The sequence below is a fragment of the Miniopterus natalensis genome, chromosome 11, assembly GCF_054644295.1.
Source record: "Miniopterus natalensis isolate mMinNat1 chromosome 11, mMinNat1.hap1, whole genome shotgun sequence".
NCBI lineage: Eukaryota > Metazoa > Chordata > Mammalia > Chiroptera > Miniopteridae > Miniopterus > Miniopterus natalensis.
The window spans coordinates 32,425,507-32,541,346 of record NC_142091.1 but is presented as its reverse complement, the minus strand read 5'-3'; the positions used below and the strand labels follow the sequence as shown (position 1 = coordinate 32,541,346).

At 40.5% G+C, this 115,840-nt stretch overlaps 1 protein-coding gene across 1 annotated transcript; it reads right to left on the bottom strand.

The window, feature by feature from the left end:
- Window positions 1-1,889: 1,889 nt before the first annotated feature.
- RAB30 (RAB30, member RAS oncogene family) lies at window positions 1,890-74,906 on the bottom strand. The gene is made up of 5 exons (XM_016206857.2): window positions 74,708-74,906; window positions 18,314-18,414; window positions 14,990-15,073; window positions 9,499-9,682; window positions 1,890-5,318 (listed from the first exon to the last, which is right to left on the bottom strand). The coding sequence occupies exons 2-5, from the start codon at window positions 18,404-18,406 to the stop codon at window positions 5,068-5,070; spliced, it is 612 nt and encodes a 203-aa protein (XP_016062343.1). The 5' UTR covers window positions 18,407-18,414; window positions 74,708-74,906; the 3' UTR covers window positions 1,890-5,067.
- Between the last annotated feature and the right edge of the window lie 40,934 nt (window positions 74,907-115,840).

Sequence of the window (115,840 nt, the reverse complement as noted above, 5' to 3'; positions counted from 1 at the left end):
TCTTGGGGACCGCTTTATGTCAGTGATCCACCAGCCCCTCTCTGTTGGGAGCTGCAAAACTTCATGTTGGTAGAGTCATGGGATCTTCACCTGAAGATTCCGCTCTACTAAAAAGGCCTATCCTTAAATCCTGAAGAGACACCAATTATTCACTAAACTGAGCCTGGTCTATTATTGGCAAGTGAAAAACACACAATTTTCACGATTTCATGTAACTTCTACTAAAATAATGCCTTTCTAAATTTTTTTTAACTCAAGAACCAATTTGTGATTTCAACAGGACATCAGTAAGTGGACTGGCAAAGCAATCGCAGCCTAGGGCATAATGGCATGTAGTCTTGGCCTGACAACATGTAACCAACCTCCTTCCTGGAGGGTAGGATGCACTTTTGGTAGAAGAGCAAAGCCTTTTTTGTCTTAAACCATTAGCTGTAGGTCAACAAATATTTAATTGAACATGTTATGAGGGGCAAAGCACTGCAACATAGACTCTTCAGTTACTGGGTCATCTGGTCCTACGCCTAATCAATTCTGGGATCCTCTCTACATCATCTTTGCTGAGTTCTTTTCTAACCTCTGCTTGACAGACTATTGCTGAAGCAGCTCCTTCTATAGTGAGCCATCTTTTTGAGAATGTTCTTCCTGATATGGAGCCCAAATCTGTGACCCTATGGCCTCTATTTAATGGGCCTCAATACACCCCTTGAAACCAGTCTTGCTCTAATGCGCTAATTGTATTCCTTTCTCTTTTCCAAGCTAAATCTCCCCTAATCCTTCAAAGGTTCAAATGTCTTAAATTTTTAATTCCTTGACCATCCATGTTATGCCTCAAATTGTTTTTAATTTCAAAGTATGGCCCAGCTGGGTGTGGCTCAGTGGCTGAATATCAACCTAGGATGCAGTAGATCGCAGTTCGATTCCCGGTCCGGGCACATACCCGGGTTTCGGGCTCGATCCCCAGTTGGGGGCGTGCAGGAGGCAGTCAATCCATGACGACTCTTATCATTGATGTTTCTATCTCTCTCTTCCTTTCCCTTCCTCTCTCTGAAATCAATAAAGATATATTTTTTAAAAATTAATTTCAAAGTATGGCTTCCAGGAATAACTGTAACATTCCAACGTCATAGACTTAGGAAAGGAGATGAAGTGTCATCTCCCTGGTCTAACATTACTGTATTAATTGGCTGTCTGAAGGAATGATAAGTTCTTAATTCAGTATGCTTTCTACCACCCAAAATGAAGAATGTAAGGGAAGGCAGGTTCCCTTCCAAACACAAACAGGCTCATGTGACAGAAACAAAATCTGAAAAGAAGAAAACACATCCCTCTCTTATCCCCAAATTAGTGTACAACTATGCTGCTCATGACTGAAGGGTGGGACACACATGTTTTTATCACTGCTTTTGATTTTCTAGTTAAGTCTTAAAAGTATTACTATACTTGCATTAAAACACATCTGTCCACGGTTGAGGAAAGTAAGTAACCAGTTGCAGTTTTTTAATAGATTCTAGATGAAAGGGCAAACCCCAGGGGAGCTCTTCCAAAGGCTAATGTGGCTTGGTTTATAAAAAAGATGTTTTCATTTAGTCAAAATCACAACTGGTATTTATTCAGAATGATTCATTACCTGAAAGTTGATGCTGAATCTGGAAGCATCACAGGATAGCTAAATGGGATAAATGAGGCAAATCGTTTTAACACTGGGAGTCACCAGTGTCCTCCAAGAATATACATTTATGAATGGAAAAAGTGTCCAGTTTTCTATTAGGTTCTTCCTCCACCCTCCAAGAAGTCTAAATTGCTTTAAATAATCCTAATCCAAATATCTTATTTTGGCCAGTGGCCTTTATCAAACCCTGAATCAGAAATTAAGACATCAAATCAATCCATTTGACTTTCATTTTTCGTTTTCTTGCCACTTTACTCAGGAACAGATGTGAACATGAAGTCAATCAAAGGGGAAAAGTAAGGCCAGGAAAAGCTAAAAGGCTAATCTAAGTGATCCATACAAAGAGTAACTGGCCCTGTAGAGTCAGAATTAAATGTTAACACAATTCAACACATCCAATAAAAGCATATAAAGGAGCAAAGAGCCTTGCATAGGTAAAGGAGAAAGCACAAAATCCTTTGAGGAGACTGTCCACACAAAGCTATAAAATAAATCATTAATATCAGCAAGCTGTATGACTTCACAGATTTTCCCAAACCTGACTTCATGACATGAATATGATACAATTTTATTGCCATGTATTTAGTAACTTTATTAAAAGAAGAAAAAGATCATACCAAAAATGGAATTAGACATGGAGTCTGATAGTCTTCAAATGAAGTCAAACTGAATTATGAGAAAGCAACTCTCTTTTCATCCACCATTAAATGAGAAGTCATTTTTATTTAAGAGGACTCATCCTAGCAAATACTGCCATGACAATAAGAACTAGTAAGCAAACCAGTAAGTTTAGGTCCTGGTGTGGGCTACGATGACATCTAATTATAGCGTCCTTTCTCAAGTTCTTTTTGAGAAATTTCTATTTAACCGAAAAAGTTCCTCTTGACACTCAGTTATTTATTCAGCTATACTTATTGAGCACCTACAATACTGTCAGGGATTATTCTCAAACTTGAGCTACATCAGTGAACAAGTGTCCATAAGGCCTAATCTGAAATTCACACAACTGGGGGGGGGGGGGGCGGGGAGCAAGCAAGCCCTACATTCCCATGTGTCCTGCTGATGGGCCATGGGTGGGTGGCTGTAAATTACACAAAGGCTGGAAGGAGCAACAGGGAAGAACAGGGCCAAGAGCAGAGCTTTCTAATCCCCTCCTAAGTGCAGCCAATGGTAGACAGAGGAGGGTAAGCCTTAGGGAATAGGAATTTCAGAATGCTAGAATGACTCTAGAAGCTGTTATTTTACATAAATTTGTCCAATCTGACAAGATCCTATCCTCTAAGTTCACAAAGCAACTTATTTTCAACTCGCTGCTCTGAGACAAAGTTGGGTCATGATGTCCTAGGGTAATTGGATGTTTGCCCTAATTAAAAGATAATAAATCTAAACCTGGGGACATTTCCTCACAGTTGAAAAAGAGAAGTTCTGCCCACCTTGATCAACTAGTTTTCTGAATACTTTCAGTTGTTGGCTTAGTGGAGAAGCCAGGAAGGGAAAGGCGACAGTTATAAATTATTTCAGTTGGTGTTTATTCAAATGATTCTTCTTTCCTGTAGAGACAGAGTCTAAAATAAAAGCAATTCAGACTTGTGGGATCTCTCTTACCCATACGATTAAGACAAACACAGTGGGGTCAACCAAAAGTACCAGTCCCTTAAAGAATAATGTATAGTCTCCGTGTGCAAGAGGGGGGTCACTCTGAAAATGCTAGAAATTCTTTATCAATACTGTCTCTATGTGATTCATTTCTTTAAAATTAGCTTTCAAACATCAACATATCAGGACCGAGGCTGCCACCATCTATAGAAACAGTGGAATTGCATATTAAACCCTTACTCCATTACTCATCCCTTAGTTATGCTAAGCAGCAAGCTACATAAACATCTGACAGTGTCAACAGCATACAGGTTTAATTATTTTCCCAATTTGCATTTATATCAGTGAACAAATTGGAAGGTATCAAAGTATGGCACTGAAGAAATAATACATATTCAGCAGCATGTCTTCCATTTTTGAGTCCTGGTTTAAAATTGGCTAAGTAAAGGCATATACACCTCCATTTGCATTGGAGATTTGCAGTAATACATGCAGATAAGGAAAGAAGGGAGTTAGGAAGAGGGAGGGAAGAAAGAAGAAGGGAGAGGCCAGGAAAGAAAAAGAAGGGAAACAGGAAAGAATGTATGGTCTGAGAGTAGCATTACCACACAAAGAAGGTGACAAATGACAACTGAACCTGCTTCCACAAGCAGAAATTTTCTAAGGTTTTCACTGAAGATACAAAAATGGTTCATGAGAGTTTTCATCTGTTGCTCTTTTCACTTATCATACTGAAAACCTACAAAGCCCTAAACCTTGGTCTGTCCAAGATAGATAGTACCAGAAAGTAAAAGATGTGACCTGCTCAAGAGCTGTGCTCTGCTTGGAGCTCTGCACTGCAGTCCATTAATCCACAGTATTTTGGTCAGATCTGGTCTGTTTTCTCAAACTTACTAATAGTGTATTAGAGCTAATTGTTTATATTAGAATATTATCAACCGTTCTTATTTTTCTTTTTCTTTTTTTCATATGCTTAAAGGGTGGGAAAGATGAGAAAACAGAGAAGAAAACAGTAAGATTTAGAGGGGAACATGAAGGGAAAGTATTCTTTTCCAACAAATCCACCCTAGAAAAGATATAAGGAGACTTTGAGAAAGAGTGCTGATTCATGGACTTCCCTTATTTTTTTTTATTTCTATGAAATACATTTAAGGACATCAATGTACTAAAACGTTTGGTCTGTGAAATAGCGGAATCATTAGCACCAAAAGGAGTCATGAGCTTGTATATATCATTAAAACAATAATTGTTAACTGTTGGTCATGGATAAAGGTTTCATTTCATTTTTACATCCCAAAGTTCTTGAAAGTGCCTGTGGACAAGAGACATAACACTTCAAAATCTCCATGGGGTCATCGACACGCACCACAGAGACAGTACTTGGCCTTCCCAGTTTTGGTTTATCTGGTGGACAAGAAAACCAAGGCCCCTAGAAGCCCTAAAGAGCAGCTCCCACCTGCACCCACTGGTGCACAGGAGGGATTCCCCTGGACTGACTGTGTTCAGGAATGCGCTTTTGCTTGCTTTTTTTTTTTTTTTTTAAAGACAAAAGCAACATGCTCTGCAGGTCATGGAGTGCCTAGTGCAACTTTCTCCTTGCTCTGACTCCAGACTGCAAAAGGATGAAACCGTTACGTGTTCTGCTAATCCCGGCCTGGAGACCAGGCCCGTGGCCTGCCATGCTTTGTAGACTCAGGAGTCAGAAGGTCTGAGGACGGGCGCCACCACCATCGCCAGATCTCCCCAGCAATTTGTGGCCCATCGGGGCAGCTGCTGATTCCTCCTGCTTCTTGCCTCGGCCTTTAGTTGAAGTTACAACAAGTCAAATAACTGATGGTTTTCCCCTCTCCAGGTAAGGGCGACGACACACTGTTCACAAGCGTGTTCTGCCTGGCTTCGCTGATGAGGCGGCACGCCAAGTCAAGGAAGAGCTTCTCCACGTTATCAGATTCCTTGGCAGAGGTCTCCAGATAATACATGTCCTGAGCTTCTGAGAATTCTTCAGCTCTCTGCTGGGAGACCTCTCTCCTTTCAGCCAAATCAATCTTGTTGCCTAAGACAGTGGTAGAATCACAGATGGAATCATTATTTGACTTTTTGAAGGCTCGGAAACATCGAAATTCAATTCCATAGCTGAAGTCAAACCAGAGAGATGGGCTAGTAAAGCCAAGCAAATGGTAGTGTAATTACTGGAATGTTTATTTTAAAATACCAGTGCCACTTGTAACGGCAAAGAACTGGAACTAGCCCAAATGTCCATCACCTTTGCACTGGCTAAATACACTGTTGTACACCCATAGTTATTGGGAGTTATCTGCCACTGTAAAAAGCAATTAGGACTGTCTCTACATGCTGCCAGGTGAGACGCGAGGATATACTGTTAAGTGAATAAAGCAGGAGAAAGCATATATAATATATAACTGTCTATTTAAGAACAAGGATGAGAAAAATATACACACGGTTTATTTGCTTACTTTTTAATGGGACAATAAACCCAAATCTTAATTTTAAAGATAATGGTTACCCATTAAAGGAATAGGTTAAGGGGTAGGGAGGGACAGAAACTAGAACTCTCTAAATCTACCTTATTTTACAGATTTGACTTCAGAATCTTATAACTGTTTTACATGATTATATAATTAATTATAACTATAAAATTAATATGGAATGAAATTTAAAAAGCAATTCCTATAATTGAAAGCAAAATTAAACAAATGAACCTGTTCATCATGAAGCGGCATAGCCACACAGAGAAGCGATTTCCCGTGAGTTTAAGGGACAGTAATTTAACTGTGTATCCCCAGTGGCATATACCCCAAGAACAAAAGGAGTTGAAGGAAAAAAATCTTGAATTCTTGCAGTAATCATCTTGTCAGCAAGTACTGGCATTGTTATTCTGAGGTTACTATGAATGTTTCTCAGGGATAAAGCAAATGAGTGATTATGCAGGTGTCACCAGGACAGGGATTTTGGGCATGAGAAAAAGGAAATACAGATATAAGATTAATGACATTAGGTAAAATTTCTGAATTTCTAAATTATAAGTGGAAGTATCAGTGTGAATAATTCATGCTGTATTTTACCTTTCAAAAAATTTACCTCTATTCTCTGGGAACCCTGACAAAGGTGATATGTCAACTATGTTACTTGGCAACATTTTCTACGGTAAAAGGGACCCTGACTGATAAATTCCTCTGGACTGGGGATTCTGTGTATGAATTATAAATACCTAATGGAAAGCCGTAACTCTGGGCTTCCCTGAGTGTGGTGATTCATCACCTGAAGAGACCCTGGAAGTTAGGCCTGTGGAGTTGTTATGAGTGAGACTGGCTCCTATGGGCCATTGAGGCTTCTAGGCCAGGGCAGATCCTGTGCTTGTTTGAAGTGAGCCTTTTGCCTCACACCTGAACAGTCCTGGGAGGCTCCATGGACTGCTATGAGGGCTGCTTCCACTGAAGAGGAAGGCCTGGTGCTGACCTCCTGTAAGCCGTGTCTCCTAACCTATACCCTTCTAAGTGAGTGTGATGCCCAGTGTGAGTCAAAATGTTTAGTAGAGCCTAACAGGACAACCCCTGTGGGCACTACAGGATTCACCACACACACTCTCTCCCTCTCTCTCTCTCTCACACACACACAAAAGCTCTGTCTATGCAAACGCCTAATAGTAATAACCAGCCCACTAATAAGAAGGATTCCCATCACCTTGGTTGTGGCTTCTAAATACAACATCCCATTAAAAAGAAACAGTGCTTCTTGAAGAAATGGTTAATTCCAGGTCTGGGATAGGAAATGCACAAGATGTGCCTGGAATACTTGTCATACCAGAAAACAAGAAAATTATCAGATTCCTGGGGTCATGTCCAAAGGACTCAGGAGCTCATCTGAAGAAGCTCCCGCTATCAAAGTTGGAAGAGTTGGAGCACTGATGATAACTGCAAGGAACTGGAATACACCAAATATATTTAAATATATGATGATATTCAAATACAAACTTCATTAGTTACTTTGGGAAGCTACTAGGCACCAACTCATTATCTTGAAAAGTGGTAAATTAAAAAAAATGAAGCATTTTTTCTTGATTGTCCTGTGAAAACTATACCTCAGAATACCAACTGTGAAGAATTTTTACAACAAGAAAACAAACAAACAACCCTGAATCTGAGCAGGCCTCTAGGTTTACCTACAAAGCTGCAAGAAACACAGGTGACGGAGGAGTACGTCAAATGGCACACCAAGCATGAACTAACAAAGTTCAGGCTTCAAAACTTTGAATTTTGGACAAGTACTTTAACAAATAAGTTCCAAGGGAGAACATAATGGAGGGATAAACTACAGATAAAAAGAGAAATAAAAAAAACAATTACAACATATGGATTTTATTTGGATCTTAATTTGAATAAAATAAAATTTAGTCAATCAAGGAAATTTGAACATTGTCTAAATTTTTGATGCTATTAAAGAATTATTAATATTTTTATGTGTGAAATGGCACTGTGGTTAGGTTCTCTTTTTAAAAAAAAAAAAAATCTTATCTTTTAGAGATATACACTGACATTTGAAAGATGAATTAATACAATACCTGCTTAAAAATAATCTGAAGGGGGCCCTGGCCAGGTGGCTCAGTTGGTTGCAGCATTGTCCTGTCCACCAAAAGGTTGCTAGTTCGATTCCCGGTCAAGGCACATACCTATGTTGCGGGTTAGATCCCCCATCAGGGTACGTGCAGGAGGCAACCGATCAATGTTTCTTTCTCTTTGTCTCTCTCTCTCTCTCTTTCTCCCTTCCTCTCTCTCTAAAAATCAAGAAAAATATGACCTCGAGTGAGGATTTTAAAAAAATTTTTAATAATAATCTAAAGGGGGGGGGCAGATAAAATAGATGGAGAATAAAATAAGATTGACCATAAATTAATAATTGCCAAAGCTGAGAGATGTGTACATGGAGTTTATTATACTGTTTTCTCTACTTCTGCTTAAGTTTGAAATTTTCCATAATAAAAAGTTTTAAAAAAAGCCAGTGCCTCTTTCCTACTGAACTGACTAATTATCTTCCCTCAAATCCTCATTCAACTTCCTTAGATTCCCAAGGAGTAATGATTTGACTCAAGTCTCAAGGGCTTTCTGTGGAACAAAGCCCAAAGCTGAGGGCTTTCAGGTGCTTCGTGGCAAAGGTTCTCAAGGGTGAAAGAGGGTTTTCAGGACCCAACATGGCACACTAGCTCATAGAGAGAGAGGCAGATCCTTAACCCAGTGGCCTGAAAGAAAAGTCCAGGGATTTGCTGCAAAGCAGCATGTTAAAGTGGACAAATACAGGGTTTGGGGTAGATTTTTCATGCTGTGTGAACTTGGGCAAACTATACACCTCTCGGACCCTTGGTTTCCTTATCTATAAATCATGACACATAAAGTTCCTAGTAGGATTCCTAGCACATATATGCTAGCTATAATGCTTCCTATAAAGTGTTTACTTAACTTACCCTTAGCCATAATTTATAACTTAGTGTTTCTGAGGTTCTCTACCCAGATTTCCAATTCAGATCTTGCTAGAATATACAGTAATATTCCTTCTTAGGAAAAAAACATTTTAACAATCATATATCATTAACATTTTTCTGTCACCACTAGAGAAACTTTTAATGATCTGGTATTTCACTGCAATTCCATTCTTAATGGGTGTATTTGTCACCATAGAAAACCACAGGCTGTTTTCTGCTTTCCCCATAATAAACAGAGGTTCTACCCTCCCACAAAATGAAACAAACTGCAGAATTTCCCTTAGTAGATTCTTTCTGAAAATTAGAATTTTTCAAGTCAGAATAAATATAAGAAGGGAAAAAATTAGCTAAAGTCCATTTTCTAGGCAAAAAAAAAACCCCATTGCTTCAATAATTAATTCTTTATCAACTCAACTTCTAGACCAGCACTTTCATGATCTCAGAACTAGATTTAAAATAATATTTAGCAGCCCACATAACTTCATGGCAGTCCATCTTCTTCCCTAGAGCCCACATTGATAGAAAATCAATCAGCAATATTTTCTACTTTAGTTTTCTAAACCAACACCATGGGATAGGACCTATTTCATTTTCTCTTTAGTTGCAGAACTGAATGTTGACTGCTTGAATTATACAACTGTAGACTATATTCTTGGAAGTATCAAGGCACAGCCTTTATGTGATTGTAACTTCTTTGATGCCTGAAAATAAATGTCTCTCCTCATCGGTCCTTACTTACCGACTAGCACAGTGATGACCTTGTTGCTGGCATATTGTTCTATTTCCCGCAGCCACTCAGGAAGGCAGCGGAAGGATTCTTCACAGGTGATGTCATAGGTGAGGATCAAGGCATTGGCGCTTCGGTAATAACTCTGCGTAATGGACCGAAATCTCTCTTGACCGGCTGTGTCCCAGATCTGAAGCTGGAAGGCATACAAGAAGGATCAGGTTGGAGAAGCAGAAAAGAAAGGCAGCACTGCTTCACTTTAGTTTAGAAATGGAAAAATCTTCACCCAAATAATTTCATAGTTATTTTCTGCCCTAAGAACAAAGCACTTACAATTTTTTTTTAAATCTGTTGTGTGTGTCTGCTTAGGGACAGGGGTTTGCTTTGTTGTTATTTTTGTTTGTTTGATTGGTTGGTTGGTTTTTTGCTTTGTTAGATTATTTAAGAATTTCCCCTTTACTCTTTTTCTTCTTTTCTTTTTGTTCTTGTTGTTTTTGAATTTACTGGAGTAACACTGGTTCACAAAACCATACAGGTTTCAAGTGTACAACTGAACAAAATTTCATCTGCACACTACATCGTGTGCCCATCACCCCAAGCAAAGTCTCTTTCCTTCCCCATCTCCCTTTCCCTCTGGCTACCACCACACTGTTGTCTGTGTCTATGAGCATTTATTACGTGTCAAGCTCTATTCTAAGCACTTTATATTCAATAACTCAATCCTCACAATAACTATGAAGTAGGTACTTTTACTGTATCCAATTCTCACATGAGGCACAGAGATATTAATTAACTTGCTCAACATCTCACAGCCAGTATGTTCCAGAGCCAATGCAACTGGGCATTATGGCCCCAGAGTCCCTGCTCTTAACCACAAGGCAGAATTTTTCAAGTTAGAATAAATGTTATGAAAGTCAGGATGCAGGGCGAGCTGTCATTCTGTGGTCATTGCATTTTCAGTCAGCAATTGCAGAAGAGAAAATCCAACTTCACCACCTTTTTCAGTTCAAAATTCAAACGAATATATTAAGGTATTATCTTTGTTTGTGAAAGCAGGAACAGTGCCATGGCAGACAAAAATAATAATTTTCTTCCACGGCTTTCAAGCTCTGTGACCTTGAGCAAGTCACTTAGTCTCTTCTGGCTTCAGCGGTTCCTTTATAAAAAGAGGTTAATAAACATAGAAACCTGTTGGAAGTTCACATTATCTGCAGTTGCCTACCAGTTCTATAACCAAATAACTGATGGTTCTAATAACAAAGAAAAAGGCAATACACTCTCACTTCTCCCCGAATTTCCCTGCACAGAACAGAAGATACTGAAAGACAGCTGTCCTCCAGAGAGACCCAAGTCAAAACAAATCAGAACGCCTCAAGAAATAACACAACAATAATAGTCTTCCCTCCCAATTGTATAAATTTCATGTGTTGCAAAATGCATTCACCCCATTAAAAGAACATCATTTCCTCAGAGGAGGCCTTCTGGCACCCTCTATTAGGCCAGGTTCCACACCCCCACATATTCTTTCCTGCAACCCACCCTGTAATTCTCCTTCATGGCACCTGACACTTTAAAATCATTTATTTATCTGTAATCATTTGTTTAATAGCTCTTTTCCTCACAAAACTGAAAGCTTCATAGGGGAGAAGTTCATTTTACTCAGTTTTTCCTGCACCAATTAGTGTGTGTGGCAAATAGGGAGCTCAAATATTTATTGACAGTCTCATCTAATCCCTATCGCAATCCATGGGTTAGGCAAGCTTATGCCTCCCCTTAATAACAGGAAACTCCACCTCTTAATGGTTACTCACAAAGCTGAGACTCAGACTCTAGGCCTCCTCCTTCCCAGCAGAGGACTCGTTTCATGCCCCTGTGCTGTGTTTGCTCCCAGAGACTGATTTAAATGTACATCGACATCCAGAGAGGATGAGTCAGTCGGTGTCACCCTCTCCATACCAGTTTAGCCGAGGAAACTGATGAGTGGCCGGTAGTCCCTGCCACCAATCAGCGGCACAAAGGCTCTCTGATTTGGAGTTACAGCTGCTCTTTGATGGGGTACATGGAAGTCTGTGCATGCTGAAGGCGACCATACAGATGTTCTGGCTTTTGCTGGGACAAAGGTTATTTCTGCTCTGCCCCAAACACAGGGACATGTTTCCCCTCTGCCAGGATCTCAGAACAAAAGACTTGTTATAATGCCACATAGAGCCTCAAAAACACTTGTGATGGGATTTAACACTGTCAGTCATTAGAAATCAGTATGTTCTCATGACTGGCACATCTTGAGAACAGCTTCGAGGATTAAAGCCACTGAAATGTTTTCTAAAAATGTAAGTGCACTGTCTTGCCAAGATGCTTTCTCATAGGAGGCTGGCCTATTTCTAGCCTTATAGTTGACTCCTGAGGATATCCATATTCCATTGCTTTTATCATTCAGCTCAGTTTCACCACTCTCTCTGCAATTCATTTGCTCCTTTGCAGCATTTATAGCTCATTAATATGTGCAGAGAACTGTGCTAAGCACAGGGAGAATACAAAGATGAGTAAGACACAATCCCTGATCTCAAAGAGCTCACAGCCTACAAGGAAGATAAACACAACATTAACTATAATAGAATATGAGATGTCCTTTTAAAAAGGCACCCGCAGGAGAAAGTGCCTCCTAGTGTTAGTCTCGTGCCAGTCAGTCTGTTCTCACTGCCACAGCCATGGGCTCTCTAACCTCTCTCTCCTCCAGCATGGGGCTACACTGTTCATCTGCTTTCTTCTTTACACCGCTGTTTACGCCTCTGCTACCTCACTGTCACAATAACCTACTGCAATCACTGGTTTACTAGTGTGTCTCCTTGCTAGACTGGGTTCTTTAAGGGCAAGGACTGTCTACTTAACTTTATATCCCAGTGCCTTCCTAGCATAGTACATGGTACATGATGGACACATTTCAGTAATGGCTGAATGACAAAGGATTGTGGAATCACAAAAGAAGGGTTAATTCTGTGTAATAATTAGTAGGGTATTAAAGAAGTTGAGCTAGATGATAGTAAGTTACAAGGGAGCCAAGGTGCTTTACCTAACACAGTGTTTGGAACAAAGCATCTACTATAACACAGGATGGATGAATAAATAAATGGACAGATGGTTGAATGAGCAAATATATGTGCATACTTTCTTCAAGACTTTACTATCTATGCAAATACACCTGATTAGAGAGAAGCCCAAAAATTAATCTCCTAAAGTTAGAATGTTGTAGACTAGCTTAAAGTTTTACTTATTGCATATTTATTTTTGATAGAGTAAAAAATAACAGTGGATAGGAGAAAATTCTATGTTTTAATTATGTTTTCTGTTCAAGGTCACCTTTATTAATGTAGAACACCTTAAAAAAGGGGCCTCTTCCTCAGCTGTGCCTCTACCAGTTTGACACTAACCTTAACAGCAATAAGAGCCTTTCTAATACTTTTGCTTTTCTGTCTTCAATCCTGGGAGCCATTCTAGAAAGAATGAGACTTGTAGGGGAGGGAGGGGGGTGACAAGAAGTAAGGACAAGACCTGGGTTCTGGTCCTTCCAGGCAGGTGATCTCTTTCCCACTGTTTCTATGGGGCTCTGAGAAAACCTGCAAACTACTAGCAAAAAGACACTTAAACCTCACCAAGAAGAGGTATGAGTAAATGTCCAATAACAAGGACAACAATAAGACAAGTGTTTGCCTAGCGAAGCCTGGGCAGCTGTGTCCTCATTTACTGAGAGACAGGAAGTTGCTCCTCAAGTGTCCAAATGGGTCAGGACTTCATTTGGGAGATTAGCCAACTCTCACTTGTTATGGATGAAGGTCCAGAGGCCTAAACTGGTGACGGTGACAGGAACTGTGCTGTGAATACAGATAAACAAGACACAAACCTTGCTCTTGGGGAGCCTATGGTCTCATGATGAAGTCAGATGTTATAAAAAGATGGGTTTTTAGCTGAGTACTTAAAAATGACATAATGGTGCCCAGGCCTGGTGGCTCAGTTGGTTGGAGCATCCTCCCGTATACCAAAAAGGTTGAGGGTTCAATTCCAGGTCAGGGCACATTCCTGGGTTGCGGGTTCAATCTCTGATTGGCACACGTACGGGGGGCAATCAATGTTTCTCTCTCCCCCTCTCTGCCCCTTCCTCTCCCTCTAAAATCAATAAAAAACATATCCTCGGGTGAGGATTGGAAAAAAAATTTTTTTATGAGGTTATGGTTCACAGAAAGTGGAATAAATCTAACACTTAAACCCGGGGATTCAGGAAAGAAAAATAAGGCTGTTCTTTAACAGTGGGGACCACTTCTTACTCAGCCCTATTCAGCCGCAGTGCCTGGCACATGCAAGGCACTAACATTTCTGGTCAAAGGAATTAACTCACACATATATTTGTATGTGAATGGGAAACTCAAACGTTTGAAAGTAAAATGCCTGAAACACAACACCTTGAGATCTTGACCACCTCTGCTCTGCTGGAAGAAGTGAGAGCTGCAAGTGGCTGTTCCCACCAATGCCTGCTGAGTGTACACTCCTGTCTCCTTCCTTCCCAGCATCCCAGTGCCTTCTCCCCACCCCAATGCACTATTCTTCTGAGCATTCTGGCTGGAATTTATACGGATTTTGCAGCCTGTTTTTGTTTTCCAGAGCCCGTAGCTCTCCATCACTATTGTATTTGGTGTAAATGTCTACAGTAAGGAGCCGCTTGGTGGTCACAGCTAGACAAGACACTGGAGAGCTTCTGCCCCCTACTCAGGAGCCTCATCTTAAACACTTCTCTATGTGTCTATGAAAGGCCGCAGGAGCATCCTGGAGCTTCTCTGCCCTTCCTGAAGCATCTGAAGGCAGGAACGCACGTACAAATGGGAAAAAGATGCAAATGACGTGGACTCCAACTTGGGGTGCCTGGGCTTGGATCCAGCTGGGATTGATGCCGTGGTTTTCACTGTGCAGCTGATGCTAGGGCCATGCCCTTTCTCCATGGGCCTCAGCTCTGAAAGATCTGAAAATGGAGTTTCACTAATTCTAAGGGGCAGGTACTCTCTACCCTACTTCTGTGTGATTTAGTCTATTTCACCTTTCCATCACCTTCTTTCTTGCCTTCCTCCAAGGTGACGAGCTTACTGTACCCTGAGTCCCCTCTTCTTTCAGACCCCAGGGAGGCAGTGGGGTGGTTCAGATTCTACTTCCCTCCTTTCCTAACTGTGAAGCCACAGATAAATAAGCCTTTCAACCTCTCTGAAACCTATAAAATGAAGATAATTTACTATTTACCTCAGGAGACTTATAGTAAGGATCAAGTCAAATAGGATAACACATGCAGAATCACCTAGCAGAGGGACTGACACATATCAGGTACTTGATAATCACCATCTCCCTTCTCCTGTTGCTGGACACCATAGTTCTCACAGGCAACAAACTGTCCAGAGGCCACAAAGGGGAAGGGAGAAATCATGGATCCCTCCTGAACCTTTCATAGTATCTCTTGGCATCTTACCTTTACTTTTTCACCATTAATCTCCACTGTCTTAATCATAAAATCAACTCCAATTGTGGCTCCTTGACCTGGGGGGAAAAGACCCTAAAGAAGAAATAATGGAAAATAACAATTAAGCAAATCTTCCAATTAAATGAAATTCTCCTACTTCCCCCATCACTACCACCGGCAGCCCCTTTCTTTGGCTGAGTTAACCAGTAGAAAAAAGAACTCTGGTTAGTGTCCTGAGAACCCTGTTTAATTTAACTTCGCAGGTATGTACGTTATGAGGGAAGGAGAAAAGAGAGGGAAATTCTGAAAGAAAAAGAAAGGGAAAGGGGGACAAATAAGGGAGAGGAAGGCAGAGGGTGAAGGGAGAGAATTGGAAAGGGCAGGGGGATCCTATTTCCAAAAATGAAACAGAAAAAAATCAGACACAAGGATAAGATTAAGCAGCATGGAGCCACAGGGATGAGTTCAGGATTGTTAGGGTGAGGGCAAAAGGGTTTCCTAAAAGGGGTGAAATCAAGGAAGATTAAAACTAGTTATCAGTCTAGGGCATGGACAGCCATGGGGGTGGACAACCAATATGAGAAACAAAAACAAGAACTCAGTCTGAGAAAAATGAACAAGACAGTGAAACTTTTGGATTTCCCTCTGCCCTGAGGGTGATAACTATATAATTACTTGAGATTAGGGCCAATGGTACTACTGGGAAGATAACTGAAGAAAACAAAGTCATTCAGGGAGAAAGTCTAATAGAAAGAGCACTAAACCAAGAGGTATCAGCCTTAGGATCCCTCTGTGACCTCAGCCAAACCAGTTCCCCTGTCTGGGGCTCAAATTCAGTGAGTTTGAGGCTGATGCAAGCATTTCAGAACAAAAAAAGTTTTACCTCAAACTGGAAGCTACACTAGAAAGATTCCATCAAAATCACATGTATAATGTAATTGACTATTACATAATATTTCCTGTAAGCTTAGGGAGGGAGCTGGAGGTAGGAAGGAATTCTATCAAGACAGAACACTTCACCTACTCTCTCTGCCCTCGTCATTTACATTCTAGAATTTCCAGAAATTAAAGTAAAATGGATTTTATTGGCTCTGGCAGCTAAGATTGAGCCATCTTTAATTAAGTCCATTCCTTAACAGGAGAAATCTTTAATTAATGTTCAAACTTAAAAGACTGAGCTTCAAACCAACAGAAAGTGTTTCATTGCATGTCTGCAAAAGATGTAAACATAAACATTCATAACTTTACTTACAAATATTGAATCAATTTCCTTCTATTTTGGTTTGGCTCAAACCAAGCTTCAAGTTTATAGCTCCAGCTGTTTTGCAGTCTAACAAATGCCACAAAATAAAACAAATCCTTCCTAATGTCTTCTCCCCTCATTTTGTTCCCCAACTCCTCGTGCCTTAGAAACAGCTGAATCCAATTCATTTTAACTGTCTACTAAATAACAAAAACAAATATAATCTTGTCTATGAAATATGAACTTTGTGGGGAGCAGAGGGACTGGGAGGGGTAACAAGTACACAGAAATGAAAAACAAGGGATGACGTGCTTATTGGTAAAAATCCGTGTTCAAATATGGAAGCATTTTTTGCTTCTAATGACAAGGTTTATGCTTTTAAAAAGAAATGTAAGATTCCTATGGTTACTGAGGTTAGAACATGCAGAAGGTAAAAATGATCAGGCTGAGAACCAGGAGACCTGGGTTCTAATACTAGCCTTACCACTAACAAGATATAAGGTACTAAGAAGTCATTTCATCCCTCGAGACCTGAGTTTTCCAACCATAAAATGAGAGAAGTGGGCTGAATAATCTCTAAGGGATATTTCGGTAATAAGACATGGTCAAAGGAATTTCTGAAAAAGGGACTGAAAACTTCTCTACACCTCTGCAGTCTTGTCCTCCTGCCAAAAGCAGAAAAGACTGCTAATGTTAGGTGGAAGTAAAACCAGTTGGAGTTTCCAATGTGACGCCATAGTGGTTTTGACTGAGCCCAGATGCGTTAGCTTATTTCATTTTACTTCACCAGGCCGAGACTTAGTAAAAAGCACGAGTCCTTTTGTGTTCATTATCATGGGGAAAACCCTGGCATTTCCAAAGGTGGCTTTGTCCTAACACTGTTTGTCTTATCCAATCTGCCTCTCCAGTTTTCCATAGAACCACAGACTATTATTGCTGCAAGGGGTGTTGGAGATCACCAGGCCCCTCATGTGCATCACGGAGGCAGGGAGGCCCAGCAAGGGTGGGTAACCTACCCGGGCTCACAGATGAGCCAAGGGCAGAGCTGGGACTAGGACCTCTGTCCTGACTCTCACACCAATGTCTTTTCTACGGCGCCAGGTTGCCCTATGCCTCAGATAGAAGAGCTAGTCTCAACTTTCCCAAATAGCACTTTATGAAACATGCAAGATGCATGCATGATAATTCCAAAAAGGATGCCATTCATATCTTTTCCGGGAAAACACAAAAGAAGGTCAACCTCAAAATGATTTCCCACCATTTCTGTATAAAAACAAGTTTATAATCTCTGGCAATAATTCTCAAAAGGGCAGCCCCAAAGGAAACTTGCACTTAGATCATAAGATAAGGGCTCAACCTAGAGGGAACATTTTATTTAGTTCAAATAGTCCTCTCATTTCATTCCCATTTAACAGATCTAGAAAAATCACCATATTTGGTTATGAACCAAAACAATTCCCTCAATTTTCTGTGGGACTTCAGAGGGCAAAGGCAGGGAGTTTGATTGTTTAATTTGTATTTGACTTTTTTAATTAATATTTAGTTTTAATTTGATGTCAGATTCATTTGTTTCCCTCTTTGGATTATTAACTAATAATCTATTTATTAATTTAATCATCTATATTTTAATACTCATTCGAGGATATGTTTATTGATTTTAGAGAAAGAAGCATCAATCAGTTGCCTCCCATACAAACCTGGACCAGGGATTGAACCCACGACCTAGGTATGTGCCCTGATCAGGAATTGAACCTGAAACCTTTTGGTATATGGGATGACACTCCAACCAACTGAGCCACCTGGCCAAGGCCTAATCATTTATTTTTGATACTGCACACTGAAAACAAAATTACTTACCCCTTTCACTAAAGGAATCAACAAGAGTCATGGGTGGTGACCCAGAGAGCCATGCTCCCTTGAGGTGGTTTAAAAGCTCTAGTCTAGGCTACAGAGCTGGTGCTCTTTCAAAGGAAGCAGTAATAACTGGCAGCCAGGAGGCTGGCACTGGGCCAGTCACCCATCCTGTTAGTTTATCCTAACCCCACAGGCCAGACCGAGAAAGCCAATCCTGGACTTCCGAGTTCTCTTACCTGAGTGAATCGTCGGACTAGGCACGTCTTCCCCACACCAGCATTGCCAATTAAAACAATTTTAAACAGGAAATCATAATCTTCCATACTCATTTACACAGCTGCAAGGCAAACAAACACAGGCAAAAGTGAGATGAGATCTGGTCAGACTTGCCCACAGAGCTCAAGCTGCGCCAGCCCTGTCTCCTCCAGAACAGTGGGCCTGACTCATTTGAAGAGCAATATAATACTCCCCTCTGGTGACTCTGCCAGCGAGAGAGGAACACAGGTGTTCGGTCACAGATGGACTTTATTCCTTCCCAGCCACCTCGGATCACAGAGAGTAAATGACACAGATGTTCTTTCGCCTGGTAACCTTTACACTTCCAAGTAGTCAGGTTGAAGGTCATTCATGTGATATGTTTTCACATGGAAAGGAGATTACAAATCTACGTGCAGACAAGCTGTGGTACAAGGAAGCAGGACAAAGGAAAGTCCATTCAAAGCTTCAAGGTGCTTTATATACAGGCTGTGTATGCCTCTGGAAAGAAGGGCTAGGGACTGGGAGACTGAGTGAAGGGGAAGAAACTAGGAAGGAACCTTACAGTCTCTTGAAAGTCCTGGGGTTCTTGGGGTCTCATCAGTGGGGATTATCACCATCTTTCTCTTCTACCATCACCCACCGCTATCCACCTCCTGCCAGCCACATCAATGCTGCAGGGCCTTCCAAAGTACCTGTCTCCATTCCTATGGGCTTTGGTATATGTCATTTCTCTGTCTAGGATGCTCCATCCCTCCCATGCACACACTTTCTGCATCATGAGGTCAATTCTTTAAGGCCCAATGCAACCATCCCTTTCTCTCTGAATTTCTTACTGATCTTCCCTAAATAAAGTTAAACACTTTCATCATTCCTCTATCCTAAAACTTCACTTGCTATGTACAATTATTTGTTCAAATATCTATCCCATCCTTGAGGGAACAGATTACATCTTTCCGCTCGATTTTCCTAGCCTATGGGACAGAGTTACACCTAGTAAATGACTCCTATAGAATTAAAGAATTGCCCGACCGGCCGTGGCTCAGAGGTTGAGCGTCGACCTAGGATCCAGGCGATCAGGGTTCGATACCCGGTCAGGGCACATGCCCAGGTTGCGGGCTCGATCAATGACTCTCTCTTCATTGATGTTTTTCTATCTCTGTCTCTCCCTCTCCTTTCCTCTCTCTGAAATCAATAAAGATATATTTTTTTAAAAAAAGAATTAATTAATGGTCATATTGCTTAGGTGTGGGCCTTAGTTTCTCCAACTGTGCTAAGAATACTATACTCTCTACTTCAGAGAACTGTTGTGAAGATTAAAATATATATATATATACACACACACACACATAAAAGAACCTTGGTATCCTATTGAAAACAAATGCAATCTATTGTGCTAATCACAGGAAATACAGAGATGAGACAATGTCTGCCCTCGAAACCAATATGAAAAAAGTTAAACAGCAACAACCAAGTTAAATTCAATTCCAATCAGCAGCAGAGCTTGTTCCATAAGGTGCAGGCAGAACAAGCCCAGTGGACTCTGGAGGAAGACAGGATGACAGCCAGCCCATGCGGGGAAGGATGCTTGGGAGAGCCAGAGGAGCCTCAGGATCACTCCTACCCGCCAGCTGAAGGGAAAATGACTGCAGGCTGCAGGGTGGAGGCAGAGCCCACTGTACTGAGACCTGTCAGGTAGCCAGAAGAGTAGGTTTCCTGTGTGCAAAAGTGATTTTCATGTGGATTTCAGTTTCAACTGGTCCTTGGAAAGATGACTGCCGACTAGGCCACATGCAGCTGGCAGCTCGTGGGGTCCTGTCTCAGTTCATGGGACCATGAAAGAAAACACTTCTCTGTCAAGAACCTGGGTCCATAAGAAGTTGCACTCGCTGTATGCCAGACAATGTACTTGGTACTTTATTTATATTTCCATTTGTTTTCACAAGTCTATGAGGCTGGTATTTATTTGTTAGCCATTTTACGAGTAAACTGAAGATAAATGAAATTAACAGGGTAGCCTGAAGTCAGAAAACTAACAGCCAAACCTCGAGCTCAGAAGGATATGGTGTCATCAAAAGAACTCTAGCAGTCCGGCTGGGTGTGGCTCAGCGGTTGAGCATCAACCTAGGATCCAGGCGATCGGGGTTCGATTCCCGGTCAGGGCACATGCCCGGGTTGAGGGCTCAATCAATGACTCTCTCATCATTGATGTTTCTGTCTCTCTCTCTCCCCCTCCTTTCCTCTCTCTGAAATCAATAAAGATCTATTTTTTTTAAAAAAAAGTTTAAAAAAATTAAAAAAAAGAACTCTAGCATTGGAGTCAGAGAAACCTAGGTTCAAATCCTGACTGGACTACTTTCTAAGTCTGTGCATTGGGGAAAGTGAAAATTTTTCAGTGTCTTAACTTCACCACCAACAAAATGGGGCTAATAACACCTATCCCACAGAGTTGTGATGCTTGAAGAAATTAATGAAAAGCCCCAAGAACAGTATCTGGCTCTTAGTCACCCAAAATCCTCGCTGTGACTCACACATTTTCCACGGTCTGGTTTCTGCCCTCATTATTGCCAGCGCCATCTCTGCCCATGCTCTAGGCTCCCTAGATTTCTTCAGTTTCTTAAACACCACGATATTTTATCTTCAGACCTTCACACATACTGTTCCTTCTGCACAGAACACAGAACACAACCTCCCCTCAGTGTCTCCAGCCCAGCTAACTTTGATTCCTCCTTTAGATCTCAGCTTAAACATCACTCTCTCTAGTGTCCTTCTCTGACCTGTGAAGGAGGCTGGGTACCCCGCTATATGCTCCCACATTACCCTCCACCTCTCCTTTAGCAATACTCACCATGCTTTACTGTACTTAATCATATGTATCTGTCTCACACTCCAACATCATGCCCCAGCACCCCGGCCCTACACACACACACACACACACACACACACACACACACACACACACACACACACACACACACACAGACACACACACACACACACACACACACACACACACACACACACAGAGGCAGGACTGTGAGCAGCATGAGAGTAACAATGTGGTTTGGTCCTGCTCCCAAACGCCCCCATCATGTTACTGTCATCATCATTGTCTCACTCTATATTATCAATTCATTTTACTCTCCAAACAATCTTATCAGGTGGACACCATTAGCATCCTAACTTGACAGATGGGATACTGAAGCAGAAGAGAAGGAAACTAAAAAGTTGTTAAGGCCCCACTTAATGCCGAGTCCCACTTAATGTGGAGCTGGGATTCAAACCCAGACAGCCTGAGTCCAGCACCCACTTCCTTGAATCATTGCCCTGTGGTGCCTTTCACAGTACCTGGCTCATATAGGAACTTAAGAAAGATCTAAGGAATTCAATGATGAAGGGTAAGCAACTAAGAAATGTGATTTCCCTTCTCTCTTCTGGCTTCAAATCCAAAACTCTTTTCTACCACAATGTAGTAATCTAAATAAAAAGCAAGGTCAAACTCTGAATAAAAGCTCAGGGACACAGTATGTTAATTAAAACTCAAGCTGTTAACAGTGAAAATAAAATAAAATTCGGAGACAGGCACAGGATAGCTGAAAGATTTGCTGCTCTGTGGACCACCCACAGACCACAGTTCGCTGCTTTCGTAAGTCTATGAACAGGGAACCCAGGACGGGGCTGCATTTTTTTTCTGTGCTTAGATTGTTTGCCACACATTTACTTCTCCATCTCTGACAGAGGTAAAGAAACAAGCAGAGAACCCAGAAGACAGCATCCAAATATAAAGACCTGAGAAACAGGGCTCCTAAGAGAAGGTTAACCAGTGCTCAAATCATGCACCTTCAGGAAAGGAAGGCAGTGTTATTTGGTCCAAGTCAATGTTCATCTTCAAGTCTCAAGTAGTTACCAGCTGGAGCGAGCCACAGAATAAAAATTAAGGCCCTTCTCCTTTCTATAAGAAATTACTTTAATGCTCTGTTAAGTATTTTTTAAATAAACATCTGGGGGGAAAGTGTTTGGTCTCTAAAATTGCAGGATGGCGGGCCCTAAGGCTGGACTGTAAATTCCAGGCTACCTGCTGTGGTTACTGTTTTATTTCTAATAGAAAACACAACGCTGAATGGAAAGTTCACACAATTCTCTAGAAACTACACTCTGAGAAAACCTTCTGTTTGGTAAGTAATGTAACAGCTCAGGCATCACCAATCACCATGAGATGAGGCAGAGTCCCAGGAAGGGAAACCCATTCAGAAGCAGTCAGTTACACCCAGCCCTAAATGGACAACAAAGTCACACCTTGTCTGGGGAGTAAACATGTTCCAAGATATGCCACTGGCCAAGCACTATTCTAGGAATGTTATATTCTATTATTGTCGATAATAATAATAATAGCTGACACTTATTCAATGGTCATGATGTGCCAGGTTCTCTTCTACACGTACTCATTCATTTAATCCTTACAATAGTCCTATAAAGTGGGGACTATTATCACCCCTAGCTTTCAGAAGATGAAACTGAGGCACACAGAGGTTATCCTAAATATGCACAGCTAGTTAGTCTTACGACCAAGATTCAAACCCACATCCATCAAACTTCAAAGCCCAACTCCTTCTGAAGTAGATGCCACTGTCCCTTGCTCATGGTTGACAACACTGCTTTATCTGTTACGAGGGCCGGAGGCTCAGGTGAATGGAACCCCAGAACCCTATGAACTGCAGTGCTCTAGAATCTCCCTTCTCTGGAAGCAGCACCCTCACATTGATAGGGTCACACACTGATTCCAGATCATACAAGCACTGCTCCTCACTGCCCTTGAGCTCAGGTTTCTTTTACGAGCTGAACCCAGACTTTTCACTGCATACCATGCCCACAATTCAGTCATCATTCACTCATGAAACTAAGTACCAGGCACAGAGGATAGAAACAGGATCACTATTCAGGTAAACAAGCAAAACTCCAAATAGCATAATCACCACAAGAGCTCTAAATAAATGGAGATATGCCTAAGATTCAAAAGAGGAAAAATACATGAAGAACAGGAAAAAAAAGTTTAAAAAAGATAGAGGAAACGTACTTTGCAAAGCTTAAAAAGAAAAAAATTCTAAGCAATGTGATTTTGGCAACATAAATCATTTATCAAAGTGACCTTTTAGAAGACAAAACAAAAAACAAAACTGTATTCACTGCTGTACATCAGAACGCTTTGTCCCTCGCCCTTCTGGTCTAGCTAGTGTAACAGATAAAGTCAGGGCTTCTGGTGAATAGGCGGCCAGATCCTTGCCCTGCCTTCTGATCCCCAGACCCTGCCCAAGAAAAAGATAATTGAGGATGTGTCCTTGTTCAAAAATCATGTGTCTCACTCAGGGCCTTTCCCCTCTCCAGGTTTCAACCTTAGCCTGAACTGACGGGGTTGGTAGACGGCCCTTTCCCAGCACGGTGTGTGCTGCCATGTTCTTACACCACACGGGCAGCCTGACAATGAAATCAGGAGGCCTGAGTCTGCCGCAGAGCTATGCAGTTTCCTCCTCTATAAAATGGGATAACATTAGCACCTTTATAACTGAGTTGCTTAGGAGGCAAATAAAATAATACATAGAATAGTGACCCTTTTTAAAAAAAAATAATCACAGTTTTTAACCCTTCTGAAAAGAGTAATATATATGGATTAGAGAACATACAGCCAAACGGAAAGGAATGAAAAATCACCTATAATCTTTCCCTACCCACACCCCCTACTGGGGATAATGACGGTTAACATTTTGCTATACATCCTTCTATTTTTTCTTCTTCATTTATATACACTCACATCTATGTGTGTATTTGATAAATGTCTGGCTTTTTAAAACAAAAACAGAATCATAACATTATACAAAGTTGTTTTTTTCTATAGAGAAGTATTTTCCCAAAACCCCAAATCAGAACTCATAGTCTACAGAGACTGTCAGCACCCATTCGACATTTGCTCCTATAACCCTTAAATACTCAGGAATGGGGAGGGGGAGGACAGTGGCATACCTTTGAGAAATACTACATGCTATGACCCAATGTTGGAGATTTAGAAGGTTCTGAAAATTCCCATAATGAAGAAAAGCGGCTAAATTTGTTTAATCCAGGATTTACCAAGCATGATTTTATCTCTGAATTTTTTTCCCATATTACTTTTCAATGTCCCTTGCTACTATTAGGGCTCCATGAAACATTAGTGTGGTAAATGCTATTTTATAGCATTTGAAATCAGGGCCACCCAGGCAGGGCTGCTAGATGAAGGAAGAGAAGGAGGAAGGGAAAGAAGAAAGAGAGTATCCAGTTAAATTTGAATTTTAGATAGCAACAAATAAATTTTAATATGTTTGTTCCAAATATGACATGGACATATGAATACTCTTTTAGTATAAAAGTGTGGCCCAAATCCTGTGTGGGCCATACTTACACTAAAAAATTATAGTTGTTTATCTGAAATTAAAATTTAACTGGGCATCCTATATTTTATCTGGCAACCCTACCCAGGGAAAATTTGAATCAGCAAGTCTAGTAGAAATAAAGGCCCTAAACACAATAGCAGGCCCACCCAGGAGCTGTGGAGGGAGATGGGCAGAGCATAAGAAACAGGATATGCCTGATGAATCCAAAACAACCAAACAGAGGGAATAAAAAAGGGCTACCAGTGGCATTGAAGAAGGCATTTCTGAGCTGGGGCTCTTAAATCCTGGGCCACACTTCAGGGATGGGGCTCACACTGGCCTATGAGGCTCTGCAGGTGAAGTCTCTCCCTCCTGGACAGCCCCAGAGTGCTGCGGGCCTTCCTCCAAGTACATCTAGGCATGTGCACTTGCCTGGTGGAGGAGGGAATGCTCTACATGTCTACTGCCCCTATTGTCCTTAAGGGCAAGAAGCATGCTCCAACAAGACACTCATGTCTGCATAGCCCACTGCTGTGCTCAGTATGTATACACTGAACCGAAAGTGTATGATCCATCTTTCGCTCTAACAAGGTTCTGTCTCAGGAAGCTCATTATTGCTTAATTACTAGAAGGCAATTACTAAGCATTACTATAATCAACTGCTGCAAGCTCACTTGCTTTACATCAGCTGTTAATTTCATGTTATTGCAAGGTAATTATGCTCCTTGGCCAGGGATGTCAAACACCCACCTGAGCCGTGGATGCTCCTCATTCACCAGGCCATAATCCCCAGCCTTTTTACACGGTCCCTTACAGGTTACACAATGCTTTCACAGATGTGATCTCCTCCGGACCTGCATGGACTGGTTCTTATCATTCAATATGCAAGTGAGGAAACTGAGGGTTTAGGTGATAAAGTGACTCTCCCTAAATCATACCCTAGTAAACTGCAAGGTGACCTCTGCATCCTAGCCACCTGGAACTTCTCCCCTTTGCTGGAACACACGATGTAGTCGCAGACTCCTGAGTATGTGGACCATGATTTGAACACTTAATATGTGCCAGGAACTATGCTAAATGTTTTCCATATATAATCTTATTTAACCTTTCAACAACCCCATTAGGTAAATATCATTATTACTCCCATTACACAGATAAGGAAGTTGAGGCTCACAGAGGCTAATTAATTTGTTCAAAATTACACAACAAGTGAGTATAAGTGCACAATTCAAAACCCACATCTTTATGGGGAAATGTTAAATTGGAATTCTACCTCACTCTTTATGCTAAAATAAATTCCAGGTAAATTAAAGAATTGAATTTTTAAAAATAAAAGCATGAAAGTACTAAAAGAAAGCATGATATATACAAAATCTTAAAGTGGGGAAGACCTTCTAAGAATTACTCAAAATCAAGGCCATAAAATAAAGAGATTGACCAATGACTAATTAAATTTTTTAAAAATTCTATATGGCATAACAACAAAAAAATGAACTGGCCCGGCTGGGCATGGTTTAGCGGTTGAGCATTGACCTAGGATCCAGGAGATCATAGTTTGATTCCCAGTCAGGGCACATGCCCTGGTGGAGGGCTTGAGCCCCAATTGGGGGCGTGCAGGAGGCAGCCAATCACTGACGACTCTCATCATTGATGTTTCCATCGCTCTCTCCCTCTCCTTTCCTCTCTCTGAAATCAATAAAGATATATATTTTTTAAATGAACTAATTAAAATATCTGAAATACATACAACTAAAGGCTAACTTCCTTAAATGCATAAAGAGTTCCTACAAATCAATAAGAAAAACTGAATAACCCAAGAGAAAAAAAATGGGCAAAGGACATGAGCAGATAGTTTACAAGACAGGAAATAAAAATGGCACTTGCATATTTTTCCAAATGATCAGTCTCACTCATAAGAGTATATCAAACTCTAAAATTTATAATTCATAATTACAAATTATAATTATAAATTTTAATTTTAAATATAAATTATAATTTATAATGAAAACTATAATGAATGTTTAATCAGGAACCATTTCTCATCACAGATTGGCAAAGTTCATTCTGTACTGGAGAGAATATGGAGCAATGGGGCACTGGCACACTGCTTGTGGGAGGTAAGTCAACACCACCTCTTTGGAGGGCAATACTGATTTAAGACAAAAAGGCTATTACAAACCCTGACCAACAATCCCACTTCTAGGCATCTATCCTACACCTGTACACATACATGTGTACAAAGACACTTGAAGTAGGATATTCATTACAACAGTGTTTGCAACAGCAAATATGAAACAACCTAAAAGTCCAGCAGCAGGAAAACGGTTATACAGACTGTGGAAACTACACATCAGTGTACCATGCAGCCTGCTATTGACATCTGCAATGTGCATTAAGTAAAAGAGGGAGGGTGGAGAGTGGTCTTTACAGTATGAAAAGGGGGGCATATCGTTATTTATCTATATATGCATGAAGGATCTCTGGAAGGATACAAAAGAAAGCTAGCAACAGTGTTTGCCTCTGGGGAGGCTGCAGTATCTAGCTCTCTCTAGGAAAGAAGATAACCTCCAACTCTTAACAAATTATACTCTATCCTATTCAGTCTATAGTAGTGCTGAAAAGCCAAGCCAGTCTTCTTAATACAGTGAGAGAGGCCCTTTTAAAAAAATATCTATTTGGGGTACTCTGTTTCTTTCTGTCTTTTTCTTTGTCTGTTCTGCTGCTCCCTTTCGCATGACAGGGAAGGACTGCCCCACCCGGGCTCTGGGGTTGCCTTTTCCAGCTAATGGTGTGTGTACCACTGCTTCTCTATTAAACCATGTCTCAGCACAGCAAGTCCCTGCATGGTAGATTCATTCTTTCATACCAACTTCCCTCAAAAACAAGTATCCATCGTATGAGAGCCAAAACCAATGGGTAGAACAATTGTTCATTTGTGTCACTAATGAAAATAAAACTCTCACACATGTGTATCATGTATTACTGCTCAGAAATTACTCTCACTGCACTCTGACACAGAATCTTCCTGAAGAAGCAGGACAATCCCATCTTTTCCTTCCCATTTTATAGAAATGGATTTGAAATCAAGAGACTGAGTTGCCTCAGGCCATGCAGTATGCCAGCAACAGCCAGAAGAGCATTCACAGGACCCCTGACTCTAAATCAGAGCTGCTGCTAGGACAAATAAGGTCTAGGAAGATACTCTCTCCCTACTGAACAAGGCCAAGGGCATAACTGCCAGGGAGGCTGGCAGGGGCCCATCAATGAGAGGGAGCTCAAAAGCAGCCCTTGGGAACATTTTTAAAGGCATGTAAAAAATAAAAATAAAATCGGCCTGAGACCTCCACTATTATTATTTTCAAAAAGCAAAACAGTAAAATATCTTACTATTTTATTCGTTGTATATATTGTCTTTTATATTTTCCTATTTCCTAGAAATAAACAATACATTTGGGCTACCAGACAAGTAAGGAAATTGAAAATTAAGCCTTGAAACAGCATTACTTCAGCATTAACTAAAGCAGACACCTGAATCAGACTATTGAAGTAATAGTGCTCTGTCACATTGCATAGCAGTCACCGCACTGAGCACAGATCTGGTTTCCTACAGAGAGGTGACAGGAGAAGGGTGGGCCCCTGCACTGGACTCACTTAAGTCCCCAGGCAGAGCTCATTTGTTTTATAACCAAAGCACTTGGGCGCAGGTGCTTGACAGTCCTGGATGCTCCCGGAAATACTAGAACCTTGTTTCCTGAGGGAAAGAAAGATAGCCTTCCCACTCATTAATCCCTTTCCCAGATGGAGAGGTTCTGTCTGCAAATAACGTGTGTTGAACTGATCTAAAAAAAGGCTCTTCCAGACCCAACTTGCTGTTTCTTCTTCTGCACAAGCAGGCCAGGCTCCCCTGCGCTGTCCTCCTCCAACAATAAACAATACCACCCACAAAGAGCGAGGGGGGTGCTGGTCCCGCGGCCCTCCTCCTCCTCTGAATCGGGGGCTGTGTCTAATCTCCTCGCTGCAGCTTTCCCGCGCCTGGACGGCTGGACCGGAAGGGCCTCCTTATCAGCATCTTCAGTCTCCTCCCCCGGCTGCGCACACAATGCAGCTGGCCAGGCAGCCAGAGGTCAGGGCTGCAGCGCTGATGGGCTCCAGGCCTCCCTCTCCTGAGGGACCCAAGGCCCCCCAAGGACAAAGGTGTCTCCTTCCCTGCCAGGAGACCATCGGCTGTTTACACAGATGGCCTCGGCACTGGAAGCAGGAGGAAGTAACGGGCAAGAAGGTGTCCGCCTGCCCCGGGGCTCACATGGCTAAGGGTAAAACACAGGAATCGCTTCCCAAGAGAATGGCTATCTGGCTAGAGCCTAGGAGCTCTACACACACCAGTCCACGTCATCCTTGAGGCAGCCCGGCTGGGAGGGATTTCTTGCTTACTGTTACTATCCATAAGTTTTTATATCTATACAGCACCTTGGGTTTGCAAGTGCTTTCCTAATCACCGAATCTGCATCTTGGCAAATTCCAACATGGAAGACAAGGTAGAAATTCTTTCTCAACACGGCCCCTACCACACACACACACACACACACACACACACACACACACACACAGCATGCCAAAAGCCACCTGTCACCAAGGTCCACAGATTTTCTTGAATTCCCCGTCTGCTCCAGCTTGTCCCTACCATACCCACCTGGCTCAGGCCCCCATCAGCTGTCACCCAGCCTGTCTTCTGCACACTTCTAAGCAGGTGAAATATAACATGGCACAACTTTCCTCAATGGTGAGTTTTCATTTTTCATCAAAAGCCTTAACAATGTTCATCAAAAGCCTTAACAATGTTCATACTCTTTGACCTAGCAATCCTGCTTGGGGGTCTTTTCCTAAGGAATGATTCCAAGATGTGCACAAAGATTTCTTCACAAGAAAGTTCATTCCAGCATTACTTAAAACAAACCCCACAAATGGAGAAAGGAGTAAAATTCCATCCAACAATAGAAAAGAGGTTATACTTTCGTAGAGCCACATGATATAACATGATGAAAGATACACTTGGAAGGAAATACATTTTTCTTTTTCTTTCTTTCTTTCTTTCTTTCTTTCTTTCTTTCTTTCTTTCTTTCTTTCTTTCTCTATCTATCATCTATCTATCTATCTATCTATCTATCTATCTATCATCATCTATCTATCTATCTAAATCCTCACCCCAGGATATTTTTTCCATTGCTTTTTCAGAGAGAGTGGAAGGGAGGGAGGGAGGGAGGGAGAGAGAGAGAGAGAGAAATGCCGATGTGAGAGAGACACATCGAGTGGTTGCCCCCTGCTAGCACCCAGACCAGGGCCAAGCCTGCAACCGAGGTACGTGCCCTTGGTCAGAATCGAACCTGGGACCCTTGAGTCCAAGGGCCGACCCTCTAACCACTGAGCCAAACTGGCTAGGATGGAAATACATTTTTTAAATGCTTACCTCTGGGTGGTGTGATTATGGATAGTTTATTTCCTTCTTTATATATTTATATCTTTTCTAAATTCTCTTCAATAAACATGAACTTTAGAAATAATACCCTTTGTTGTAATACCATAGGGGCTCAACACTGGTGAGGGAAACATGAGACGGTTATACACGTACACAGCCAGTGAACATCCACAGTCAACTGGCTCTTGCAGAAATCATGATCTTACTAAAGTACAAGCCAAAGCCATGACAGAGTTCAAAGCCTTCATGCACTGAGCTCACTGCTGGGAATTCACTTTAGGGAAAGAACTGAACAAACTCAAAATGCTAAGTGGACAAAAATGCTCACTACGCCTTATCTAAGAGAATTGGAAACACTCCAAATGTCCAACAAGGGATAGTTCAGTGTGGAACATCAACACCCTGGAATGCAGGACAGCAGTCAGAAATGCCAATTATGAAAACTATGTAGAAATATGAAATAATGTTGACAAGGGGCTGTAAAATAAAAAGAATACACAAAGCTACATTTGTCAGGACTGCAGCTTTGAAACATAAAGCATGCATGTGAACAAGGGCACTTCAAAAGTAAGAACATATGTTGTGTTAGGATTATGGGATTACAGGGAGCTTATTATTTTTAAGTTTTTTTTCCTTTTTAAACAACTTTTTAACATTTTACGTATACCAAAGACATACTTTTTTTAAACTTAGAAAACATAGCAGAGGGGAAAATAAATTACCAAAAGGAACACAATCACTGTCAGTATTTGGATAAGGATATGCCTCTCCCTGTCTCTTTTTCCTGCATACTAGGTAGGTTGGCTTGTTTTTTATCACTGTGATCATGTTCAAGTTTTCTTTAAAGTAGTTACAAAATCATTTCAATTTTTAAAATATCAGTGAATTTAACATAAGACCCGTAAGAGAAAACATCATGGTGTTTTTTTTTTCAAGTGCTATCAAGAGAACTGACCTAATATGATGTCTGTTTGACCTAGCATAGTGTCTGTAACAACTGACCTAATATAATGTCTATTTGTAAAACAAAACAAAAAAAAGCAGAAATACTGCACCATTGTGACAGAACTGACAGATTGATCAAAGTTCCTAATGCTTGCAGAAGACTCTTAAGCCTATTTCAGTAGCCGTAACCTAGGAGAGTATGTTACTAAAGCTCGTAGTTGGAAATTAGAAGGGATTTTACCAGGCTGAAAACAGAAAGATACAATGATGAACTATGTTTTCAGATCAGAAAAAGCTTGAAGGGAATAAATCCAATCGGTCCCTGGGTCCAGAATATTTAACCTTCTTTACATCTCCCACATCCATTCTCCTGTGCACCTGCCCGGACCTTAACTGGGGCCAGCCTCTCACACCTGGGCAGCAGCTGCCCTACGCTGCCTGCCCCCTCTGCCTTCCCACTTCCACACTCATGCAGACTTTGCTCTGCTCTGCTGTCATCACGCACAGGCCTAACTTACATCCATGCCACTCCTCCAGGGAGAGAAACAGGGGCAGGGAAAATCACTTATCTAAGCAACACTTGGGCTCTACCGTGCATTGAGTGCGGGCCCTGGAGAAGGTGAGACGGGTGGCTGAGTCTGCTATCACCACTGAGGAGCTCAGTTTCCATAGGAGTGTGATGCTTTTGTGCTTTTCAAACAACGGGGTCCCCCCCAGACAAACCGACTATCCATCTCTTACATGAGTATCTACCAAAGACTGCCCTCTGTTCCAAGGCCAGGGGAAAGCTGCTGCGTTGGGCTGAGACATGAGATGCCGCTGCTAACGTGGCCAACCTCACTCAGACACTCCTCACTTCAAGGAGAAATGTAACTGTACTTTTTGCCTTAGATGCTTTTAGAAACCAACCCTGTATAAGAGGTAATGTGACTCCACGGCAACCTTTCCAAAGAGTGAATCTGACCATGTCATTCCCACACTTAGATCTCCTCCAGGCACCCTGCTGCCTACATAAAACTTCTGAAAGGAAGTACAGAGCTCTGGTGAAGAACACCAACCTGTCTGACCTGAGTTCTGCCTCTGCCTTTGGTGACACTGGGCAAGTTCCCTATTCTTTTTGTGCCTAAGTTTCTTTATTTGTAAACAGGGGTAATAACAGTACCTACTGCTAAGGTTGTTGTGCGATTAAGAGAATTAATATGATATAGCATGAAGAAGAGAAACTGGCATGAGGGGAGTGCTCAATAAATGCTAGATGCAGTTCCAACAATGTTATTGTTGGAGAAAGTTCACATTCCCTAGCAGGGCACACAAAGCCATCCACAACTCGGCCCCTGCTCATCTCTCTGGCTTTGTTTCTCATGACCTTTGAGTTACCACCACCACTGTGACCTGGCTCCCAGAGTGTGGACCCTGGGGCAGGTTCATCCCTCCAGACTTATACTCACACGCTCATTCTCTCCTTATTGGCTGGTGAGCAACCACATATATCTGAAACCTTCCTTCCCCCTCCATGTGAATTAGCCACTCACACTTTTGTGCCTCCACTATGTTCTATGGAGACTCTCTCCATGGACACTTTACTATCCTCGCTGGTTTGTGTATCCTGCTTTCCCCACTAGGCCTTAAGGATAGAGGCCCCTATGAACTCCTATCTGTATCCCCATTGCCTGGTATGCAGTTGACCCTAAATAAATATATATTAAATAAGTGAAAAGAAAAAGTGATCAGAACACACGAAAGCTGGGAATACTTTTCAGAGAACCTAAACAACGGGAGAGGAAATCAAACCCCAAAACACTTTGATCCTAGAGAGAATTAATTGGCAAAGCTCATATAACCAAACAGAAGAAGAAAATTATAATTTCCCCAGAGAGAGCCAAACCTTGTTATAATGCAGTGTCTCTGTGAGTATGAGCGCTTCGGGGACAGAAGAGACATTAATAATAGTTCCAAAGTAGTTTATGTTGACTATTGAACAATGCTTTTTAAACCTCTTGTTCAGAAAAAAATATAAAGTCATAGCTGACTGCAGAGTACCTTTCACTTTGTGCACAGTGCAGGTTATTTAAATTAAAAATACTGTAGACATTTGTTCAATGTCTATGATGAGCCAGATATTTAGAAAATATATACCGTTTCCATTTATTAAAAACAGCATGCCAAACACAGAACTATTCGCTTTACATGTATGATTAAATTAGATCATGCAAGTCCTCAACACCTCTGAGACATGAGTATTAGCCTCTCCACTTTACAGATGAGAAAAACACGTTCACTCATTCAGTACATCTGTACTGGGCATCAACTGTGTGCAAGGCTGCAGTGATGAAAAAGCCAAGTTCCCCCCTCATAGAACATACACCCCAGGTGGGCAGAAAACTCAGCAATGAATGAAAGGGGAGATGAGCATATACATAAATGAACAAGAATATCAGATAGTGAGAAGCGCTAGTAGAGAATTAAAATAGGAGGAAGGGACACAGAGGCTACAAGAAAGTTAAAATAGGAGGAAGGGACAGATTAGGTAGCTACTGTAGACTGGGTTGTCAGAGAAGGTCTATCTGAGATGGCTATATTTAAGTTGATATTTGAATAAGAAAGAGACAAGCACATATAGATGAAAGAAGAACATTTCAGACTAAAGGAACAGCTAGTGCGAAGCCCTAAAGTGAGAATGAACTTGGCATGTTCAAGGAAGCAAAAATAGAATAAAGAGGCTGGGTGCTTGGTCAATGAGAACAGGATAAGAGACTGACATGGGGCAGGTCACAGCTCGCGTAAAGCTTGGTCAGCCAGAGCAAGGCATTTGGATGTCATTCTGAGTGCAATGGGAGGTCACCTGGGGGGATTTATGGAATGTCACACAAACTGATTAACAATTTTAAAAGATTTCTCTGCCTTGTAATGGAGGATATCATGGTATGGGTACAAATAGAAACAAGGAGCCTGGCTGAGGCTACTGTGAGTCGTCTAGGTGAGAGATGATGTGGCCTGGACTAGGGTGCTCAAAGTGGAGATGGAGGGAAGGAGATAAATTTGGGAATGGTTTTGAAGATAGAGAAGATAGGACTTACTGAACAACTGGACTCTGATGGGGAAGAAAGAAAATCAAAAGTAATGCCTAGATATTTTGGCTTGAGTACTTTTGGGGAGAGCAGCACCACTGACTGAGGTGGGGAAGATTGAGGGAAGAGCACGTTTGGAGTGGAGAAAAGAGTCAAGAGCTCTCTTTCAGCCATGCTAAACTTGCAGAGCCTCTTAGGCGTCTATCTGAGCAGGAGCCTGCAGTCCCAGAGGAAGTTCGAGGATTAAGATGCAAATGTGAAGGTCATTAGCATATGATGTTATTGAAGCCATTGGATTAGAAGAGGTTACCTATGGAAAGGGAACAAATAAAAAAGAGAAGGGGGCCATTTCAGAATATGGGGCATATTGCCATTTAGAGGCTAAAGAGAAGAAAGATAAGAAGAGACCCAGGAAAGTAAAGTTTCCAGGAAAACAGTGATGAGCCTTGTCAAATGCTGCTCAGACAATAAGTAAAACTAAAAGAAAGCAGTGGCCACCCTGGCCAGGTGGCTCAGTTGGTTGGAGCGTTGTCTCATGTACCAAAAAGTTGTGGGTTTGATCCCCGGCCAGAGCACATACAGAAGGCAACCAATGGATGTTTCTCTTTCACATCAATGTTTCTCTCTTTTCCTCCTCTCTCTCTCTAAAATCAATAAAAATATCCTTGGGTGAGGATTTAAAAATTTTTTTAAATTAAAAAAAGAAAGAAAGCAGTGGCCTTAGACTTGGCAACATGAAGGTCATTAGTTGACACAGGCAAGAGCAGTCCTAGTGGAATGACAGCAAGAGATTAGCATGAGGGGACGAAGTCAAAGCCAAAAAACTATGGACAATTTTTAAGTTTTACTGAGAAAAGGGAAAAAAAACACTAGAAGATAGATAGAGAAGAATATAATGTCAACAGAATTTAAAATTAAATAATAAACCAAATTAGAAAAGGTTTTAGGATTTGTTATTTTGCTTTCAGATAAAAAATATTAGAGCATGCTTATTTGCTACCGAGAATTACCCAGGAATGAGGGTAAATTTAATGATGGCAAAGAAAGAGGCACAATTACAAGATCAAAGATCTATAAGACTAGTCTTAATGAAGTTAATAGTATGCCCTACGAAAAAGAATTGGTAGGCAGAGGAGCTGGGATACTAATCCAGGTATATTTTGACTCTTTCTACCACACCATTGACTATAATATATACAGGGTGGGGCAAAAGCAGGTTTACAGTTGTTCGTATGGGAAATAATATAATAATAAATAATAATACAAGACTAAACTGTGTTTCGCGCATACTCACAACTGTAAACCTACTTTTGCCACACGCTGTATAACACAATAGTATTTGCAAAACGATCCCAACTCCAGTCTCTGAAGTGAATCATAACAGAATGGAAGGAATATTTAGAGAACTTGGGAGAGCCAACACAAACACACCCTTCTCCTGTGTACGCAAGTTCTGCTCCTCATACAGACTTCTATCACTGCATTTCACTCAAATGTCATTTACTGCACATCTGGTTTTGGTCCTACCAGCAGTAGGACCCTCAACTGTTTGCCCTTTAATGTTCATAGTGGGTTTGAGGAGAGGATGCGGACACTGAAATCAATCCCAGCACAGTGTAAGGAAGTAAACTCTCCAGTGACTGTAATAAGGTAGTAAAAAGATTTTTTAAATGCCAGTTGTGTATTTATAGTCAGCAAAAGTGAAGATGGAAATTAAGGAACGTGATCATTTTTGTTTCCTTCCTCTTTACATGGCTATCTCAAAAAAGCAAGTGACATGGTTGTGCCTCTTGTTATGTTTCCTGTGCTCACTCCTGCTCTACCACATGGTGGCACAACCTCACCCCTCCAGCCCCATCTTTCTCTCACCTGGCTTCCCATTATCTGTTCTAGTGTCCCTCTTCCTTCAGGATAACATAGAGCAATCTCTCCCATGAAGTCCTTCCTGTCTCTCCTTCTCTGAAACTTTATGGCACTAAGTACTAACTCTTGATCATATTGTCTTTTTTTTTAAAGAATCAATGGTTTGTGTGTGTGTTTTTAATTCTCAGCCAAGGACATGCTTAGAGAAAAAGAGGAAGGGAGAGAGAGAGGGAGATAAAGAGAGAAACATCGATGTGAGAGAAAAATATCCATCGGTTGCCTTCCATACATGCCCCAACCAGGGGTCGAGCCGACAACCCAGGCATGTGCCCTGACCAAGAATCAAACCGGCAACCTTTCAGTGCTGGGAGATCATATTAGGTCTTAAAACTATTCTCTGATTCAAATATCAGAGTGAAAGTAACAGTACTTTTCAGTAGAAAACTCAGTACAGTTGTTGGCCATTGTTACTTTGAGAGGTTGCTTAGAAGGGAAAGACTCAGATGGACTTGAGTTGAAATCATTGCTCTGGTCCACCTCTGACAAACTGAGTAATCTTGGGCAACTCACTTTCTAAGCCTCAGTTCCCCCATCTAGAAAATGGGAATAATATTACCTACTACCACCACCCGGGTATGTATCTAAAATGTGCTAGATAGCTCACTTTTCTGCTGAAAACCCTACAATGGCTTTCCATGTTTTTCAAAATCAAGTTCCAAACTCTTCAACATGTTTAAAACATCGTCTCAACTTCTCCAGCCTCATTTCTCACCTAACTCACATTTCATACTCCAGTAACAATAAATTCCTCAGGATATTTCTCACCCCATGCTGTTAGTTAGTTAGTTAGTTAGTTAGTTAGTTAGTTAGTTAGTTAGTTAGTTAGTTAGTTAGTTAGTTAGTTAGTTATACTTATGTATGCATGTATTTTTGGTCCCTTCAAACCCTACACTCTTGTTCTACCTTGCTCAGGCACAGCTCTCCCAGAAGCTTTCCTGGATTGGACACCTTCCCCCATACACAGGTTACGTTCTCCCATGATACCCTGACCACAGCTTAATCACTGCAGTTATCCCACTGCTTATAATTATTTATTTACAGGACTATCTACTCCATAAAACTAGGGTTCCTTCAGGGACAGGCCTGAGTTTTAGTCATCTTTGTGTCCCCAGCACAGTGCCTGGCGCATAGAGGTATTACTCCTATTTCACTTTTCTGATACCCCATTTCTTCATCTATGAAATGGGAAGAATATCGTCTACTTGAAAGGTGAGGGTCAAGCTGACCACAGGGTAGCTGGCATACAATTAGCCTTCAGTACATTTGACTAATATTCTCAGCATCTCCTGATTTAACTTTCCTATTCAGGACCAGGCTCTTATGCTGGCCCTGTGCCCTTGCTGTGAGCCCTCTCCCCACCCATATCCCTCAGCAGTGAGAATCCCCTCACTCCCCACCAGTGCCCTCTGGACTCTGCAGATGACTCAGCTAGGGCACCAAATGCAGCACTGCCAACATTTCTTGAGCACCTTTGTACAAGGCAATGTCCCGGACGCAGGCAAAGTGATACAACATGTACTGAATAAGGAATTTATGATCTACCAAGAGGTAGAGAAGAGGTAGGGAGATGATCAGACAGATGAATGCAGTGCAATTCAAAAAAGGAAAAGGTTCTATCTCTGGGGGGACATGACAGCCTTGGAGGAAGTGGCATTTGAACTAGACCTCAAAGGATGAATTTAAGCTGAGGAGCTATTTCCAAAGTTGTATGCGTTCCACAAAACACAAAACTAAAATCACCTGCTCCGCAGATAAAAGGTAAATTTAGGAAATTCTGCCAACTATGTACCCCTCTAAGAGATCCACAATGCGCAGTAACAAGGCTCTGAGAAGTCCTGAAGTAAGGAACCCTATTTAACTTTGTTTAATCCAGCACCCCAAATTTGACCACTAGTTCTCCGCTTCTTTCCTTCCAGAGGATCACAGCATCTTGAGGAACATACTTGAAGAAAAACTAGGTTTTAAGTATTACCCTTGCAAAGTTATATTTTGCAATAAGACCTCTCGTAGATAACATCTTAACACCAAATTTTTAAACCTGTAATCAGTAATTTTTAAAATTCTACTGGCAGTTTGCCCAAAGGGAAAAAGCAATGGAAGACTGTCCAGAACTAAGTAGCTGTCAAAACAATAAATACCCGCCCTGGCCGGTGGGGCTCAGTTGGTTGGAGCGTCATCCAGTGTACCAAAGGGTCATGGGTTCGATTCCCAGGTGAGATATATACCCAGGTTTGAGTCCTGGTGGGGGTGCATACAGAAGGCAACCCATTGTTTCTCTCCCTCTCCCTTCCTCTCTTCCTCTCTCTCTAGAGTCAAATAAAAAGTATATCCTCGGCTGAGGATTAAATAAATAAATTTCCCTATCATTAAAAACAAAAACAAAAAAAAAACCTTCTCTAGTTGTGAAGTGGACTGTAGACCACAAGCCTTTTTTTAAAAAAATTTATTTTAATTTCTTTTCCATCACCATTTATCCCCCCTAAACCCTCTTTCACCTCCACCCTCCACCCCCCTCTGACCACAAGCCTTTCTATCAAGGGAGGGACACAAAGCATCTCTAACCAAGTCCATTCCTTCTTTGGTAGGATGTTTACACTTCAACAGTCACCCTCCCTCCCTTTCCAACCTGCTGACTGGGTGAAAAACACCAGACTTGAAAGCAAAGGGAACAGAGTTGCATAACAGCAAGCCATGGGACAACGCATACTTTGCTCCTTAATATTTACCAAATGAAGGTGCCAGTAAAAGGCCAGAAGGAAAGGGGCACTGTCCGTTGCCTGTCTCCACCCTGAAAGCACCGTGTTCAGGCATCCATTCTATGAGTTAACAAATGTGCACTGGCAGTGAAGCATTCTGCTCATGATTCAGAGGAAAGCAAGACACAGTTCTACCCACAAACCCTGCTTCGCAGAGAAATAGGCAGGTAAACAAACTGCAATGCAGCACACAAAGTGCAAACATACAATTCTATAATAAGAGATGAGCACAAAATGCCAGCAAGGCACAAATGCAGGGCTCCTTAACTTTGCCAAGACTCAAGGTCAGAAGGCATAGTAAATAAGAGTTCTCTTAGTGCTCAGAAGATTGGGAAAGAGTTTTGAAGGCAAATAAATCAAAACATACATAAATAAATGAAACAGGGTTCTAGGGTTGAGTAGACCAGGGTAGGGTAGAGCAGGACTGGAAAAAAAAAAAAAAGAGTAGCCGAGTTTCCTGAGACTGTGGCACACCGAACAGCTGCATCTAATTTCACTTGCTCCTGAAACCCCACAGAAAGTCAGGGGAGTGCTTTTTTCTTAATAACAAAACTGTACAAGTACAGGGAAAAAGAAGACTGACTTAACAGATTCCAGAAATCAAAATCCTAAACCAGTTGCAGGGGAAGCTGAGAACTGAGCCAATTTAAACCACAGAATCCTTCCAGGCCCGGGACTGGCAGCCCCGTGTACCTAGGGGCATAGGATACTGCAATGAAGAAGACCAGAGTGAAAGTTGCTGGAAAGAAGTGTGGTTCCTATGCCCTCTCCCCACCAGCAGAATTCTAGAGGCTTAGTCTCTGGAGAGCATAAACAGAAATGTCCAGTATTTGCTTTAAAATCATCTGGGAGAAGGGGTTTGGGGGATACAGATAAAACAAAAATGTCCATGAAGTGATCACTGGTGAACCTGGGTGATAGGAACATGGGGGTTCACTGTACGATCTACTTCTGTAAATCTTTGACATTTTCCATAATAAAAAGTAAAAGTGTCTCTGGTCCAGAAGGACTCAGCACATTTGAAGGGAAACACAACAAAGGGCACTGTGTCTACTAATGGTGGAGTGCCAACATCTTCCTGACTCCCAGAACACTGTCACGTAGAACCACGCTCTGCAAAGAGGAGGGTAAGACTCCTTCCGGGTGAATGCAACCTAAGGAACCTGAAGATGCTGCCTCAGGGGCTCCCCAAAACAGCCCAGCCCAATAGCGCTACCGGGAGCCTCAGAGTTCATGATCTGCATCCCATATTCAGTTTCCTCACAGGTTTTTGTGTGTGACAACTTTATTAAGATATAACTCACATAATCAACTCACCTTTTTAAAGTGTACAATTCAATGGTGTTTGGTATACTCAGAGAGTGGTACAACCATCACCACTGGGATGGTTTATTAAGGTATAATATTAAGCTTTATTAAGATATAATTCACATTTTAATTCATTATTTTAAAGTATACAATTCAGCATTGCTTAGTATATTCATGGAGTTGTACAACCATCACCACAATCAATTTTACAACATTTTCATCATCCTCCCGCCTCCATACCCATTAGCAGTCACTCCGCATTTCGGCCACCCTCCAGCCCCAGGCAACTACTGATCTATCTTCTGTCTCTGTAGATTTGCCTATTCTGGACATTTCATACAAATGAAATCATACACTATGGGGTCTTTTGAGAGTGGCTTCTTTCACTTACCATAATGTTAAGGCCTTGACAGCTTTTGTTTACCACCACCACCCTTAATCAGGAGCAACCCAGCCAAGGGTCACATTTGGAGTGACATCTTGGGAAGGCCTCTAATAAAGATACAGACCACAGTAAACACAAAAAAAGCAACTTGAAGGAAACAGATACTATGCATGCAGGAGAAGTGGGGGGCGGGGAGTACCATTAATATTCTCACAAAAAGGAACTAAAACTGCCTCCATGAACTGAAAATAGGATACTACAAAAAAAAAACAGTTTGAAAACAAATAAAGAGCTCTTAGAAGTTGACAACTCAATAGCAAAATAAAAAACCTCAATAAAAGGATTAAAAGATAAAGTTGAGGAAATCCCTTAGAGTGTAAAGTCAAAAGACAAAGATATGGAAAACAGAAAAGAGAAGTTAATATTCTAGAGGAACAGTACAGGGGGTCCACTATTGGAATAAGAAATTCCCAAGAAAGAGATAACAGAAAAAAAGAAAAATCATAACACTATAATTCAACAAAACTGTCTATCTGGTTAGCTGATGGCATTCACTTCATCCCACAGACAGTTTTGCTTTGACCTTCTCTCTGAGAGCTAGAGACAGGCCATAGAGAGACTAGGAGTAAAAAGACAGAGCAGTACACTCTCTACGACCATATCCTACCAGATGTCCAGTACCTGGCCCACTTTACCATTCCATCAGATGCCCCAATAGTGGGGAGCCTCATATTTCCTAGGATTTGCTCACAATCTTGCCCATTGACTTCCCCATTAGGACCTTTTGGAACTCCCAGGGAAGCTAAAGCCAGACTATGACCCTGAGTAAGTTCAGCTTATTTTTAGATCTAAGAGTGGCATGTTACACTTTTCTTATAAAGCTTACTAGATTTATGCTTGCATTTTTGTTTTAAAAAACTAAACAGTATACAGTATAGTAATATGAACATGGGCGATTAAACCATAAAGAAAAGTAAGCGAATGGTGAACACAAAAGTCAAGATAATCACTGCTTCTGCTGAGGAAGGAAGGAGACAGGATTTGGAGGCAGAGAGAACAGAAGCAGCTTCTAAGGTACCAATAATATTCAATTTGATAAACTGGATGGTGGATACACAATTTTCATTTCATTATTATTTAAACTGTAAATGCGTATTTAAAATACTCTTTGGTATGTATAATGTGTTCCATATTTATTATTTTACATGAGCAGTGCACTGGGGCTAGAACACAGGGCTTGAAGACTAGAGTGAAAGGAGAAAAGACTGGAAGTGGAGTTGACTCTGAGGGTAGCTGGGGGCCTCAGTGATGCTCTCTTGGGAGTATCTGCAGGGGACATTTATACCCAAGATCAATTACAATGGCTTTCTTACAATCTATCCATCAAGAATGGTGTCAAAAATCTTTTTTTTCCTCCTAAGTTACCCAGAGATGAAATATCCGACACTGTAAGCCTTTCACCGGGAAACATAATGTGCTGGTGTATTTTTCCAGAGAGAAGAGATTCAGCTTGCCCTAGGGAACACATTGGCCTCAAATTCTTAAATGACACAAAGCTTGGGGGGATGCAGAAAAGGTGTTCTAGATGGCAGAACTGGGATAGAGCTTGGTGAGCTGGAGTGGCAGGTCAAATCTAGCCCAATTTACATCAACATCTGCCATTTATTGAGAACATATGATATGCCAAGAGCTTTAAATGATTTATCTCATTTAATCCTCACAACCCCACTGGGAAGCTGAGACCCAGGGAAGTAACTTGCCCAAGGTCACAAAGAATATCAATAGCAGGGTCATGATTTGAACCTAAATTTTCAGATTAAAGTTTCAATCTCAAGTGAGATTTCTTCAGTCACCAGAAATTAATATTTAAAAACTCCAATCTCCTTTACTTGATTCAGTCTGTCAAACTCAGAGAACTGCCACACAATCATGATCCCCTCGGGCATATGAGGGTATGAGCACCTCAGAAAAATGATTAGACAGGACCAATTTCATTCATGAATGTAACATTCATGGACCCTCTGACAGCTGCCAGAAAACTTCTGTCTGCCCTCAAGAGCAAGTCTATCATCAAGAGTAAGCTGTAAGAGGATTTCAAGCTCAGCTATGTCTGCCTCCCCATCTGTACTTAAGACTTTGCAAAACTCAAGCTCTGCTGTTGTAGATGGGGACCCCTTACACAAAGTTTGCTGAGCAAGACCCCTTAACCAGCCTGTTCCCCACTTTCCATTTTCTCTCGTCCTCAGGGCCACTGTGATCTGATGGATGTGTGAGGCTGAGAGAACAGCATAACCAGCTCCAACACATAGTCATAGCCAATGGAGCAATCCCAAAAAACAGCCAGAGAATTTTAATGAAAACCAGAAAACTCCAGGCCACTAAGTCCAACTGCAGTCCAGGCCCACGAGCCCCTCCTCCTGCAGCTAAGAATCCCTGAGCCAGCATTGCCCCAACGAGCAAGGAGAAAAATCCATTTTGCATTCAGCAGCCTTCCACAGCAACCACTTTCCAGGGTCATGTAGTTGAGAGGCAAGGCACAAGCTAATTGCAATAGGACCCAGGGATCCTGAAGGCACAGGGTGTGGCAGCAGCAGATCTGAGCCAACAGATTATGAAACAGTCATTTAAAAAAAAAAAAAGTGCCTCTTTCTTTCTGCCAAAGCTGTCTGAACACAGCTGCATACAAGGCTAGTGCGGAATCTTAACAAGCTTACAGGGACTGTATTTCAGATATTCAAGAACCAAAGGTAAAGGAAATGAATATTTTGAGCACTCACTATGTGTCAGGAGCTCCTATCTCATCCTACCTTCACTCTGAGTGGGAATTATAAACTGCATGTAACAGATAAGAACACTGACTCAGAGGTTAACTTCTCAGAGGCACACAGCTGGCAGATGGTGATCTAAGACTCAAAGTTCAGTATGGGTGAGGCTCATCAGAAATAAATGCAGAATCCTGACCTGTCCTGCCTAATAAAAAGAATCATCATTTACTAAACGTGGACTATGGGCCTGGAACTAAGCTAAGATTTTTGTATGCACTATATCATCTAATCCTCACAGCAACCAAATAAGATGGGGATTGTTATCCCCGTTTTCTGGGAGGAAACTAAGGCTAGATATTAAATAATTTGGCCAAGGTCATGACATTGCCAGGTCTATCTCATTTTAGAACCCCCATGTTAAAGCACTTACCCTACCAGCCTAGGCCATCATGCCAAGCCAGCAAGCTGCATAGAAACTTCTGCCCCCTCCCCAGCAGGTAATCCATGTTCCAGGGTTACCTTGTAATTCCTCCAAGCATTCCTTGATGGCGGCACAGACTCACTAGCTCTGGATAGGCCCACAGTGACATTGCCCCCTTCCCATGGACTGTGGGCTCTGCTGACACTGTATGTGTGAAGGAAAAGGCTACCACCATGATCCTGAGATGCTTGTGATTACACAAGCTGACAGCTCCCTTCTGCAGGTCTGGTCCACAGGCCCACACACCTCACAGCAACCTCCACCCACCCCAGCCCCCGAAAAACAGCTCACAGGCTATTTTGTATTCTTAACATGAGACCATGTGCCTCCTCTTATGGCAACTGTGACTTCCCAAGGGAGACAACTGTCTAGACAGAGCATCCCAATCCATCTGACAAGAGACTGGCCGCAACGAGGTCAATTCTGAGCATTTAGTTGTGGGGGTTGTATTCAGTGGCCCAGTGAGGGCTCTGGGCTTGGGACCCCGGCTTATCAGACTGAGTGGCACTCCGCACAACTGACATCCAGGGTTAGAACTGTCTTCCCAGCCAGGCAAGCGTCACCTCAGCGGAGTCACAGCATTTCACACCTGACTATGAGTCATGCACACACAGACACACCATGTAAACAGTTCCATTAATCAGGGTGAAATTTCATAGAACTCTTGTACACGTGTTCAGAATTAAGCACCAGGCTTTGAGGTGGACTGAATACCTAATGTGTGCCAGGTAACGTGGCAGGTACATTCACAGCCGATACCTTAATTAATCTTCACAACATTCTGCGAGATAGATAAGATTGCTATTATACAGGTGAGGCAACAAAAGCCCAGAGAGTAACATAATTTTCCCAAAGTCACACAGAAAGTGGCAAAGCTCGAATACTCCATTTAAAAAAAAAAAAAAATTTTAATTTAGATTGAGAGAGTGAGAGAAACATCGATTTGTTTTTCCACTTATTGATGCATTCATTGGTCAATTCCTGTATAAGGTGCCCCCCAAAGTATATACACACACTTTGAATAACTATATGGCAGTGTTTATTAAGATATCTTTCATTTTCAAAATTGAGCTATCAGCTGTTAAAGTGTGTATACATTTTTTTGGGACACCCTGAATAAGCCCTGACCAGGGATCAAACCCACAACCTTGACATATCAGGATGATGTTCTAATCAACTGAGCTGCCCGGCCAGGGCTCAACTTCATTCTTAATATGACTCCACATATCAATCATGAGGCCACTCATTATTCCTCAGACACTTATGGAGCATCTTCTGTAGACAGCTGCTGTGCCATTGTTGAGGATATGACTGCTAATGCGATAGCCTAGGCCCAGCCACCAAAGAACTTACATTCTCATGAAGAGAGAAAGCAAGGTGATTTGAAAGACAGGCACAGGATGATGAGATTAGGGCCTTAGATGAGTGATCAAGACAGCCCTCTCTGAGAAAGTGGCCTTTGAGCTGAGACCTGAAAGATGAGAATGAGCCAGCCATTGGCAAAGCTCAGAAAAGAGCACAGGCTGAAGGAATGGTGCAAGGGCCATCTGCAGGAAAATCCTTGACATGTCTGAGAACATAAAGGTTACCAGGACCAAGGCTGAGTGAGCAACAAGGATAAAGAATGTTTGAGATGAGGCAGGCCTTCTTGACCACAGAAAAGAGCTTGGATTTCGTCATAAGGGCAATGGGAAATCAAAGAAGAGTTTTAATGGGGAGCAACAATCTGATTTGTGCCTTAAAGAGAGAATTCTGGTTACTGTGTGGCAGAGGGAGTGCAGGGAGGCACAGAGTTAGGAATGAGGGCAGACATAGGAAAGGAGTTTGGCTGATATAAGGCAGGGCGGTATCCTGGTCAGAGCTGGGGGAAGCGGAATGAGCTGTCCCGGGGTGCTGATGACTTTCCTGTCACTGGAAGTGTTCAAGAATAAACCAGATGACCCCTTGGCTAGATGGTTAAAGAATTCAATAACTGGGCAGGCAAATCCTCCTAAACCTAAAATCCTTCTAAACCCTAGAATTCTGTGGTTTTAAGATAAAATCTTTATTAATCTGACTTTCAGGACTGGAATTTCCACAATTTCCTTGGTAAATCTTACCTTTCAAAAGGCAAATGAAAACAATATTAGCTTATTTCAGTCAATATAAAGTGACTCCTAGTTTATTTCTAAGTGTCACGCAAGATGCTAAAAGGCTTTGGTGTAGGTAAACAGCACAAACTATGGAATCAGCCCAGACCAGCTCTGTAATATGTGGAAAGTTATTTAAATCCTCTGAATCTTAGTTTCTTTCTTTGAAAAATGGGAAAAATAATGCCTAATTCAGGATAATTGTTGTGAGGACCAAAGTCTAATGTCTGAAACATTATAATAAAAATAATGATAACTGGCATTTATTGAGCCATTACTATATGCTAGCATGTACTATGTAATCTATATGCATTTTTCCATCTAATCCTTATCAAAAAACTCAGGAGGTAGGCACTACTACTATCCCTGTATTAAAAATTAGGAAACAAATTTGTATAGGTTAAGTAACATATATCCAAGAGTCATATAGCAAGTTATTGCTCAAATTAGGAAAAAAACAAGCAAATAAACAAACTTCAACAAATTAGAAAAAAACAAGCAAATAAACTTCAACAAAAGTCGAAAGAAAAAGACAAAGAAACCCATATTTACATAATTTGAAAAAAAGATATAACCTGTTAAATTTAAAAAACAATTCAATTCACTGACTAGACATTTAGGAAATATTTATTGAACATATAAATGAGTAATTAAATGAATAAATCATTCCAACAAACATTTATTGAGTTCCTACCAGGCATAGCATCAAAAAAGAAGGTTCCAGAGAATGTACATCAATTTGAGAGTTTGCCATTAAAACCACAATCTTCAAACTGCAGATACATTGTCAACATAATGACCCATATTCCATAAAAGGAAGTCCTAAGAAATGTCATTTTCATACAGACCAAAAGAAGCCAGAATAAGTGTTGCTCTTTCTTTGGGAAGTCGAACTGTTAGAGGGGTGCTCAGAGCAGATGGCAGAAGACAGAGCACACAATAAATGGAAGCCTAGAAGAAGTAGTCTCAAAGAAAAGATGAGAAGACTTCCAAAGGAGGCAGAATCTACAAGAACAAAGCCTGACTTAATAACCAGGAGTTTGCTGATGAACTTCATTAGGATTGTGGGAAAGGACACCAAGTCTCAAGGGCATTTGGATGAATGGGCTAAAGAGGAAAGGAACAAGTCTTTTTAAAAGTTTGGTGATAAAAAGGAGAGGGAGCAAACAGCAGGCAGGTGAAAAGCAGAAGGCCTGCTGATAAGTGTACAGGATGAGGAACAGGAGCCAAAAGAAGCTGAAGACAGAAGACAGATAAAGGAGACACAAGAAAGAACTAGGAGAACCAGACCCAAAGAAGTGAAGAGGGGCAGGACAGAATACACAGGGAAAGGCTACCCTTGGGAAAAGAGAGGTCACCTTCTGCCCTGCGACAAGAATGAAGGAGAAGAGACTGTAATGTATGGGCATAGTGAAAGTTACTCTGATTTAAGTTTGATGAACACAGAGAGTGATTGTTAGCTAACACCATTTGAGCTTAAAAGGATATTTATTTTCTTGGGCCGCTCATAAATTGGTATTGAAAAGGACAACTATCATTTGGATATAAGTTTTATACAATTAAAAATCAGGCTTATTGAGATGTGCTTATATTCTGTTTCTTAATCTGGGTGCTGGTTACACTGGTATGTTCAGATTGAAAACTTCATCAAGCTATGTGTGCACTTAATGTACACTTCTCCGTATGTTCCTTACCATTCTTTTAGATCCTCCATAGTACTAAATTCAAGACTAGATACACAGTAGGCATCTAATAAATATATGTTGGTGTGATTGGGAGAACTTTAGCACTTAATGTCCAAATTTAATACAATCTATCTCCAGGAAGTGACACCTTTATGATTGTGAAATTTGGCCAACCTCGCCGTAGCCAAGTGAGCATCATCAATAATGAAGTAAACTAACACTGTGTGTCTCCCCTTGTGAAGCAATGGGGAGTATACAATGTCAGCTATTTAGAATTCTTGCCAAAAATATTTAACCTACATATAATCATGGAGAAATAACTAGACAAATTCCAGTTGTGAGATATTATTAAGACAACCGGCCTGGAATCTTAATCTTAAAAATACCAATGTCATAAAATACACACAAAAAGAGGGAACCCTATGGATTAAGAGAGACTAAAAAAAGAGACTAAAGATACATAACTGAATATGGATTAAACTCATCTTGGATTAAAAACAAACCGATAACATTATTAACATTAAAAAAGTAACATTATTAATAATATTCTTTGAACAATAGGGGTATGATGGATTGTTTGCAAAAATGCTGCAACTGTTCATGCCCCTGTATCCATGCCCCTCAGCAATATGACTTTACAACTCCTCTCATCAGGAGCTTGTGACTGGCTTTGGCCGAAGGACTGCAATAGAAGTTATGCTGTGCGAGCTCCAAGCCTAGGCCTCAAAAGGCTTTGCACACTTCCACTCTCTCTTGGAATCTGCCTATATGTCATGGGACTATTCTGCTAGAGGATGGAAGACCCTTTGGAGCAGAGAAAAGCCATCCAAACTAAGGCCAACTTAGACCAGCCAGCCCCTGGTAGATCCATCAGTTGACTACAGACCATGAGGGGGCCCAGCCAAGATCAGCTGATTCTGATGCAAATTAGAACTATCCAGATGACTCACAGAATCATGAGCATTAATAAATGGTGGTTTTGTTGTGCAGCAAAAGTTAACTGATTAAAGAAATTTAAATATAGACTGGGTATTATGGAATCAATGTTAAATTCCTAGGGCGTGATAATGCTGTTGTGGAGACGTGGAAGAATGTCCTTATACTTAGGAGATAAATACTGACATATTTAGAGATCAAGTATCATGACGTCTGCCCCCCAAAAAACATAAATCTGCATATGTAAAAATAAAGCAAATGTGGCAAAATGTTAAGAATTAGTAAATCTAAGACTTTTTGTGTGTCCTTTGTACTAATCTGTTCATTTGAAATTTTTGAAAATGAAAAGTTAGAAATCTAAATGCGCATCTATCTCCAGGACATGGTGACACTGAATGCTTATCTGGTAACACAGCAGCCACCATGTAGTGAACAGATCCTTCTCGTCTTTTTGTGCCACCCTCCACCTCCCACCCGTTACTGAAAGCTTCAGGCTGCTGCTGCTGAAGAGGGAGGTGGAGTAAGTCAGGGGTAAACCCGGGTAGAGTTCAAAGAAAGATTTATTAATGGATAAGAAACGTTTAAAAGTAGGTATTGCCCTGGCCAGGTGGCTCAGTTGTTTAGAGCATCGTCCCATACACCAAAAGGTTGTGGGTCTGATTCCTGGGCAGGACTCATACCTAGGTTGTGGGTTCGATCCCTGGTAGAGGCCCATAAGAGAAACTGATTGATGACTCTCGCTCACATTGATGTTTCTCTCTCTCTAAAAATCGATAAAAAAACATATCCTCAGGTGACAATTAAAAAATAAATAAATAAAATAAGTAGATATTAACAGCAAGCAATCACTAAGTGAAGTTTTCCCTCTGATATAATTAGAAAAAAAATTGTTGCAGTTGGCTGAAACTTGAAAAGAAATAAGCTTTAGCAAAAAACATGGGCAGGTCTCTGCATTATTTTGTGTTAGAAAACAAATATTCATGTGTTTCTCTATTTTAAGGGATTTCTCAAATGCCTACAAATGAGAAGAGTATCTTGTATTACATCTCTTCCCCCCAAATCCTTCAAGATTCTTACCAACGGAGCCTGAATCTGTTTTTTCACAACCTAATAAAAGCCTCCTTTATTTAATTTGGATTTTCCTCCAAGTGATATGCAGCAATTATTAATGCTATTTACTGACTTATATGAACCAACCCAGGGGCCTAGGTTCAAAGGATATAGCTGTCTGAGTGAAATCCAAGAACCTCGGTTTTTCTGTGCCATACAGAGAAACTCTGCTGACAATGAATGGCAAACAATGCCCACACTGTTCTTTATATAAAAAGCAGTAATATACGTAAAGAGGTGGGTTTTTTAAGAACAATCTCTACAAATGTTAAAATGTCTTTGACTTCAAAAACCTCCAATCAAACAAACTCATGTATTACCACTGTCAGGTGAGAAAACATTCAACTTATAAGGAAAGAAAACATCACAAGGTACTGTACATCTAATGAGTACCTTAGAGTACTCATCCGTTCAGAGCTAAAAAAAAAAAAAAAAAAAAAATCAATGCAGCAAAGATATTTGTTTGGGGCATTATTTGGCTCAAAGTCAAAACCATGCCCATGCTTTCTTACAGAATCCCTCAGTTCTCTAGCTCACAAACCCCAGGATGCCTCAGACTATAGTTTGAAACTACAACTTTAAATTAAATGATTGTGCAAAAAAAAGAAGGTTACCACATGCAGAGAGAATCTTCCAGTTGCCTCTACAAACTTCATCTGATTCAGAGAAACCAACCAGGCTGTCATGTCTTCAAGGAACCTTTGATGTTCAAAGAGAATTCTACTATGCACATTAATTCTCAAAACTGTTCAGTCACACCGTAATGACAGCTGCAGAGCAATTCGCTTTCCTGGCCCATATCTGCATATTAGTACATACAGCTGGTGAAAGGATAAGACATCAGCAGACCTGGGCATGGGTCTAGCTCAGTCACTGAGTTCCCATTCACTTGTCACTAAAAATGACAATTGCTTAAAGTACGACTTGATTGACTTAGTCATTGATTCCTTCATTGTGTAAACATCTGTTGAGCAAATTTTACATGCATTTTACATGCCAATCCCAGAATGGGGAAATACACATGAAGGAGACATGGGCTCTGCCCACAAGAGTTGGAGAGGCACAGTCCAAAAACACTTAGGCAAGTTGGAGTAAAGGGCTCTGAATAGGTTAAGCACTTGAGTCTGGACTTGAATCCTGGCTCTACTGCTTACTGGCTGGGTGGCTTTGGGCAAATTTTACTTAATCTGTTCAAGCTTAGTTTCCTCAGCTGTAAAATGGGGATGCTAATTGTACCTATTACATTAGGTTACTGTCAGAACTAAGTGAGATAATATATATTACTATACATGTCAATAAACTTTAAATAAATACTGGCTATAATTATTATTCTTTATTATTATCTGGGTGGTTATACTAGATATCTTTTAAGGTGCTTGGCAACACTGAGATTCTATTAATTAATTGTGTGACCCAGAAAGTTAACATCTCTGGGTCTCACACTCTTTGTTAAATGAAAGGGTATATAGTTAAGTGATCTCTAAAATTCTTCCAACTCTAGAATATTAACAAGCTCTATGACTGATATATGATTTCAAATGTGTCTCTGTGCCATTGCTTAGATAAAACGGTACAACAAAGCAACTGCCAAATAAACCATCTTTCTCTGGTGGGAGTGTGAATCTTTTTTCACTTTAGTTCCTTTAATCTCATAACCCACCCCTGCATACAAAGGAAGTACATGAGGTATGAGTCCCCAAAGAGAAAAACAAGCAAGTGGGGAGGAAACCAGGCCCCTATCTCCTTCCTTTAGGCTGGATAGTGGTGTCCAAAACATAAGTGGGGGAGGTACAATGAATAAATGGATTCATTCGTTCACCCACAGAAGCATCCCACATACTGAGGGTGGAGTGCCTTCCTGTGCCTCCTGGCACCCACCACTGTCTCCACATGCCACTTTCCACGCTGCCATCTTATCTGCCTGCACCAACAGCAAAGCTGACTGAGGCCTGGGACTTTGTCGTACTAACTTTGCATCCTCAATCCCAAGCACAGTGTATAGAATGTGGTAGGCACCTAACTTAATAATTAACTAAAATTCATACTTCCCCCAGGACCAAAGCTATACATTTGCAAAATGACTAGGCACTTTGGGATCCTTTCTTAAGGGTCACCAATCCAGCAGTGTCAAGAACTAGCTGTGTGTGGTGATTGCAGGAGGGGAGGGAGGAGTGGAGGTGGAAGAGGGTATAGGGAGGATAAACAGTGATGGAAAATAATAATTTAAAAAATTAAATAATCTAGCTGTGTGACTACAGGGGACGGGGGGGTTGGACAACAAGGGCCAAATCATATCACTCTCTGGCTCTCAGGTTCCCCTCTGATTTTTTTTTTTAATGAGGGGAATGGCCCGGCCAGTGTGGCTCAACGGTTGAGCATCAACCTATGATCCAGGAGATCTTGGTTCAATTCCTGGTCAGGGCACATGCCCCGGTTTGGGGCTCGATCCCCAGTAGGGGGCATGCCAAAGGCAGCTGATCAATGGCTCTCATCACTGATTTTTCTCTCTCTCTCCCCCTCTCCCTTCCTCTCTCTGAAATCAATAAAAACATATTTTTTAAAAAATTAAATTAAAATGAGGGGAATGGATTAGATCAGGGGTTGGCAAACTATGAAACCATGGCTCATGGACTAAATCCAGCCTATGCCCCCCTGCCACACAGTTTAGAATAATTTTCACATTTTTAAATGGTTGTAAAAGCAAACAAAGAATAATATGCATCAGAAACTGTTTGTGGTTCCCTAAAATGAATATGCTTATTCTCTGACTCTTTAGAGAAAAAAGCTTGCTGGCCCTGGATTAGATTATCTCTAAGGTTCCTTCAAACCCAGAAATTTTAGCATTCTAATTCCACTGGGTTTCCTTGAACAGCCCAATTCTGATTCTGTACAGAGTATTTCCAAGTCTGAAGCAATACTCGGGGCAGAGCAGGAGCTCAATTGTTATTTGTTTAATTGAATAAATGGATTCTGCAGCAGTAACCCTAATAACTAATGCCCCCACCAAGAGGGTCAATGTGTATCAAATGACTGCCTAATAAATATCTCCAAGATCAAATCCCCACAACAAGGGGAACACGTAGCTCTATTGGCCCTTTGTATGACAGTGGTCCCTGTACCAGCCTGGAGCTCAGATAACCAGGATTAAGACTCACCTTGTTCCACCAAATAAAAAATACATTTAGCCATCCCCTGAACAAACCCCTTGGGCAAATTATAAAGCTATCTAGAAGTAGCTATCAGAAACACAGATCATCTGAAAAGATCATCTTAATAGCCATGGACCCAAGGGAATAAATCCCATCCACAATAAGGCATACAGAATAATTTAGCACACAACATTCTGTTTCTCTTTCCCTCTGTTGTTAGGAATATATAATAGCAAAACAAGGAATTCAAACAGTTATGTCAGGGCAGCAAGCCAAGGAAAGTCTAGAATATATGATCCTATTAACACTAATGGAAGCTGGAGCAAGGTAAAACAGAAAATAAAGCTCCCTGCCTCCACTCTCACTACCCATGCTTTTCCAAAACAAACAGCCAGCAATTATTCTTTTAATGTTCCTCCTCTGTATGCTCATAAATTACTTCTGGGAATATACCTTTTGCTGATTTCAAAGGATGAATTTCTTTCTCTCTTTTTCCCTTCCCTTTGCTCTTCCTCTTTCTGTATGTTGACAAGGCATTCTCCCGAAGGGGGCTAGGGGTGCTTTTCTGCCATCCCTCAACTGAGCATCTGCAGTACAAGTATAGCACACCCCAACCTCATACTGTGTCAGACTGTCCTTAGAAATTGCAAAGCTGATCTAGAGATTCCGCCTTCTTTATTTTCCTCTAAGGAAGCTACTTGGTTGGGGCTCTTTCTCCTCTCAACTGACCAGAAGTCTGAAGGTCTCCCCCCCATGCCCAATAATGAGGTGGATTCACACATCTCACTCCCCACCCCCATCCCCAGGCACCATGCTCCATACACATTGACCTGGAAGGTTAAAAAATAAAAATCTTGTATATCTCAATGGTTATTTCCAGGCTCTTCATAAACCAGAGGAGAGAATAGTTATAGTTTGGATTGTCTTCCTGACTCATTAGGTAAGCTTTTTCTAAGAACCTCAAAAAATTCCCTTTACTCCCCAGAGTCTTATTGTTTCCATGAGCTCTTTAATGAGTCAAAACAGGTTTATGCCCTTCCCGGTGTGGCTCAGATGGTTGAGCATCCTCCCGTCACCAAAAGGTCTCCTGTTTGATTCCCCATCAGGGCACATGCCCCGGTTGTGGGCTCGATCTCCAGTAGGGGGCATGCAGGAGGCAGCTGGCCGATATTTCTCACATTGAAGCTTCTCTCCCTCTCCCTTCCTCTCTCTCTAAAATCAGTTTTAAAAACCACATTTTTAAATAGTGGGTCTAATCTTAGCTGAAAGAGAAGGATAATCTTTCCTTGAAAGATAAGGATCCAGCACTCAGGGTTATAGTGTTGGATTTTGGGACTCTCTAAGGAAAATCCCAGCAATGGCTGTTCTTTGATCCCTGGTCCAAACAGCCTCACTCACATTTTCTCCAAATCCCACCACTGTACTCTCTGCTTCATGGGCCCAGCACGGCCCTGAGTATCTGCATCCGCTCTTCTTGGCGGCTCCTGCTCTTCTCCTGTGGAGCATGTGATCCAGAGCAGCCACTAGGGCCTGAAAAATCATCACTCTGTGAAAAAGTCTCTGGAAGGAGTCTAGGTGATTAATGTACAGAAATGCAGACTGCCTCCACTGCAAGATAAAACTGTTATCTACTTAGTCTCTATAAAAGGGTTCTCAGACTATTCATTAATATTTGCACAAAGAAGAGACCCACGTGTGCCTTTTGAATGTGAAGCTTAATAGGAAGTTTGAGGTGATTCGAATAGGCATTGGAAAGCACATTGGCCTACTTATCACTATCATGTATATATGGAAAAATTGCAAATTAATACTCCAAATAGACTATGTTTATTCCTTTATCAGTGTACAATCTTCTTGGTAAACACAGTACAACCATTCTTACTCCTCAAAGCAGAATTGATCCTTCCCTCTACTTTGGGGGCCCAATGTACCCTGCAAGGACTTTAATAGCAGGACTGTGACCCTTTATTTACTCATCTGTTTCTGTGATTGTCTCTCCACACCCACTGCTTCTACTACCCCAGACTGTAAGTCATTTGAGGACAAAGACCCCATCTTATTCCTTCTTGAGCCCTCGGTGCCCAACAGACTGCCTAGCACACAGTACATACTACATAACACCAGGATGGAAAAGAGGGAGAGGCGGTAAATATTAAGAGGGCAGAAACTGAATCTATCTTATTCATTGTTGCCTGGCCTATAAATATTTTTTAATTAATGGGTGGATTAAAGAAACAAAGAAGCAGTGGTACTGAGGCATGAAGTATAGAGCTTGGTTATGGAGTAATAAATATCATCTTTCATTAATTCCAAAAACATTTTTTCTTATATTTTGACAGCTTGGAAATTAGGATACATTTCACAATGGAAGGCATCTTGGCATTGTGTTCTAGTTTATTTGGAACCTTATTTCTCTTTCTTTCTCAGTGGTATATAGAATATAGTCATACACATTATAAATGATGATGTCATAGATTCAGTGAAATACAGTCATTTGATGTAGCTGTGGAAAGACGGATTAGAAAGATGATTATAAAACTGCACTGAATTTTCTACAAGGGTAGGAACAAAAAGAGGTTAGGCTTTTTTAGTGGCTGGCAAGTGGAGTGGCTGTCTCACAATGATTCCTCTGTCTCTAAGAGCAGTCCAAATGGGGTTCTCAGTGGCCAAGTCTATGTTAAATGGCCATGCTCTTTTGCTCACCACTGTTGGTCCAAGAATAGTCACATGACCCAAATTGAGCCAATCATTACTCTTTGAGAATTTGTACTTGGACCAGTAAGAGTGTAGGTCAGTTGTCTCTGCTGTTAACAACAGTGAGATTAAGAGTTCAGGAAAAGTCGTGGCCATGCTCCCTGCTGTGTAGAAGAGAAGCAAAAGCAAGAAACAGAATCTTGACATAATTTGAGTCCCTGTATGGCTCAAACTAGCTACATGCTCACCAAACCTACTTCTTTTTCTTCCTGGGCAAACAGGCCATATTTCTCAGCCTCTTCATGTACTGAGTAGTAACTGATGGAATGAGGACAGAAGTGATATAAGCCACTTCCAGACCTGGCCCATGAGAACCTCCCACATGAGATCCTTCAATCTGCTCCATCTTCAGGTAAAAACGAGAGAACTTTGAGACACCTAGAGGAGAAGGGATCCACAATATGGAAGGAGCCTGGGTCCCTGACACATAGAAGATGGCCTAACCAGGAAACACCATGTTGAACTGCTATACAAACAAGAAATAAACTTTGTGTTAAGCACTGAAATTTGGGGGTTGTTAGGGCAATTACCTGCTCGAATATCTCCTGGTTCCAGCTGCTCCCATCCTTCCTATGGTTACCTGAAATACCTGTGTGTTCTTCCAAAAAATTCCTTCTTTGCCCAAGCTAGTTTGGGTTGGGGTCTTTCATTTACAACTTCTAAGAGTTTTGAGAGCCCTACCTGGTTAACTTAGTTGATTAGAGTGTCCTCCAGATACACCAACGTTGTGGGTTTGATCCCTGGTCAGGGCACATACAAGAATCGACCAATGAATGCAATAACAAATCGATGTTTTTCTCTCTCCCTCTTTCTCTCTCTCTCCCTCCTTTCCTCTATAAAATCAATCAATAATTTTTTTTTTTAATTTTAAAAAGAGTTCTGAGAAACACAGTCAAGAAGAATAAACTACAGCCTTGGTAGGTGTAGCTCAGTGGCTCAAGGCATCAGCCCACATACTGAGGAGTCACGGGTTCTATTCCCAATCAAAGGCACATACCTGGATTGCAGGTTCCATCCCCCGCCTGGTTGGGGTGTGTGCAGGAGGCAACCAATCAATGTGTCTCTCTCACACCGATATTTCTCTCTTTCTCTCTTTCTCTCTCCCTCCCTTCCACTCTCTAAAAATCAATGGTAAAAATATCCTCTTGTCGTAGACAGTGTGACTCAGTGGTTAGTGTGTCAGCCCACATACCAAAGGGTTGCAGGTTCTATTCCTGGTCAGGGCACATACCTGGGTTGCAGGTTCAATCCCCACCACAAACAACTGACCAACCGATGTGTCTCTCTTACCTCTCCCCGCCTTCCACTATCTCTAAAAAGCAAAAATATCCTCGGGTGAGTATTAAAAAAGAACAAAAGAGAATAAACTGCAATCATTTGAAATGGCAAGAGGATAGAAGTAAGAAACAATTCCCAAGTGTCTAGAAAATTTCTCAGAACAGAGTAATAATTCCAACAAACTGATGACAATACACAAAAGACTCTTCAGTTTCAAGGGCTACTAGCTCTAAAATCATGAACCATTCACACTAAGATACTCTTTCCCCATTTTCATTTCACTACCAGAAGTATGTACCAAGTTGTAATAGCCCTGCCTCAGGGTTTACCTCCTATCAGATACCCTCAGGAGTCCTCAACCATACAGAATCCTAACAAGCAAGATAAACCTCATTTATCATACATAGCCAGCTCTGCTGTCCCACAGTTTATTGGGAAATAGGTCCATATATAGCTCCAATAATTCAAATAATTACTCTGGGGTAAACAGCTCTGGGTATAAGCGTACAACCCTGACCAGAGTTTTCAAAGATAAATAATCAAGAATTAACAAAGCTTCTGGGAGCATTTACAAGACTAATGAAAAGATTACAAAAATAAACAGGAGAATGATGTGATGAATGCTTCCTTGAGCAATGAAAAGGTTTGCCAGGAACTGGGGGCCAGTGATGACAGAGCATGCGTCCTGCTCAGTTCTGAGAAACCTTTCTCACTGAGCCAAAATTGTTTTATAGCAAGCACTGACATCTGTGATATATTCTACGGGTTTGTTATAAAGCACTTTTGTACTATAAATTGAGTTATTTGACTCTCAGAACAACAGTATGAAGATGAGATTGTCATCAGTCTTTCATTTACAGCTAAGAACACAGGCTCAGACAGGTCAAGTGCTCATGGCCCCAAGGTTTGTGACTTGAGCCAAGACTTGAGGTCCAGTCTCCTAACCCCAGATCCTCTGTCCATTTCACTGCAGCCCAAACTATGGAATTCCAGGGCAGAGAAATGGCCTGGCTGGACAAGACTTTTCCCAGCACCATAATTCTTCAACCCATGTTGGAGGTTGCTTTTCTCTGTTTCATGCAGCCATATGTGGGAACTTTCCAGGAGGTTAAAGGGCCTGGGACAGATGCCTGGCCTGCCTCCAAAACCAGCTGGGAAAATATTCTCTGACAAGACACCATAGCTTATGCCCACAGGGAGGCCTTGAGGGAGGAGAAGGGAGCCTGAGGCATGGGTTAGAAGTGCTGAGATCTCCATGTGATTTTGTCAGAATCCCATAGTTGGAGGCTTCTGAGAGCCAGACAACAAGGTGTCTGAGGACTCCAAAGATAGAATCCAGGACAAATGAGCTAAAGGTACCCTTTGTTGGAGAAGGAGAGGGGATCAACTAATAGACTTAACTGGTCTCAATCAGCATTCCCTCTGATAAATTTTTTTATTATTGATTTTAAAGAGAGAGAGGAACGGGGGGGAGGGAGAGAGAGAGAGAATATCATAGATTTGTTGTTCCACTTATTTATGCATTCATTGGTTAATTCTTATATGTGCCCTGACCAGAGATCAAACTTGTAACCTTGGCATATCAGGACAACACTCTAACCAACTGAGCTACCTGGCCAGGGCTCTCACAATGATTTTTAAGAGCCACTTGTAAGGGACAAATTATCAAAAGCAAACACTAATATACTGCCTCGGAAAAGCAAAAAAAAAAAAGGGGGAAATAATTAACATTTTAGTAAGAGCCATTCATCACTGGTAGCTGGTGATCTACCAGCTCAGAAGGAAGACACAGGAAATTCAGGGAGCTGTCCTTCGGCATGTTGGAAAATGCGAAGAGCTGGCCTCTTCTGACTACTATTACTCCCTGTGCTCCAAGGACAAGAGGGAGGCCCTGTACTTCAGCGCAGTTCCTCCAGAAACAGGAAACCCAGGGTCCTAGAGAAGCATGGGTTAGGACAATGGGCAAAGGCCTCGATTTTAACAACCTGTGCTTGAGCCACTTACTAGTTCCTCATCAGCCGTGGCCTTAAGCAAGTCACAGCTCTTGGAGCTTCAGTTTCCATATCTGTCAAGGATAAGAACACCCGTTTCACAGGACTGTGGGGAGAATAAAACAAAATTGTGAGTCTAAAGGGCACTCATAGAGCAAGGGCCTGGCACGCAGCAGCTGCTCAGCAGGGTTAGCTCCTACGTGCCCCCAACCCCCACTTCAACTCCTTCCTACTAGGATTCTAACATTTAGTCACTCTATTGTTAGTCCGCCGTTCCTTAGGAATCTTGAGAGAATCACAAATATCCAATATCTTGACCACTTCACTTGCCGCTCTGAAATATAACCATCAAAAACAACAAGAAAAACAGACCAAAAACAACAAAAAATGAAGTGTAACCATCTGTGACTTTAGTTGAACATATCAAACAACTCTGGGCCCTTGGGCCTCTTATTAGTTTACTTTATGCTTCCTAAATTCTCTTTAAAAAAGAAAGAAAGAGCCTGGCCGGGCATGGTCCAGCGGTTGAGCGTCCACCTAGGATCCAGGCGATCAGGGTTTGATTCCTGGTCAGGGCACATGCCTGGGTTGTGGGCTCAATCAATGACTCTTTCATCATTGATGTTTCTATCTCTCTCTCTCTCCCTCATCTTTCCTCTCTCTGAAATCAATAAAGATATATTTTTTAAAAGAAAGAAAGAAAGAAACAAACAAACAAACAAACAAACAAACTGCTGGGTCTCTCTTCAACTTTATAATCTTCCTCCAATCTGAAAGAGAACCCAAACCTTTTAGATCTTTGGCACATAGTTGTACTTAACAATGGTTAAATTCAACTCAACATCCACAAGGCTTAAAATAAAAAGGAATTCTGACTTTATCAATGTTTTATTGAATTTAATAAATATGGCCACAGGGACATCCTCTTATCCAAGACAGGGTTAGGCACCCCCCTCTATGCTCCAGTCTTCAATATATATACACTACCAGCACTACAACATAAAATAATCATCTATTTTATGTCTCCTTCACTAGGTTACAATCTCTTGTCAGGCAAGAATAGTGTTCTGGGAAATCTCAATTATCAGTATCCACCAGCACATTACCTGGTATATAATAGACACTAAATTAGTGTTGGATGAATGGATGGATGGATGGATGATGGAGGGAGAGATGAATGGGATTTTTAATCTGGGAGAAACATTAGAAATAATCTGGTCTAATACAAGGTCTTCATTTCACAGATAAGAAGGAGCCTCAGAGCTGTAAGATAACTCAGCAAAGGTAGCCTCATAAGCAGCAAGAAGATGGCAAGTGGTGGCAGTCACATGCCATTTTGACTGTGAGTTCAAAGACAGGTATCGTTTATTACTCACCCCCAAGGGGAGGCAGTGCAGCTTGGAGGACACAGCATGGGCTCCACAGGCAAAGTCTTCTTGTTCCTGCTACCTATCAGTCACGTGACTTAGGGCAAGTTACTTCATCTCTGAGTCACAATTTCTGCATCTATTCATTGGGACTATTAATAACTTCAGAGTTGTTGGGGGCATTAAATCTGCCAACATACATAAAGTGCCCAGCATAGCACTATGTGCTAAATAAATGTTTACTGAATGAATCATGAACGAATCCCTGTCCAGCATACCACAACCCCATGAATGTGGTTTAGACTTTGCATTTAAGTCTCTGCCCACATGGAAGGTGGCTAGGACACCATAATTACAGAACCATGTACTTGGAGATTTGTTCCTTGCTAGAATTAGATCTTAAAGCTGCATCAAGTAGCCTTAATAACTTTGCTAACTGTTCTCTTCACCTGGGTTGCCCTTCCCACCTTCCTCATTGCCACACAAATCTTACCCATCTCCCATTGCACAGCCATATCCATCCTATCTAGGAAGCTATCTCCAATTCCTATGACTTCCTTATACCTTCCTGTCTCACTAGTTAGTTTCCACACATAGTAGAGGAGTATATCTGTTTGGTTTTTTAACTTGTGGTAAAATATACATAATAAAAATTTACCATCTTAACCATTTTTAAGTGTGCAGTTCAGTACTGTTAAGTATATTCATACTGTTATGCAATCAATCTTCAGAACTTTTTAAAAATATATATCTTTATTGATTTCAGAGAGAGGAAGGGACAGGGAGAGAGAGAGAGAGAGAGAGAGAAACATCACTGATGAGAGACTCACTGATTGGCTGCCTCCTGCACGTCCCCTACGGGGGACTGAGCCCGCAACCCGGGCATGTGCCCTGACCAGGAATCGAACCTCGATCTTCTGGATCATAGGTCGATGCTCAACTGCTGAGCCACGCCACCTGGGCTCTTCAGAACTTTTTCATTTATCAAAATTGAAACTATACCCATTAAACAACAACTTCCCAATTGCTCCCTCCACCCCAGCCTCTGGCAAACACCATTCTACTTTTTGTTTCTGTGAGTTTGACTACTCCAGGTACCTCAATAAGTGCAATTATACAATATTTGTCCAGTTATATCTGGCTTATTTCACTCAGCATAATGCCTTCAAGGTTCATCCCTGTTGTAGCATGTGTCAAAATTCCCTTCCTTTTCAAAACTGAATAACATTCCACTGTATGTACATTCCACATTTGCTTATCCATTCATCTGTTGATAGGCACTTGGGTTGCTTCCACCTTTTGGCCATTGTGAATAATGTTGCAGTGAACATGGGTGTACACGGGTGTATCTGTTTTATCTCCTCTACTTGAGTGTGAACACCTTAATAACAAAGACTGGGTCTCAGTCATCTCTATAGTTCTCAAGGGGCCTGACAGGTGACAGGCACTCAATAAATACCCATCAAGTAAATAAGACAGAATTCTGCTCCAAACATGAAGAAGGTAATCATCTTCCATACAAATTTGCAAAAGGGCAGAATCGCAACAGTAAAGCACAGACTTCACAGTAAGATAGTCCTGATTTCTGATCACGGATCTGCTTCTTACTGGTCATAGGATCTTCTGCATTTTACTTAAGCTGTCAGAGCTTCAACTTCCTTGTGTGGTTTTGCCAAAATTAATGCTATAACTTATGTAAAGCAGCACAGCTCTTGGCACATCATAAACTCAGAAACTGTTTGCCAATATTACTATAATAAAGTTACATAATAAAAGTCACTTATTGCACATACAAACATGCTATTTAGCATCCTGACCATGATAACTTTAAAAGCAAAGAGCATGAAGTATTCTGAGACCAAACAATTTATGGCAAGAAATGGTCAAAACAGATACTATCACAGCAGTAACAATGAATCCAGACTGGTATGAGGAATCTTGAGCTATACGGTTGCAATTCTAGTAGCTGGAAATGTTGTCACTTCAAAGGAACAAACCTAAATGTTATACTAAGGATCATCTCATTTAGCAAAGCAGCCTGTCCAAGATCTAATACATGTTTTTTAATCAAGATTACTTGAGGGTTTGGGGGGTTTTTTGTGGGTTTTGGTTTGTGGTTTTTTTTTGGTGCCTCAGCTAAATCTATTTAGAATTTAATCATTCATGTTTTAAAGCTTTTAGCAAAAAGATGAAAGAAAGAAATAGATCTTTATTACTATTTCAGACAGAAATATTTATTTCAATCTGTCTCAAAGGAAACTGAACTCCCCACCCTATTCCCAGTTCCTCTAGGACATGAATTCCTTTTGAGGTTACGATCTGAATTTTCCAGACCAGAAACATTCCTCCCAAAGTTAGCTCTTAGAAAGTAGAGTTTTTAAGCATTAGAAGAAAAAGCGTGTTCAAGTTTCTTTATGTCTGCCAAAACCATTAACATTTGACATGGCTAATTAAAATGGCTCTCTAAGACAAAAATCAGAAACTTGGTTGTGCAGTAGAGGAGAGGGACAGGAAGGAAAAGAAAAGATAACGGGAAGTTGCCTGAATGTTAATACTGGCCCAAATATGGTCCCAAGTGAACAATCCCTAACTTTCCTAGGACAACCATGACTTCATGTAAATTTAACACCATACTAACATGATTTGTTAAATGGAAAACTAAATGAGATTTTATATATGATTTTGCAATTAAATGAACTTGTAAATAAAGGAAAAAATTCTTTATCAGACCATGAATTCCAGTTTTGTATTCAGAAGAAATTCTGTCACCATACGCCATGTGTCAATTTTAATTTGGCTCCCAAGCAGTGGCTAAGAGCTGCTGGCTGCCTTGCCCGTCCAGAATGCTCACGTGTACTTCGCGGTCCACCAGGGGAAGGGCAACATGCTGAGACTTGACACACACGGCTCTATTTAATCCTCACAACAACCCTATGTTCTACATACTGGCATTTCCCCTCCCTCCTTTTTTACCTTTTTATTTTGAATTCATTTCAGATATACCAAAAAAGCAAAAAATTACTAGGAATTCATATATACCCCCACCCAGATTCCCTAAATGTTAATCTCTTCCACATTTGCTTTATCATTCTCTCTCTCTGTAAACAGATATTACATTACCACTAAGTACTTAGTATTTCCTTTAAAATAAGGGTATTCTCTAATATTTTCACAGTATGATTATCAAAATCAGAAAATTAATATAAATATGATACTATAATCTAATCTCAACCCTTATTCAAATTTCACCAATTCACCAAATAATTTCCTTTATGGCAAAAAAATTTTTTTCCTCTGGTCCAATCCAACCCAGGATCATGTGATATATTTGGTTTCTATGTGTCTTTAGTCTCCTTTAATCTAGAAATATACCTCAGTCTTTGTCTTTCATGAACTTGACATTTTTGAGAAATAGAGAATGTTTCCCAAAATTTGGATTTATCTAATATTTCCTTGTGATTAGATTCAGATTATGTATTTTTGGCAGGAATGCCACATAAGTGATACGTCCTCAGATGTTGATTCATCTCATCACTGAAATTAACTTTGATCATTTAGTAAAAATGGTGTCTGCCACCTTTCTCCACTGCAAAGTCATTCTCTCCCCCTTTGTAATTAATAAGTATCTTCTGAGGAGATACTTTAGACTAGGCTCCTCTATTATAGAGGAATCTGAGGAACAGAGAAGTTGTACACTGCCAGAGATCACACAGCTTAAAAATGCCAGAACACAAATTCACACTCCAGTCCGTAGGCTCCCATACCTGAGTTTCTTCTAAAGCATTCCATGCCTCCTAGACCAGTCACCAATGGCTAAAGCAGCCTTGTCTGATGCCCTCACCATGCATACTGGGGACACCATTGTGAGGACACCATGGTCCACAGAATCCTGGTACTTCTCTGGTCTTAAGTACTAACACTGTGTACCTGAAATCTGTATAATTCTAACTAATGTGACCCCAATAAATTTAATTTTTAAAAAAGAACTAACATAGTCCTAGCTACCCTGTCTCTAGAGCTGCTTTTAAAGTACAAGAAATCCTTAGGCCAGCACTTTATACCCAAGCCTCCCAACTCTCTGGGCAATGAACCTGGAAGAGCACTGGAAGAGGAAAAGTCAGCTGGTACTAAAAAACAGAAGAGGGAAATGTATATGCATCAAGACACCAGGCCAAACAATGGAAGCCTCATTCATCCCTACTCTAAGGCCATCTCACCACACCCTGACCCTTTGGCTGGCCATCTGAAATTTCTTTCTGAGCTGTCATTTCTTTCTAATTTTTTTGTTTTAACTTTATTTTATTTTTGGAATAGATATAACATTGGTAATATATTCATGTGGTTCAAAACCCAATGTGATATACCCATTAGAAGGGTTATAATAAAAAAGACAGATAATAACAAGTGTAGGCAAGGATGTAGAGAGATTGCTGGAGAGAACATAAAATAATGCAGCTGCTTTGGAAAACAATTTGGCAGTTCCTCAAAAGTTCATACGTAGAGTTCCCAGTTGGCCCAGCAATTGGACTCCTAGATACAGATGCAAAGTAAATAAGAACAAATGTCAACTTAAAAACTTGTATGCAAATGTTTATAGCAGCATTATTCATAATGGTCAAAAAGTGGAAACAACCCAAATGTCCATCAATTGATAAGTGAATAAATAAAATATGGTATATTCATACAATAAAATATTATTTGGTAATAAAACAAGAATGGAGCACTTATCTAAGCAACAACATGATGAACTTTGAAAAGATTATGCTAATGAAAGAAACCATTAATAAAATGTCCAGCATAGGCAAATCTATAGACAGAAAGGTCAGTGTTTGCCTGGGGGCTAGGGTTCTGGGGTGAGGAAGATGGTAAATGACTGCTACTGGGTACAGACTTTCTTTTTGGGATAATGAAAATGTTCTAAATTGAGTCTAGTTATGTTTGCACAACTGTGACAACATACTAAAAACCATTACATTGTATACTTTAAATAAGTGAACTGTGTGATGTGTGAATTATATCTCAATAAAGCTATTTTAAAAGTCAGCATTATCTAGAATAGTAATTCTTAAGAAATCTCACTGCAGACACACACACACACACACACACCTCACTCCTACTGCCCTATACCAGTAACCAGTTTGTTATTTTGCATCCTTCCAAGGATTCTTCATGCAAACTGAAATACATTTAGCCCCATTTCCTTCACAAAATATGCAATGTTCTACCACCTTCTTTCTTTCACTTAATATATCACTGGAGGCCTTTCCATATCAGTACCTGAAGAGTACCCTAATTCTTGTTTGTAGTTTAATAGTTTTCCCTTGTGTGAATGTATCTATTTATTTAACCGGTTTCCTACTGATGCACACTTAGGTTGTTTCCAATCATTTTTTATCACCAACAATGATGCAATGCTTTTAACTTGGTTTCATCAGATGACATTCTGCTCCTGGACTGCCAGGAAGCAGCGTGAGTAGCAGGAACAACTTTAGAGTTGGTCCAGAACTGGGTTTGCATCTGACCTCCTAACTAGCTATGTGACTCTGGAAAGACTGCCTGTATTTTCTGAGCCTTAATTTCCTCATTTACAAAGTGGGCAAAATCCCACCTACTTTATTAGGTTGCTTTTAGGGTTAAGTAAGATAAGACAGATACCCTGTGGCCAAATTTGAGACAATTTGTGTATCAAAAAGCATAAGGTTGGGGGGAAAAAGAAGGCAGAAGGTTGGTAATGGCTTCTAACACCCTGGGTGGATCAAAGAATCCAGAAGTCCAAGTGATACCAAAAAGAAGAAAAAGAAGAAGAGGGGAGCTGAAAGCTAATCAATGAGAAAAACACCAGTAGATTGACCTAGGCAAGGATTATCAATGAATGTTAAAACCACTGGATAAAAGTTGTTGAGGAACAGGATATCGAAACAATCACAGATCATGTGATTAATTACCAATACAAAAGGGTACTTTTATAATGCAGGGATCTGGCAATACCACCTCACCCAAATGATCAAACCTCACATCACCAGTGATTGCACAAACTCACCTTACGTGTCACCTAATATGATGCCAGGGGAGAGATGCAACATTCCTATGGGGAATTCTTAGCACAAATGTTTAACCTGAGTCTAATAGTGAGAGAAAAATCAGACAAATCCAACTTACAGTCCACAACAAGGCAACGGACTTGAAATCTTCAAAATTTCAATGTCATAAAAAACAAAAAAGGAAGGGGTACTATGATATGTTAAAGGAAACTAAAGAGACACAACTACCTTGTGTAATCCTTATTTACATCTTGGGTCCAAAAAAAAAAAGGTTATAACAACATTAGAACAGCTGGGAAAATCTGAAAATATTATTGTTTCAATGTAACAGTATTATGGTTACATAGGAGAATGTCCTTGTTCTTAAGAAATACATACTCCAATGCTTAGAGATAAAGTGGTGTGATGTCTGCAATTCAGTTTCAGGAGGTTTAGAGGGGAAAAAAAGTATGTATGGGTGTACATAAAGAAAGCAAATGAATCTATATGAAGGGTGCATGGGTGTTCACTGTAATATTTTTACAATTTTTCTATGTTTGAAAATTTTCAAAATAACTTGGGGAAAAAATCAAATAAAATATGTAAACCATCTGGCACCCAGTAGATGCTATGACAGTTCACATCAGGGCTTCAGTTAACTCAACAGATCTACAGAAAGCTCCTTCTCCCATGCCTGTAGGTAAAAAATGAAACATATTAAAGTAAAGGCCACTAGCCAGTCCTTCATGAAGTTTATACTTTTAATCAGAAAGCAAGGCAAAAAGAGGAAGCAGCTAGAGAAGCAGTATGGTTTTGGTTCCAGAAAATCTACCTTGGACCTACATCTGCAATTTTTTTTAAAGTTAGGTACTTTTAAAAAAACAACAAGTTAGTTAACCTCACTAAGAATTGTTTCCTCATTTATATGGAAAATTTGAGTTCAAATCTGTTGCCTAGGATTGAAAGACTAAGACAGCATATATAATACACCTGTGAAGCATCTTTTATTGAAGATGCTCTTTAAAAGGTACTAGTCTCCTAGGATAAAAGTGAGGGAGAAGCCCGGACGGTGTTGCTCAATGGTTGAGCATCAACCTATAAACCAGGAGGTCATGGTTCAATTCCAGTCAGGGCACATGCCCAGGTTTCCAGCTCCATCCCCAGCAGGGGGCGTGCAGGAGGCAGCCAATCAGAGACTCTTATCCTTGATGTTTCTATCTCTCTCTCCCTCTCCCTTCCTCTCTCTTAAATCAATAAAAAGAAAAAGAAACAAGAGGGGGAAAAGGAAAACTCCTGGATGGCTCCACCTTTGTTTCCCTATCAGAACACCCCACACAGGACCTTGCATTTAGCTTATGCTCACAAATACTGGTTAAAGAAGTAACGAGAGACATTATGAGACAGATGTATTTTGGGCTACAAATTCCATTAAAGGAAAGATTAATATGAGCTGGTCCAGTCAGAGACAGCAGCACCTTCACAACAGCACATATTTATATGCACATAAATTTGCCAAAATCTTTTACACACGTTATCTCATTTGAGCCTCACAATAATCCCCATTTCATAGATGAAGAAACTCCTGCTTGAAAAGATAAATTACCCACTTAGCTCACAATTCAAATTTGTGTTTGCTCCACTCAGCCACAAAAGAAAGGAAATAATTGGCTAAAAGAATGGAAATAATTCACAGCTCATGATCCTTACAGTCTCTTCCTCAGGATCTCTGCTGGGGCAGAGTAAGTCACTAATGGCCACTTCTGAACTTACACGTTTCTACAGAAAGATGCCAAAAATCTGCCCTACCATTGCTTCAATTGATATCCAGAAAAATGAACCACCTGCTTCAGATATTTAAAAAGTGAAGTGAAGCTTAAATTCCCCTTCCTAGCGTGGTTATGTGACTGAGGTGGAGAGGAAGTAAGCCGAAAAGGTTATTTTCATCTCAAGACTGACGGCATCCGCATTTTAGTGAAGTTAGCCATATCTCAAAAAAAAAAAATTTCCTGCAGAATTTTCTGGGGAAAACTCTTGGCTGTTTTATTCTTTCAGTTCACTTTTTAAACATCATCTCTGCTGCAGGCAGGGATAATGTATTTTACTTCTCTCTTCCAGAGGTTCCCATGCTACTTACATATCAACCTTTATTACAGACATCACAAAGACCAGCAGGAACTCTGCGATTCCATTTTTGTCCACTTTCTGTCTACTCATTCCTTAATAAGAGAGTTTAGCTCAAGTGGCTAATTAACTTGGCAAAGATGTGTAGAAATGGCACTGTCAAAGACTGTTGATAAGAATTTAATTATCAGGAGACAACTAGAGGGGAACTCTTCATGACATTTGACCAGTATTTCTACCCCTAGAAATGTATTCTACAGAAATATTCCTATATATTCATCACAAAAGGATGCACACACGAATGCTCACTGCAGCAGTGCCCAACAGCCATTAAAATGGGTAAGTCAGAGCAACATGCAAATATGTGGGGGAAATGCCCAAAATATATTAAGTTAAAGGAAGCCAGCAAAATAATATATATTATATTAATATCATTAGTATATGTGTGAGGGGAAAGGACAGAGGAATATACATCAAAATCTCAACAGTTGATTATCTTTGTTGGTTGGAATTAAGGGGAACCTTTCCTATGTAGTTCATTGTGTATTTCCGTAATAAATTTTAATTGATCTTATGTCTAGAATCAAAAAACAAGTTTAAGGTATATATTTATGTGCCCTTTCTCATTCTTTCTTCTTCACTTTGGAAACAGCTAGTTTGCAGCTCCACCTGCATTACTACCTCTGGTAATATCAAAGATAGAGTGCCAGCTGTAGAAGTCTGCATTCTTATAGACTAGACAAGATCGTGTTTAGAAAGGACATAAAGGTCACTTACAATATCCCCAACAAATGGCATTCCAGCACATAGGCTGATTAAATACTTGTAGTGACCAAGAAAATCACTACCTTCTGAAGCAGCCTGGAATGTCTTCTAGCTTTGCTGTAACATTCCTAAAGACAACATTCAGGGATGGCCACCGATCTAGACACCACGACCCACAACATGTCAGGCTATGTAGACATTCAAGAAAACTAACCGATTATCTAATAGGCAGCTCCCATTCAAATTTCCCCTATTGTCCCCAAAATGTCCTTTATAGCTTTTTTTTTTAAGTTCAGTATTCAACCAAGGGTTACATGTTGCAGTTGGTTGTCACAACTCTTTAGCCTCCTTTAGTCTAGATCAGTCACCCATACATTGTGTTTTATTTTGTTTTGTCTTTCATGACATTGACATTTTCAAAGACCACAGGCCAGCTGTTTTTCAGTATGTCCCACAATCTGGATTTGCCTGATTATTTCCTCATGATTAGATTTAGGTTAAACATTTCTGGCAAGAATTCTACAGCAATGATGTTGTGTATTTTACATTGCATCAGGTTTTCTAGTTACATTAAGGTATCTTTTATTCATCGTCACTGTGGGCACAAAGCAAGCATCAGTCAATAAATAAAATATTTAAAACAATAAATACATTTAATGTTAAAAACAGCTACCATGAGCACCAGCTATACCAGGCATAGTGCCAGACTTTTGAAATATATTAATTCATTTAACCCTCACAACAATCTTGGCAAAGAAACAAGGTTCAGAGAAGTTAAGTAACTTGTCCAAGGACACACATGTAGTGATAGAAAAACATGTATATGCATATATGAACTCTCTCTCTCTCTCTCTCTCTCTCTCTCTCACACACACACACGCATGCACACACACACACACGCACGCACACACACACACACACACATACTCTTTAATATATGATCTCAGGGGTTCATGGTCTCTCTGAGGATCCTCCAGGGACAAGTTAAGAACCCCTACCTTAGACTAACTTTGCAGAGGCCCATCCACTTTTTAAAGGTTGGATTCTTATGGAGAAAAAACTGAAGATAAATGATCTACGGTCCATATAAAATTCTTCCATACTTGGAAACGCTCTCATTTGGATATGGGTTAAATTTGCATCACAGAGAAGAACATAAGGCAATGGTTCCATAAATTATTATAATTTCAGTGTTTTTATTGTCTTCTTTTAAGTATTCTCCAACAAAGTGAGAAAATAAAGAAAATGTAAATAATTTTTATAAAGCTGAATATATTTTTAATTTTAAAATTATGCTCTTCCTACAACTTTTGATATTAAATGTCCTTTATGAGATAAAAGTGAAAAGGGACATTTTAAAAATATCTTTACTATAGAAAAGTAACCACTGTCAATAGCTTAGCCCCCCCCATTTTATCTTTTTTTTTTTTTTTTTAACTTTTACTTATCTATAAAATTCAACAGTCTAAGGCCCATTGGTTTAGGGAACTATACACAGGTAACATTATTTTTGAGAAACTAACAAATAAAGGAAGTGCAGATCAAAAGAAAACCAGATCTGCAATATTTCTGAATTTCCCCACACATCTACAAAACATCTCAAAGTCTTCAGGTCTCAGTAATAGAAGTTAATGGATGTGTTAAAAGCATTTCACTTTTGACATTTGCATTACTAATTGGCCTCTTCCAACATGTTGATATTTCCTGCTTTTGAATGGGCCCTTAGTGGCCTAGGTTAGTTCACTCAATCAACAAATACTCAGAGAGTCCCTAACTTATGCAGGGTACTCTATTAAGTGCCTGGGACACAGTCTGAAGAGTTCTTTCTTACCTTCTGTCTCAGGTCAAAGGTCACCAGCCACTTTGTGGATACTATCCCTTCCCCCAGGAAAGAAGAATGGAAGCCTCTCTCTGGGATGTGCTCTCCTACCAAAGCCCTCATACCTCTCTGTATGTGATTATTTACCTTTCTCCCTCACCTGAGCAAACTCTTCCAAAGCAAACACTATCTTATGCAATGGTATCTTCCTAGCACAGTGCACACAGGCCTGGTGATCAGTATAAATTGTGGAATACATATATTTTACGAACGAGGAAACTAAAGGTCAGAAAAAGAATATGGCATGTCCCACATCATACAGCTAATAAAGAGGTAGTGCCTGGTCTTCGAAAGAGCTCTCACCAGAGCTCTCTTCTGTTCCACTGTGCTGCATCATACGTGCAGACAGGGTGAGAGAAAGATCTTAGATGTATTCCTGGAACTTCTAACTCAATGTATCCGAAAGTCACTCCTTGAAAAAAGCAAACAAAAATCTGGCCCCCGCCAGTGTTCTCGTTCTCTGTAAAGGGCATACCCAGTGGCTCAAGAAAGAACTCAAGTCACCGTGACTCTTCTCCTTATTCCCCCATCCAATCAATCTACAATTTTATCAATTATAATCTTCAAACTTTGTGTCTCTCTAATCTCTTCCCTTCTCTCCAAGCCCTCTGCCACCACCTTAGATCCAAGCCACCATCACTTATGCAGACGACAAAAATGACTTACTGCTTGGTCTTCACACATTCAGTTTGGTCAGTTCTCTCCAATCTCTTCTCCACTTAACAGTCACAATGATGTTTTTAATATCTTTCTACATATGTAGTTGAACCTCCCATTGCCATCCTAAAGTATTTGCACTCACTCAAGTCTCTTGAAATGTCACCTTCTACAGGAGACTTTCCCTACCTCCTCCGGACAAGGGGAGAGCACCATTTAGGCACTCCTATTCCACCTTGTAATACATCCCCCTTTGTCAATAACATTCATCACGCTCCCAATAACTTGCCCAATGATTGTCTCCCCTGTTAGAATATAAACTCCATGAGGGCAAAAGAAGCTTCTCTTTTCACCGATGCATCCACAGTTCTTAGAACAAGCAGCTGCTCAATTACTATCTGTTGTTAGAATGATAGGCTGGGGCCAGGCTGCAGCAAGCTATGACATGAGGACAGGTAAACCAAGGGGCAAAGATCATTATCCATTTGCAAATATGTAAACGGAGACAGAAAGAATGCATAGTTATTCAAGGTCACAGAGATAGCATTTCTCCTCCTTAAAACACTAAAAAGTGTGGTTGGGAGAGGGAGCATCTTAGAAGAATATTAGAAATGAGAAGGTAGTGATAGAGAGGTCTAGGATGACAGTTTCTGAATTTGCTTGTCACACTAGTTGCCTCTAGACAGACATTAGACTTTCCATGCCTAGAGAAGCACTAATGTTAAACAAACGAATATAACTACCACCACACAAACTTCTTTCATTCAGAATGGAGAAAAAACCACAGGAGAGAGAGATGTTTTTGCTCAAGGTGCCCTCCCCCCCACCGAAAGGCAGTTTGCCACCTGGATAGTGCTCTTCAGCAATCAACAGAGGAGGGAGGGGGCCTTCCCATTACTTACTGGAGCAGGAATAAGAGAAAAAACGTATTAAATGAGGCAAAAGCCATTTGAAATCTACTTATTCTTTGGAATCATGAGAACATTCCACGTAAAGCATTTTAAAACCTTGCTAACCCACTGGCAGTTCTTAATACAGGTAGCAATACAGCTGGCATGCGCTCTACTGCAACATTTCATTGTTCACATGGTGCCCAGGGCCAAGTTATGTCTGTCACAGAAGCCACAAACCAGGCCAAGGGGTCAGGCTCATTGTTGTTCATTCTGCCAAGAAAAGGAAAAGACAAAGCCTCCTCAAAGAGAACTCTGTGGAATAAATATTCACAATGTCTCCATGCAGCCTGGAGTTTCTGGGGGAGGTAAAGAAGGGATGGGGAGGGTAATCAGAGATTGGAAAGAGACTTAAAGAAATAGATGTGATATACTGGTGATAAGGGAGATTCTGAAACACAGAGGAAAAATGAGAATTGCAAATGGAGAAACAGGAAAAGAAACTGAAAGAACTTCAAGAGAGGTAGAAGGGTAGGGAAAAGAAGGTTGGGGAGAAAAGGGTAAGGTGCCCCCAAAAAGCAGACAGTAAGCAACAGAGAGACAGAGAAAGAGGCAAAGCCAGGCAGTCCATCTTCTCCCAAATCCAAAAGCTGCTCATTGCATTCCAATAAATCACTCTACTACAAAGCCCATACAATGGATTGTCTTTTGCATTCAGTAACAAGCAGCATGAAACGAAGCATCACCCAGCTGTAACTTTGGAGATCTAAGGGTCTGAATTAAAAATGAACAAAATCTATTCAGCAGCAGAAGACAAACAGTAAAAGACTTCCCCGCAATGCCTGACTTGACTATAAAAAAAAATTTGGCATTTTAGAGTTAAGCATAAAGTACTGGCATTTCTCCTTCTTTTGACATTCTAAGCCGGGGGTGTGGTTGACCCCACATCCATTCATTTCCAAGGTTGTAGATCTCTCAGCTAAGATTGGCCCCATCTGTTCTTGAGTCAGCCAGTTGTTTATCTCCAAGTAACATATTTATTGCACCAATCATCCTAATAACTTACAAGAGAGCCAATATCACACGAGTCAGAATGCCTTCTGCTAAATGTGTCAGTTCCTTTGAGAAGAAAAACCAAAAAAAAACCAAAAAAAACAAAACCCACTACTAGGCTCCTTGGTTTCCTTGGCCAGGATCCCTCGTTCATGGGTACCTCTCAGTAATGGCAAATGAAGGTTAACAGTGCCGCTAACTTTCCCTCCCCTGACGCGGTACAATGGACCCAGGCTTCCTTAATGATCCCTTCTCCAGACCGTTATCTGTGCCCGGTGACTGTGCCTCGGGAAACGGCGGCTCATTTCGGTACCACCGCCAGGGGCGAGGAGCCTATTGCAATGTAATCTAAAACACTCGCACAAGCGCAAATCCGTCAGCCCCGCTCCCAAACAATCCTGACATCCTGCAGTCGGGCAAAGAACACTTCCCAGAAACGCTGCTTCCGGCAGCCGACGAGCAGCTTCTTCCCCGAGACACGTGAAATGTCCCTGACGGGCACGGAGCGGTGGCACGTTAAAGGACACTGTCACCTCAACCCGCGGAAAAGGCGAGGCGAACGGCGCAGGCACGCGTACAAAACAGAGCCCGCAAAACTTAGCCTCCTCGGAAGAAGCGAGCTCGCGTTAAACGCGAAGCGCGCGTGCTCGCCAAGCCGCCCAGAAAGGTTCTAAAGTAGCGCGACCGCGCGAAATCCCTGTCTCCGCGTCGCCCCACGCGTCGCCCCTTCCTGCTCGAACCTCGGCATTCGGGCCGGTCGTGACGGGGCTGCAGTCCCCCACCTCTGCCTCCTTCTGACTCTCCGAGAGCGCTTCCCGGCGCCTCCCCCAGCCCAGCCCCCTCGCTCGGCTTCAGGAAGGCTGAGGGGAGTTGCGACTGGAGCATTGGCAGGAATCGGTCCTCCCGCGGGGGAAGGTTGCTGGAGTTGTTCTTTGCAGTGACCCAAATTGCACAGAGCTCTTCGCTTAGCAGAGCTTGCGAGCACCTCCCAACCCTCCCGCCCCCCATCTTCCCAAAAGAAAGCCTTGAAAATTAAGCGGGAGGAGTAACTTGGGAGAACCATTGGAATAAAACACTTCAACTCACCTGGTTTGGGATAGTTCTCCCCACCCCAGGCATAAACAGAAATGATGTGCGAATGAGTCACGCACGCCACGTGAGGTGGTGCGATGTCTTAAGTCCAAGGGCTGGAGTCAGTCCCTGCCCTGATGCCGCTGCTACTCTTAGCTCAGCTGGAGCGAGCGGCAATCACAAGCCCAGCAGCAGGGGGGTGGATAGACCGTGGCACAATGAATGCAGTGGGGTTTTTGCAATGACATCATCCCTCTGTCCAAAAGGCCCCAATAGCCATGCTCAGGCGCGCTGCATTCTGGGAATTGTAGTCTTCTTTACAGCCTGGCCGGGACCCCGAGGCTACAGCTGGAACTACAATACCCAAAATGCGCCGGGGTCGGACGCGCCCCGAGCGAGCGCAGGGAGCGAGGGAAGCTCGGCCGCCATGTTAGGAGTGCTGGGAAGATTCTGCGGAGCTCGCTGAGGTTTTAGGAAGCTCGGGAGCCGAGTGGCAGTGTCGTGGGGACGGTGAGGTGTAGGAGATCTGGGGCTGGGACCTGGGAACCGGGGAGAGGGCGGGTTGGAGCCTTCACCTGGGGACAGATGTAGGGCGGGTCTGGCTGGAGGCGGCATCCAGAGGTCGAGTGGGCCTCATCCTCGCCGCGGTGCTGCGGGGGTTGCATAGGCCCCCTAAACCTCTTGTTTCATTTTCTAAGTAAGATCCTGAGGGAGTCAGTTCAATTCTGGATTCGCAGCATCATTTAGACCCTTTAACAGGACAGTCGGGGTGGTTAATATCTTTGTTGGGGTGCGGGGACCCCAGGCGGCGACCTTCTCTCCTGTGGTCGGAAAAAGCTTCCACCCACAGAATTGGGCTGTTGCCCTGCACATTTATTTTTAACTCCTTCGTTTATTTTCCATCCTTCCTTACACCCCTTCTGAAGGTTTCGAACCCTCGTTGGTTTTTCATACAGACTGATTTGCAAAAGGGTCTAAAGAAATCGATGTTGGAAGGCAGGACAAGCTGCGAAGGGACGGGCTGGGCTTTGGCACCACAATTCAGAAAATATAGGGAGAGGCCTAAAGGCGAAACCGACCAGGGTTAAAATGACATGTTCATACCTGCCAGCAGAAGCAGGGAGATGTTGGAGGGGGGATATTCTTTAAGGCTGGCGATCGGTTCCCCGAGTAGCACGGGTTCTTGGGTAAACCTGGAGTATACGCTAAAATACTGCGGAGATGGGATATTCATAAGCATGGATCACCAACTTACTTAAATTTGCAGTACTCCTTATTTACAACTACTTTAACAATTAATTTTTTTTTTATCTAAATAACTGAAACCAAAGTCACTGGTCTAAGTTATATCTTCTAGTATCTCAAATGAACTGTGCTATCAATCGTGTTACTAAAACAATGCTCTGTGTTTATTTTTCAGAGTCTGTCTACACTATGGAAAGATGGGAACTTTCTTTTCCTCCTGAGGGTGTCTGAAGGGTTAAAAATGCTGATGTGCTTTGTGCTGTTTTTCTTCCTCCCTTTTGCACCTTACTCTGAAAACAAAATTAACTAGTTATTTGGGGTCAGCAAGGTATGCACTTCACCTGTTAGGAGTTAATAAAACTGTAGCTGATAAACAAATTATCTTATGGAAGAAAGGCTAGGCACAATTATTACAAACGATAAACATGGTAGAAATAGTCTCTTAAATGTATACAAATGTTAATTACAAAAACAGTTTTATGAAGAGTGATTTTATATGTCACGTTTCTGGGAACAAGTCACAAGATGAATGGCTTTGTTTTATTTTTAAACAAAGGTAATATGTATTGGTTTCATTTATCCGTGACTGTAACAATGGACAGGGCTCAAGCAAATAATTCTGTTACTCAATATTTTTGCAAGTAATGGTGGTAAGTATAGGAAAAGGAATAGTGTTTACTACTTCTGACCTTCAGTATAACTCTAGAAGTGTTTTAAGCTTAATTGACATGAAATAGACTAGACAGGTTTACATTTAGGCTTAGTTTCAAACTTTTAAATTACTTTTAGGGTTTGGTTATTTAGGATGTTTTTGTGTCTTATACAGAAGCATAGTGAATTTTGTTCATTTTATGTTTCTTTATATAAGCAATGACAATCTCAATTTGAGTTACTATGGAAGACAAATTTGAACGGGGAAGGAACGCCAACAGATTTCTTGGAAACCTTGTGTGTGAGAAGTGAGACCGATGTAATGCACTGATTTCTATAATTTGTCATGTGTTTGGGTAGTTTGAAGTTTTTCCAACCTTATATCCAATGGACATCTAACTATAAAGAAATGAAACAGATCTAGCTAATGTCAACAAAAAGACTCCATGGGTTATCCCTTACCTCCTGGGGGGAAAAAATCTATACTGTGTTTTTAGAAATTTTATTTTCAAAACTAATAGTTGAGTTGATGATGTCCGCTTCTAAAACATAACCTCAGTATCCCAGAGAAGACACTGGGTTTGGAAAACTTGAAGAGTAGAATTAGGAATGCCTTAAGTAGATACAGAAACCTACTTTTTTTCCATCTCTCTAAAGAAAATTAGGGAGGATAAATGATGATGGGGAAAAATTTTAAAAGAAAATTAGGACATTGATTTTTATTATAATTATAGGTAGCTCGTAAAGAGTATTGTATTGAATCAGTTGCTGTTAGAGCAAGGGTTTTTTTCAACAGGGTTAAGTGTCAGGATCACCTATAGAACTCTAAAAATACATAGTTATTGCCAACCTACCTCAGCAAAATTCTCCAGGGTTAAAACCAGCTATTTTGTATTTTTAAAACTATAGGTGACTGTACAGTGGTGGGGTAGAGTAGTCCTTCACATCCATATTTGTTTTTAGTGGTTTGTTACACTGGTAATAAGTTTTGAGAGATTTTAGATTTATTACTAATTATACCCATAAATGAAAATGTGTAAATGAGGAAATCACCTAGGGATCAATTTATACTTGGTAGTTGGGGAGGGAGGGAAAAGAAGATCAGTTTTAGCCTTGAGAATACCAAAATATCTTGACTTGCCTGGATATTTCTTAGAGTAAGGGTTTAGTCTAATGCTAAGGAAGTGGTAACACTTAATCTGGTAAGAGGTTAGTGCTACCACAGAATTATGGTAAAGCTATACAGATATTTAAAAGAAACAAGTCTGTAGACAGAGGCAACCAGATACTAGAACTTTCTGAAAATAATTTTTTTAATAACTCCTTTCCCTAAATCCTAAGTTTTAAAAATTATTGATGTTATCTTAGTATTCTTGATATTTGGGTACATGATATGTAATATAGTATCTTTTTGAGCTCCAAATTTGACTCACTAAATTTGGGGTTTTTACATTCAAAATCCTATAGCATTCTTTACCCATATCTGCTAAAGAGTAAAGACAAGATTTGAGAGAACAAGCATTTAAAATTTTTAGAGCAGCCCCAAGATTTAGACACTTAAGGGGTCTCTCTTTGGAGGAGGGTGGTCCTTTTGGAGATGGTAAATGAAGACTGACTAGTGCTTTGGAGAATAAAATCGGTAACCTGGGTTTCTACTTCAGTTTGAAATGTACCTTGAATGCCTTGTACAGTTTCACAGGAATTAGTAGTATTCTAAGCCTCAGTGATGTAGCCTCTGAGTGTGGGAGAGGATTAAACACTGATCTGTGTAAAGCACTTAGCAGAGGGCTTTGGAACAGGTGCCCGCTCTGTGTGTAAGTTTTTAGGAGGCAGTCCCAAAGTAGTTAGGATCCCAAGGGCAGGACAGGGATTACCTCAGGCGTACCCTTTCAACAATTTGTTGATAAATCAAACTTGCATGACTAAGCTCTTACCAAATACAGTTTCATTCCTTCCTATGATAGCAGCAACAATTCTTTTCAGCCCTTACCACATAAGGAATATAAAATTCCCATTACTGAGTTGTGTTACTAAGAGATGATTATAATACCTAGGATGGCTGAAGTTAAAAAATTAACAACAGATTTTGCTTATGTACCTGTGTAGCTTGAAAAAGCCCACAGTTGATTATGAAAATCAGGCCCTGTCTTAATTGAGGATCACTGTAGTTAGTTCTCTGATAGAAAATGATCTTCTAAATTATGAAAAATGTTAGAATTGTTTTATGCCTTACCCAGTTCTAAATGCTTTCATGTTCCAAGCTATGAAATTTGAGAAAACAGCTATCTGTTGTCTGCCTTTCTGCATCTCTCTTCTGAAATAAGAGTCAACTTTCTGAGCTGTCTCAGAAATGAAATGCCAGCAACCCAAAGGTGATGTAGACCCAGCAGTTACATTAAAAATTATTCTAACCTGATCACAGTGGAGACAAGCAAGCTTAAGAGGCGGGGAAGAGAAACACCTTTACCAAAAGATACCTTTTCAGGCCTCACCTTACATGGAGTTAAATGTCTTTTGCAGTGTACGTTTGTGTAAGTGGACATACAGATGAGAATGCCATACAAGGTTCAGCAGTTGGAGTTTCCCTAAGGGAGTTCCTTAACTCATTCCATAAATTTTTTAGTATTTCACATTTTAAGCATTTTACTTTGAGTTAATGTTCAGGAAAAGAAAACATGTTTTCTAGGCTTGTTTAGTTGACCCACTGTTGTGTTTGTAGCAAATTGGCATAATTTTAGCTTCTGGCTTTAATACACCACTAAAAGTAAATGCAGTAAATATCCCAAAGTCAAGATTTGAAATCCAAATGTCTGTAGTTAATGATTAACCAGAAAAGCCTGCCCTCTTTATCCTATGATTTTTCTCACTTTTTACAGGCTTGGATGATTGAGGTGGCACTAGAAAAAATTTATTTGCAAGAATATATGAACATAAACAATATATTCATGAATATAGACATTTAATAATCTCACTAGGTGATTCCACCTAATTTGACTGGAAAGCACCAAGGTAAAATAATTTACCAAAGTCAGGCCTCAAAATGTAAGCCCACCTCTCTTCTGGTGTTCCTAATTCAGTCGTCTTTCCATTGTGCTCAGTACATCTTATTTTTGCTGAAATTTCAAGACAGATGCGTATTTATTTATTTTTATTAATCCTCACCCAAGGAGATTTTTTCCATTGATTTTTAGAGGGGAGGGAAAGGAGGAGGTAGAATACTGATGTGAGAGAGACATCAGTTGGTTGCCTCTCACAGTTGGCCCTGAATTGAACCTGCAATCCAGGTATGTGCCCTTGACTGGGAATCAAACCCTCAACCTTTCAATGTGCAGGCTGACGCTGAGCCACACTAGCCAGGGCAGATGCCAAATATTTTTAAATGTTTCTGTGTACATATATTCAGTGCAGAATGTAATCCAATCACATGAGCAAGGACTGCTTGGCAAAGGTGTATCATAGTTTTCTTAGGTAAATGAACAAGTTATAGGATCCATGCATGTCTTCATATAAGGCATTTGATTAAAATACATTTTTGAATGAGGAACCCTAATGTATTATAGACATCCAAAGAGTCAGTATTTGGAGGGGTGCAGTTTCAGCCAGTTCTAAATCCTTTCATTCTGTAAGTATGGAGTAATTACCAAGTACAAGGCTCTGGGGATACAACAGTGACTAGACCCTTAAGACAATTACACTCAACCTTTTTAGTATCAATTTCAACAGAAATTTTTAATGAAGTACAGTGTGTTGGGTTATAAAAGGAACCAATAATGAAATATCAAAAATTTTAAATTTTTGATAAATATGTATGCTTTATTAACTCATTAGTTAAGATGTAGCACTGGCTATAATTACTGTAATTTCAACAGTGGTGAACAAATATTTCAAGTTGTCTATAACATTTACTGTTAATACTACTATGGTCTGTTGCCTACGTTCAAATTTTAATAGAAGTTACTGAAAATAGAAATTTTTTTTCCCCATCCAAGTTCACAGACACCTGAATTCTATGAACTACTGATTCACAACCCTGGTTAATTTTTTTAACAACAGGAACTTTCTCTTTTTCACTGTTTTATCTATGGCCTGATTAAGAACAGAGACCTGCGCACTGAAAAAACTTGTGATACCTTGCCTCATATAATTCAAAATCAAATTATACCATAAAGTGGATTTAAGGAATTTCTCATGATGAAGACACAGATATTTTCTATTTAGAAAGTTCTAAATTATCTCCTTTTGTTTCATTAGGAGCAGGCAGAGAAAGAGGCTGCTTTACTGTGGTCACAAAGTGTGTGTTTAACATCCAAGCTTGTCTATATCCACTATACAGTAAGAGCTCAATAACAGGATGAATGAATGGACCTTTTCTACAAGGGGTTAACACTTTTTTGAGAACATTAAATTCATCAAGGTACAACATGAAAAAGGGAATACTAGAGTTGTGACTAAATGCTTTATTTACTGTATAGACAAACAGATTGGAGGGGTTGTAACCCATTGTGTCCTAGATAGAATTAAAAGGTAGGGCAAACATCTTCAAGTGGTCCTACTGCTGAGTAAGCTCCTTGGGGGAAGGTTTTTGTGTGTATGTGTGCATTGTAGCTGGCTCAAACATTTCAGCATTAACCTACCTAAAGCTGTGGAAAGTAAGAAACCTCTTACTAGACATTCAGTAAGTAAATGGGATATTTTCTTCATAACAGAAAGCTAATAAGTACTGCCATAAGTATATTTTTACCTGCCATTTTCATCCAACAGTACATAGAGTAAGAATCACCTCCATTTTTTAAATTCTCTCCCGAGGGTATTTTTTCCATTGATTTTTTTTTTTTTTGAAGGGAGGGAGGGGAGAGAAACATCTGCAGGAGAGAGACATGGATTAGTTGCCTTTTTCTTGGGCCCTAACCGGACCCCCGCTGGGGGATTGAACCTATAACCTAGGTACATGCCATTGACCAGGAATTGAACCTGGGACCCTTCGATCCACAGGCCAACTCAGACCACTGAGCAAAACCATCCAGGGCATCACCTCCTTTTTTTTTTTTAATACATTTTTATTGATTTCAGAGAGAGGGTGAGGGAGACAGAAACATCAATGATGAAAGTCACTGATCGACTGCCTCCTGCACGCCCCCCCCCTCCCCCGGGGATTGAGCCCACAACCCCAGCATGTGCCATGATGAGGAATCGAACCATGATTCGGGTCATAGGTCAATGCTCAACCGCTGAGCCACACTGGCTGGGCATCACCTCCATTTTTAAATCAAGGCACAAATCTGCTCAAGGTTAGCCATTAACAAGTAGAGGAATTAAGACTAGAACGCATGCCCTGGCTGGGTAGCTCAGTTGGTTAGAGCGTCCTCCGAATACACCAAGATTGTGGGTTCCCTCCCCAGCCAGGGCACATACAAGGATCAACCAATGTATAGATAGGTGAAATAATGAAATCGATGTTTCTCTCTTTCCCTCTCTAAAATCAAAGAACAGAATCCAGGTTGGCTATTAAAATCTATACAAGAACGGCTACTAGTATCTTTTAGGGGAAATGAGAAAGTAAATGTCCTAGACTAAGTATCTCCCATCTGGCCAAGACTATACAAATATGTTGTGGTCTTTCCCCCACATTTCCCCAAGAGGTAAAACAGCCGTATGAAACAGATCGAAAGGTGAAAAAAGTTCCATAACTATTTAAAGCACGTTTTAAAAAATAAGATAAGCTGGATTCATGCAATTTGCTCTGCTCTGCCTTCACAGTGTCCTTGGTATCTTTTCGTTTTTTTTACACTCGGAAAACATTCCAAGGTTTCTGGGGTTTGTGTTTATAGCTGAAAGGATCTAATGGCTCTTCTCCCCCTCCACCCCTCACCAACATCAGTGAGTTTGTGTCCACATAGCTTATATAGAAGGCTCTAAAACAGTTTAGACAAAAACAATGTTTGGACTGAAAAACATGTTAAAGTGGATAGTGACTTTTAAGCCCTTTTGATCCACAAGGGGCATACTAGACTGATACCTCTAAATTAGTGTATCATAATGTTTGTCAATTCACAGCTTGAAATTAAACAGAACTTTTGTCTTACAGATGAGGAAATTGGGCAGCTGGGAAGTATAACTTGGCCTGATCTGTGCTGACATGAAGCTATTTCGGCTTTACCCATGCTACTGGGTGTGAGCATTCACTTCACTGCAGAAATATTGTTTGATAGCAGTGTGCTGACATAGACCCTGCTGGGGACGTTTTATAACACAGTATATGTACCATTGCCGTTCTAAATGCCAGGGATTTCTGAATTCTGCATCACACCTGGTCGCCAGAGTTTAGGATAAGGAATTGTTCACCTGTAGTTACTCCCTTTACACAGTAGGCATCTAGGTGATTTGGTACTCAGAAGCATAAACACAGTGTGCCCCAGACTTTACAGAACAATTTTAATTTTCAGTATTCTTTAACTTGTTCTTATGCAGGCCACATGAGACAATTTTATATTTTGAAAATATGGACATGCATCATTTAGTACTTGACCTGGAAAAGGTGTAGAGCCAGTGACTAATTGTGGGCCAATGTAGAGAACTGGAAAACCACCTTTAAAATTCACAGTGCTCCCCCAAAGCTAATTACCATGTCTAAAAAAACAACTTGATTCTACCTTCTAGCTCTTTTTTAGCACAAAGTTGCAAAATGACTGGCTCATGAACCAGTAAGCTGCCTTTGGCAGCCAGGTGATGCTACCTGTAGATAATACACTCTTCTGGCAGGCACATACACAGTAGAGATGCAGCAATTGTTTAATGGATAAGCAAGTTGCTAAATTATAAAAATTACTGTTTAATCCTTTAAATAGTAACTGATATCACCTCTTACCACCTAATTCTTTTGTGACAGATTTTGTGCTAGTGAAGTAGACTTGTTTCAGACAATGAGGGAAATAGAACATTGCTTAGTGAAGTCCAAGGCTTGGACAGGAAACGTAATCCTTGATTCCCAGTGCAGAGAAAACCATGATATTTGAGGATAAAATATTTACTGATTGCTGGGCATTATGCCTTTATGCATTTTAATGCCATGACCATAAAGCCATTACTGTAACAGTTTATTTTCTAAAGGAAGCCTGCAGAATGACTCGAATGACTTTGTTTTTGGTGACATTAATTACTGTTTTCCTTTGGGACCTGGCTCTTTATGTAACAGATTTCAAGATGATGCAGGTTTGTCAAAAGCTGTTCCATCCTTGATTTCTTTAAAAAATACATACATACTCTTCAATTAGGTAAAGCGTTTTTAGATAGACTACCTCCTTCTGGTCTATTTTTCCTGTTACCCAGTAAAAGATTTTTCATCAGCCACAGCCCTCTCAAGGGATATTAAAGGGTCTTCTGTTGCACACTATAGCACTAATGTTCATAACAGAACATTAAGATAGGTTGAAGGTTTCCATAATCAGCCTACACTTAATCTTTCCCTACCTCTGCCCTCTTATTTTCCACTTACATTTTTATACTGTTAACTACATTGCAAATACATAGCCACTAAGTTTAGTTCCTTTGAGAGCAGTAAATATACCATATTTATTTTCACATTTCCTTCTGTGCTTAAAGTAGGACTTGTGTTTCTTCAGCAGATATTCGTTGAGTATCCACTAGGTGTCAGATATACTAGGTAGATTCTGGGGACACCAAGATAACTAAACAAACATGCCCTTAGGAGGCTAACAGTCTTGGGGGAAGGTGAAGGTAGGAAATAGATCTGTAAGCCCCCCAAAAAGCTTCAGTATAATATATTGTAGTGGAGTAGGAGATTTCCTGGTGCAAGAGCACTAACAACCATCATTTCCAAAAATATCTCCCTAATAAGTCTCCCTCCGTGACCAAATTTTCACCATTGTAATGTCATTTTTTATAACCACTATTGCCTCTGGGCAAGAAAACTAAGGGATATTAATGGGCTATGAAATTACTTCCCCCTCTAAAAATTGTTCAGTTATTTTTAAACTTTTAATGCAATAAGACTCTTTTGATATATAATTCTATGAGTTTTAACAAGTTTATAGAGTTATATAATCACCACAGTCAAGATATGGAACAGTCGATTACCCCCCAAAATTTTCTGTGCTGCCCCTTTTATAATTTTTTTGTGGTAAAAATTTTTTCAAAAAGTAATGTGTGAATGTTTCATGTACAACTTTTCCTTATTCAGAAAAGGTATTTGGGACAGTACCTTTTCTTATAAGCCTCTATAGAAATACAGATATCCAAGGGGGGCGCTAAATCATTACACCATTGTTAGTCATCTGCACCTTAATTTGTAAATCAAGCTGTTGAAAATAATATTCATAATAGGTAAAGGGTGCATGTAGTGTATGTAGTATGTGTGTGTTAGGCTAGAAAGAGGAAGGGGTCAGTGGATGGAGTTGGAGATTAGGGCCTGACAGTGTGTTCCAAACAATGTGCATGCACTGATACGGGTAGTGTGTTTTGTGTTTTGAGTAGTAGTGAGAGCCCCGGGTTCTCAAAGATAGGGGGCACCAAAGAAAGGAGATGAGCCCTAAAGAGGGCTCACCTTCGTGTAAAGTTTGATCTGTCTTTATCTGAAGATACAGAACTGGGGTTACACTACTGACTGCCAGTAACTTGTTTTGAAAAGTCACTTCCCCTTTCTGAGCCTCAATGTCGTCATTTATAAAAATAATGTTGGATTAAGTATATTCCAAAGTCGAATTCAGTGTTCTCCACCTACAAGTAAAATCGCGTGTGTGTGTGTGTGTGTGTTTCCTGAGTTTCCAATTTTTTTTATTTTGAGAGTACATTTATTAAAGCCGGGATAGCGAAACAAGGAAGGTCTTAGGATAGAAGCAACGGGAGAGAGACTAGGCTGGGCTGCTTTGGCTCTCCAGAAATATGGGAAAGAAGTGAGCCAAGACGGAGCTGTTGTCAGCTCACTGGAGAGTCAGAAAAGCAGCCTTGGGAACAGGTTCAGGGGTTAGCCAGGAATGAACTGCCACTGCTCATTGCTTCCCTTAGAGTTTACGGAATGCTCCCCTGCGGGGGAAGAAGAGCAGCAAAGGAAAGGCGAGGGCATGCTCCCTGGAGGAAGAGCACAGCTCTGTCCTACAGTTTTAACTGGGGAAACACATACTTGGATAACAACCAAACTCTACCAGTCATTATGATCTCTTAAAATTTCGTGCAAGTTGCCCTGGCTTGGTAGCTCAGTTGGTTAGAGTGTCATCCCAATACACCAAGGTTGTGGGTTTGGTCCCCAGTCAGGGCACATACCAGTATCAACCAATGAATGGGTAAATAAGTGGAACAACAAATTCATGTCTCTGTCTCCCCCCCCCCCCCCCCCATCTCTCAATAATTTTTTTTAAAATTCATGTAAGTTGATGTCAGAAGTTGCAAAGTTAAGGCTGATCTGAACTGGGCACCAGTGATTCAGCTCTCTAATGCTCAGCCTTCTCATTTGCAGAATGACTGTATATACTCTAATATTCCTTATAGTTCTCACATGTTATGACTGAAACGTAAAAACTTACCAGTGTTATTTCTATTCTCACTTCCTTTGGGTCTGCACCTGTTGTTCTAATTTTGAATTTTTTGGTTTATTTTTATTAGCCACTGTTCATTTAGTACCTCCATGTGCCAGAACTTTAATGTAAGATATTTGAGCTATATGACTTAAGGACTTTTTTAGTGCTGCCATCCTTTACGGATACACAGATACAGGGTAATCACACCATGCCTCCTACTCCTTTTCTGGATAACATATTCCTAGAGCAAGATCTTTTGATGAATATTAAAAGTTGCACTAAGGCCTTTGTCAGTGTTGCTCAGTGACTAGACCATCGGCCCGGGCACCGTAGGGTCTTGGGTTCAATTCCTGGTCAAGGGTAAGTACCTGGGTTGCAGATTCTATCCCCTGCCCCGCCTGGTTGGGGGAGGGGGGCCACGTGTGGGAGGCAACCAATCAATGTGTCCCTCTCACATTCATGTTTTTCTCTCTCCCTCTCGCTCCCCCCCCTTTCACTCTGTCTAAAAATCAATGGAAAAAATATACTCGGGTGAGAATTAACAACAGAAGTAGCACTGAAGAAGGGGAGAAGGGAGAAGATGTATCTGCTCAAATTGGAAAGGAAATGAACTAATGGTTGATGGCTTACTATGTGCTAGGCTCTTTATACATGCCTATCTTTCTCAGGTGGTTGAGATAAGCAGACAGGCAAATGTCATAAAGGGAGCCTGCTTGTTTTAATGACAAAAAGGAGAAAAACTTTTTCATACCATAACTTACTGGAATTATTCAGAATGTTTGTTTTTCATGTTATTTTCCACTCAGGGGGCACAGACAGCACGGTGCCTCTCTGTAGTGTTTGGCAGATGTTTGTCAAATGAATAGGGATTTTTCTCATGCCCTAAAGTAGTGGTCCTTAGGGTCCATGAACCCCTTAGAATGTTAGAAAAGCTATAGACCTATCTAGGATATCACCTCCAACCAAGTCCCTCTCACCCTAACCACCTTCACATCTGTATTTGGAATGTTTTTAGCCCCTCTACAATCCCTTCCTGTGCCCCAGGTGAAGAACTCAGCCCAGGAAACATTTCTGGGTTTCCAGGCAGCCTAGAAGCATAGTTCCATGAACTTGCAGTGCTACCACCCTTTTTTGGTCCTTTATAGATTAGGGAAAATCATGCCATGCTTCCTGAGCATTAACTAATGGTCATGTTCAGTTTTCTTTTTAGGAGCAAAGATTGCATTCAACTTGCTTTTGGGTCTTATTAATATGTGCTACAACCAAAGGATCAGCATTACATACTTTATCTTTTCCAGGTTTTTAAAGTAGGAATTATTCAGTTTTATAGATGAAGAAATTAAGGTTTGTCCCAAAGCTTACCTTATGTAAGTAACATATCTCTGGCTTTCTATTTTTATCTCTCCCCATTTGGAAACCCACTTAAAACAGTCTAGTGTTCTCAGCAGTGAAATTTCATCTGGATAGAAAAAGATGATGAAAAATTTTCCTTGTCTCATAGTGGAGGAGAATGACATGTAAAACAAATAACAGTTGATCCTTGAACAATGCCAGGGCTAGGGGCACTGACCTCCTGTGCAGTGAAAAATTCTAGTATAACTACAATCAGCTCTCCACACACAGATATTCCCAACAGAAGAGTTGACCCTTGAACAATGAAGGTTTGAACTGCACAGGTCAATTGAAAAAATCCACATATGAAGTGGGACCATGTTCAAGGGTCAACTGTATTCTAAATAATTCCAAATATGATATGAGAACTACCCCATAAAGTTGTGAGGGTCAGACTGGTTAATGGTAAAGTAAATGCTGTGTAAACTCTAAGGTTTTTAAAACACATATGGCTCTTACCTTGATAGTAAATCCTCAAACCTAATACAGTCCAACAAGATGTTTACCTAGTCTCAAATAGTGGTGTCCCTTTCATACATGACAGCGAGACTGCATCTCACCAGGCTTGTGATGGAAGAAACTCAAGTTTTATTACTAAACTGGAAAACAGTTTTTTGATTAAATTTAATGTTTTGAGCACTTACTCTGTGCCAGGGGCTTTTTAATTTACACAGAAGCTTTCTGTGTGAGAGTGAGTCTCCCTTGTTCACTTACTCAAGGCTGCACAATTACAGCTAACGTTTGATCTCTTCCTGTAAGCAAAGTTTCATTCAGAAGTTTCTCAATAGTTAGAACAACTCTGTAAAATACTGTTAATATTGTCATCCCTAATTTGTCAATGAGAAAATTGAAATTTCAAGAAATTAGTTTGTCCAACAATATTACAAAGCTAAAGCTTTGAACTCTGGCTGATTTGACTCCAAAGTCTGTACTACATTCCAGTACGCTACCAAAGCTTCCAAGCATTATTATTGTAAACCATTGTTTTTTGCATAGTAAATGTGGCTGTCCCTGTGGTGGGGAGCGGGAGCTAGTAAGGGAGGGATTAAAGGGGAGTTACTGGGCCATTTCTGAGAGGTGGTACCTTCCCCTGCAAGCAGGTTTCTTGTGAAATAAGGTTGGATAAGTAAGGCTGAGGAAGGTGGAGGTGGTGTGGTTGAGCTTGTTCAGAAACTGATTACATCTGAGCCTCTGTCCCTTTTGCCTGCCAGCTGACTCAGAGCTGGCTGATGGGCCAAAGCCCAGGGAGGTCGATTTCATGGGCTGTGTACTTCAAAGGATCTGATTCCTGGCACTGCTGTGCACATTGTTTTTCAGAGGGCACAGTCTTACGGGTGAGGGAAGAGGACGGTCTCCAGGAAGTGTTTGCGAAAGGCCTAGGCAGTGTTTGCTCTAAATCCAAATATACACAGCTTTGTTCTAACCCTGAGCACTGCTGAAAATTAGGTAGTTAAACCGTAAATATTCCTCTACAGTAAACACAGCAGTTAGAATATGGGCCCAAGAAAAAATGCCAGGGAGTTGAATTGCTAGGTCATAGAGTGGCTGTCTGTTTAGTTTTATAAAAAGCAAGCAGATCTTTTCCCAAAGTGGTTGGACTCTGTTATACATTCACCAGCAAAGTAAGAGAGTTCAGATTAAATATATATATATATATATGGGCCCAAGAGTCAGATTCTAATCTTGGTGGATCAATAACTAGGCTTCAGTTTTCTCACGTATGAAATGGGGATTAAGGTAGCACCTACTTCATATGATTATAAAGCATATACCACAGTACCTGAGACATAGTAAACACTCTTGAAACATTATTATTATTTACAGAAAACTCATATTTTATAAGAGCTTAAATAAAATAAATTAATTGGTTCATTATTCTTTCACTTAATATACACTCAAAAGGTATTTTGTTGGCTGGGAGGGAGGGAGAGAACATGTTTTGTTGAACACCTAAAATGGGCCATATGTGTGTGTGTGTGTGTGTGTGTGTGTATAACTTTTTTTTAAATTAAGTTATTTCAGAAAATTGATTTTTATTCTTCAGACTCCAAGCTTACATCCAGCATAGCCAGGGACTCGGGAAGATATCTTTGTGAATAGCATTTTCTCAGTCATTCCTAAGAACTAGCAGAGAACTGGCTCAAGCGAAGGAGTGTGGGTTTGGGACTGGGGCACCATAGCAGTGAGCCAAATAATTTTTAAATATATTCTTCCACTTAAAGTTCACAGAAAGCCTATAAAGTATTTTCCTACTTTGTAGATAAGACCCTAGATTGAGAGAGGTATGTAGTTTCATGCCTAAGGTCATATAGTCAGCACTAACTCCAAAGCCTGTGAATAAGATAGCCATTGTCCCTACCAGGGCATGTTATTCAGCAGCAGGCAGACACAAGCAAGTATGTGCACTCGAAGTGCTGTTACTGAGGTTTATACTAGGTGCTTAGGAGCACACAGTGGAGAAGGTGAACTTGGGCCGGGGTGGGGGGGTGCTAAAAGTAGTCCTGTTCGCAGGAATAAATGCTAATAGTGGGGCTTCAGGCGAGAATGAGGTAGGGGCTTTTGCTGGTAGAGAAGGAATTAGGTATAATCTTTCTGAGTTTCCTCAAGTCACAATGAAAGGGGTTAGAAGGAAGACTTTCTAGAATCTCTCAAGTCAATATGACTGCCATTTAGATCTAGCATTATAGTCACAGCAACTGTCATGGTTGCAAAAAAACTGTCTCCAGAGACCAGATTATGTTATTTACTTGAGGTGAAACGGTGGGGGACATTATATTCTGATGTCTCTCTCCATCAGAAGGATCTGTATCTCCTTGGGCTTTTGGACTGAACCTAATAATATTTGCAACTAACTCACTGCACAGTCATTAGGTACTAGTCACTGCTGCGTTCATAGGCCAGAACTCTTAAGTGGAGGAAGGTGGAAAGGCTTTGTCTAAGTCAGTACTGTAGTCCCCCCTTATTTGTGGTTTCATTTTCCAAGGTTTCAGTTACCTGCCATCAGACATGCTCTGAAAAATATTAAATGGAAAATTCCAGATAAAAATAATTCATAAGTTTTAAATTGCAGGCTGTTCTGAGTACTATGATGAAATCTTGCTCCTTCCCACTCCATTCCTCCCAGGATGTGAAACATTCCTTTGTCCAGCATGTCCATGCTGTATATGATACCATCCCATTAGTTGGTTAATAGCCTTCTTGGTTATCAGATCTACTGTCGCAGTATCTCAGTGCTTGTGTTCAAATAACCCCTGTAGTAGCCTAACACATCGCAATGCCTGTCATTCACCTCGCTTCATCTCATCATGTAGGCACTGTATCATTTCACATCATCACAAGGAGAAGGAGGAGTACATTACAATAAGATATTTTGAGAGAGACCACATTCACATAACTATTACAATATATTGTTATAATTGCTCTATTTTTTTATCAGTTGTTAATCTCTTACTGTGCATAATTTATAAATTAAACTTTATGTATGTATAGGAAAAAACATAGTGTATATATAGGGTTCTGTACTATTTGTATTTTCAGACATGTCCTGGGGGTCTTGGAATATATCCCCCACAGATAAGGGGGAACTACTATATTACACTTAATTTGGGCACACACCCTTAGTATATGTAGATTACTGGTATATGATGCCCATTATGAAATGTAGATAAAAGCAGGAAGTTTAAGAAATGAAGTTGAAATAAACTTTAATATTAGGGCAAAATATACTTAGGATTTGGTATTTGTTATTAATAGTGGACAAATTAATATTTCAAATAGGCTACATAATAGCTTGGGGGTTTTTGTCAATTTATCAGATTTGATTAGGTCATCGTATTTAATCTCATAATGTACTGATACTAAGTAGATTCTGCATTTTTGTTTTTTGTCCTTCAATTAACAGAGTTGTTTTTTTCCAGCAGTCTTTTTAAACCAGTTGCTCATTTTGTGAGATTTAGTTTAGTGAAAATCATTTTTTGAACTTCCATGTCACTAAATGCTGAAAGTGAAAGAACCTCCATTCATACCTCACATGGCATGTGAGCATCGAGTATAGGGACAGTGTGGGGCATGCCAGGTTCAATCCATATTAATAGTGGTTAATTTTTTTAAATGAATTACAAACATATATTGAGTTATAAAAATTCTTACCACACCTCAGTGTATTGTCTTGCATACTTCCAAAGCAGCAATTTCAACCCTTTTCATCTCATGGCACACGTTTAAACTAATTACTAAAATTCTGTGGCACACCGAAAAACATATTTTTTGTCAATCTGACCAAATTATAGGTATAATTTTGATTGATTCACACTGGACAACTATTGTGTTGGTTCTTGTCATTTTTTTGACAATCTAACAGAAACAAGGTTAGTGCTTCTGACTAGTCAGGTATTGCATGTTTTAAAACTTCTTGCAACACACCGGTTGAAAAACCACTGCTCTAGAGTGAGCACAGTCCACTTTGGAGATCAGTGGTCTAAGGAACAGAATTTGCAGCGATAAAGTGGGAATAATCAATCCTATCTTTAGCAATGATTGGTTGAAATTCACTTATGAATGACAAATGGGAAGGGCACAACATGACTTCCCAGGAAATCAGAAGAGGTGAGCATAGGTGAACCTTTGAGAGAGGGGCCTGTCTATAACAAGGCATAACCTAATTTATCGAGTGCCTCAAATAAATACATCTAGTTTTTAAGGAAATGGGCCTTGTCAGACCTACTTAGATTTAATCCCAGCTCTGCTATTTACTAGCCATGAAATTCGGGGAAAGCAACAACCTGTTGGAGTCTGTTTCTTATCTCTGAAATGCTGATTAATACCAGTACCTGTTTCACTGAGAAGAGTTTAGTGTGATACTATTTGAACCGTCACTGAGGTGCAGAGTTGATGAGCTAAACTCTTTATAAGAAATTCATTTAATCCTCACAATAGGCTAGTGTGGTAGAGGCTAACTAGTTGTTCACCAAAACATTTCCTTTTCCTCCTGGGCCCTCAAAAGGACTGCATTTCCTGACCTCCCTTGCAGCTACATTATTGTGCTCTGGCTAGCGAGATATGGGCAGAAGCGATGAGCACCACCTCCAGGCCTGACTCACGAACGTCTCCCTTGAAATTCTCCATGTTCTCTTCCATCATCTCTCAGAGGGTCCAGCAGAACCCCTGGGTGCAAGGGCCTCCCTTCCTCCCCCCACCTCCAACCTGTATTGGATTGTGATGTAAGCCAGAAATAAACTCTTACTGTGTTAAGTCATTGAGATGTGGAGATTGTTTGTTACAGAAGTTAGTGCACCCAAATACAACAAAGTTTGACAAGAATCCAGAGAAGGGAAAGATAGGTTGTTTAGTGGTGTCTGGCACATGATGTACAATAAAAGGGGTAATTAACCTTACTGACTTGAGAAAGATAAAGATTACTTTTATGAGATAACTTACATGCATCTGTCTGTAAAAGTCCCATGGGTAAAGTGTGAGAAAATGCCAGGAATCCCTGATTTACACTCTGGCTTCCAAAGCTTTTCATAGACACCGCTGGGAACACCTCAAGGATTAGAGATACCACCCCTGCAGTACCTCACGATAGCCTGCTTAATCAGCTCAACACATATCTCTAAGTTTCATAAAAATACACAAGTATGAATATATTTTTTTATACTGTGTTGGGAATCCTTTCTCCATCTTGAAATTTTTTTGCTTGTTTGTTTAATTCCAAGAGCTGAAATATGTATTTTAGACTTCTCTCTCAAGTTAGCCTGTATATAATCAATAGTTTCCTTCACTCTAACACATTTCATTTTCTGGACATTACAGTACTTAGCTGGAGCCATATTTTTATCTTGAGATTTTGAATTCCTGTAACTTGGGTTACCCTTGGTCTCTGAATGATCTCATGCCATAATTTTGATCTAGTACCTGTTGCTGTTTTCCTCTGTCTTTCATGCTTATTTGTAAAATTGATTCCTATAGAATTACATGAATAGCTACTTAGGCTCTTGGATTCACATTTTCTCCTCAAATACAGATGAATTATTTCTTCTTGACTTTCGTGAATCTGAGTATTAGCACAGCCTCCCAAGACTATTTGCTGCTCTTACCCTTATCACACTCCTTCCCTCAATCTTACGTGTCCAAAACATTCAGGAGCTGGCTAATTGTTCTGAAGCTTTGATAAATGCCCCTTGTCTTTGTGCTCAGACAGACCTGATTTCAGTACTGGAATAGCCACCAACTAGCTGTATGTGGCATTGGCCAGTTATTCAACTTCTTAGGAGTCACAGGTAAAATGGAGACAGTGAACACACTTTGAGATTGCTGAGAAAACACTGATGTGACTCATGAATATAGATACAAAAGTCTTAATAAAATACTAGCGGACCAAATCTAAAATAGACACAACCGTGTATTTGCATCAGGAATATAAGATTGGTTTAGTGTTTTTAAAAATAAAAAAAATGTAATTTGTACCTTAGCTGATTGATGGGATAAACACAGTCATTTCAAAGATGCAGAAAACATTTTTATAAAATTCAACATCCACCCATAAAAACAAAACTCTCGGCAAATTGTGAATAGAACTTTGTAAACTGATCAAGGATATCTATTTAAAAACCTTATATTTAAAAACCTTATATTTAAGGAAGCAAAAACTTCTTTAAGCAGATAAAGGATAACTTTTAAAAGTATATCATACTAAATAGTTAAAAGATGAAAAATTTCCCTTTTAAAGAAGACTTCTGTTGTTCACCATTGTCCTGAAGGTCCTAGCCAGCTCAGTAAAGTAAGAAAAATATATAAATAAAAGATATTAAGGATTGGAAAGGAAGGAAAAAAAATCCAAAAACAACTACTATAAATTATTAGACTTAATAAGAGCTTAGGAAATTTACCAAATACAAGACTAATATATAAAAATCAATTGCATTTTTATATATCAGCCACAAATAATAATTTTAAGTATCTGAAACAGACAACTTCTAATAGCATTAAAAATATCAAGTACCTAGGAATAATGTAACAAAAGATGAGGCTATCTCTAGGGAGAAGACTAAAACTTTGTTCATAGACATCAAAGAAGGCATAAACAAATGGAGAAATATACATACCGTGTTCAGAGGATTTTCTTCACCCTGCTTCTTACCGCCCTGGATACAGTACCCAGCCTGGATCTCAAGTTTCAGTTCTCAGAAGCCTTCCTTGCACTGTTGTATGCAGTCCTGAACCCAAGCTCAGTCACCAGTCCTTACAGCAAGGAGCACTCTACTGGGCTTCATGGTGGACCCCGACCTTTGAGAGTTCTGGGGAAGCCCAGCTCATCTCCAAACAGCAGGAGAATAGTCACAGACAGGTTCACTCTGCTCAGATCCCATTCCTTCATTTGACCCTTAGCAAGAGCCCATCAGGAAGGGATCTGTATTACTCCCATTTCATATGGGAGAAAGCTGAGGCTCCTCCAGGTTAATGGCAGCCAAAGACCCGCAGTCAGTCATGGAGCCAGGACCCAAACCTAGGGCTTCTGACATCAAGTATAATGCATTCTCTTCTATAAAAACAGTGTATTTTTGAGCAGCCCCATCCTGCCACATTTACCAGGACAGATGCAATGTCTTATGGATTCTTAAGTCTTTTGATGAGGCAAATCTTTCCCTGATGCCTCTATTCTCAAACAACTGAGTTTCTGTAGGCATTGTATTTTTACAGCTTAAGAAGAGAAGGGATGGAGAGAAGAAAGGAGAGAGAAAAGAAAGGACTTTACAGTATTTGCCTCACAAATTGGCAGCTGACTTTTATAAACATGCCAAAATCTCCTTTCCCTGACCCGTGGAGTGAGGTCATAGAGCTCTCTCTCTCTCTCTCAGGCGGTTGAAGACTAAACAAACTGCGAAAAGGGCTTAGCACAGTGCCTCGCACAGAGTATTTGCTCAGTGTGTGCCAGCTATTGTCAGAAGACGCTCAGAAGCCATCTAAGGGTTTTTTATTCTCAGCATGTAATTCGCAAGAGAAGCTATATGGTTTAAGACATCTCTCGTTCATTCCTTTACTTTTTATTCAGGAGACTGAAGAGCCGGCTGTGCAGCAAGCACTGGGCTGGGCACTGCGAGTGGGGAGAAGTACGCATGAGGAAGCACGGCACAGGGAAGTCTCTGGTGATCAGCGCCAGCTTTGGGGGGCCAGGACTGTTCATCTGGAGGAAGATGGGGCAGGCGACCTGGTGTGGTGGGCAAAGTATGAGCATTGGCATCAGAGGGATTGAGGTTTCAATCTGTGTAAACTTGAACAAATTCTTCATGTCTCGAAACCTCCATTTCTTCATCTGTTCAATGAGAATGATGCACTTACCATGAAGACTTACTATGAAGGTCCCACGGTGTCATTTACGCGAAGTACCTGGCCCTCGTCATGGAAACCATCGAGCCTTCTGCCAACTTCTAGCCAACTTCTCCATGCCAAGTTACGTTTCCCCTCCCCCTTCTTTAATTTCATCTTCCCTTTCGATCTGACCTTAATTTGCCATAAAACCTGCTCTCAAACATATAATAATAAAATGGAGAAGTGGGTGGGACACGCAGTGTACTTTGCTCCCAACCAGGAAGCCCCCTCCCACTGCTCTTCCCACACAGCCATCACCGGTTCAAGCACCAAGGACTCCCAGGCCAGCCGTCCTTAACTGTCTAACCCAGCAGATCGGCCGCCTCTGCTTAGCACATCAAAAGGAGCCCATTTGGCGCGGGTGGACTGTTTCCACATTAGCTCTTCACCCCTCAGGGGCTAAAAGGATCTTGTAAGGAAGTTGACTCTAAAGGAATGCTGAGTATATCTTTCTTGGGCTCTTGATGCATCAAGCAAATGTCCTTTGTCTTCTGGATAGTAATAGTATTGCTGCTGCTTTTTTGTTGTTGTTATTCCTCATACAAGGATATTTTCCCCACTGATTTTTTAGAGAGTGGAAGGGAGAGGGAGAGACTCAGAGAGAGAGACATGAGAGACACATTGGTTGGTTGCCTCCCACACGCTCGCCAACCGGGGCAGGGACTGAGCCTGCGACCCAGGTACATGCCTTAGACCTGAATCAAACCCGAGACCCTTCAGTTCTCGGGCCAGTGCTCTAACCACTGGAGCCAAACCGGCTAGAGTGGCATTGCTTCTTTGTGTCTATTTGATTCCTGCTCTAAACACTGAGAGAGTTGTGGGGTTTTGTGTTTTGTTTTGTTTTTTCATTTAGTAGCTTAATTGTTTATTCATTTGTTCACTCAGTAGGTTATTTACTGACCACCAGCTATGTGCCAGCTCTTGAGGAAATAGCAGTGAGGAAGATGGACAGACTAGACCCCTATCCTCATGAAGTTTACATCCTACCAGGGTAAATAGACCAAAAAGACGAATAAAAAATGAAGGAACTAAACAGGGAAATGTATAAAAGAGTAATTGTGTAGGATGGGAGGCAAACAGAGTGGTCAGAGTGGGTCTTTCTGAAGAGGGCATGTTTAAATTGAGCCCTGAGATGCCAATTATGTGAAGAACCAGGAAAAATATTTCTCAGCAGAGGGAGAAGTAAGTGGAAAGGCCTCTGAGTGGGGGAAGGGCTTGATAGAGTTAGAGAAATTAAAGGGGTGTGAAATGGGAGTGGAGAGGCTGGTGGAAGACAAATTAAGCAGGGCTTTGTAAGCATGGACTATGGATTTCACTTTAAGTGCAATTTATTAAGTATTCAACAAGCACTGATTGAGTGCCTAATGTGTGCCAGGCACTGTTCTAGCTTCTGGGCATGTAGCTGTAACACTGAAAGTAACTCTTGAAGTTAACATTCTAGCAGGGAAGACAGTAAACAAAATAAGTAAAATAACATTTTAGATAGTGCTAAGGAGAATATTTTAACAAACTAAGAAAAGGAGTTAAGAAGTGTTGGGTCGCAATTTTAGATAAGAGTGGCCAGATAAGGCCTCACTGAAAAAACTACATTTAAGTCAATAGTTGAAGTGTCCACGTGCTTTCCAGGGCTTGCCCTGGGCCACTCCAATACTTAGAAGTCAGGGAAGTCAGGGAAGGAGAATGGCAAGAAGCATCTGGAGTATGAGAGAAATATCAGGCAAGTGTCCTCGAAGCTGGAAAATGTTTTAGGGAAGAGAGAGCTCAGCAGTGTAAAATGCTACAAATATTAAATAAAGATGAGGACTGAGACATGATCATTGGATTTTGCAATGTGGAGATCATTGGTGACCTTGGAAAGAACGGTTTCACTTCTTTGGTGGAAGCAAAACCCTGGTAGGAATATGTTCAGGGGATAATTGGAGGAAGGGAACTGGAGACTCTGAATATAGACACTTCCAAGAAGTTTTGCCTTAAGGTAAGGGGATGAAATGGCCACCTGGGAAGGTAGATCAAAAGGGAGCTTTTCCTCCAACTTTTAAAAAATGTTCATAAATAGTATGATAGCCGTACACCCTTCACCTAGTTGTAGCAATTGTTGACATTTTGCCACATTCGCTTTCTCTCCAGGGAGAGGGTTTTTTCAAAAAATATTTTACAAATTGTGAAATATAATGCAAATACAGGAAAGTTCACAAAACAAAATGTATAATTCAGTAAATGATCACAAAGCAAACACCCATGTAACCACCACCGATATCAACAAATAAAACACTGCTGGCATCCCCAAAGCCCCTTGTACCCCCTCCCTCCCATCAAAAGGTAACCACTAACCCGAATTTTTATACACAAGACATACACAAGAACGTGGTTGTGCACATCTCTCTCTGTTTTTTTTAATTGATTTCAGAGAGAGGAAGGGAGAGGGAGAGAAAGATAGAAACATCGATGATGAGAGAGTCATTGATCGGCTGCCTCCTGCATGCTCCCCACCGGGGATCAAATCCAAAGCCCGGGCATGTGCCCTGACTGCGAATCGAACCTTGACCTCCTGGTTCATAGACTGATGATCAACCACTGAGCCACGCCAGCCGAGCTTGTGTGCATCTCTTGATGCACCTGTGCATACATTTCTATTGGGTATATTCCTAGGAGCAGAATTGATGTGCACAGTGTATGCAATTTCCTTCCAGAGCTAATACTAAAGAGCTTTCCCCTTTGGTTGAGCCAATTTATATTCTCATCAGCAATATATGAGTGCTGTTGCTCCACATGCTTTTTCCTTCTTTTTTAATACCATTTAAGTGGATGTGTTGTGGCATATCATTGTGGTTTTAATTAACATTTCCCTGAATACTAATGTTTATTGGCCATTTAGATGTCCTCTTTTGTGAAGTGCCTAGGGAAGATTTTTGCCCATTTATGAAATTGTCTTGTCTGACTCTGTTATTGATCTGTAGGTGTTTTTCTTACATACTAGACATAAGTCCTAGTAGAGTATATATTTTGCACATATCTTCTCTCAATCTGTGCTTTGCATTTGCATTTTCTCCATGCTATCACTGGATAAATAGAAGTTCTTCATTTTAATGTAGTTAACTGTTTGGTCTTGTCCTGTATTGTGCTTTTTTGAGTTCTGTTTAGAACTTTTCATCTACCTCTAGGAAGATACTCCCCTACGTAATCTCCTAGAAGTTGTATTGTTCAGATTTTCATATTTAGGCCTCTAACCTACTTGGTGTTGAGTTTTGTATTTTATCTTTCCTTTGTATGGCACATGGACATCTAATGACTCAGCAGCACTTACTGAAAGACGGTCCTATCCCCACTGTCCTGAGGTGCCGCCTTTGTTATAAGTCAGTGTTCCTGTGGCGGTTTGTTTCTCGGCTTTGTGTTCTATTCCACTGGTGTGTTTTCTTCCCTTGCACCATTACGAGGTGTTTGCAAAGATGATCATAGCCTCTTGGGCTTTGTAATCCCCTCTTTGTCTTTTAACCTGATCTGACACCAAGTTCCTTCTTTAGTCTTGTCCAAATTCGAGAAACTTGAAACTTGTATTTTTGTGTTATTTTTCTGAAGAGTTATTATGTCATTTCCATATCTTTACTCCATAGTTTAATACCTGGGAATTAATGTTCATTTATTTATGGTTAGATATTATTGTTCATAATTTTGGTTTTGGCTTAGTGTTGTTGTTGTTTTTTAACTGTCTTCATTAAGGACTTAGTATGTGAAGTGTATAATTAGCTTTGGGAACAAAAGACTAAACAGCCATGCAATCAATTACCTTGCTAGGCTCAGCGAACACTAGCTGGTTACAATGATGAAAGCATTCATCCAATTAAAAGACTGAGAATAAAATAATAATGCATATGGAAGGAAGCTAGCAAGTTGATTTAATGTTGGGTGAAATATAAATACATGATTTCTCCAAGATAGGCAATGATATAGAGTCTACTTTGGCAGATACTCTATAAGACCTAGTTTTAAATAATCAAGTGTGTGTTGGTTTTATCCAACAGCCCATTACTCTTCCAAAGTAGTTATGTTAATTATGTGTTCATAATCCCAATCCAATTTAACAGTAGATATATTTAATGAAGATGTTACCATTTGGTGGAGACATTTTTGTGTAACATTTGAATATGACTATATTTACAGTGTCAAAAATCTTAATATAGTTTGGCATGTTTCCCCAAATGAGTTTCAGGGAAATTATAGGGAGGAAGGGAGGAAGGTTTTTTTCTGTAAAGAAGGTGACCCTGGTCATTTCAGAATGGAGACAGCTATGAATTATAATGGGTTCCTCTGAGAATTGTCATATTTAAACTAAATTGATGATAAAGTAGCTCAGGGAATAATTTCTGGTGCTTTGCAAATGGTGTAAGCAGTTTGCTTCCCTGCATGAAGTGAGATAATTTTTTCTCCCTAAATCATTTCTTTAATCCTAGATAACTTGGAACAGTGCAAAGACTATTGGTTTTCAGTCAGATATGTCTGACTTTGAATTCTGATATGAATTGGGACAATCCAATGGCTTTTTATTTTGCACATGTTACTTCTCTAATTTGGTTTTTAAGTATTTAAATGGGTTATAATATTTTCCTAATTAGATTACTGTGAAATTGAATAAATACAATGTCTGTGTATTATTTTCTTTTGTTCAGCTTTCATATATATATGTAAATGTATATATAACTAACACAGACATTTTTCTTAGTAGGTGTTTAGTAATGTTAGAGGCCAAATTTTCTACCATGTGGTCCCATACTTTAAAAAAAAAAAAAATCCTCACCCGAGGATATTTTTTCCATTGCTTTTCAGAAAGAGTGGGAGGGAGGGAGAGAGAGAAACGTCGATGTGAGAGAGACACATTGATTGGTTGCCTCCTGCACAGGCCCTGACGGGGACGCTCTGATCACTGAGCCAAAGTGGCTAGGGCGAAGTCCCTTTCTTTTTAATCTATTATCTTGCCCAAATTATTTCTTTTTTTCTTTCATAGCTGACATTTATTGGGTCATCAAGTTCTTTTTATTCTGCTTCTGAAATGCTTTCCAAATTGGTTTCATCATCTCTGTTCTTTCTGGCAATGCCTTAGTTCAGGATATTATTGTCTCTTTCTTAGATTATTGTAACAATTTAACTAATTTATTTCCCTCTCCAGTCTCTCCACTTCCGAGCCATCTTCCACACTGTCTAGAGCCTCTCAAAACAGTCCTGATCATGAGTCAACTTCTCTTGCCTAAATACTTTTAGTGGCCCATCTTTATTGCACAGATCTGTCTCCTTCATCTTTCATCTCTAATGTCTAACAGGGTGTTCTATGTTAACTGCCCTTCTATTAGCTTCTTTATTTTTCTGTGATTGGATTAGATTATGGCAAACTTTCTGAACAAAAAGATTTATAAGTGGCTTTTAAACATATGATAAAGATGTTCAACTAGACTTAAAATAAGAGATCTGAAAAATAAAACTAAGTAAAGTATTTTCACCCGTTTGGCAAAGATAGAAAAGGTTGATATTACATTATTTTGGCTAGGGCATGGGAAAACGTTCTCATACATTATTCATGGAAGTGTAAATTGGTATTACCTTTTTGACAATACCTATCGAAAATCACCATAACTTTGACCAGCATCCCATTTATCCTACAGAAATACACATACAAAGATGTGTGTGAAGACTGTTCATTGCAGCATCGTAACAGCAAAGGGCAGAGAATAACCAAAATGTCTCTCAACAGGGTGATGGGTATGTAAATCGGAGTGTGTACATGAAATGTACTTCTACAGAGCCATTGGGAAGAGTGATGCAACCTCTGTGTACTGATGTAGAAAGATTTCCAAAATAAAAACAAAGTGCAGCCCTGGCCGGTTTTCTCAATGGTTAGAGCGTCAGCCCTCCAACTGAAGGGTCCCGGGGTTCGATTCCAGCCAAGGACACATCCCTCGGTTTCAGGCTTGATCCCCAGCCCCTGATGGGGAGCGTATGGGAGCCAACCAATTGATGTGCTCACTGCCTCTCTCTCCCTCTCTCTCTTTCTCTCTCTCTGTCTCTCTCCCCCTTCCACTCTCTCTAAAAAGCAATGAAGAGAATATCCTAGGGTGAAGATTAAAAATAATAATAAAAAAAACAACAACAAAGTGCAGAGCCATATATGTAAGATGATATAATCTGTATAAATTTTAAAAAGATATCTATGCGTATATTGTCCTAAAACATCTCGAGTGATATGTAAAGGATTGAAGGAAGTGGTTGCCTCTGAGGAGGCTAACCAGGGACAAGCAGTAGTAGAGCGATACTTCATACTCTTCAGTACTGTTTGATTTTTTTTCACCAGGCTCAGGCATAATTTTTCAAAAATAACAGAGCAGTGGTTAAACAAATTCTGACAGATCGCCGTGATGATGTATGGGTCTGGTACTGTGCTACATTTCAAAACACTCCTGCAAGTTGCTTTGTTTGTCTCTAACAGAGAGCTAAACTGATGACTGATGAAACTGAGTATCTGGTCAAGGTCAATGTGTCATTAAGGAGCAGAAGGGATATGAGCCAGGCCTACCTGGCACCACCTCCCCAAAGCCTGCCTCCAAAGTACCTCAACTGTGAAAAATACCCCATTGTATTCTGAGTATGAATCTGCATGTCTGTGCAGTTTCCTCACTAGGCTGGAAGCTTCTCCAAAACAGGAGCATTCATCACTTTATCATCAGCAATTATCACATTGACTGACACATGTTAAGTCATCAGTGAAAGTTTATTGGCATGAAGAGTTAGATGATTTTCTTTAAGCAACTAGATATTTATGAAATGTAAGTCCTACAACCTGCCATTTTTTCCCTAAAAGGTAGACTATTTTGATTTGTGTCTCTATACCAAACAATTTAAGAAGGAAAGTCAGGATAGTGATGGTAAACTGCAGCCACAGAACTCAAGAGCAAGCTGTTTCCTTTGCTGTTTGGTTTTTCAGGGCATGATGAAAATAGTTCAACACTCTAAAAACACAGGCCTCTTCACGAAGTTGATGAGGGCATGTGAGACTGACCCTGAGCTTTATCCTGTGAAACATTATACTAGATGCCTCTTATTTCTAGCTCCCTTTGGACTTTTATTGTGCGTCAAAGAAGAAGCATGTGTTCCCATTAGCTCTAGTGACTTGCCTCTGAGATGTGCAAACACTGTAGTATTTTGAGACTTTCTAGAGTAATCGGCAACCCCTAAAAGGCACTTCTTCAGAGCCAAATTCAAAGTTACTGGAAATTTTCCAAATAGTGCTTAAAGCAATGCTTCGTTTCCTGGATCTATAAGAAAGATTTCTTGTGGAAATCTTTGATAGGTCTACCCCAATTCCCCAGCTTCTCTGGAAGTATGAGTCAAACAATGGAGATCAAGAGGGTGAAGTTTGAATCAATCAACTGGGACTTAAAGCTTGGGCTTCACAACTTAGAATCTCAGAGAATTCCTTTCTCAGCATCACCTAGGCAAAGCAAGTCTAATGAAACACAGCACAGACTGGTGGGCTTCCTCTGGAGCATGCCCACACTTTTCTTCCCCCTTTCTCAGGCGTGTATCTCTGCTCTCTTTCCCCTAAGCTCCAAGGATCCTGGTGAAACTTGCAACCAGGGGAGCAGTGGGCAGCAGCAGCTCATCCCAAGCTAACCCCTTTAACCTGTCCCCAAGGCTCCCTTTTCTCTGACTTCTTAGTGAGCGAATAGCAGCCTAGTCTTGGCCCAGTTCTGTAGTTGTGACTTTTACTTCTCAGTGGGTCTGTGCCACCCAGCATGGCTCACTTTCTTCCCATAATGTTTCTAGAGGGCCAAAGCAGAGCACTGCTTAGCGTCTCTCCTGTTGCTTCTTCTATCCTAAGCCCTTCCTTTGTTTCACTGTCCCCAGTTTTAATAAACATACTTTCAAAATAAATATAAAAACAGCACAGACTGAAAGCGGCTGACCACAATTTGAAACTAGGTTTTGTCAACAACTGGTCATGTGACCATGGGCAAATTACTTAACTTCTTTGAGGCTCTGTGTCCTCATTTTGCAATGTTCTGGTAAAAATTTGATAGCTTATTATCAGCACATTTCCAGGCACACAATAGGTGCTCAAAAATTTTTGTTGAGCAAAATAAATGAATAACATATTTGAGATGACTGACATATGGAGGAAATTAATAGATATTAATTTTCTTCCCATTCTCCACCCTTCTCACTTTCAGTTCAGGCTATGTGTTTCCCTTTGTGACTTTTTCCCCTTCAAGGTTGCTCCCAAAAGTCACCGAAGCCCATTTTTAACCAGAAAAAAAAAAAAGGCTAAAAGGGAACATGCAGTGGAAATGTAGTCACTTCAGCTTCAAAGCCCTCAAAGGATAACCCTGTGTTTCTATTTGTTTGGTCAAGAATAAATCTGTCTAATTTGACTTAGTAGAGAAAATTTTAATTTTTATAACTGTTTATTTACACTGTTTGCAAAATGGATTAGAAACAACCAACATAGGGCAACCAGTTCCAAACAGTGCATTAAAATCTTCCACTTTTATTATGAAGACACCACGGATCTGTAGTTGAGCACATAGCTTTAACCTTTGACCAACCTCGATTAGAGTCCAAAGTCTGTCACTTACTTTCCCTGTGAGCTTGGCAATTTACTTAACCAGTCTGAGCCTCAATGTGCTTGTCTGTGAAATGCGGCTAATAAGAGTACTCACCTCATGGTTTTTGTAAGGGTTGAATGAAATCATTACTGTGCGTACCATGGTGCCTGGCACAGGGTTCACTTTGAGCAAATTGTGGCCACAATTATCATCGTCTCATCTAACATAACCCCACCAGATAGCTACTATTATTACCTCTGTTTCACAGACAAGGAATCAGAGTCTTAGATGACGAATATAAAAATATTTAGCATCTCACCAGGCAAATGGTAAAAGCTCAAAATAAGTGAGCTTTAAAAAAGAAAAAAAATCAATGGTCCCCAGCCCACAGATCTGAATCTGTGATAAGAACTTCAAGCTGGGCACTGACCCTTTATACTCTTCAGGCATTTTTTTGTAGGAAGAAGAAACTAAAATGACCTATTAACTTGTCTGTGTGCTCCCATGTGCCAGAGTCCCTATACAGCTAGGTTGTAGGCATTGCAGGTACTCAGTAAATATTTGCTAATCAACTACATGGCACAGCTCCTGCACACAGGATGTATGCCTGAAACAAAATAATCGAGCCTTCCTTAAGATATTAACCCTGCAAATTTCATCCAAAGATCAAAAACCGAGCTATTCACATCTAATTGAGGAACTGTAGTAGAGTCTTTATTAAAGGTAGGCACTAGAAAGACTGACTGTAACATTGTTGGGGATGAGCAGTATTCATGTTTAAAGCCCGAATAAATGAGTAATTAAAGCTTTGGAGACCTGAGTTTATTTTTTTTAATCTACTTATTTATTACTTTCTTTCTTTTTTTGTACCTTGACCAGAGATTGAACCCGCAACCCCGACCTATTGGGATGATGCTCCAACCAACTGAGCCATCCAGCCAGGGCTGAAGACCTTAGTTTAAACAAACAGATATTTTTGATCTACAGCAGAAATATAAACATGATCCTAAAAATGCATTCACAAGTGATTGTTCTTGGTCAGCTAGTAAAATTAATTTCAAATTTGAAAGTCCTTTTGGGGATCATTGTTTGTTCTCTTCTTATATCTGTGACAGAACAAACATGCAGGAAAGAACTTAGAAATTTTTTAAATGAAAGCATAATTGAATGTCACTTTGTGCATTTCAAAGATAGGAACAAAAGTCTAGAAACAGGAATATTACAGTAGATAATAGCAACTTTAGAATCAGACACTCTGTGGATAGAATACTAGAGTCCTGGCCCAGTCAATTACTGGTACGTGAGGTTGGGCAAGTAACACACACACAACCACATACACATACACACATACATATGGTCGTAGTGAAGATTACATAGATTAAACTGCTTAGCACAATGATGCATGGTACAGAGGATGTGTTCAGTAAGTGGTGGTTTTTATTATCAGAGCAAGAAGGGTTAGAGTTAGAAGCCAAATCCCTTATAAATCCCTTTATAGTAAGTTCTCTTATCTAAGGGTTCAAGTCTTCAAAAGATGGTCCCCAGAAACAAGGTTTCATTGGTACGTTTCTAAGGAATTGCCTGGAAGACAGGCAGCTGTGCCGTGAGTCGGGTGTGAGATACAGGATGAGAGCATAGGCCCCAGGTCCTGACCCTAACATTTCATCTCTGAGATTTGGGCTCCCCATCCAGGATTCTTCTGAATAACAAGAGGAATATGTAGATCATACTCTTCTATAAATCATGAAGTACTCTTAAAAATGTTAATGAGTCCCTTTGTCTCTGGCCCTATAACCAGCCATGCCGTAAGAGACGAGACACAGCGCTGTAAGTGAGGGACCAAGTTTCCCGTGAGCGGGCCCGCAGAGGCCTCAGCCTCACAGCCGGTCTGGTGTCAGACGCTGAGCCAGCAAGGTTGCAGGGCAGAAGGAGGCGTGAAGGAGAGCCCTGACACAGGGACCTCTCGCTCAGTGTTCCCAGGTCCTTCAAACAAGGAACCCTTCATCGTTCATTCTCATCAGGAAAATTCACCAGGGCTTTCAGCCTTCTTACAGAAGAAATCCCTCTTACAAAGGGTCCAGGAACTTGGGGGGAAGGGGGAGGCTGGGGAAAGAAGGCTCTTGCTCAGCACTTTCTTTTCAGAAAATATTCCTGCGATGCGAGCAGACGTTTTCATCCTCATGTCAATGCAAACAACTGGCATGTTTCACAATTTCTTCCCTTACAGCAGCCGGTAGTGTCACAGAAAAAGCTCTAGAGTGACTCAAGGTTTGGCTCAAAGCGCCTGTCCTTGAATTAATGTGTGACCTGCGGCTGATGGCTACTTCCTTTGAACTATGTCTGCTTCTCAAAGCTAAGCAAAGCCAAGGAGAATAGAGGGGGCACCACTTCTTAGCTCACCGTGTTGCTCTCAGAAGCTGCACTTTTAGTTCCCAATTAGATTCCATCTTGAATTGGTCTCCAAATTTTGCCCCTGAGTTATTCTAGCCTCCCCTACTGTGGTGAGCTCCAACACTATCTTATTCATGTCATAATTTAGTGTCCAGACCTGAAGCCACACATAGTAGGTTCTCAATACATCCTAGTTTAAAGGACTGATTATAGGAATTAATTTAAAAACTCATTGTAAGCTCCTGATGAAGCCCCCAGAGTACCCAGCACAGTGCAAAGCAAGTGCTCAAGAAATACGTGTTGGTTAATCCATCTATTCCAGATTTATCTTCCCCTCCTGCTGCTTGATTTGCGTCTGCTCTTCTTTGGGAAGTTGAAATTTCCTAGCATCTTTTCCATTTGCCAGCGGTCACCAACTGCTAGTGCAAACTGCCATATCCTTGGAGACTTCTGGGATCTCCCCTATAGGTAGGGTTTCAGGATTTAGCAAATAAAAATACAGGACATCAAGTTAAATTTGAATTTCACATAAACAACAAATAAACCCTTAGTACAAATATCTCCCATAAAACATTTGGGTCATACAATACTAAAATTTTTTTCACTGTTTGAACTGAAATTCAAATGTAAAACAGATCTGTATTTTATCTCTCAAAACCTCCTTAGAGGGTCTGACCCCAAGCACTAACACCAACGTGCAAGTTGTCATTTCTCAAAATTACTTGCTTTAGGCTCAGGAAGAGACAATCAATCCCCCTAGTTTCCTGCTTGATCTCAAACTCCCGTCATTCCACCAGTGAGCTGCTCTCTCTCGTCTCAGTCGTGGGGCAGGTGACTGTGGATATTCCACCAGTGGCAAGAAATTAGAACATCCCAACACCATGATTGGGTTTCACCTGCACTGCACCTGAAGCAGTTCATCCTTACACGTCTCTCTGCTGCTGTCACTGAAACAAACCTCGCCTCCTATCTTTTGTGACTCGTCTCCTAGTGTGCCAGGTCACAAAGCCCTGCGTTTGTTCTTATCGCTGTTATTTATTTTTTGTTGTTTTTCCTACAGAAGGATTTCTTGGGCCTGCCAATTTGTTATGTCATCATCAGAGGCCTGGATTGCAGCAGCAGCAGCCCAGCCCTAGCTCCTTGTATTTGTGCAACTTCTAACAAATTTATCGTGTCATTTTCCCGCCTGGGATGCCCCTTCGGGCAAAGCTGGCATGAGCCTCTGTTTTCTGTTTAACAAATCAATGCCAGGCTTTATAGTCCAGCCTCCAAGGCCCCCAGCCTGTATACATAGTGTTCGCTCCAAGTCTGCCCTCCAGCTTCTATATGCAACCCCTGGGCCTCCTCCCTGCTTCAGGCCACAGCAGCCGCAACATTGTATTTGCCCTGAGTCCCTGAATCACCTTCCTCCTCCTCTGAGTCAATCCATGTCCCTTGCCTCTTTCAAAACCCAGCCCATTAGAAGGTAACGAAGCCTATCTTGGGGTGGAGAAGGCCTTTCCAAGGGGAAGAAAGAAAAGAGGAAAACATAAAGGAATTGTTCGATAGGTTTGATTGCGCAAGAATGAAAAGCTTCTTTATGTCAAAATGTACCATAAACAAAACAGAGACACTAGGAAAAATGTTTCCTATGTATAATAGACAAAGTTAATATTCTTAATTTAATTTTACAAATCAGTAAGAAAAATAAAGAAGAGATATTAGTGTGTGACACACATACAATCTAGAAGAGACCCAAAACATGAAAAACCGTAAAACCTCCGTAGTATTAGAGAAATGCAAATTAAAATAACAATGAGCTACCCTCTCCTTTTAACAATGGGCATTTTTTTTAAATGATGATACCCAAGGTTAACTTGAGTGTAAGAACAGGATCTTTCATGCATTCTTTAGCAATCAATTTCAGGATGTTCTTTCTTGTACTTCTTTAAAACAGTATGGATTTGAAAATCCTCATTACTTTTTCCTCTATTAGCAGTGTTTTCCAATTTTTCTACAATAAGTATATATCGTTTTTACAATGAACAATATACAAAAATGCTTTTTTTCAATCCTCACCCTTGCTTTGTTCAGACAGTGGAAGGGAGAGAGAGAGGAACATTGATGTGAGAGAGACGCACATCGATTGTTGCCTCCTGCACGTGCCCCAACCGGAGCTGGGGATCGAGCCTGCAACCAAGGTACATGCCCTTGGCCGGGATCGAACCCGGGACCCTTGAGTCCGCAGGTGGACGCTCTGTCCACTGAGCCAAAATGGCTAAGGCTCAAGAATGCATTTTATTTTTTTAAAATATATCTTTGTTGATTTCAGAGAAAGGAAAGGAAAGGGAAAGAGAGACAGAAACATCAATGATGAGTCGTTGATCGAGCCCGCAACCCGGGCATGTGCCCTGACTGGGAATCGAACCCCGATCGCCTGGGTCCCAGGTCAATGCTCAACCCCTGAGCCACACCCGGCCGGGCAAGAATGCATTTTTTATAAAATCCTATGAAAATGAAAGGGAAGATGAGGGAGGACGAAGAAAGCATACCATCTTAATTCCGATTGACCCCGTTCAGGAGTCCCTGATGGTCACTAACGAGCTTTGATTAAACTTTCAAACCTAGAATCCTCACCTCAGAGAGTTGTTAATATTAAAACAGAAAAAATAGTGTGTAACCTGTTACTATAGTGCCTGACACTTTGTAAACATTCAAAAAATAGTGGCATTATTATTCTTTGTATCCTAGGCATATGCTTCAGCGTTCTGCATATAGTAAACTATGTGACTGATGGTGTGTGTTTTTTCCTCTGTACCTTTAATATTCTTCCTGACTGTCCCCATTCTGTCTCCCCCCGCCCCCGTCTGCTCCACAGCTGTCGCATCCATCCCCTCTCTCTTTCTCATTACGCTCCTTGTCTCACAGAGCAATCTTTCACAAGTCTTCCGAACAGCATTTTTCAAAACCCAACTCCAAAAGCCGCTGATTTGTCAGCCTTACCTGCAGGTCAGTAGCAATGACAGTGGGCCCCGGTCTTCTCTTCGCTCGCTCCCTGTTTTATTAATACCTGGCTTGAAACTCACCTGTCCTGGGGATGCCTCCTGACTGCACCTGGGTCCGATCACATGGGTGCTTCCTGGTGGCCTGTGATGTGTTGTCTGCTGGCCTTTTCTTTCCTCCAGGCAGACACTAATTCTATGTTACTTAGGATGCTTCCTGCATGTTTGTGTTCATCAGTCTTGTAAATGAAGTTTATAGCATTTACTAGTCAGCAAAATATCTTCCCCTCCCTTCCTCTTCCTCCTTTGCATCGCTTCCATTCCTTTACCCTCCCCCTGGGAATATAATTGTTGTGTTTTTTTTTCCTCGGACATGAGTTTGTATGTACTTTGGGAAAGTAAGATGAATATTGACTATGTGTGCTTGTATTATTTCAGAAATGTACAGTAAACCCTTTAGTGTGACTGATAAGAGACAACAGCAGGATGTGATGAAGCAACAAGCCCTGGACTCTTCCTCGTGTCCTCATAGCTATTAAGGGACATGAGTAGGACATTTACCATTAGACCAGATTTTAATTCTGTCTCCAATACTGTACTCTCTGAGCTTCAGCTTCTTTGACTGTAAAAGGAAGATCATAACATCTCTCTCAAAGGGTGGGAATTAAATGTGTACAAAGGATACAAAACACAATCTAACACAGAGCATGTATAGGGATGCTCCCTAGCACAACCCCTTCCCTTTTCAAGATTCATTTATTCTGCGGGGATTTATAATCTGGTGGGAAAAAACAAGACCTACGTAGCTAAAGTAAGCTCAAACACAAAACGAATTTATCAGACACGTAAAACTTACTACGAGCACTTTGCAAACATTACCTCATTTAATCCTGCTAGCAGGTGTATCATAACCCCAATTTTAAGAAGAGGAAAGGACGTCCCTCCAGGCGTCCCAGTGCGACGGAGCCCAGGCAATCTGGTGCAGGCGTCCATGCTCAAAACCACTGCATCCTACACTCGCTCCTGCCTTGCACATAGCAGAAACTGAAGATATATGTTCACGTCTCCTAGCCCCTCTGACCAAAGCCAAACGAACCACCCCACTTTCTGAGAAAAGCACCCCTTACCTATTCTTCAATCAAAATAGCTGGCTGCTTTGCACACGGGCGAAAATTCCAACCCAGTCTGGTGCCGAGGAGCCAGGGGAAAACCGAGGGGTCTTTTAGTGTCAAGGGTCTGGTTCTCCTAGGACTAATGACTCTGCAATAAGAAACACTCCAGGGTGGGTGTGAAGAGCTTGACATTTCTTTCAACGTCCCTTTGGACTCCACAGTCTTTTTCAGAGAGACATCATTTGAAAAGACCCTTTTTTATTTTTCTCATTTAATTCTCACAGCTACTTTATGACATATCATTTATAGATCTAATTTATACTGATGGAGAAACCAGGGCTCCTACATGTTCAGTTCCCCAAGGTCAGCCTAGCCAGGAAGCGACTCAGTATTTTGAACTTTGGACTGTCCAAAGCCACTGATGTTTCCATTATCTGACTCTTAGAGATGGTGATATCTATAAGGCTTGGCTGGGAAGCTTCCCCTCATCACCACAAGGCCCAGACACCTCACCTGTGAGGTGAGATCTAATGACTTGTGTGAACCAAGGTGTGCTGCGGAGTATGAAGCTATCTTTAGGAACATTTGGAAGCACTCTGTGTTCTCAATCAGCAACGAAGGGGTAACTCTGGCAATAACAATTTTTTTTAAAACAGAACATTAAGAGTAACTCTTCCGAACATCAAGTTAGTAGCTCTGATTTAAAGCCATGATAAGGGATGGAGAACATTTTGTTCTAGCCAGTCTGTGGTTCTATCCATCAAATTAATGATACCAAAATACTTTGAAGGTTCAGACTGAGTATATAAAAAGACTATTGTGGAAGCCCTGGACTTCACTTACATTTAACCCTGATTCAATAATGTTATCATCTCATCTTGCTGGGTAGGTTTTGCTGTGAGTGCCTCATTAAGACATTCGAGGGTGTTTCTAAGAATGTGGCTGACACCTCTGAAGTAACATGTCTTACTGAAATCATTATGGACACTGACTTCTCTTGAAGTAAGCAACGTAACCACTAGAAGTTTCACAAATTTATATCTTTAAGCAGAATCTACTCTGTATTTTAAAAAAAAAAAGTGATTCCATCTCAAGGCATTTTTTAAAAAAAATCCTCACCTGAGGATATGTTTATTGATTTTAGAGAGAGAGGAAGGGAGAGACAGAGAGAAGCATTGATGTGAGAGAGCATTGATTGGTTGCCTCCGGCAAGTGCCCCAATTGGGGGGATCGAGCCTGCCACACAGGTACATGCCCTTGGCCAGAATTGAACCCCAGACCCTTCAGTCCCCAGGGCCAATGCTCTAACCACTGAACAAAACCAGCCAGGGCAAGGCATATTTTTAATGAGAAAATCATTCTAGTTCCAACGTGAAGATAGAACGCTTAGCATAAGGACAAATGGATTCTGAACTCTCATTAATCTAGATGTCACCTATTTAGACTTGGTGATCATTTTGACTGGGTTTAAGGTAAATTTACTTTAGCTTAGCAAACGCTTTCCTCTTAAGACTAACTCACGATGTGAGGTTCCTGAATACTTAAGGAGTTTATAAAAGTGGTAATGGGGGTTCCAGAACAACTTTCAACCTTAGTGGAACCCATCGGGATAACTTACATGTGAACTTTGGGGTTACAGTGATCAACTCAGTGTGCTTTCACTCTGATAGGCAGTCACAGAAGATCTTAACTATTTAAAAATAATGAAACAAATAATTATTATTAATTTATATAGTTTGGTTAACAACATTTTTCAAAACTTGGAATCCATGCTGGGGGGGAATGTGGTCTATGTGTACAAAAAGAAGTCCTTAATGGTGAAAAGTTGGGGAATTACTGTCCTAGAGCATAAATTAATAAAATCAGCAAGACCACAGAGGGATGTCTGAAATATAGTAGGTGTATATTACAAAAATTTGGATGGAAATAACTGAACTGAAATAGTGGTTGTTTTTGGTTTGTAATCTATGGACACTTAATCATTTCTTCTTTTCTGTATTTCCTAAATTGTATTTAATGAGTATGCATTGATTTATCATTGTAACTACATATAATTTTTATAATTACAAAGTTAGATCATAATTTCTGCACAAATATTTTAGAAACTACTAATCTATACACAATTATATATTATTCTTATCTGTTTCATTTAATCAAGGCCCTTAACACCACTACTTTTGCCCTATTTCATCTAGTTTAGACCTACCTCCTTCATGTAATGCTTTAGGTTAACAGTAGAATAACCATTACAGTTTCATTCTTGATATTGGCTCGCAACTTTCAGAAAATAAGGTCAAATCTGTCAATTGATTGGGAGTAATCTAAAAGGAGGTAGGTAGGACAAAAGTGTACCCCAAGGCAGGACTATAGATTCTTCTCCAGAATTAACTCTAAGTTTGCCTCAGTATCCAAGAGAATGGGTCTATTAAATCTCCAATCTCTATGTGGGGACATAGTCAAAAGCTATTTTTCCAGGACATAGCCTGGAAAATTTATTTTTAAAAATTAAAATATTGGTTTTCTTTTCCCTTTAAAAAAAAAAACAAAAAACCAATACACAACTAATGTAGAAAAATTGTACAGAATGATGTACAAAACAAAATTATAAAGCAAAACAATAAAAAGAAATCACCCCAGAGAGGTTCTCCTGTCTGGGATACTCTTTTAAAAAGATAGATTCCAGGGTTTTACCCAGAACCAAGTTAATCAGAATATCTGCGGTGAAATCTAGAAATATGCATTTGTAACCAGGATGCCAGGTAAACCACGTCCTAATGAAGACTCTGGTGAACATGAGCAAAGCACCAATGTGGTGTTTAACTCAAGATATATTGATTGCAAAATGTACACCTTGGTACCTGATGAGTTATCTGGCTATATAAGTTTATTTAGCTTTACTCTCCTTTATCGTTTATTGCTTATTGTCATTTGGACTTATTAACTTTTTAAATAGAAAATTTGGCCCAGTATACCTATGGAAGCCATCTGAATAAAAAATTGAAAAGCATCAGATACAAGATTCTATTATTATCATTATTATTACTATTATTACTGTTATTTTGATTTGGGAATGTATGTGAAAATTCTTATAGTAGTAGAAAAATAAGTTTTGTTACTTTTATGGAAAAGAATAAAATTAAAACAATCCTGCAAATTTTAGACAAATGGTTTCTAATGCTAAGTAGTAAGTTGAAGTATCCTTAGACGGGAAGGTCATAGGGTGACGCTAACAGCAAGGACAAAGCAAGTACACAAATATTACTAAAATAAAATGTAAAACAATGTAAGTGTCAAAAGAAAAACACAAAGCATACGAAAAGACACTACATCATATGTCATCAGAAAAACGCAAATTATAACAACAATGAGAGTCTGCTACACACCTATTAGAATGGCCAGAATCCAGAACACTGACAACACTCAATGCTGGTGAGGATGTGGAGCCACAGGAACTTCATTGCTGGTAGGAATGCAAAATGGTACAGTGAGCAGTTTCTTAAAAAACTAAACATAGCCCTGCCGGGCGTGGCTCAGCGGTTGAGCATCGACCTAGGATCCAGGCGATCAGGGTTCGATTCCTGGTCAGGGCACATGACCGGGTTGTGGGCTCGATCCATGACTCTCTCATCATTGATGTTTCTGTCTCTCTCCCTCTCTTTTCCTCTCTCTGAAATCAATAAAGATATATTTACCAAAACATAAAAATAAAAAACAAAACAAACAAACAAAAAACCTAAACATACTTTTGCCATACAATTCAGCAATCATGATCCTTGGTATTTATTCAAAGGATATGAAAATTTATGCCCTCACAAAAGCCTGTACATGAATGTTTATAGCAATTTTATTCATAATTGCTAAAAGTTGGAAACAACCAAGATGTCCTTCGGTAGGAGAATGGATAAATAAACTGTGATACGTCCAGACAATGGGATGTCACTCAGTACTAAAAAGGAATGAGCTATCAAGCCATGAAAAGACATGGAGGAACCTGAAATGCATGTTACTAAGTGAAAGAAACCAGTTGGAAAAAGCTACATACTGTGTGATTTCAACTATATGATTCTGGAAAAGACAAAACTATGGAGACATAAAATGACCAGTTGTTAAGGGGAAAGGAGGGATGAGTAGGTGAAGTACAAGAGGACTTTTAGGGCAGAGAAACTACTCTGTGTGACACGGTCATGGCAGATACATGTCATTATACATTAGTCCCATCCCATAGTAGGACACCACCAAGTGTGGACCCTCATGTAAACGATGGACTTTGGATAATAATAACGTATCGATGTAGGTGCACTAATCATAACAAATGTACTACTCTGGCTGGGGATGTTGATAATGGGAGAGGCTGTGCATGTGTGAGGGCCAGGGTATGGGAGATCTCCATACCCTCCTCTCAACTTTTCTGTGAACCTAAAACTCCTTAGAAAAATAATGTTTATATTTAAAAATGAGGGAGAAACACAAATAACATGATATAGGGCTTCAAAAGAGGAAGAATTTTGTAAATTATGCATTCATTCAGCCAACAGACATTTATTGAGCACCTATTATTGCAGGGTACTGCTAATAAAGAAAAGGGATGTCTGGGGAACATTTTTATTTTGTGAGATATAATTGACATATAACAATGGAAAATTTAAACTTAATATTATTGTTTGCCAATAATTACTTCCAAGACTTCAAAGTCTATCTGTCCAGACATGCTTGGAAGCGAATGTGTTGTAATTACAGAATTTTACATCAAATAATAGTTTCATGAAGGATGGAGGGGAAAAAATAGACATTTTTTTATTGCCCAGTAAATGCTAAGCATTGTGGTACCAGCTTTACAAACTTGATCTCCCTTAATCCTTACAACCTTCGGGGAGGTAGGTCTTTTTATCTC

Bases quoted from the DNA above. Each gene is read 5' to 3' on its own strand.
- RAB30 (XM_016206857.2), bottom strand. From the start codon at position 18,406: ATGAGTATGGAAGATTATGATTTCCTGTTTAAAATTGTTTTAATTGGC. The intron at 15,074-18,313 runs GTAAGAGAACTC...TTTCTTCTTTAG, and splicing joins TAGTCCGACGATTCACTCAG to GGTCTTTTCCCCCCAGGTCA. The intron at 9,683-14,989 runs GTAAGATGCCAA...TATGCCTTCCAG, and splicing joins TTAATGGTGAAAAAGTAAAG to CTTCAGATCTGGGACACAGC.